Here is a 144,179-nt window from a genome sequence, read left to right as displayed (position 1 = left end):
TTATCCCTTTACAAAAGATAAGAAGAGAGCTCTTACCCCATGCTACTCTCTTTAGACTTTTTGACGTCGCTACTGTAGGGTTGCTATAAAATCTGTCTAGCTGCTAATCTGTCTAGTGACCAAGAGAAGATTTCAACTCACTCATTGATTGTGACAAAATGGGCACATGGGACTAGGGCTTAGCAAGAATATTGGTGAACCAGAAAACACACCCTGGAGCCATCTCTATGCATGGCAAGTTTTGTGGAAAACCTTTTCAGAAAGCCTTTCCAAACTTTCTGAAAATTAAACAAGTTAGAGCAAAAAAAACTGTATTTTTTTTGAAAAAGAGCTTTATCGAGACATAATTCACATATCATACAATTCACTCATTTAAAATGTACAATCCAATGCTTTTTAGTTTGCTCACAGAATTGTGAAACCATCACAAGTAATTTTAGAACATTTTTATCACCCAAAAAATAAGCTCCATAACCATTAGTTTTCATTCCCCATTTCTCCCCCACACCCACCGCCTAGTCCCAAGCAATCATTTAGTTACTTTCTGTCTGTATATATTTCCCTATTCTGGAAATTAAAATAAAAATTGCTCCTATAAAACTATAATTATGTGTCCTTTGACCAACCTCCACCCACCCCCACACCCCACTAAGCACTCCTGCCTCTGGTAACTATCATACTTTCTACTTCTATGAGATCAACTTTTTTAGAATCTACCTGCGAGTACAATCATGCAGTGTTTGTCTTTCTGTGTCTGATTTATTACACTTAAAATAATATCCTCCAAGTTCATCTATGTTGTCACAAATAACAGGATTTCATTCTCTTTTATGGGTGAATAGAGACAACCTGCAGAATTAGAGAAAATATTTGCAAACTGTATATCTGATAAGGTATTAATTTCCCAAATTTATAAGGACCTCCAACAACTCAATAGCAAGAAAACAGAATAACCCTATTAAAAAATGGGTAAAAGTCCTGAATAGACATTTCTCCAAAGAAGACATATAAATGGCAAACAGGTATATGAAAAACTGCTCAACATTACTAATAATCATTAGGGAAACGCACATCAAAACCATAATGAGATACCACCTTACACCTGTTAGAATAGCTATTATCCAAAAGACAAAAGATAATAAGTGTTGACAAGCACTTGGAGAAAAGGGAACGCTTAAACTATCATATGATCTAGAATCCCACTACTGGGTATAAATCGAAATGAAATGAAATCAGTATGTCAAAGAGATATCTGTACTTATATTTTTACTGCAACACTATTCACAACAGCTGAGAAATGATATCAGTCTAAGTGTTTATCAACTTAGATATTAGATAAAGAAAATGTGGTGTATATGTATATACAAAATGACTATTAACTTTTAATAGAGATTAGTCAGAAAATATAATAGTACTCACTCAGTAACGACATCTACTTCCTGTTCACCCGGTCTGAAAAAGAAAATTTTAAAAAGTCATTCAATTAAAAATTAAGTTAATTTAATTAATTAAATAAAATTGCAGTTTTTTCTGGCTTTTTTTTTTTCTTTTTAAGATAATAGGCCATGCTCTCTTCTACTTTTTCTGGACTTCATGCAATGCAAGCTATTTCATGACCAATGTGTCTGAAAAACATTGGGAAAAATAAATTAAATTGGGGAACAGCAAACAGTATTTATTATCATAATTTCAGCAAATATTAACTCTATTGTGTGGCTCCCCAGCCCTTGCATTCCTTTTATGTTTGAAAAAGAGAAGAAAGTGTTGAGTGAAGGACTTCAGTGTGATTTGGTCGGGAATGTAAGGTGACTCTTTTCCCTTTCTTTATACAACCTGATAATTTAATTAGGTTTTATTTTGTTTTGTTCTGTTTTGTTTTGTTTGGTAATAGTAGAAGAAGAGCCACGGTATGGCCAGGTCAAGATACTGATATGATTCCAAGGTAAATTTTCTTTTGGTAATGTTCCTTTTTTTTTCTGCCTTTTTGAGACAATATAGGCATTATAACAAAAATTGCATGTATTACTTTTTAAACCCCACTATTGTTTTATTGAAAGCATGCATATGATTTTTAAAATATAGCTTTGAATCTATAATAAATTATATTAAATAATACATTTAAATTTTATATTAGTAAGTGCAAGTTATATAGAACCTCTTTCTTGACAAACAGAGCCCTGGAAAAATGGGATAGTATTTGAGCCTCAGACTTTCTATTTGATTGGATCTCAGATCCACCTTCAGAGTTCTTATGTCATATTTTTTCCTTGTGCAGGTGACACACTGCCTGGAAGAAGAGATGAAAGTAGGAGCCCAGGTGTCTGCTTTCTGATTTATCCTCAATAGAGGAAGATCCTTATGATAATAGTACCAAATTTCATGCATTCATTCACACCTTACCTAGCCTCAAAGGTAGACCACCAGGGCCAGTCAATGGGAGATGTTTTCTTTATTTCCTAAGAGGGTGTTAAGTGCTGAGTTTATTTGTCACCCACAGGGAGGTTTTAGTCACTCACTCATTTATTAATTCATTCAATTATTAATTTGGCAGGTATTTATTGGAGACCTATTATGAGTTATAATCTGAAGAATACAATAATGATTCAAACACAGTACTTTTTGTCAAAGAGTTTATGGTCCAAAAGGAGAAACTGACATCTAAAAATATGATGTGGCTAACCCTGATAATGATATAGATTAAGGGAAAAGTAAAAAAAAAGGACAAGAAAAATGACATTGGACCAGGTCTTGCTAGTTTACTTTGCAATCATTTTCTTACAGATGTAGACAATTCTTCCAAGCTAAAGTTGAATAGCTCTAGACTTCATAAAAAAAAAGTAAGAGTACAGAAATACTTCAATGGATTGATTCTCTTCTGCCAGTGGCCCTCAAACATTAGTACACACTAGTACTAATACTAAACATTAGTATCAGAATTCCCAGAGTTTATATGCAGATATAAACTCTGTGCTGCTCCACCTTTCCCATTGTTAGATTTTCAGATTCAGAATGGGACCTACTGGGGAGGAGGTTGGGTGGTGATGGTAGAAATGTTAGAGATGCACTTCTAACAAATTTCCAGATACTGCTGGTGCTGATCTGGGTACCAAATTTTGAGACACATTATCACACTTTTGCTTAATGTGGTTCTTCTGATAGTCTTTAGGATACTGGAGACACATGGGTATACATGCAGGGGAATGAGGTCTGCAGGAAGGACTTCTTTGCAGGCTACTCTGTCCAGGCTGGTTTTGTATATTTCTGTTTCTGCTAAACTTCCCAGAAACGAGGCTGGGCTACTAGGACCCACTAGAACAGTTAAATGGGGAAGAAAATTGTTAAAAGGATGAATTGGCAGGTGGTGGCCCTAAAAAGAAAGTGATCCAAATACGCCAAAGAATATCTGTATTTCAGTATCAGTGTCATTAACACACACTGAGCTGTCTGAATTTCCCATATCATTATGCCCTCAGCTGTGAGCATATCCATTCTTAAGTTACCTCGTTGCAACATAGAAGTAAAAGAAAATGGATTATATATTTGTATCACTTCAGTATCTTTACTTCTTCGATGCACATATTCTTCTATATAACCTGTCCTATTCCATGTGAATTCCTTATTACTCAGATGAAGAATTGGTTTTCATTTGTTTTCACTTAATCAATTTGCGTTTTAGTTTTTTTATCTGTAATGTGGGGATAATAACAGAATCCACCCTAAAGAATCCTTGTGAGGATTAAAAATGCTTATACATGTAAATCATTTAGAATAATAAAAGGTACCTAATGATCTCTGAATTAATGTTAGCTAGAGCCATATACTTAGCTTTTTTATTAATAAAAGATATTTTCATGTAAATGTTTTTAAACATAGAGAAAATAGAAACATTTTGCAGTGAATACCTTATATCAATCATCAAGACTTTTGATGCATTTCAAAGTAAAGTTCATACATCAATAAAATTTCCCTGGCCGGGCGCGGTGGCTCACGCCTGTAATCCTAGCACTCTGGGAGGCCGAGGCGGGTGGATCGCTTGAGGTCAGGAGTTCGAGACCAGCCTAAGCAAGAGCGAGACCCCGTCTCTACTAAAAATAGAAAGAAATTATCTGGCCAACTAAAATATATATAGAAAAAATTAGCCGGGCATGGTGGCGCATGCCTGTAGTCCCAGCTACTCAGAAGGCTGAGGCAGTAGCATCGCTTAAGCCCAGGAGTTTGAGGTTGCTGTGAGCTAGGCTGACGCCACGGCACTCACTCTAGCCAGGGCAACAAAGTGACACTCTGTCTCAAAAAATAAATAAATAAATAAATAAAAATAAAATTTCCCTAAATATTTCAGTATGTTAGTGATTAATTATAGTTTAATATTTTTGTGGCTTTTTCCTTTTGAGTTAAAATTTACACTTAAGAAATCTTAAGTGTACATAAATGGAATGTTGATCAATGCATACATCTTTGTAACACAAACATCTATCAAAACATGGAACATCATGTACACCCTGGAAATTTCCCTCACACCCATTCCCAGTCAATTTTTGCCCCTGTCTCCACTTCTACCTCTACCCTCACGAGTTCTGGTGGCTCAACATGTTTGCCAACATTTGTTGCTATTTCTTTAACGCTGATGTATAGGTACTAGTGTCTCATCATGGCTTCAATTTTAATCTCTGTGATGAATAATTATATTGAGCACTCTTCTATGTGCTTATTGGCCATTCACATATCATTTTCATGAATATTCTGTTCAAATGATTTGTCCTTTAAAAAATTTTGTCTTTTAATCTTGACTTGTAGAGTTTTTGTTACCTATTCTTGATATCGGTTTTCAGATGTGTATCTAGGGTATATTTCACCCTGAACTGCAACTTTCTGATTTATTTCCTTAACAGTGTATTTAGATAAGCAGAACTTTCATATTTTGATGAACTCTAGTTAATAACTTTGTTTTTATATCTTATAGTTATTTTTATGTGTCCTGCTTAAGAAACTTTTGCCTGCTCCAAAGTCAGGAAGATAGACTTTCTGTTTTCTTTTAAATCTTTATGATTTTCACTTTTATGTTTAGGTCTAAGATCCATTTTCAATAAATTATTGTTTGGTAAGAACTAAGGGTCAAGATTTATATATTTTTTTACTATAAGGGTATCTTGTAATCTTTGCATCATTTGTTGACAAGAGTTTTCTTTACTCATTGAATTTCTTTGGTATATCAGTTGCAAAGCCAATGACCATATTAATGTGATCCCATTACTATAATAGATTTTTTACCAGGGTACTTTTGTCTATTTGTCAATCCTTATGCAATTCCACATGGCCTTCATGTTGCAGCTTTATATAAAGTCTTGGAATCAGACAGTGCAAATTCTCCTACTTTTTTTTTTTTATTTCCAAGATTTCTTTGGGAATTCTAAGTTCCTTTTTCCTTTTTCATGTTGACTTTAGAATAACTTGGCAATTTCTACAAACTGTCTTATTGGAATTGTGATTAAGATTGTGATAACTCAATATACAAATTTGGGCAGAATTGGCATTTGAAAAACATTAAATCTTCTAAGGCTTGAACACAGTGCATCTCTCCATTTATTCATTCCTTTTAAAATACATTTTAGTAATATCGTTATCAGTATAGAGGCTTTGTACATCTTTTGTCAAATTTATTCATACATGTTTGATGTATTTTGATGTTGTTATAAGTATGATATCATTTTGTAAGTTTATTTTTTATGCTTTTACTGCTAAAAAAAAGTCTTCACCTTGATAGTTGCTTATTAAGCTTATATCTTATGACCTTGATAAATTTATATGTTAGTTCTAGTAATTGTTTTGTCAATCTCTTTGGATTACCTGTATCAATAAACATGTCATGTCATCTATAAATAGAAAGATTTCTAATTCTGCCTTTTAAGTATTTATGCATTTTTTATCTTTTCTGTGTCTTTTTGCAATTGCTAATACTTTCAATGCAATGGAGAGTAGAAGTAGCAGGAAGGCACATCCTTGCCTTGTTCTAAATCTTAGGAGAAAAGCATTTGGGACTTCAACATTAGGATGATGTCAGCTGTAAACTTTTCTTAGATACTTTTCATCAGGTAGGAGTTCTTTAGTTCATGAGACAGGTAATTTATACTCACAGAGGAAAATATCACGAGACAATATTAAAGTAAATAGGTAACATTCTAGTTCTAATTAATAAATCTATGTTTAAATTAAGATAAGAGGACTAGTATGAAGTTGAATCATATTTCAGAAAATGAGTCAAGTTCATCATGTTTCAACACAAGGCAGAAACTTCAGTGGAAATCTTTGAGGCATGTAGATAATTGAGGCAGGAGCCAGGATGGCAGAGACTACAAAAGCCAAGAAGGCCCAGTGTTCAAGATCAAAGAAAATTCTGGGTTTAAAGAGGCAGGACTAATTAAATTCATGCATTATTTGTTATCATGTTTGCTAACATGCCCTCTGAAGATTTCAGATTTGTTACAGGGCAGTACAGCCTGAGTCTCCTGCAACGTACATCAGAACACCCGAGCAGGGACTGGAAGTCAAAGACTTATGTGGCAAAAGCAAGATTCTTTTTCTGAAAACTACTGTATAGAGCCACTTCCCCTCAAAAGAGGCTAGTCCACATACATTTATTGAAGGAGTAAGTGAAAAATTAGAAAAATCAAGCCACGGCTATCCAAAAACCATGAGTGGAACAGGGAAAGTTCATTTATCTGTCTGATGAACTAATGAACTATTGTAACTTGTCTTAGTATTCCAAGTCCAAATACAGTACCCTTAGGATGGCAGACACTTGGACACCTCCACTGAATCTTTCATTTCCAGAAGAGCGGAAGCTTGGACTTTATACAGTTACCTCCAGGGCACTTGTTCTTGATGTCATTAGACATCTCTGTGGAAGCCAGAAAACTTGGATGACAGAAAAGTCATTAAACCACAAAAAGATAAACCGAGGTTTATATTATTTAAAATTGTTTTTTGTTTCTCAAGAAATATATTTATTTTAATTTACATTTAGACGAAGTTTCCAGCACCAGATGGTAGGAATTTCAGTCAATTTGTAAGAAGTGCCAGACATTTTAGCCAATGAGATAAGAAAAAGAAATGGCACCTGCCTTTCTCTTTACCTTTCTGGATAACCGTGTGAAAAATAAACATAAACCACTAAGAATTCCCTAGTCAGATTAAAAAATAAAACTTATATTCTGATGGAAATAGTCCAAAAGTTTTTCAAAGAGACCATTTAAGCAGACAGGCTTCAAATCTCTAAGAAAAGAGAACAACTAGGTAAAAAAAAACCAAAAAAAAACAAAAAAAAAACTATAATTTCACCTAAATTGCAAATGTTATTTTTATTCCAAAAGAATAATTTGTAATTATGAAAATCCACATGATATGGAACACGAATACCTACCTATCTTTATCTCCATAACTGATTCTCTATAATGACTTTCTGAGCTTCAGTTACTTTTCATCAAACTTAAAAAGGATAACATTTTATCTACATATTGTTATAAAAGTTAAACTAAATGTATATAAAAACTTATGTGAGATATATGTGAGAATTTTTAAGTAACTCATAAGTCTTTGTTATTATTATTTTTCACAAAAATAAGAAATTCTATCAGAGGACCTAAGGGAACATGAAGAAATATTTTCAAAGCCACTTTTAATATTCTTAAAAATGATCAGAATGATGGGAGTACCAAACATTCCAAAAATAAATTAATTCATTAATTTAGAGCTAACCAGAGTATATTAACAAATTTATCTAGACAAGTTCTCTTTTATTCGTATAATTCATCAAGCTGTTGATCAGGTGATTGTCCTAGCTATAGTAATTCTTGGTTTTAATAAATATTTGTCAAATTTCTCATAATATTATGCATAAGATTTTAGAAATATTGACATATAAAAGTTTACTTTATTTAAAAGTGGCTAATAATTATTTACAAATTATATTGATTATATAATAGAGAAATATTAGGATGTGAAAACCACTGAAAAGTCATGCCATATATACCAGAAATACTTATGAAAAGAAACAGACATGAGTCAGGCAAATGGGTAAATTATTGACAATCTGCACATATAAATGTGTTGCACCCACACCCTTAATGCCAGTTTACTATTATAACTGCATGACCTCAAAGGCTTTTGAAGTATAAGGGTTCCGTATTTGGCATAAACACTTTATGTTCCAATTTCTTAGTACCAGTTCTGTTTCGGTATATCTGATTAGAGGAAAAAAACATTGATTTGAACAGTTTTGCAGGTGATTTTGATATGCAGTCATGTTTGGGAACTAGAAAGATAATGTAATTCCTTTATTTTGCATTTTCAGAAAAGTAAAATAAGTTGTCATTGGTTACTGTTTAAGTTTAAACTGAGCTAGGATTCAAACTCATGTCTTATGTTTGCTATCTAAGAGATTGTAGCAAATTATAAACTTGTTTACTGACCTTGTGTTACTAATTATCATATGGATAGCCAAATTTTATATGGTCTGACTTAAGGGCATCTGAAAAGGTCTCTATTCTTACCATCAACAACAGGCATGTCCCTATCATTTTACCCACACACTTTTATTATATGAAGGCTTTTGGGGATATTAAAAATTCACTATTTCAAGTCAAAATATATGGGCAGGGTATATGTTTGTGGGGGGAGTTTACACCTTATAATATTTACTAGATAAAACTTTTAGTTTCCCAGTAGCAGTAAAGCCATCAGCAGTAGCATGCTGGCAAATGTTTAACCTCTGGTTTGTCTTTCCTCCCACCCCCCAAAAAACCTTACTTGTATGTATGTGTGTGTGTGACTGTGTGTATACACACATACTTACATATTTGTGTTATAAGCTTAAAAAAGTAAAAAAGTATGAAACACAATTTTAAAATAATAAAAATTATAATACACATTGCAAATTACATGTAGCCAATTGATAAACTCAAAACATTTTGTTGATTTTTGCCGATCTCTTATAGCTGAGGCTAATATATGATTGCAATTGACCAATGAGGATAGTTTGGACATAATGTTGGGTTGATCTTATTGTGTCTGTCTATAAGTAAGAGGAAGCTAAAGCAATGAAGACATGTCCACACTTTATTCATTTAAAGATGATATTAATTGATGAATTGGATAATAGATTTTAGACTGGAAAAATATTTTTAGTTTTTGTGCTATTCATGATATAAGGGATAATGACACAACACATTTTAAGTTTAATCTGCCTTAATAATATGTTATCCATCACTTTCTTAAATTGAGACAATCAGCAAAACAATAAATCAAGTTTTAATTTGTAGTATTTGCTGCTTTCCATGGATTTCCAGCTACTCACATGAAACAACTGAATGTGGATGGGGAAGAGTGTGCAGTAGCACGACATTATGCCACATTTCCACTACGCAGGCAGAAGGAATATAAGTATCCTTGAAAGCATAGATAACAGTAAATGCAGTAAATTATTTAGAAAGATGTGTTGAGTATCCATGTTTGTTTTATTATATTATATTCAAGCAAGTAAATGGCATTTAATTTTCATAATAGCTCTGTTTAATAACCGGTTTTCAAAATTCACCAAAATTTAAAAATTGGTGCTCATGAACCAGTATACCCAGCACACCACTGGTTCAGTCAATACTTTAGCTAAAAAATATAAAGAAAGAGGAGAACTTTAATATAAAAGGTGAATTCAGTAGGGAAGAAAAATGATACTCCAATTAAAAGTTGCATACTTTAAGATAATGCAGTGCAACTCTGGAGGTAAAATTTCTGCAAAAGAACTCTTTTAGAATCTTTTCATATTTGACGTTAAAGTGAGGTCATCAACTAAATTTAGAAAATTATATTTTCTTTCTGGAAGAGTAATTTCACAGGAAATCATGGAGTCAGAAAAAAACTATTTGTAAGGAAGTCAGAAATAAACCTAACACAAATAATGCATTGCAAGGATGATAGACTTGATAACTTGGCCCCCATCATTGCACACCCCCCTGGATTGTTTTGTTGTTGAGATCCTTTTCCGGTTTGAAAGTAATATATTTTGTGAAGTTTAATCACAGATAAACTTTACCAATACCCTTTCCCATGCTTTTCCTTCTGAGTAAACTCTAGGCAAAAATGAGCACAGCTTATGAGGTGGTTTTTGTTTTGAGTACTATCCAATTTCAAAAAGAGTTCCTGTGAGTTTATCATCTGTAAATAGAATATTAAAAAGAAGCAGAATAGAAACGAAAATATATCTGTTTCTAAAATTTCCCATCAATATCTTGTCTCTATGTCAGAAAATTGTTTTAACCTATAAATTCATTAAGCAGCTATTGACTCAGTGTAGAAAAATTCACAGTGAATTTTAAGTTTTAAAATGATTAAATCCTAAACATGTAATCAAGTTAAAAGAGGGAATTTCTCAAATGTAGACCAACTTTGGGCACAAAACCTGTGGAAAAGTTACTGACAATTTGTTTTTATTTTTGTTTTATGTATCAGCCATAGTTTCCTGTGTATTCACTCAGGAGTTTGAGCTGTATATTGTCAGAAATTCCAGTGGTCTTCAGAGGAGATTCCTACAGATGACAGAAAAGAAGAGGAAATCAAACTTCCTGCACAGAAGAGCTAATAATCCAATTAGTGAAGTCAACTAATTCAAAAGAGACTACTAGAAATATTTTAGGAAAAGATACAACCATGCTCTAAATTACATGCTATAAAGATAGAAATTATATGAAATGAATTATACGGTATGCAATATATGAGTGTCATGGACCCTCATAAAGAGAGAAAATGTGTATGAGTAAGTGTGTAAATATGTTGCATTTCTATATTTTGTTGAATATTTTTAGACTGTGTATAATCCTGGTAAAAAAAATCATAGGGGGAAATTAAAATCCAAGATAGTCTCTGCCCTTTGGGATTTTACCAGCTGGTTGGAGAAAAAAAATAAGGAAGAACATATACACAAATTAGCTAAGCAGCAATGCAAACTTGATGTACTTAGATTTCATACAATGAGGCAGTACTCACTGAGTATATTATGAAGGGAAATCATCTTTGGCTGGAATTGACTGGGAAGGCCTAGCAGAGTAGTTAGAATACATGTGAAGCTTGTAGCCTGGTTAATTTTTTTCTGCTCAATAGGAAAATTAAATTCTAAGCAGGAAGAACAAGAAAGTCAAGAGCTTGGAATCTGAAATGAGAGTAGGATGTCTGATTAGTAGCGATGAGTAACTGAAATTACAGATCACTTGCAGATTTAAGAATTAATACTACATGAGCAGAAAAGAGGCAATGGATTTTAGAAGCTAGGCTAAGGAGTTGGTATGGTATCCTCATGGGCAATGAGAGGCCAGGGGGAGTAGTAATTTCTCCCAGAGAGGGATTTGGGCTTAATAATGTGATAGGGTTAATGTTTCTTTGTAAATGTCTGGGGGTGCCAGGGTTTCTCCTAAATTGACCTAGATATCCAGTGCACTCAGTAGCTCTCTACAACTATCCTTCTCCAACAGTATCTGGTTGGCTGAAACCTTTTATTGTGGTCTTATCATATAATGCTTACTCAGGCTGAAGACTAAAGTGAGGCCAGTGAGGTATTTACTTCAGGAGCAAAATTTAAGGGGCAAGAAAAAACTCAGTAATTACAATCAATATTTATTTTAATGCAATATTTAAAAAAATCAATGCAAAATTCACATGTACAAAATATCAAAAAAATTAAATAAAGACAAGATCAGTATTCACCATGAATATTTGGATGCTCAATCTCATTTGATTCTAACAATCAAATGCAAAAACCATAAGAGTAATTGTTCCTCCCATTCGATAACCATGGGCAATTCATTCACTTGCTTGAACTATGGGCAACTAGAACTCAAATCTAGATGTTCATATAGCAAAAGTTGTGCATTTTCTGCTCAAGAAGACTAGCATGTCCTTCTACAGATGGACATAAACTCAGGGAAGAAGCAATTTGGAGAGCTCAGAATATCCATGGTTCTCACTGATTTAACCTCACAAGGTTTTCTGTGTATGATGCAAATTCAGTGATATATTCTCCCCCCTGAGTTTCTCTGTTAGGACTTCACTGGAAAACAAAAAACAAAAACAAAAAACAAAAATCAACAATAAAGTTTGGGAAGAGATAAACAAGATTATCCCAAAAGAAAAAGAATAGTTACAGAATTTTTCACTGAAAAGAGACTGAGAATAAACTGCAGAGTCTAGTTAGAAGAGTGTAAATTACATGGTAATCATATGCAAATAATGTATGGCCCTATTATTTCATACACCTGCATATGACCCTCAGGGATTAAAACTAGCTGAATTCATTGTATTTCCGCATAGACCCTGAATTGGATTTACTAGTAAAACCAACCCAAATAAATTTTTATTTATTATTTAGCCAATGAGGATGGCTCCAAGGTCACTAATTAGCAGGTTTAATCTCTTTAAACCCCCATCTCATTTGGATTCAGGGCTCTGGTATACATCTTGTGTTCCCATCTGCATTTACTTTGATTTGCCACTTGGACATTCATACTGACCCCATCTGCACGATGGTGTCTGCCAGCCCAGAAACTGGTCAGTTGCATTAGGGGGCTGGATGCTGGGCCTGGAGATGGCAATGAGGACAGTAGGCAATAGTATCAGTGGATTGGAGGCCAAGGCCTGAAGCCAGAGCAGATATTCAGCTGATTGGGCCTAGGAGTCGGGACTAAAGAGCTAGGTGCACGGCAGGTGGACTGATGAGATTGCAGGGCAGCAGCAGTTTGGAGTTGGCAAGGTTCTGCTCACAGTTTGAGTGCAGCAGCCTTATTAGCCAGGCTGAGGCAATGGCTTCAGCCACTGAAGTTCCCTGACAAAAACATTGTCCTACTTTCAAAACTCAAATAAAGTCTCAACAGGAAAGAAAACCTCCTGCATGTGGAAAGGCACTGCTCTTTGACCAAGCACTTTGCTTCTCTAGTGAGAGAGAAAAGGATCCAGAGGGTATCAACCTGCCCACCAGGTTAAAAATGAACCTCTGTTTTTCTCAGTTACCCAACCTGTAAGATGGAAATAATAACCACCTAATCCTGTAGCACAAACACATTATGAAAATTACCAAAATAATGTGCATGATGGAGCTTTAAAAAGAACAAAGCCTCATATTTTAGAAGTTGTCTTTTATCAAAAATTAACATTTTGGTTTTGAATATAATAAAATATATTCTTTTGATTTCTTCTGAAAAGGAATTTAGATTCACCTGAGCTACCATTAATCTTGTACCCAAATTTCAGCTAGAAGGATTTTGTGTATTCCCTAATCATAATCCTTGTATATTTTCTTATTTCCATGCTGCAACCCATACTGTTATTTTTTTTTTTTTCCTGCCTGGAAAATTTCTTGTCTTCTATTTTTCTAAGTCAGAACTTTACTCATCTTTTCAAACCCCACCTAAAATATCATTTTCTCCATGAAAAATATCTCTCTCTTTCTTGCCACTTTAAACTTTGAAAATACAATCTTTGAATTTTATTATGCTACAACTGCCTCTTTCTTAGAATACAGTCATTTATGCCCTTGAATTATTCCTTCTCACAGATTTTAATCTTCTCTTGGGCAAGGAGACTTCTAGGGCTTAGGGCTCCACCCATATAATTCTTCAATAGATATTTGTCAATATGAACCAAAGACTTACTCTGGATTCTTATCTACAAATTTCCTTTGGTAAAATATATCTCAACATACCTGTGTCTTAAGTGTTCTGAAACTGGAGTACTGAGGTTCAGCAAGAATTTTATTTTTTGCTTTGTTTTTCAGTGAAGATACAAATATTAGAGGAGTATTTCTGAAACATAAATCTATAATCTTAGTAAATCTTTCACTAACCATGAATAAACTGGCAGAAAATATCCTGCAGAAGACCTCCTCTGTAACCTTAGGACCCATAATGAAATAAGCAGTCCGTAAGATGCAGAAACAAATTTATCTTACTCACCTAGAAGAGAAATTATGCAAATCTTAACACACAATAAATCACAGTAATGTATATAAATCCCCTAGCATATTTCTATACTAGGGGATAGAATATGAATAGGTATTCACTATATGCTAAACTAAAAACAAAATAAGCAAGAATAGTAAACATGTCTTGTAGATACCCTAGTACTAAATAGAGCAATCAAAATGGATAAAAAGCATCTCAACTGATCATTCCTCCCTGGATCAGGCGTAGTACACACCCATTTCTCATCCAAGGAGTCTGTGAAATGAGTACATATGTGGAGAGGGTCATCATGCCTCTCATCAACAAGTTGGCCAAATCAAAGTGGATCATGTCAGCCTGGTTTGGTTGCCTAAGGGGAAGACGTGCTGTCAGAATTCTTTACCATCTCAAGTCCAGTGAGAAGTTAGGAAAATGAAGTTACAACATTAATTCCATTTATATTAGGTCAGAGATCTGGTGTGGCTTGTCTTCAGACCTTGCGCCAAAATATAAATGCATATTTCAGATTAAATGACCTTTATCTAGCTAACACATCTGTTACAATATGTTCTTAATGAGACCCTGGGAAACTTGGTTTTTCGTGACTTGTAACACTTACAAGGCATGAGAACAAGCCACCTAACTACTCTACGCCTTAAGACTAGGGTGAACATCTGCCCTTTATTGCTTGTAATAGTTCCTGTTTACATACGTTTTATCTGCCTAGTTATTAATAGCATCCTTTTTCATTCTTAAAAGTGTCTGCATTTGAGAAATAAATTATATGGTTATCCTATTTATCAAATAAGGATTATGAGAAAATGATCTATAAGGTCTTTTGTTGTTGTATATTTCTATAATTTTAACTAATTGAAAAAATATCCAAAGTGAGATCCAATTAAATATCTATGTATATATATTTGCGCATCATATTGTTTTTATATTTCATATGCAACAAATTCATAATATCACAAATACCTTTCCAGAGTCTGACTCAACTCAGAGAGCTCCTTGATATCTCCAATCCTCTACCAGTGTTCACTGATAGAGAAATGAGACTAGACAGAGTAACTTCACAGACTAAATGTAAAACCTTTTCTTATTTATTTTTATTTGTTCTCATCTTTGCTAGTCTATAAAGGAAGTGAGTACTTTTCCTCATAAAAGTCTTGTCTTTTGGAGTTCAATGGGCTTCAGTCTTCTTGAAGTAATGCTTCTCAACAAAAAAATAAAATTTATAACAGCAAGAAATGTAAATTTAGTTTGTGGATAAAAGCAAGAACATTAAAATAAGAAGAGTTGCCATGGATAGAGGCAGGTTGACAAATGCTTCTGAATGAAGGGGAGATAAGTGTTAAAATATGAGAAAAATGAGAGAGTGCATTCGGATTTGCTAGGTCATATCCTTGGCTGTGGATATTTGTCAGATGTTGTGACAGATGTGCCTCCTAGTATGACTTTTGGAAATAGGCTATTGTATTTTTTTAAAGAAGAATTCATATGCTTAGTCAATATACTGGAGGTAGATATATCAAGGAACATTTAAGATAGAACAAGGAAGTCTAAGGAGATGATAAGCTCAAGTTATGAGTATGAAGTTTCCCCCTAAAACAAACACACACACCTTGCATCCCATGGCATAATGCTCTTTGGACATATGTTTGAATGGGTGAAGGGGGACAGCTTTTAGTAAGTTGAGAAGAAAAGTAATAGCAAAGACGATAATGTATGATGTCTTTAAAATTGCTTTGACTTTAGCCTGTGTCTTTGTCTCTTAGATTGCTCTGTTTAATGATGTTAAATAATCTCAAGTACGCTTTGAAGTTGGGTAACCCACAAAGCTCTTCGGAATAGCTTTGAAGTTAGATTCTGTAAAGCCTCAAATTGAAGTATAATTCAGGAATCCTGGACGTGGTATACATCTTCAGTCACTGTGATATGAAAGTGGTCAGGTAGAGACTGCATCTGAAGAGCACAAAGTCAAATAGGAAGTTGAAAAGTTTGCCTGCTGAGACAACCACTTTTAATATGTCAAATTAATAGTTTTCACATTTTCTTTATCATTAAAAGAAAATTTAAAACTATTGTTAACATGTTTTAAAATGTTTGTCAATATTGTTTTAAATTTTTGAGAGTTATAAATGTAAATTAAAACATGTCTCCACTTAGGCCAGAACAGAAAAAAAAAAAACAAAAAAACTGGAGGTAGAAAAATAAGCAGTTAAGTGGTAGGAAAAATGGCGAGGGTTTAAATCAATGTCTGTTCAAGATTTCAAGTTCCCAAAAAGAAGGAATTAGGTAATGTGTATTTATCATTGTTTTGTGCCCAGCAAAGCAGCGTACAAACTTTAAATCTTCCTATAGGCTTCCCAATTGAGGAGACACAGGAAGTCATACAGGCCATTCATCTTGTGGAGGAAACTGCTGCTGGCAAAACACTTTTGTGGGTACTATTTGGGAGAATCCAAAGAAATGAAAAAGGGTTCCCATTCTTCTGTAATTCAAATTAAATGCACTAAGATATAGTACTAGGCTTAAAAACAATCTGGCACACCCACTAAGAATAGCTGTATATGAGGAAACACACAAGGTCATTAAATATATGAAGAGATACTCAAACTCCTTAGTAGTGAGGGCAATGTGAATAAAACCCAATGTAAGGTTGTATTTAATGCAACTTGATTGGCAAAAATTAACAAATCTATCATAATAAATGTTGAAATATCAATAGGCCCTTTTAAACACTGGTAGTGAAAATATAAATTGGTGCAGCCACTTTGGAAAGCAGTTTGATACTGTCATCTAAAAGTGAATATTCATATAACCTATAACCACAGAGATGTAATTCCTTGGTACATACCCAGGAGAAAACATTTACACACATTCACCAGAAGATATACAACAAAATTTATAGCAACACCATTTGTAATAGCAAGAATCTGTGAGAGAAAAAAACAAATAAAAATTTTCATCAAAAAGAGAATATTTTGTAGTATATTAATACAATGGAATAGCATATATCTGAGAAAGTAGACTATACTCACATGCCATAATTTAAATGAGTCTACTTAAGAACATTGAGCAAAAAAGTAAGTCCTTGAAGCTTATATATTATGTATTAATAAGTCAAGAAAATAGCTAATACTAAACTTGATATTATTTGGGGGAAAAGGGGGTTGCTTTTTTTCTTTTCTGAGACAGGTCTTGCTCTGCTGCCCAGGCTATAGTGCAGTGAAGTCATTGCAGCTCACTGCAACCTCAAACTCCTGGGCTCAAAACATCCTCATGCTTCAGCCTCCCTGGTAGCTGGGACTACAGGCTTGTACCACCACACCGAGCAGGGTTAATTGGTTGTTTTTTTTTTTTTTCTTGTTTGGTTTTTGGTAGAGATGGGCTCTCGATATGTTGCTCAGACTGGTCTTGAACTTCTGGCCTCAAGTGATGCTCTTGCCTAGGCCTCTTGCCAAAGTGCTAGGATTACAGGCATCAACCACTGCACCAAGGCCAAACTTGATATGATTGAGACGTATTTAGTCTTAGCAGTTTGTGTGTATGTGCATGTAGAATATAAAAATATATTCATACATTTATAACATTTGTATTATATATACATAAATTCTCAATTCCTGGTTTCTTTTGGAAGTAGCTGGGTATGGTCAGCAGGAGTACATTAGAAGCTGGAAGTTATTCTCAGTGTTCTAGTTGCTGGGTTGGCTAGGGCTTCACACATATTAATTATATTATTCAAAAAATACATAGACACTTTTAGAAATGAATGCTGTAATTACAGCATTTCAAGTGTTCAGCTCACAAGAGGCAAATATTACTAAATATAATAATGTCATGGAAATGGAAAGAGCTGTTACCCCATGTCTTGTGGGTTTTTTTAGAATTTTCACATATATTGTTTCCTTTGAGCCTTAAAGCATTCCCAGTTTTCATGTTATAGATGAGGAAACTGAGACTAAAAAAGGACTGAAGTAATTAAATCAAAGACAAAGGGCTAATCTCAGGGTAAAAGCTGATTCAGCAAAGTCTCAGGTTACAAAATCAATGCACACAAATCAGTAGCATTCCTATATGCACATAACAGTCAAGCTGAGAGTCAAATTAAAGACTCAATACCATTCACAATAGCTACACAGAAATAAAATACCTAGGAATATACTTAATCAAGGAGATGAAAGATCTCTACAAAGAGAAATACAAAACACTGAGGAAAGAAAGCACAAACACCATAAACAAATGGAGAAACATATCACGCTCATGGATCAGTAGAATTAACGCTGTTAAAATGTTCATACCACCCAAAGTGATTTAGAGATTCAGTGCAATCCCCACCAAAATACCAATGTCATATTTCACAGATCTAGAAAATATAACTCTATGATTTGTTTGGAACCAGAAAAGAACTCAAATAGCCAAAGCAACCTTAAGCAAAAATAACAAAGCTAGAGGCACCACATTAACAAACTTCAAACTATACTACAAGGCTATAGTAACAGAAACAGCATGGTATTGGCACAAAAATAGAAACATAGACCAATGGAACAGAACAGATAACTGAAATATAAAACCATCTATATACAGCCAAATGATTTCTGACAAAGCAGGCAACAATACACACTGGGGAAAAGAAGTCCTATTCAATAAATGGTGCTGCACAAAAATTAATTCAAGATGGATATAAAAGACATAAATGTAAGGCATGAAACCATTGAATTGTAGAAAAAATATTAGATAAACTCTTGTAGATATAGGCCTAGGTAAAGAATTTATGAAGAAGAACCGAATGGTAATCACAGCAACAACAAAAGTAAATGGGACTTGGCTAAATCAAAAAGTTTCAGCACAGCTAAGGAAATAATAAACAGAACAAATAGACAACCACAGAATATTGAGAAAATATTCACCAGCTATGTATACAATATAGGGCTAATAACCAGAATCTATAAAGAACTCAAGCAAATCAGCAAGGAAAAAACAACCCCATTAAAAAGTAGACAAAAGACATGAATAGAAGCTTTTCAAAAGAAGGTACAAAAATGGCCAATAAACATGAAAAAATGCTCAATGTCACTAATCATCAGAGTAATGCAAATTAAAACCACCTTATCCCAGTTAGAATGAGATTTATTAAAAAGTCCAAAAACAATAGATGCTAGCGTGGATGTAGAGAGAAAGGAATGCTTATATACTGTTGGTAGGACTGCAAAGTAGTACAACCTCTATGGAAAACAGTATGAAGATTCCTCAAAGAACTAAAAGTAGACCTACCATTTGATCTAGCAGTTCCACTACTGGGTATTTACCCAAATGAAAAGAAGTAATTTTATCAAAAAGACACCTACACCCGAATGTTTATAGCAGCACAATTCATAATTGCAAAGATGTGGAATCAACCCAAGTATCCATTAATTCGTGAGTGGATTAACAAAGTATTAATCCATGAAGAAGGATGAATTAAGGCCTTTTGCAACAATTTGGATGGAATTAGAGACTATTATCCTAACTGAAGTATCTAAGGAATGGAAAAACAAGCACCACACGTACTCACTATTAAACTGGAACTAATGGATGAGCACACATGTGCACAGAGGGAAGTAAAATTCAGTGGAAATCAAGAAAGGGGGAGGGGGATGAGGAGATGGGCAAAAATCTACCTAATGGGTACAATGAACACTATCTGGCTGATGGGCACACTTATAACCCTGACTCAAGCATAACAGAATTGATACATGTAACCAAAAACATTTGTACCCCCACAATATTTTGAAATTTTAAAAAAAAAATGGTTTTCTGAACTTGTTAACTATTTCCTGCCACTTTTGGTCACCTCTTATGGAAAACATCATCACTCTCCCACCTTATACTACTTAGGCAATAAAGACAATGGTAAAACGGTACATTAGAATAAGACATGGGTATGACTTTTGGGGACGGCTAAATCTAAACTTTCTTTGGCTAGTCATTCTATAAATGGGCCAAAATGAGGGAGACATTCTCTTTTTAATATATTCATTCTTTGACTTTATGGAAAAGAGAAATCCTTCACCTTCACAAAAGAGTTTGTGCCTTCATTTGATCTGATATTACAGAGAAGTAAAATGGTTTTTCCTGATCCCAGTAGAAACTAATGACATGTTTCTATATTCCCCAAGGATAAGTGTCACTGAAGAAGCCAATACTGAAATAAGAGTAGCATGGATTTTTATTATTTCAATCCTTGTGAACTAGACACCTTTCTCCCACAATAATACATTCTTCACAGGTGTCTGGATAAAGGTGATAAAACTTCTAAAAGATCAAAAATACATGGGACAAACTTTTAATTTCTTTCAATTTTGTAAATGAGTAGAGAAACTCAAGGCTTCCTACCCTCGGATTTAGAGATTCATCTTCGACACATAGCTATATCTAGAAATTACCTGTCTCCATTGACTCTGTCAACTAATTTAGTAAACATTAAATACATTACAGAGACCACCTCAATAGATATACACATAGCTAGATGGTAAATGTGACTGTAGTGGCTGGATAAAGGCTGCAGTGGCCAGGGAAGGTTTTAAGAGGAGAAAGAACAATCTAGGAGACAGAATATCACACTGGGTCAACAGGATCTGTGTAGATTTGGGAACCATGAAAGACATTTTAATCAAAGGAAGACACACCATCCGTATAAATGTTCCCTGGACAAAAGGTTATCTCTCAGGCCCTGAATCCTTTGAATGCACCTCAGCCACAAAAGAGCCATAAGATAAATGGTGTGCTTCTCTGACAGCGGCAGCAATCTGTTAGAGGACTGGTCTATGAATTTGAGGGCAGAGCCTCCTTGCACTACAAATTAGTTTGGGTAGGAGTCGATATAGTTGGCTGATGTGAAGTTTGGTAATGTGAACTTTCTTCTCAACATAGCTTCCTTATTATCTGCTCTGAGATCTGGTATTTGACCACTCAAGTATTGTCTCTCTCTGTCTTATAAAAGTTTCAATCTCCAAGAGGCATTGCTTATGTGCCCCATCCACCAAGATGAAGAGCTCCCAATGCCTTTAGCATTGGATGTAGCATTAAGGCACCTCAGAGAAAGGATTGTCTGGCTAGAATAAGAGCAGTAAGTAAAATAATCATTTACTGGGGTATTTAGGCCCCAGGAAGGACATTAGGATAGGGCCTGTGGAAAAAAGAAAGTCATCCCAGTCAACCATTCTCTCCATGTTTATTCTCACAAGAGCTGCATTGAAACCTGGCTTTAAAGAAGTGAACTTGGCTGTACTTCAGCAGTCCAATCTCTCCCCACCAGGGTGAGCCAAACCGTTTCCCTATTTTGGTGCTTAACCTAATTTGGAATCCTCCTTTGCAAAATGCCTTTACCACCTGCCTGAGGTGAAAGGAACAAAGCTCATGCCAACTGACAGGAATGTTTTCTGCAAGGCTGAGTTAACAGGGCAACCTTACATTATCTTTTGCTGAATAAGGAGATTTTTCCCAACAGCGAAGGCTGAGAATGTACTTTTCTTTATTCTTTTAAATGAAACTCAGGTTAAGTGGAGAGCAGCCAAAACAGCAGATTTCACACTTTGGGGGGTGATGGTGGTGTTCTCCTGTCCTGAGGAATGAAGGAATGCATGAGGAAGGAAAGTGAGAAAAGTATGTTCTCTCTATAGACCATTGCTAGAAAAGCAACCCAATCCCAGAGTGGAATATCTTCTATGGAACACTCTTGTGCTAATCAAGTAATTTCTGTGCAATGGCAGCCCTGTTATTACTTCTCATTATTCATTAAAGGACAAGCCCTCAAAACTTGTCTGGACCGTTGCAACGATCCCATCCCTAAAACACAACCTTCACTCTGTCACCAAGGTCACTTTCTCCCAATATCTTCTACATCTTGTCTCTCTGGGGCTCAAATGGTTGCAGGGTCTCTCCAGCATTCTTAGGATGATGTGTGAATTTAACTTGACTTTTAAAGTCTTCTACATGCAGGTCCTGGCTTACCTTTGTAAACCAAAGCCCACCTTTTCTCTTTACAAATGTTCTTCTATGGTTAAACCTCTGTGGACAGTTGATTTTATTGACTTCTGCTGTTTGCCCAATTCTACTAATTTATCCTGTAGTTCCTTCAAGTGTATACAACATGTGTTCTTTTATAAAATTCCATCTACCCTTTATATCTTCCTCTTCCTCCCTAAAATCTTCCTCATTACTTCAGCACATGCTGCATTGTTTCTTTCCACATCTTTTGCAGTATGTATAGATAAGATAACCCCACACTGTGCACTGTGTCATAATACAGCTTGACTTGTTGTGCATATCAAATATGTTCATCTCATTCATTTAATCAACTAGATTGATTAAATTATTACTTTCCCAAGTTCAGTGCTGAGTCTTAAGCTGATCTCTCTCCTCCTACCAAAAACCAGCAAAATAATCATGTTCATGATGACATTGTAAAGTGATTTTGCATTAATTTAAGCCATCAAGAATGATAGTTTAAGTGAAAGTCATCCCCATTAGATGCACTATACATTTCATACTGACTGCAAGAAAGAAGAATTAGGGGTGTAGTTTTATTTTTTTTAATTCTCTGATGTTTTCAGCTTTGGGACAAGTCATGAAGAATACTGTAGTGGGTTGAATAGTATCTTTCAAAATTTTATGTCTGCCAGCAACCTCAGAACGTGACTTTATTTGGAAATAGATTCTTTGCAATTATAATTAGTTAAGTTAGGATGGTTTCACACTGGTGAGGTTGGGCCCTAAATCCCATGGTTCATGTCCTTATAAGAAGACAAGAGGACAGGTTGAGATACATATAGAAAATAAAGCCATGTGACAATGGAGGCAGAGATTGGAGAGAGATGCCTACAAGCCAAGAAAGCCAAGGACTGCCAGGGACCACCAGAAGCTAGAATGGGTCAACACTTCCCTAGAGCCTTCATAAGAAGCATGGTGCTACTGACATCTTGATTTTGGACTTCTAGCCTCTGGAATTGGGAGAGAATAAATATCTGTTGTTCAAAGACCCCCAGTGTGTGGTAATTTCTTGCAGCAGCCCAAGGAAATGAATGGAGATGTTGAGTGTTATGTTAAGTGTCCTGAATGCAAGTGAGGCACATCATTCAGAATAGAAAACCTAAAACTAGCTGAAAAATAGTTCTGACCAGGTAAAATCTCTTTCTATAGATGGCTTTAAAAATAGAATAGCTTCTTATTTTTCTGGGGTGGTTTTGGTGTGATCCTACTTGAAAGGAGGTGAATGAACCAAGTGACCTTTCAAGATCTTCCTCAATCCTTTGATACCGGGATTTCATGAACTCTGCTCACTTGATAATCTGGGCCAGCTTTACTGATGCGTTTATATTTCCCAAATAGTTCAGTATCTCAAAACTTCTACTAGAAGCAAATAAATTCCCTCATGGCCCTTATCCCCCCTCTTTCTATACAAGTACAGCCATATCTTTGTTCATACTTACATATTTGCTCTTACTAATCTCCTTTGAAGGATGCCCCATTGTATGTCTTCTAGGCTGTTATTGTTTAGTATTGTAGGTGGCATTGTTTGATAAGGTTTTGTTTTGTTTTTTCTTTTTAACCAATGGGCTTTAAAGTGTTTCATTAACAATAATTAGTTAATATTTCTTAAAACTTCTAGTCATAATTGGGTAAGTTGGAATACTAAATAATCCAAAATTATAGTGGTTTAAAACAAAAAAAATTCTGCCTCACTTACCCAACATCAATGTCCCCTGGTCAATGGGAGGTTTTGTTCTACATCTACTCATTTAAGAAGGCAGGAACAATGGAACTCTGAATCTGGAACATCTTGGAAGCTAGAAGGGAACGTGGAGAATGGTATACTGGTTCTTAAAGGCTTCCACTTTGACATGACATGTGTCAACTTACTATCACATTTCACCAGCCAGAACAATAATATGTTCACACCTAACTTCAAAGGGACAGAGAAGTGCAATTCTACCATGTCTTTTGAAGGAGGACTGTGAATATTTTTAATCAGTGTAAATGATGACCAGCATTCCAAGCCACAATTCAGAGTATTTGTTACTCTACTTTACGTGTAGTATCATAGGTACTCAGCTACTGTGTCCTCCTAGTGTTAAAGGAATTTATATTCTTGCTAAGAAAATAATTAATTCTCCTTGACAGGGAGTCACAGATAGAGACACAGAATTTGAGTTGAGCCTCTAAAGTGGAAAAAGTAGTCTCAGGAAGGAGACTGGGATGGAGAATGTTTGAAATAAGTTGAGCATAAAAAGAAGCCCAGTTCCAGAGCCATGGAAGAAACTGAAATGTTTGGGGCCTGGAAGAAGGACATAGGAAGTTCAATGTGACTAGAATATAAGCATCACATGCACTGGAGCATTTCAACTATTCTGATTCTCCTCAGATCTCTCTGCTTGCATTTATGCATACAGTTCCACATCCCAGTTCCTATGGGACTGTGATCCTGCAGTTCTCACCCAGGATGTCTCTACCAGATCTACAGCAGCTTAACTGCTGCCTGTGCCACAAGACAGGAACGAGGATGGGGCAAGAGAGCCACTTAGGGTGCAGCATTTAAAGAGGAGCTGGCTCCTGATGCCGATCTTGCAATTTCTCATGCCAAAGAATAGCTACCTAAAAATGAAAGCATCAAAGCTACTGTGCAAATAAAAAAAACAAAGTTAATTTTATTTCTTTCCTTCCTTTTCATATAGACCCAAAGAAATCTATCCAGAACTCCTGCAGACCCACAAATCAATTTCTGGGGTGCTGGTTGTTCTCCATTGGCACCCCGCACACACACCACGCTTTTCTGTACTTGACTTTCCTGCTGCGTTCCTACTGTGTGTCCCTTCATCCATATTTCTAGTAGGCTCCACCAGCCCTCTCGCCTCCCTTAAGTTCTTTAGCCCTAAGGATGATAAAAGGTTCCATTGTTGCTCTCTCTGAATGTTTTGCTCTCTTCTTTTTGTTTTTGTAAACTTACCAGCACTGGGAATCTGAGATGGCTTCTGTTTCCTTATAAGAATCTGACTGATACAACCTATTTAATCTCCAAAACTGATGAATTTGCATGCTTTCCACAGGAGAAATGTAAGGGAAAGGACGGATTCCTGTTGTTCTTACTCATCGTGACTCATGTAGACCTTGGCCTGAGGTGACTTTCCAGGTCAGTCACATTTTATCAGCCATTTGCATGATGTTCCTTTCACCCTTTAAAATAGCACACAAACCCATGATTTAAAATAATAATAATAATAAAATAAAAAAATACTCATAGTTTCCTCAACACAATTCTGAAGTTTCTCAAGAGAGAAAAAAGAAAGAAAGAAAGAAAAAAAGCTGTTTTCCTGATGATAGGAACCTACTAAAAAGTTTATAAAGAAAACAAACTCCCCTCAGGCAGTAATCAGTGGTCAGCCGGTATCTGACAAGCACAGCGGAATTTTAGCTATTGCTCTAGGGCTGTTTTTAGTTCTGGTCAATTCCTCTGCTAACTGGGATATGAAAGGAACCCAAGTGAAAATAGTCTAAAGGGGGAAAATTAAGCAAGATAATATAAAACAAACTCATTATATCTGGAATATTAAGACTTTTTCCTCAGAAGATTGGCTTCTTTTTGCCCTAGAGCACTTGAAAGTTCTGAAGATCCATTTTATGTAAAGTCAGAATCATATTTTACATAACACTTATTTTAGGTTTAAAGGCTTGCTACAATGAAACTGGAACTATAGTGAATTTAAAGCAGCAAAATAAACTGAAGAGGCCCCATAAAAATATATAGGCAGTAGTCAACTGATGTAAGCAAGTAAACTTTATGGCATGAGACCCCTGATTTGCGTTACACCTAAACCCTCCTGACTCATTCTGGAGTTTTCATGCAGCTGTAGCATCTCGTTAGACTTTTTTTTTTTTCCTCAAAAAGGAACAGCAGTCCTATTTCCTGACTAATTAGAATGGTTTATAATTAGTTTTTGGCCTGTAGGAAGGGATTAATCTCTGTAAGAGGTGTGGAAGATTCAGCAGCTTCTGTTAGCAAGGGTAATTCAAGCCAACTTTTTATTTATTTATTTATTTTTATTTTGCGTTTCGTTTAATAGAAAGCTTCATTCCCCAGAGTTTAACTTTGATGTCAGGGTGAAAGTAAATTTCCAAATTCACTCCCTTTTGTTCACACAAGTTTTAAAGTACATTTTCAAATTCACTCTCTTCCACACACAGCCTTCGGGTTTTAAGAAGTCACCGCAAGTCTCAAGATTAAGCGTATGCTGATTCTCACATCTTCTTGAAAAGTACATAATTTGTGCAAACCTCATAACGCCCCCCCACCATCAATCAGTGCTACAAAGAGCCTTTGCTAGATGCCGTGAGATATGCAAACACAAGGGCAGAGTCTTTCTAGGTATTTACAGGGTAGCTGAAAACTATACCTTATCGATAACGAAATCAGCTTAAACTCGGCATCAATGTCATTATGCAAAGAATGTAGGATTAGATGTCATATGCACTCTAGATATAGTAAGGAACATCCTTTTAGAGGAAATTGCTCCAATTCTGCCCCTGCCACCAGCCAGAACTATGATTCAGGGAAGTCTTTTTCTTCATTAAGATAATAAACAACATTGTTTCTATGTTTTTTTTCCTGGTTTAAAAATTGGTAACTGTAGTATTATTTTATGCCAGATATTCTGAGCATCGAACAGACTTTATAATCCTTATTTGGCAACAGGGCCACACTCTCAATGAAAATATTGAGGTAGGTGAGAATGACTTTTAGTATAAAAAACCCACTCTAAGTAGAAAGAGTTGCTGCTCCTCTCTCCCCTTATAAAGTTGATAAGGTACTTAAACACAAATTTTTTGTGAGAACTTTTCCTCCTATTGTAGTTGGAAGATATGTAATTAAAAGTTTTACTAGATGAGTCATCTATTATTGAGATTGTGTAAGGAAGAAGTGAAAATTGTAGAGTCCCCAGTTTTTCATATCCCAGTTCCTCCAAAATCAGTTCCTTCCCCCAGGATGATGGGAGACAAGACCATTCTCTCCTACTCACCTCAGATTTTCAGCATAGAGAAGCTTAGATCACTCCCTGAATCAGATCTCTGTTCAGCTGCTGTGACTAGACAGACTCAGAATGAAAGTGAAATGAGGACATGGAACGAGAATACCAGAGAATGGATGGCCAGATTTCAAAACAGTGAACTGAGGTATTCTGCCAATTTTTATCCCCCACGTTGGTTTCCCCCACGTTGGTTGATAGTCTTGTCCCCCTCCTACTGTGGCAGTTCAAATCCCAACATACCTTATTCATCTTTAAAAATCAAGTATAAATTCTTCCTTTTCAAAGGCGTATATGGGGGACATAACACTCTGAGCTCCTAAAACAGATAGTGTTTATTCCAGGTACAAAGTGGCTAAGAGTATATGCTTTTTAATCAAACCTCATACTCTCACACCCCATTGAGCCCATTCACTAGCTGTGTGACCTTGGATATTTTGCTGAAACTGCCTATCTCTATCTATAAAATGAGGAAAATAATGTGACCTACCTTATAGGGTTGTGGTGGGAATTAAATGAGGTATTACTATACTTGTAACTTCCATAAGAGAGAATTTGGTACATAGCAAACATTAAATATCCAAGGATGTTAGATAACCTCATTTGGTACCTAATAATATTCCCAGGTATGTGTCCTTTTATATAACTTGACTATAAATTCCTTAAAATCAGTTCACATGTCTATACGTCTGGGTCTCATTCACAGTACCCAGTGGAGGACCTTACACGGAGCAGACACTAAGTATTAGTCAACTGGTACTTAGCAGTGGTTTCCGGTTTCTTTAAGGAAGTGCATAAGTTACAGGTGATTAAGTAGTAGAATATGTTTTGGAAACGCAGCTTAGTAACATACTGAATGCCAGCTATGTGGATCACATTAGGCCAGAGCTGAGGAGAGCTCCATCTGAATTCCTCCTTTGAAAGTTCTATTCTATGCATTGGAAACCACCATTCTCTCCAACCCATTCTAGTTGTTCCTCATTTGGAAGGGAAGATAAATAACTCAAATTTGATCCCTGTCACAAGTGCATATGTTAAAACAAATACTTCTTGGATTCTATATATTCTCCTCCTAATATATACACCCGCATGAGCATAGTCTATTTTACCACATCTTTGCCCATGAACCCACAGTAATACTGCAGTATGTTAGCATTTCTTGGTCTCTTAAAACATTTCCCCCCTCTCTGGGAGAAACAAAGAATATTATAGCAACTTTTCTGAAAGTCCAAATGAAAGGTCCATAAATGTCCCATGGTGGCCCCAATTTTGGAAGTGACCATTTCTGTCAAAGTGGCCAGAGAGACCTGATGATGGCCAAAGGCTAAAAAGCGTGGATAAAAGAAATGAAGCAACAGAAATGACAGCAACATAAATTTCTCTGTGCTAGATAATAAGAACGAAATGCTCTATTTTACAGAAAAGGACTCTTCCAGACACACGCAGACACAGATGCACATCTTCAAAAATGACTGAAGCCCAGAGACAGTTGTTTGTAATAATGGTAATAATTGCTACTGTTTTGTTAGTTCTAGTTAGGTATAAGATACTTATTATTTAATCTCCAATTCTTAACACAATCTCCCAAGAAGCTGCAGTTATCTTCACCATATGAAAATGACAATGAGGCTCAGGGAGCCTGCTTGGCTGTGACTCTGGCACACGGCTGAGCCTGGTGCCTGCTTAGGCAGCTCCTGCTACACCCCACACACAGCTCTGCATCCCACCTGGCAACTTCACACTGAGTTATCCTTTTACTTTCACTGTATATGATTTACAGATCCACCCACAAGGCTAAATAAATGGCTAAATTCAGACAATGAGCCCATTTTTTGAACAAGAAATGCCTCAGGGACCATAAAGCTATCCCAGGCTACCCCACCATCCAAGCCTACAGCTTTGGCATTCAAAACCTAAAGACAATAACCTTGGCACGCTCATTCTCTTTCTCTCTCTCTCCCTTCCCCTTTAAATATATATATATGTGCACACATATATATTCACATCAAATCAGTATCTCTATGTATATCTGTATCATCCATGTCTATTTAACTGAGATTATTTATTGCTTGCTTTGAGCATTATAATCTATCTCATCACCAAGACTGTAAATTATTTGCATTCATCTTTCACATGGTGTTGGACAACCGATAGATGATCTATATGTATATTTATTCCATTTTGTTTCCAAAATGTAACATGTATTAAATCATAACAATATCTATCTTTGTGTTAAAAAAGTACCCTCCTCCATATTTTAGGGGTGCTTCCTTTTCCAAGGGTAATACTAAGGTGTCCTCAATAATCACAATATAGACACAAAACTATGGTTAGTATACTCAGTAAGAAAAAGATAGGCTGTCAATGTTTGAGAAACAAGGGTTACTAAGAAAAAAATAGAGGCCATAAGATAAGAATAGCAAGATAATGTGAACATATTTAAATCAGCAATGTCCAATGAAAATCATCCCAGAGTATAGAGAGAACCATCAGAAGAAATGTAAGAATTGTGGGCATTTTTTTTTTTTAATTTATGCAGAATAGGTGAGGGCCCAAGGATGGTAGAGAGGACACGTAGTTCATTCAGATGAGGGCCTTGGTGGAGAGATGATTGTGAATGCAAGATATGCACCTAACAGCTGTGTTTCTCCTTAGCAAATCACTTTCCCAACTAATAAAGGTGATATTTCCTAATCGCCTAAAGAAAAAAAAAAGATATTTAACAATGTAATAAAAAATCATCTATGCTTCATCAAATAATCACAATGGTAAAGTTTTCTTATACTTAATTTTTTTGTTATCGTTAATATTGTTTATTGCTAAGCCCTTAAAAAGGAACTAAAGGCAGACCCAAAACATCAGTAATGATCAGTAGCAGCTGACATTTGTATAGTACTGTTAAACATTATATTCAGAAAAAGATAAATCAGTACCTTCACACAAATATAACAATAAACACATTAAAATTTTGACTTTTCTTATAGGAAGGAATCAGGAACATGTTATAACCAGTTCAAAGAAAAAGTAAAAAAAAAAATTATATATATATAATATGTATAAAGAGGGAAAGAGAAAAGGAATTGAATTGCAAATGAATGCAAAATTGTATTTTGTTTTGTTTTACTGGGGCAGGGGAGAAGGTCAATGGAAACTCCTTGGAAAAAGAGGTTGCCTATCAGTTCCCTACAATTAATAAAGAGATGCAAAATACAGGTATACCTCACTTTATTGTGCTTCATTTTATTGCATTTCACAGATAATGTGTTTTTTACAAATTTAAGGTTTGTGGCAACTCCACATCATTGAGCAACTCCATCAGCACCATTTCTCCAACAGCATGTGCTCACTTCAAGTCTCTGTGTCAGCATTTTTTAGTGACAAAGTATTTTTAATTAAGCTATGTACATTTTTTTTAGACATAATGCTATTGCACACTTAATAGACTACAGTGTAGTGTAAATATAACTTTTACATGCGTTGGGAAACAAAATTTTGTGTGACTCATTTTATTGTGATACTTGCTTTGTTGCAATGGTCTGGAACTGAATCTGTACTATCTCCGAGGTATGCCTATAGTTCAATATAATGAATAGTACTAGAATCAGACAGTTCAGAAAGTTGTGCTATAAGAAATGCATAGTTTTCCACTGAAGTACATTTTTTTCTACAGTCTCTTCTCTTTTGATCAAAAATAATCTCAAATATTTTTCTTGATCACAAAATAAGTCTGGTCTCATTAGTCTTAGCCTAGTCCTTGGCATAGGAACAGCAAGAGTGTTAGTTTACTACATAGGCCTGTTCATGTTTACTTTGCTGGAAACTTTCATAAGGAATCTCAGATTAGGTTTTTAATAGCTTCTTTAGGCTAGGAAGCCAAGCCAAGAATCTCTCACCATAAGATTGTACCTATGGTACCTATAAAATTAGGTGAATTCTTTTCTTTTCAAGGTCTCAAAAATACCCTGAGGTCTCTGTGCCTGCCTAAAAGTGAGCTTTATACTCACTTTTAAGGCTGAGAACCCTAAAAACCAGTTTCTTCAAAAGTGCTCTGTAAGCATTGATTCCATAAAGTCAAACTTGGTTCCCCCAAAATGGCCAGTCACATGTGATTAAATGATGATCATTCTCGAATACGACATTCCAGACAAGGACCTCGCTATACAGTAAATATTTTCAATTATGTCCTGGAAATAGACAGCAAATTCTTACCGAACCTGTGCAGATAACTGAACTGCCATGAAAATAGGAATATTCAGTAAGAGACTTCAAAGAATCAAGCATGGAAACAAAGAATAAGGCACATTTGTGGCCTAATATCATAAGGCAAAGTAGCACCCGAACTCTGATGGATAGAAACATATTTGAGACAGCTCAGGTGTTGACACATCTCTAGAAACACCCTATGAGCATACAATTTCCTTATATAAATAACAATATACCCATTTAAATTTAACCTAGGGAAAGAATTTCTCTTCAGATTTGACAACTTCTTCCATAAAACTCATTAATAATTAAAATATCAAATAAACCTAATTATTTTGGGCACCTCTTTTGATAAGGTAGAAAAAATATTTGTGATTTTTTTCAGAGGGTTATAAAAAAAATCTCAAAGATAATTTTAGGTGAAAAAAATATCAAGAGAATTTCATTTCATTTTATTCCATTTTATATTTATGATTTCATAAGACAGAAATAATATTTGTCTACTTGAAAATGACAATAAAAATTTTTAAAATAAGCATAGAAAGTAACATGATTGCAAAGAATCTTATCTCTTTCATAAGCAGAGAGGCTTTGTTTTCTTAAATAAACAAGGACATAATAGAAGAAATATAAAGCACAGAAAATTATTCTTCTAAAACACAGAATCTGTGCAGATTACACAGAATTACGTATTGTAGCTTAAGGCAATAAAGAAAGAAAGAATGCATGTTTATCAAAACAGAACAAACTTTGCTAAGATTTTAAGCTATTTCACAGGTAGGTTTTTCACACTCAATATTTGCACGTGGTATACAGGTATGCCTCATTTTATTGTGTTTTACCTTATTGCACTACAGAGATATTATTTTAATATGTTTTTTGCAAGTTGAAGGTTGTGGCAAACATGCATTGTACAAGTCTATGAAAGCCATTTTTCCAACAGCACGTGCTCATTTCACATTTTGTATCACATTTTGATAATTCTTGCAATATTTCAAACTTTTTCATTATTGTTATATCCGTTATGATGATCTGTGATCAGTGATCTCTGAGGACTATTGTAATTGCTTTGGGACCACGAACCATGCCTGTATAAGATGGTGAGCTTAATTGATAAAAGTTGCATGTGTTCTGATGCTATACTGAGCTGCCATTTCTCTGTCTCTCTCCCTCTTCTTAGGACTTCCTATCCCCTGAGGCACAACAATATTGAAATTAGGCCAATTAAGAACCTTACAATGGCCTCTAAGTGTCGAAATGAAAGGAATAATTGAACATCCCTCACTTTAAATCAAACGCTGCTAGAAACGATTAAGCTCAGGGAACAAGGCATGTTGAAAGCCAAGATAGGGTGAAAGCTGGGCCTCTTTCATCAAATAGTTAGCCAAGTTGTGAATGCAAAGGAAAAGTTCTTGAAGGAAATTAAAAGTGCTACTCCAGTGAACATGCAGATGATAAGAAAGTTACATAGACTTCTTATTGATGATATGGAGAAAATTTTGGTGATCTAGATAGAAGATACCTAGCCAAAGCATTCCTTTAAGGCAAAGTCTAATCCAGAGTAAGGATTAGACTTCTCTTAAATTCTGAGAAGGCTGAGAGAGATGAGGAAGCTGCAGGGGAAAAAAAATGTTTGTAGCTGTCAAAGGATTTATGAGGTCTAAAGAAATAAGTCATCTCCATAACATAAAAATGGAAGATGAATCAGCAAGTGCTGATGTAGAAGCTGCAGTCAGTTATCCACAAGATCTAGCTAAGATCATTGATGAAGGTGGTCACACTAAACAACAGATTTTCAATGTAGACAAAACAGCCTTCTACTGGAAGAAGATGTCATCTAGAACTTTCATAGTTAAAAAATAGAAGACAATGCCTTGCTTCAAAGCTTCAAAAGGCAGGCTAAATTTCTTGTTAGGAGTTAATGTAGCTGGTAACTGTAAGGTGACGCCAATGCTCATTTACCATTCCAACCATCCTAGGCCCTTAAGAATGATGCTAAGTCTACTCTGCCTCTGTTTCATAAATGGAAAAACAAATCCTGGATAATAGCACATCTGTTTGCCTAATGGTTTACTAAATATTTTAAGCCTACTATTGAGACCTACTGCTTGAAAAATAAATAAGTAAATAATAAAAAATACAAGATTCCTTTCAAAATATTATTTCTCATTAACAGTGCACCTGGTCACCCAAAAGCTCTGATGGAGATGTCCAAAGAGATTACTATTGTTTTCATGCCTGCTAATACAACATCCATTTTACAGCTCATAGATCAAGGAGTAATTTTGACTTTCATGTCTTGTTATTTAAGAAATACATTTTGTAAATCTATAGCTGCCATAAATGCTAATTCCTCTTATGGATCTTGGCAAAGAAGGCAATCAATACCTTCTAGAATGGATTCACCATTTTCAGTGCCATTATGAACATTTGTAATTCATAGGAGGAGGTCAACATACCAACATTAACAGGAGTTTGGAAAAAGTTGATTCCAACCTTCATTAATGACTTTGAGGAAGTCAAGACTTCAGTGAAGGAAGTAACTGCAGATGTGTGATATGGTGGAAATAGCAAGAGAATTAGAATTAGAAGTGAAGCCTGAAGATGTCACTGAATTTCTGCAACCTCATGATAAAATTTGAACAGATGAGGAGTTGCTTATTATAATGGATGAACAAAGAAAGTGGTTTCTTGAGATGAAATCTATTCTTAGTGAAGATACTGTGAAAATTGTTGAAAAGACAATAAAGGATTTAGAATATCATGAAAATTTAGTTGATAAAGCAGCAGCAGGATTTGAGAGAACTGACTCCAATTTTGAAAGAAATTCTACTGTGAGTAAAATGCTATCAAACAGCATCACATGCTACACAGAAATCTTTCATGAAAGGAAGAGTCAATAAATGTGGCAAACTTCATTGTTGTCTTATTTTAAGAAATTGTCACAACCACTTAACATTCAGCAACCATCACCCTGATCAGTCAGCAGCCATCAACATCAAGGCAAGACCCTCCATAAGCAAAATGATTATGACTCACTGAAGGCTCAAATGATCATTAGCAATTTTTAGCAATGAGGTATTTTTAATTAAGGTATATACATTTTTTGGTATAATGCTATTTTATACTTAATAGAACACAGTATAGTGTAAACATAACTTTTATATGCACTAGGAAGCCAAAAAAAGTACGTTACTTACTTTATTGTGACTTTTGCTTTATTGCAATTGTTTGAAACCAAACCTGCACTATCTCTGAAGTATGCTTGTAATTGAAAGCAAATAAAATTCTTTTTCCATGACCCTTTTTCAACTTTTTATATCCATTCAGCTTTTTTCCTTCACAACACTCATTTTCATTCTGAAACAACTAGTCATTTTAGACCAAAATTATTCTCTTTTACCATTACTAAACAAAAGCACATTATATTACTTCACATACCAAGTTGTAGTTCCCCGCCACTCTTGCTCCTAGTACACTCTCATTCACTTAAGTACTATAAGTTTTAACTAAAATAACTTCTATTTCACAGAGTAAAATAGGAAGTGGATAATAAATGAATGCATCTATTATATTTAACACTGATTAATCGGAGAACACATTGCTGTTTTCATTAAACCAAAAATATTAAACTTGGCTCATTTGCCAAAGACATCTATATTCTGTTCCCTTGATTTCTTAAAGTATTTTAAAGCTGGCTTATGTAAAGATACATATTTTTTGCACATTTAAAGTATTAAAGTTCAATTTATTTTCTGGATATTTTAAGAATATTCAATTGATATGTTTATTTATCTCTATAAACCAACTAGAACAATTTCCTTTAAGACACTTTAGCATCTAATTTATCAGTACCATGTGGATATTGGAAAAGATTACACATTTATACAATATGAGATAAAGGCCTACCTGAGTTATAGATAGAAGGGCATACAGTCAAAAATACAGAGCTTCAGTTCTAAAATTCAGCCAAGGATCAAGAGTAAATAAAGGGCAACAAAATCTTACTGGTCCATCAAAAAACTGATCTCTTTGCTGGAAAAATTCTTCGTTACTTGGAGCTAAAAATAAGATGCATAGAAAAGACTAACAAACTAAATAACTATATTCTCTGTTATCTCTCAGTTAACAGAATCTAGAAATCACCTAATGGTCAGACCATGAAACTCAACTAAAAAAAAAATTAATAAACCAGAGCAACTGTTGTCTCTCAACCAACAGAGAATAGATCTCTGTAAACAATTAATCCTTATACAGATATTATCAAATAATCAACATATAAAACCAAATTCCCAGACATTGCTGCCAGCAATGAGAGATAACTTATTGGCCAGAAACAAACCAAAAATTATTAGAGATTAAAATTAAAATTAGATAAATAGAGAGTAATTAAAGTTATATTATCTCTTTGAAGTCACCTCTGGAAGCTAAGAAAAGATGTGCTTGGGCTTAAATCACCCCCAAGATGCCCACCTTTGGTGAGGAAGGTTACCAAGCTGTGGTAGATGAATCCACTGAGTATATTGGTGGAAGATCTCCAAAACTGTTAAAAGATAATTTTCATAAAAAAAAGAAATCCTGACTCTCTTACAGATATAAAAATGAACATGTGTTAAATATTTGATATTACTCATATGAGAGAATGAAGCAGATGTTATAACCTGTTCAAAGGAAAAGCCAAAGAGAGCATAATTTATATTAAATTACACATGGATGCAAAATTGTTTTTTCTACAGTAGAAGGAAAATCAATGGAAACTCTATTGGAAAAAATAGTTTACTAATTTATCAGTTACCTACAATGTACACAGAGGTACAAAATAGCTCAAAGATAATTAACAGGACTACAATCAGAGAGCCCATGACGGTGTGCTATAGACAATGCATAGTTTTGCACTGATGTACACAATCTCACATGTGTTATTTTATAAGATTCTTTTAGCTACTTAGTGTGGTATGAGAAACAGTCACTGCTATCCTCATTTATAGATAACAGAACAGAGTAAATAAGGTAAGAGCCCATAAGTACCAGGAAAACAATTTATATTCAGGTGTTCGACCACATGATGCTTTTTGTGCCTCAGATCTGCACGAGGTACCATGGAGGATATAAGAGAAGTTAAATCTCTGGATTGATGAACTTTGCAAGTTTAAATAATTCAAATCATATGAACTTGCAAGAGAAACTATAATATAAATAAGTGTCCAATGACAGTGCAAAAGAGCTCAGAAACAGATGTGAACACTTAAAACTGAAATATACTTTTTATCTAAACACTACAATTCAGCATAAACAGTCTTCAATTTATTTAATAAATTTGCTTTCATAGTGAAAATAGAAAACCAACACCGCTTGTTCATATATGTACCATCTTACTCTGCTTTCCACGTTAGCCTTATTTTTGGTTCTGGCCTGGGCATTTATCCAGTCAAATAAAAGGACATTTGAATGTACCTAACCAGAAATGTGGGGCAGTCATGGATGGGTATTCAATTATTTCAGGAAACAGCAGGAACCTCCTGTACTGACTAACACATCTCCATTTAAACAACTTTGATTTGACCTTAAATCAACTCCTCCGATATCAGGTCACACAGTAATAGGGGCTGTTTGACTCAGAAATCATTGAAAGTGGCATCAACCAGGAAACAAACCTTGAAGAGGAACAAATAATAATCCAGAGAAAGACTTTAAAATGGAGATTGTGCTGGATGGAAGGGCAAACTTGAATTGTCAATGAGCCAGTCTCTTTCTCATGATCTTTCCCTAAAAATGAGATCTACGTTTCTGTGTTCTCTAAGCAAGACCGTTGTACATGCTTCTTTTAGATTTTCATATTCGGGTATTCTGGGGTTAACAGCACAAAGATGAAAAACAAAGGAAGTAAACCAAGAGAGAATTGCAAATTACATCTTTCAAAGGCTCAGAGTAAAAAGAATGCAATCAATGTAAGCTGTGATGAGAGTGAGTGAGAAGGTGGTCCAGCAAGAATAAAGGCAAACATATCCAAGAACAACTGAGACGTCAAACAGTATGAATAGTACTTGGTTTCCCTCTTTACATTCCTCATCTTCCATTCCTTTTCTTCCATCTTCTGCAGGCTTTTTCTTTGTGGTTTCAACATTGTTATTAATACCTTCCAGAGCTATGTGTTTTCTTGTTTCTAGTTAGAAAAAGTTGCGAGGTTTACTCTGTATGGAGCAGCTTTGATGATGAGCAACCTCTGCGTCACTCACTGTGGCCCCTGTGATGGGATATCTTGATACATTAAGACATAACAGCCAGTTCTGGAGTTGGTGGTTAAGTAAGTTCCATCTAAACTTCCAGTACAACAATAAGACGAGAATGGCTTTCCATAGAAAATATGGGCTCCTATTTCCTGGGTGGAGAAGCACTGGATGCTGGGTAGATAGGAGCCATCCACCACTTTCCATGTTGGTTTTAGAGAGCCCTGCAGACTGGAATACACACTTTTCCTTCTATAGCTCATAAACCTGTGTGAAATCATTTAATCTTTCTGTCTCCTCATCTGTCAAGTGGAGATAATGTTTACCTCATATGGGGAGGGAATAAATAATTTGAAAACTTTTTAATGAAGTTTCTATTTCCATGTAAATTATTTATTCTGGTCAAAATATAATTACTTTCTTCCTTCATCTCTCTTCTCTCAATTTAAGAAAACATGGCTTGTATCAATGATATAATATTTAGCACATAAAAATAAAATTAAATATTACTTGTCAACTCTACTTTGTACACATACATCTTAAAATATGTCAGAGAAGACATATTGGGTGGCCTGCAATGGCCCTGACACCTGTGATCATCTCTGGCCTTCTAGATTCTTCTGCCAAAGCATCCCTGATGGTACTCTGGGAAGTGACTCAGCTATTCAGCAGGACTGAAGTGTAGACTCAGGATTTGATTATTTTGATCACTTATTAAAATTATTAATACATTCTTACAATTTCTTAGCCACTTTTTGACTAGAAAACACTTAGTGATTAGTTGAGACACAATCTTTTCAATCATCTTGAAATATAGAGTTATAGGTTGTCATGATGTATACTCTTTTCGTTTACTTGTGAATTCTTGTTGCTGAGTGTCTTGAGGATAGTTCAAATGAAACAGATGAATTACCAAATGAATCTGACTGCTAACGTAAAGCCTCAGAATTGACCACTAGCTTACCCTGCAGTTGTGCAGTGACGACACATTGGGTAAAGAAGAGTGATTCTGTCCTTGTCAAAGTTACTTTCTTCTCTGTGGGGGAGAAATGAGCTGTAGTGAATCAGTTGGAATCTGTGCTGATTGTGGCTTATTTACAAGCAATGAACCTCCTTAAGCTGGTACGAGTGACTCACACTGTTAGGAAGAGAACATGGTGTGACGTACTGAAGATGCATCATGGAAAATGTGAGATAAATATTAGAAACAGCTCTGCAAAGCTAAGCTTTGATAGGCCAGAAAAGGGGTTGCCAAGGCAAACAGTGAAGAGAGTCAATGATAAGTCGAGAGGAGCTTCTATCCTTTCAGCTGCCTGATGCTTAAGTCTGGTCTGCCAAGATACCCTGGCTCTGAGAGGATGACTCAGTCCCGAAGATTCTCGGGATTGCCAGTGTCACAGATTGTGCCTTCTCAGAACAAGAGGTCAGCGAGACAAGCAAATAGATCAGTCTCCATTAAAGATTTTGGCAAACTAGTTGATGCATAGAAGATGAAATTTTCTATCATTCAAACTCCCGATTATATAAATTACTGAGTTTTTCTTTTTCAAAGAAATTGTTCAGCAATGAAGGCCGAACTATAGTATGGAGGACTATATCTACTACAAACTGTATCACCATTCTGCTCCAATTATTCAATTACAATTAGTCATTGGAGCAGAAAAATATGAAACTGGGCATAATTTTTAAAAACTAGTTTATTATTTTTCTTGTTGTTATTTGTTAGGTAGGGAAACTTAGGCATAGAGAGAAAAAATGACTTCCAGCAAGTCTAATAAATTTTGAACACAATTTTCCTATTTTTTAATCCACTTTACTAAATTGTTTATAAATTAGATTATTTTACATGAGAAGTATTTCAATATTTTGACCTATAAATGAAAACTTACAAAAAATATATATTGTTATACACATATTATGCACATGCTCGTTTCCTCAAAGAAAAAAGTCAATTGTTTGACTTTAGTAATTTATTTAACATTGCAAAAACAAACCAATCAACTAAAAATCAGCTACAAAGGAAAAACACAGCATACAATTAATTTTTTAAACTTATGTAGCATATTTTTTTTTGGACATTGTGATAGTGGGGTAAATGCCATTTCTTATTTAGGTATAGATAAAATTTTAAACCAAGTATCAATGATTCTAAATCTTCAGCATGTATCAGAATCACCTTAAGATCTTGTTATTTAATAAAATAGATAGCTGGGACTAACTCTCACAGTTTCTGGCTTGGGAGGTCTGGAGTGGGACCAAGAATTTTCATTTGTAACAAGTTTCCTGGTGATGCTGACGTCACCACTTTGGATATCACACTTTGAGAACTACTGGTATTCTTGATATAAAATACAAAATTCTAACCCAGGAGTAAAGAAATTTGGATTCTAGTTCTGGCTCAGACATTAGCCATATGACTTTGAGAAAATGAAATGAATTTTCTGATTAATACTTTTTCAACTGTGAGGGGAGAAATTTAAATTTATTCCAGTCTAATATACTGGGGTTTGCAATTTGCAATATATAGGGTATGAAGATATTTCAATCTTATTCTATGACTAGATTTAAATTCACACCTTTTTTTTTTTTTCTATCAATTCGTGTGCTTGAAATCTCCCCTTACCCAAGATTTTTGCCATGGACTCAACCTACCCTGGTGTAGCTGTTGTTGCATACCCATATCTTCTCTGCAGTCACCCCTACCCACAGAAGGCAGATCACTGGGAGGCCCTGACGATCTCTGTCTCTGGCGCTGCTTTCTCATTACATTAGCATGTTTAGACCAAGCACAGGGAAAGCTGGAATTGATGAAGTGTAAGTGCCCTGGGAATCTGCCCTGAAACAATGACTGATGTGAGTACAAGGATAAATACACTGCTGCCTTGCACCTGGGTTGGGATAATTTAGAGGTGTGCTCTACACTGGCTCGAGAGTTTCCCAGTGGGATGGAGCACTGCTTGTCATAGTTACAACAGGCTTGATTGTGCATATGTGAGTGACTTTCATTCTTTCTCTGCTCTTATAAATGGAATCATACAGCATTGACTCTTTTGTATCTAGCTTCTTTGACTAGAATAACATTTTTTGGTGCACACTGTTGAATATATCAATAATCTGCCATTTTTACTGTTGAGTAGTATTTCATTGTATTAGTATACCAATAATTTTTCATCCATTCTCCTATTGATAGACATTCATGTGTTTCTCTATGTTGGCTATTATGAATGAAGCCACTATGAATATTCTTATATAAGGATTATTATAAACCTATGTTTTAATTTCCATGGGATACATATCTGAATAGAATTATTGGGCAAATACATAAATTATGAATATTAATCTAACAGACAAATCTCATGTATCATATAAGGCACCAAATGAGAAATTATTATACCTGAGTTTTCTGAGATTTAGACAGTATGGTTATCTCACTTTTGTATAATGTCTGTACTGATAATGCATGATTTCTTCTGGCATATATATGTATTTAAATATTGATATATAGGCAAATAACAATAGTAAGCAATTTAAGCTGAGTACTTCTAAGACATTCAAATAGCCCAATCACTGGAAAATTTGAGCGACTAGCTAATTAGATTCTGTAAATTGATAGCATGCTCACATATTCTTTGAGGATAAATTTAATGTCAAAATCCAGGTAGCTCAGGATTCTGACAAAATCACCAAGAAACAGTTTGAGCTCACTAACTTACTAATATTCCACAAAAATCCTGCTCCTCACTATTAATAATATATTATATATTTCTTATGTGTTAAATGCAAACACCTCCAACTAGATTCCATGGCCTGCCCAGCTAACTGCCCATCTATTGCTCACTCTCAATGACTTCAGCATGTGTTTTTGGCAGAGAACTGGGCTGTCCCTTCTTTATGCCCTCCTGCAAACCAAGGTATTTCTATTGCCTCAGTGTGGCCCATTCTCTTTCCTTCCTTAGAACATTCTCCTTCCTTCCTTGAAACATTCTCCTCTCCCCCTTCATCTCTCATTTTAACTAATTCCCATTCAAAATTCGCTCTGGTTCCATTCTTTGGTGAGGTTGATTTAAGCTGTTTAAATCAAAATTTTAAAACCACAGTACCTTTCATAAAATAATATCACAGAAATTGACAATTATTTAGAACTCTTTCACAATTTTTAAATTTTTATTTAATTTAATTTTACTTTATGTTTAGTTTAGCTCCACCAATCTATTGTAGTCTGTGAACATATATTCACATGACCAGTAAATACAGTGTTAAGTGCATCATATTTCATATTTCTAATCACTGCTGTTGATGGACTCTTATACATAGATGTCCTTTACTGCTCATTAAAGTAATAGTTGTACCAACCTCTAGGAAAAGTAATAGTTGCCTCCAATTAAGTTATTTCATGTTTTAAAAGTACTTTCATGTGTATCATCCTAGAATGGAATATAAAAATAAAAATCCCTTTCCCTGCTACCTGTATATTTTCACAGATTTTCTTCTGACCCTCTAAGTCTTTGCCTTCATGTACATAATTTCAGTACATTTTTTAAAAAAATATCTTTTAGTGTGTTAAACCCACAGTCATACTTTTCATTTTGGGTGTGACTGACATTTCTTATTCTGGATTTTTTTTTCTATTTATATATTTCTCTTCTAGGTTGGTGACCAAAACTAATATTTAATAGAAAGTACACTAAAGATTTAGAGAGTTGAGTCCCATTTTTGTATTTGCTACCAGTGTCATTTCTTGGGGCCTTAAATTCTTTATCTATCTATTGAGTATTTGCACTTGTTAATTTCTAAGATGATTCCAAATACTGTAATGTTCTGATTAAAAACATATGGATAATATATAAAGATGATTATAGAAAATGTGGTAATCGATGTAAAATTGAATATAGAATTTTCTTGCTGTTGATAATAGACATACTATGAAAGGTAGTATGTGTTTAGATTATGAAAGACAAATTTTAAACATACTTTGATGCAACGACATATCTTATATCTATTTTCTTTTTCCTTTTCTTTTTTTCTTTCTTTTTTCTTTTTCTTTTTTTTTTTTTACAAAAAGATGCTCAACCTCACTGATATTCAGGAAAATACACATTAAAATCACAATGAGTTAATACTAAAGACCCATCAGAATGGCTAAAATTAAAAAGATTGTCAATACCATAAAGCCTACAGTACCTGGTATTCCCAGGTGGTCTCCAACCCACCTACTAACTAGGCCTGGCTTATATAGTATCTAAAAGAAAGACTAGGCAATTATTTTTTATTCTGAGTTGCTTTAACTTCCTGGAAGAGAAATAATTCTTTAGACCTGGACTTCATGACAAATGGCATGGTGTTAAAATGAGGGTTTGTTAGCAAAGCTATGCTTGAGAAGCCACCACTAGACAGTAAGCCCCAGTTTGTTTTGACATATTTTTCATGAGATATGGTGGTCAGAAAGATTTGTACAATTGAATCCTTCATTAAGGAGATAATTGGTATATATTTTACACATACTTATTCATTCAAATTTTCTGTGGAATCATAGGCAGATACAGTTGGGGTAAAAGGAGTTTCAGGCGCCCATCCATATAATTTGTTCTGAAGATTACATGTGAGTTCACCCAATTATCTACTTGGCATTCTGATAATGTAAAAATTGTAAACAGTCATAAGCATAATTATTTATTTTTTCTTTCACATTCCTTGTGTCATCAAATAGCCAAATGAATTGTTCAGCTTAATCAATATAGCAGAAAAGAAAACTTCCCCCCCCCCCAAGTTGTTATGGTAAAACTGAAACAACTAATTGACAAAATTTCCTCTTTTTTTGTTTTTTTTGCTGATAGTGGTTCCATCTTGCTTATCTAATCAGACAGCTATTGCTCTCCATTATTGACAGTAGTAAATGCCTTGAATAGAAGCACCTCTCTTCTTTGCACATTGTGGCTTTATGTGTCATGTAGGAGGAAAATAAACCTGTGACCTGCTTTTTCTACAGATACTTGGTGCATTTTTAATTCTAGGCATTCACTGTGAATCTGTGTGCTCTGGTTTCTTGGCTCTCACTTTGTTTCTTTCAGAAATTAGAAGGAGCAGGGTCAAGAGACCAAAAATGAAGAATCTTCCAACCAGTGACAAAATCCTGGGTTTTGCAAAGCTTGCCTGGAGATGAGCCCTCACCAAAATGAGGGAGAGAGAGACAGTGAGAGACAGAAAAACAGAGAGAGATGGAGAGAAAGAAAAAGATCCAGCAAGAAATAATGTGTCTCATTAAAATGAATCTAGGTTGATTTACTGTAGTTGTAATCAGGGTTGCATGACCTTATAAACTTTGCTACTCCATTTATAATAAACCTGGGCAGTTAAAAATAGACGAGCTTTAGGACAGTTAATAAGTGGAACACTTTGAAAAAGTATGTGATTATAATGAAAGGTCTACCCTGCAATCACTGGACAACTGTGCTTTAATGATCAGGCCTTAATAGGCTTATCTGTTGGGCTTAGCAGGTTCTTTGGTGATGTGAAGGAGTACAATTGTCCATATTTTCATTTTTTATACTGGCTCTAAATGTTGGAGTTGCGAGAGGATCATCATCAGCAGTTTTTGACTCCTGGCCAGCGGTCACTATTGTAATTCGAACTGAGTCCGTCTACCGGTGTGAAGCAACACACCTAGACTTAGATCATAAATATAGATGTCATCATAATTATGGAAGGGGAAATTATCACCTCATCCAACGCTACGCACATTTTAAGAAATTAGGTGAACCATTTATTCCCCTTGTTTTCTTCTAATCTTTTATAGATTCAGGTTTCATACTTAAGTCTTTAATCCATTTTGACATGATTTTTATGGTGAGATATAGGGGCTTGGCTTCACTCTTCTGCATGTGTATATCAATTTGTCCCTGCACTATTTATTGAATAGGCTGTGCTTTACCAAATGTGTGTTTTGGGCACCTTTGTTGAAAATAAGGTGGCTGTAAGTGTGTGGATTTTTTTTCTGTTCTCTGTTCTGTTCTATTGGTCTATGTGTCTATTTTTATGACAGTACCTTGTTGCTTTGGTTGCTATGGCTTTGTAGAATATTTTGAAGTCAGGCAGTTTGATGACTTCAGATTTGTTCTTTTTGTTGAAGATTACTTTGGATATTTGGGGTTCCATACAAATTGTAGGAATTTTTTTTCTATTTCTGTGACATATTTAGGTAGAAATTACATTGAATCTGTAGATTGCTTTGGGTAGTATGGACATTTTAATAATATTAATTCTTCCAATTTATAAACATGGAATATCTCTATATTTACTTTTGTCCTCTTCAATTTCTTTCATCAATGTTTTATAGTTTTCATGATAGAGATCTTTTACTTCCTTGCTTAAATTTTTACCTAGGTATCTTTTTTTTTTTTTGTAGCTATTATAAATGGGAATTCCTTTCTTAATTTTTTTTGTTGGATAGTTTTCTATTGCCATAGAGAAATGTTAATTTTTGTAGGTTAGTGTTGTATCCTCAAACTTTACTGAACTTGTTCATTAGTTTTAACAGTTTTTTGTTGTTATCTTAATGGTTTTACATATATAAGATAATTTTTTCTGAAAACATGGACAATTTGATTTCCTCTTTTCCAATTTAGATGCTCTTTATCTCATTCTCTTGCCTAATTCCTCTGGCTAGGACTTCCAGTACTATGTTGAATGAAAATGGTGAGAGTGGACATCTTTGTCTTATTCCAGATTGAACACATTTTTTAATGGTATTAGCCATTTGGATTTCTCTTTCAAAAAATATTTATAAAAATATTTTGCTTTTCTCCCCTATCACGTGTCTTTTCTCTTATTGATTACTGAAGGACTATATATTAGAAACATTTCTGACTCTGTTGTGTTTTTTACTACTGTTTTTGTCTTTTACTGAAGAAAATATTCTTTATAAGTTAAATTTGTCAAATATTTATATTCTGGAGTCTGTGTCTGAATTACTTTGTTTTATTGGTCTCTTTGTCTATTATTTTCCAATTACAGAGTGGCTTATTGGTGAAGATTTATATTAGATCTCTATATTAGGGAGAGAATATTCTCCCATTTCGTCTTTTTCTTTAACAGTGAGTTGGGACAGTCACAGTGGCTCATGCCTATAATCCCAGCTCTTTGGAAGGCCAAAGTGGGAGGAGTGCTTAAGGCCAAGAATTCAAGAGTGACTTAGTTATACTTGGTCCTTTACATTTCCATAGAAGTTTTATAACAAACTTATCAGATTAAGAAATAGGAGTTAGAGTGGGACAACATTGAAGTACTGACATTGTATATTGGATCTTCCAAATCATGCATATGATTAATGTCTTCATTTATTTTGGTGTTTTTAATGCCCTCAATAAAATTTTATAATTTTTCCTGTAGAAGACTTGTACAACTATTGTTAGATTTATTTATTATTAATTAGATTTATTAATTTATTATTATTTGTTAGATTTATTTATGCATATTTATGCATATCATTGATAATATTGTCAATGGAACCTTTCATTTTTAAAATTTTCTGACTACTATTATGGTATAAAAGCAGTTGCTGTTTCTATGCCAATATTGTATTCAGAAACCTCACTAAATTTATTTATAATACTAAAATATTTTATTTTTTTTCAGGTGTTCTATATTCAAATTCATAATCATACAATCTGAGAATAATAAAAGTATACAACTAATATTTATAGGTTTACTTTTTGTCTTGCTTTTTTGTACAGCTTGGGAACTCCAGTACAATTTTGAAGGATTGTAGTAATAGCAGATATCCTTGAAACCCAAAATCAAAGGGAAAACATTCAAATTTCATCATTAAATATGTGATTTGTTTTAGGTTATATGATTATCTAAAAATATCTACAAGGAAATTTACAAATTTGAGTTTTTAATCATGAATAGTTGTAGAATATTTTTCCAAAATATTTTCTTTTAATTGAAGTATAGAATGTTTCTCATTTAATCTCTTAATGTGGTAAATTGCACTGAATGATGTTATTTTTAATGTAAATCAATCTTGCATTCTTGTAATCAAACCAAAATTATCATGATAAATTATTTTACTATATCGCTGAATTTTGCTCAGTATAATTTTGTTGATAATTTTTATTTTTGTGTTCTGGTGTTACATTTATCTACTGTCCTTTCCCAGACTATCCCGGACAGATTTTGGTATAAAAGTTTTACTAGCCACAACAAATGATTTCGTGGATACTTTTCTACTTTTTGAAGAATAAGTGCAAGATTGCCATATTTCTACTTTGAGCATTTGTAAATCTATTTATGAATCCATCTTGGCCTAGTGATTCTTGTAAAAATATTTTTATTACGGGTTCAATTAATTTTCTTGGTCATATGCCTATAAAAATCTTTGATGTTTGTCTTCATTTTGCTTTAATGAGTTATCTTTCCAGTTATCTATTTATTTAATCTATTTCTGAATAACTAGGCCTATAGGGGTTTAATATATTGACATTGATAATGTCTGAAGAATCTACTGTTATGTTTTTTTACATTCCTGTTATTTTTTTATCTGTGCCATCTGTCTTTCTTTTTTTGTTTTGTCCTTAAATAATCCTGCCAGAATTTTATCAGCTCTATCCTATTTTTTCCAAGAACTAACTTATAACATTATAAAGTGCATGTATCCTATGTTTATTATATAAAGTTACATATTTTTTAATTTTAAAATTGATTATTACTCTTTTATCATTACCTCTTTGGAAAAATCTTTGGATTTAATTTTACTGCTATTTTTCTAGATTCTTAGAAGTTAGATCATTAATTTTTAGCCTTTCCTTTTCTTAAAAATACATACATATATATTTTTCCCATATACATAGATGGATAGATAGATAGAAATTTTTTGCTGCTATATAAAGTCTATCTGAGTGTTGCATTGGCTGTGGCTCACAATTTTTTGTATTTTTATTATCATTTAGCTTAAAGTATTTTCTAACTTCTATTTCCGTTTCATTAACCCATTAGCTATTGAAAAATGTTTCTTTATTTTCAAATATATGTGAATTATTACCTATCTCTGTTATCTATCATATTTGCACAGTGATCAACAAAAATATTTTATATTATGTAAATTTCTTGAAATTTGTTAAGGCTTATGATAAAAATTCTTATCAATTTTTGTAAATATTCTGTTTCTGTTAGAAAAAATATTTGCTCTTCATCAGTTGGGGTCAGTCTATCTTTGTCCATTGGACCAATTATTTTTCTGTATCAATTTTTTGAATTGTTATATCAATAAATAGAATAAATCACAATTATTATGAATGTTCTATAATATTAAATCGAAAAAACTTTGAGGTATATATGTGAGATTATATTTTTAGTAGCATACATATCAAGTATTTATGTCTTCTTGGTAATTTAAAACTTTAATCATTATAAAGTAATTATTTTTATTGCCAATGTGCCCTTATTTTATTTCAGAATATTAAGGGGGTAAAAATGTTTTACGTTACATGGATCACATTTGTAATGTTTGAGTCCCAGCTAAAGGACTGCTTGTCACCTAAATAGTGTTCCAAGTACCATTAAATAGGCTTTTGCCCCTCCCCTTCTCCCCCCTCACCTCTGGTTGATATCTACTAAGTTTTACTTCCCTCTATGCACACGCTCCTTATCAGTTAGTTATAATTTACTAGTGAGTGTATGTGGTGCTTGTTTTGCCATTCTTGAGATACTTCACTTAGCAGAATGATCTCCAGGTCCATCTACATTATTGCAAAAGGTATTAATTCATCTTTTCTTAATGGCAGAGTATACATGGCATGGTATACATATACCTCATGTTATTAATCCACTCATGAATCACTTGGGTTGATTCCAAATCTTTTCAATTGTGAACTGTGCTGAAATAAACATTCAAGTGCAGGTGTTTTTTTGACGAAAAGTCTTTTTTTCCCTTGAGTGAATACTGGATTGCTGGATCGAACGGTAGGTCTACTTTTAGTTATTTGAGGAATCTCCATATTATTTTTCATAGAGATTATACTAATTTGAAGTCCCACCAACAGTGTATAAGTGTTTCTTTCTCTCTGCATCCACATCAGCATCTATTGTTTTTGGACTTTTCGATACAATGCCATTCTAACTAGGGTAAGGTGATATCTCAGTGGTTTTCATTTGTATTTCCCTAATAATTAGTCATGTTGAGCATTTTTTCATATGTTTATTGATCATTTGTCTTTCCTCTTTTGAGAAGGATCTGTTCATCCCTTTTGCCTCCTTTTTAATAGTTTTTTTCTTGTTGATTTGCTTGAATTATTTATAAATTCTTCCTATTATCCCTTTATCAGATATGTAGCCTGTGAATATTTTCTCTCATTCTATAGGTCATCTATTTGCTCTGTTGATTGTGCCCTTAGCTGTGCAGAAGCTTTTTAGTTTAAACAAATGCCCTTTTCAATTTTTCTTGTTGCCATGATTGTCATTGGGGTCTTTTTCATGAATTCTTTGCCAAGGCTGATATCTGGATGAGTTTTCCCTACATTTTCTTCTGGCATTCTTATGGTTTCCTTCTTCACATCTAAGCATTTTATCCACCTTGTATTAATTTTTGTGAGTGGTGAGAGGTGGGGCTCTATTTCATTCTTCTGCATGTGTCTATCCAATTTTCCAAGCACCATTTATTCAATAGGACTTCCTTTCCCCTGTGTATGTTGATGTCTGCTTTGTAAAAGATCAATCAATTGCAGGTAGACGGTTTAATATCTGGGTTCTCTGGTCTGCTACATTGGTCTATCTCTCTCTATTTTTTAAGTCTGTTGTTTCTTTTTTTCATTCTTTGCTTTGATACTTTGTCAAGCTGTGACAGTGAGGTATTGAGGTCCCTGTCAATTACAATGATGCTATCATTTCTTTGCTTAGTTCTAGTAAAATTTGCTTTCTATATCTGGGAGCTCCTGCGTTGGAAACATATATATTTATTAATAGGATTGTAATATCTTCCTGTTGGATAGTTAGTTCTCTTTACCATTACATAATGACCCTTTTTGCCTTTCTTTACCTTTGTTGGCTTAAAGTTAATTTTATCTGATATGAAAATAGCTACTCCTGGTCTCTTTTGATTTCCATTTGTGTGGAATATTTTTTTCCACTGTTTCACTTTGAGTGTACGTATGTCCTTCTGATTTAGATATATTTTCTGGAGACAGCACATAAGTGGGTTGTGTTTTTTCACCCATTCAGCCAGCCTATATCTTTTCAGAGGTGGATTCAGTTCGTTAACATTGATAGTATTGATATGTGGGATGTTGGTCTGTTCGTCCTGTTGGGTGGTCCCTTATTGTTTTGTTTTACCTCTTGTTCTATTATTTTAAAGGAATTGACAGTTTTATTTTTTTTTAGGTGAATTTACACTGATGGGTATCTGTTATGCTGATTTGTAAGTAGTGCTATTCTGATTATTTTGTGCAGGGCAGGTCTGGTCATGGCAAATTTTCTCAGTGTTTGCTTATCTGGAAAATACTTAATTTCTCTGTTGATTGTGAAACTTAGTTTTGCAGGATACAAAATTCTAGCCTGGCAGTTGTTCTACTTGTTAAGACGATTGAAGATGGGGTCCCAATCCCTTGTGGCTTGTAAGGTTTCTGCTGAGGAGTCTGCAGTTAGTCTGATGGGTTTTTCTTTGTAGTTTATTTGATGCTTTTATCTTGCTGCTTGCAGAATTTTCTCCTTTATTTTGACTTTGGCTAAATTGATTACTATGTGTCTTGGAAATGAACTATTTGCTATGAAGCTTCCTGGCATTCAGTGTCCATTTTGTATCCATATGTCTGAATTTCTGGCAATACCAGAGGAGTTTTCCTCAATAATTTCCTCAAATATAATGGATTTTCCATGCTTTTAGTTTTTTCTTCTTCTCCCTAAGGGATACCTATAATTCGAATGTTAGTTCATTTCACATAGTTCCATATCTCTCTCAGTGATTGCTCAGACTTTTTTATACTCTTCTCTGTCTCTTTGAATGACTGGGTCATCTAGAGATCCTTGTCTTCAAGCTTTGTGATCCTTTCTTCTCCTTGGTTTAGCCTGTTGTTAAAGCTTTCTGCTGCATTTTGAAATTCCCTGAATTACTCTTTTATTTCTTTACATTCTATTATATACTTTCTTATGTTGCCTAGCTCACCAGTGCTTTTTTTTTTTTCATTTTTTTGCATTGATTTCCTGAAATTTTTTTTTTGGGGGGGCTTCTTTTTGTTGGTTTTCAACTTTCTCTTCAATTCCATTCATCTTATTTGCCATTCACATTCTGAATCCCATTTCTGTTATTTCAGCAGTTTCCTTATGGTTTTGGTTCACTACTGTAGTTCCATTTTGTTTCCTTCAGGGTATTGAACTATTTTGTTTTTTCAACTTGCTGAGGTTCTTCTGCTGATTTCTTCTCATCTGGCTCCCCTTCTCTCAGCTGCAGGTTAACGGGATTCCAGGATACCTATTCTTCTCTGCTGGGGACTCTCTTGAACCAAGTCTAGGAGTGATGACTCCTCAGGGATGAAGGTCCCTGAATGAAGTATTGGACCTTGGGGAGGTTCTGCTTGCCCAGTGGTGGGGGCTCAGTAGTGGGATCTTGGGATTCAGGCACTGCTTTGGAGTCTCAAGGATGGAGTTGCAGGCCCAACAGAGGCCCTTGAGCTATAGGGGCAGAGGGTTTCAGAGCTGGCTCTGGGGATTTTTGGGGTCAAAGCCACTTTTATGGGGGGCTGTTCCATCATTATGGGGACTGATGATGCCCTGTTGCACAGTCTCAACAACCTAGGGTCCACAGAGGTGGGCCAGCATTGATGTTTGGCTCAGGTTCTCTTCCTACACCTTGAACCCACTGATGTAATCACCCTAGACTTCCCAGATGGTGCTTGTGGTGTCTGGGGCCCCTGCTCTGTTTGTTTCCCACTCTGGAGAGGAGACATACTTGGTCCCCAGTCACAAGTCACTACACAGGGGAGCATTTGTTCCCTCCCTAGCTCAGCAGGGGTGATGCAAAGGCTATTGCTGGGAGGCTGGGTCCTGTGCAGAACTGGCTCCATGTACCAGAACTATCAGAATGGCATCGGTTGCAGAAACCTGGGATTGGCAGGCACCAGATCTCTACTGTACCTGCTTTCCAGTGGAATGTCTCTGCACAGACTCTGAGCAGCTCCCCAATCAGCCCAGAGGTCTGTAGTGGAGGAGGTAGACCCCTCACAGATCGAGTTGCCTATAACTTTTATTTCTTTCCTAAAAGGCTGTGTCCTCTGAGGTTGCTTCTATCATGCTGTCTCTCCCTCTTCAAAGCAGTGTGAATTGTATTAAGATCCCCAGCTTAATCTTCAAGATGGTGGGTGATGCTTGTGAATAAGAATTGGTCACACCCTGCTTGATTGAGTTGGTAGATGCTGTAATGAACTACAGAGTTGTTCTCCGTGTCAGTGGTTGATGCTTGCAGGAGAGAGCCAATTGCAGAAATGTTCTTTTATTCCTGTGATAAGCTCTAGTCCCTCAGGTGAAGTACTTGAATGTCCCCAGCTTTGGCAGGGGCCTCGTGGCTCCTATGGGGTTGCTTGATCTCCCCCACAGCATAGGTGGGTGGAGGGGTGAGGCTGGGAGCGGTTAGGTTATGCAAGTCTAGAAGGCTTTGCAAAGTCTCAGCGGGGCTCAGAGATTTGGTAATTGAAAACTTTTATTATTATAAAGTAATTATCTTTATTGCCAGTGTGCTTTTTTCTATAAAATCTATTTTTTCTGACATGTAGTATTTGAATCTCAACCTTTCTTTGTTTTATGCTTTATATGTATCTAAGTAACATTTTCTTTTTTATTGTGATCTGAACATGATTGTCTTTTACTTGAATAATTGAATTAATTTATATTTAATGCAATATAGGCTTATATCTATTGTGTTGTTTTGTAATTTTTATCTATTTCATCTGTAGTTATGCACTACTTTTTCTTTTACAGCTAATTCTGAAAAAATTAGCATATATACTTCACTAGCAAAAGTATAAAATTAAATCCTTTATCTTCTTGTAATATTGTTTGCTCTCTATATCCACATGAGATTTATGTCTCTTTATTGTCTGGCACTATTATTCTATTTTTTAAAATAAATTAGACATTATTGTTACTGTTTTATGTAGTCAGTGTCTATATACATTGTCCACATGTGTATTGCTTTCAATGCTTTTTGCATCACAGATAAAATATCACAGAAATGTTATTAAGAATCATATTCTCTCTAACCATAATTCATACTTTAACAGTCCTTTAATAAGCATCTCTGCCAATTAATTCTCTCAGCTTTTATTTTAAAATGCCATGATTTTTGCTTTAATCTTTGCAGATATTTTCATGTGTATTGAATCAATGCAAAGTTTATTCCTTTTGGTATTTTGAGATACCATTCCACTGTTTTTAGCCTTCATTGTTGCATTTTTGAAGACAGCTGTTAGTCTATCTGCTACTCTTTAAAGAAAATCTGCGTTTTATTTGCTGTATAACTTTGATTTTTCTCTTACTTTCATTTTCAACAATTTCCCTGTGATATCTCTTGCTATTAATTTCTATTTAATTTATCTTGCTTTGGGCTGTATCTGTGAAATGGTTTATTATCAGGTCTGAAGAATTCTCAGTCATTATCTTTACGCTTATTACCTCTACCCAGTCTTGTCTCCACTATTCTTTTTGGACTCACTCTATTCCATAAAACCATATTCTCTCTCTTGTATTTTATGTTTGGTTTTCTCTGTGCTTATTATGAACAATATCTTCTCATCTATCTTCCAGCATATTAATTCCAACATCAGCTGTGTCAATTTTACTATTGAATATTTCCACTGAGTTTTTAATTTGCTTTATTGTATTTTATATTTCTACTGTCCTATTTTTTTTTTTTTCAAATCTGTGTTGAGTAAATTTCTTTTGTCCATCCTGCAGCAGGTTTTGTCAGCTCACTGTTTAGTTCTTCAAACATATTAAGCATGGTCATTTTGTAATTCACGTTGGACATTTGCAGCATTTGAAGTAAGTATGAGTTGGTCTTTTTCTGCTTATTTGCATTTTTCACTCCTTATTGGTTGCCTTTCTTTTCTGAGTAATGTCATTTTAAACTGTATATAGACACCCTTATCAAAGTGTTTGGATGCCATTCAAAATATTGGTTTTCAGTCTGTTTTATTGTTTTTCAACCATTCATTTTAAATAATCTAGCTCATCATTGCCAGTCAGGAAACTCTTATCCATGCTGTCTTTTCTTAAAATTTAATTTATACATTCAAACCAATAAGTAAAAAGAAGTAACATAAAGGAAAATACTGTATTTTAGAGGGTAATTTCTCTTATCTCCTTTTTTAGAGGGTAATTTCTCTTATATCCTTTTATTATGTTTCTTTAAACTTAATAAACATGCTTATTGTAAAAACTATGCTGACCACTTCTACTATTCCCTTAAAAGGAACATATCTAAAGCTATATTTAAATATGGGTAAAGATATATAAACAATATTTTGTATTTCATTTATATCATTTGACAAAATTTTAAAACATTCCAAATGTTCAACATTGATGAAAACATTTAATATAAAACATGTAGCCATTGATTGAGATTTATAAAGCATTCTTGATTTAGGGAGCTATTCATGGTATGATATTTAGTTTAAAAATGAAGCATATAAAATTACTTAAACAGTATCATCTAAATTATGCATAAGCATACATAGAAGAAGTTGTCTTTGTGTAATGGAGAAAGACAGAACTAGAATGTTGTTTTCTCTCTAAATTGGGTAAATTTCCAAATTTTACATTTAAATTGTACATTACTTAAGAAAAAAAGGGAAATATCAGATAAACAAAGTGAAACCAAATGAAAGTGTCTGTGTGCTTATTTACAGTGGCTTTACATGGCAAGGACTACATCTTCCTTTTTCTTTTTTTGTCTAATAATTTTAATCTTAGAACCCTTCTTTTAGGGGAACAGCAACAATACAAAAGAAAACAACACAACAATAACAATAACAACAGCAACAATTCAGAAAAAAAGTTACAGAGTTCTATTGATATCTTCTCTTTGTCATCTGTCAGCATTCTGCTATTCATCTTCAGCCATAGCTCATTTTACCCTCAGTCTTCTTTTTAAACATAGTTTTCAAAGATCCTTCCTGCCCTACTCCAAATCTCAGAAGCCGAGCCCACTTTGTGCTGCAACCTTGAACTTTGCACATGCAGGCAACTTGTTTGTATTACCCTTGGTTGAGTATCCTTCCTTTCATCATCTGTGCAAACACTTTTAGGAATCAGAGCCCAGATGAAAGTTTTCTGGGACACAGAGCTGGTTCCTATCAAGTATTACTTAATTTCATTTTAATGGTTGGCAGAGATCTTGTCAGAATATCACTTTTTTAGCTTCCCATCCTTTAGCCATAGAATATCTGTCCTTAGGTTAACAATAATCTTTTCTCCAAACTTACTAAATTCAGTGATCATCTAAAATAAAATTCTAACCAAACTCCAATTTCCCTTTTTTCCCCTTATTATGGAATCCAGGTGACACTGGGTCTAAGATTCTTATTTTTATGTAGACACCAGTTTTTCGCCATTGGTGTGAAGTGGGTCCAGAATAGAATCCTTCTCATTACTCTTGCCATCTACCAATCATTAAAGCTGCCAATCAGGCAGGTCAGAAGAAGCCCTTAAGTAGTTGTCAGGATACAGAAACAAAGCTATCATTCTGAAATCTTCAGGACAATGTGTCCAAGATGGACAGTGTACATGTCTTTCTTTTTTAAGTTTATCTAAGATCTCAATATTATCATGGTTCTTCACCTTCATAAATAAAGACAGATTCCTCAAACTTCCCCTCTTCCTTCTACTTCCCCTAGTTTTTTCCAACAATTAAATGTAAATTGATGGGCTTTTGTGTAGGTCAGCCTAATTTAGAAATCATTTCTTTATACCCTCAATACCCCAGAACTAGGAATATCATCATCTTTCAAGGGTATTTTAAATACCACTGTATACCTGTCTATATGTGCAGCCAGCCAGAATTATGCACAAATATTGCCATTCACATGGTCTTTGCTCATTAATTTAATTGGCCTATAGTTATCTAGTCTCCCACAGGGAAACAAAATAGCGTGAAACCCTTCACTATTTGTATTTTAAGAGGAGGGAAAAAATGCTTTATTTGGAATATTGCAACTTTTATTTGATGAAAGTAACTATTAACATATTTTCATAATCTTCTCAGCCTAGCAACAGCAGGAGTAAAAGGTGTGAGGGCCATGTAATATTCATGAAATTAAGACGACTGGAGATGAAAGGGAGTTCCATTAGAGAGACCAAGTGTGACAATATGACACATATTTGCATATTTTACACTTTAAATCTTTTCAGCACATCCAAGTTGATATATGGATGTAAACATGCATTGCCAGTTTTTAGCATATTATAAGCCCTCAAGACTTTGCATGCATTTTAATATGTTTCATTATTGCTGTAGATTTTAATTTCCAAACTGCACAGCTTTGATGGAAGGAAGCTGGAAGTCAAGGCATCTGGCCTCTGCCCCAGGCAAGCACAGTCTTTCTCTTGAATATTTTGGGCTGAAAACCAGTCTATTTATTCGTGGGGCAGTAGGGGGAAATAAAAAAAAATATGCTGCCCAGAAGCACGTTTTGTTTGGTACACACACTAATTAAGTGTTAACTTAACCATCCTGGCAGGAAGCTAAAGCATTCAACTGTAGATGTGCCAAAGGAGGCAAGTTTTGTGGAGCTTTCATAATCCCTTTTTCTTTCCTCAGCCAGTCTTAGCTCCTATACTTTGAATGTAGAGATTATTGAAAGCAGGTTAAAAAAATAGAGTTTGAAATTGTTTTTGTTCTTTAAAACAACTGAAATGTTTTCTGTAGCCATTTTATTTTCTGGAACACAGAGTCTCTTGTTAGTAGAGGAAAAGATCTTCCCGTAGACTGACAAGGACACATTTGGGACAAGGAATATGGTATTTAGATAATTTTCTTAGAGGTTTTAAGTTTGTTGTTTTTTTTTTTTCTGTTCGGCAAGGGTATATATTTAAATGGCTAAAACATTTAGCACAAACTAAAGTGTAATCTTAGTTCTCATATTATCTCTAAAGATAAGTTAAAAATAAGAAAAAAATATTAAAAGTTGTCTTTTAGTCTATTATCTTGGCCTTTAAGGAAAACAGATGACTTTTAAAGATAGTTTCCAATGATCATGTTAAAATTTATTTTTACTGATATGGACCATCGTGCTTCACCTATTAGCCCTTCACAAAGTGTTCAGTAGTATTTTATTTTAATTTCAGCATTATGCTAAACCATTGAATTTAAGGAGTACTCTAGTTATGCACCTTCTCATAAAGGGTGAAAGTACAGACTAATCATCCACTATTTCTAAACATATTTGGATAATCCAAACATACAAAAATGCTGTAATAAATGTAATAATAATGAAAAAGAAAGCAAAAGCTGTATTGCTACGCTAAAGGAGTTAATAAACAAATAAGGAAAAGATAATGCTTACATTTTTAATACACATTTTAGCATCCTATGAACATACTCATTTGCAAATAAAGAACAAAAAATAGCTCTTTGGGTTTTTTTCTGGTCATTCTTTCTTTTCTAAAACTTTATATGTAATTACAAAATAACTAGAATACTGTTTCCAAGAACTACCTGTGCATAAATTTCAATAGTTCAGCCAGAAACAATTGAAGCTCTCATTGCATTTCAAGCTAACATACAATTATATATTGTTGCAGCAAAATAGCCTATTCACCAAAAATATTCCCAGTACTTAGAAAACTAGAGAGTAGATATGGCTGTTTCCATCACGGTCTGCTCAGTGAACAATTTGGGATTGTCTTAGGGAACATGAGTCTGACAATGCTGACTTAGACAATGGAAGTTTCTAGTCACTGTTTGGTTTCCCTTAGTTGTACCATTTTTAGCTCCCCAAAGTTAAAATTTCTTATGGGTAGAACAATAGGTCCATGGCCCTATTTTTGAGTTAATTTTGATAGGGATAGGAAGTTTATCAGTTAAGAATTGTGAGGTTAGCAATTCCTACCATATCATGGCCCTTGGTGGTTCTACTACCAAATATTTGTAATATCTGATGACATAGGTATGAGCTTTAGGTTCTGTAAGGATGGTCTATTAAACTATTATATCCCCCCATTAAATCACATTTTAATCCTTACAACTTTCTCTGCTATTTTATCCTGCTTAGTAAAAAATAGACTATTTCTCAGCCTGTGTCCCTAGAGTTCAATCAACCTGGATGGCATACTGTTGCTCTCCGTAGTCCGTGCTAGACTGATTCCCACTGAACTGAAGTCCTCTTCTCTTGGCCCCAGACATTGGCTGGGAATCTGCCCTGAGTAAATTGCTTTCCTATGACAAGATGTCATTGTGCCTAATTACAATAAAGATAGGTGTCAGGGACTCTGCTGTGGTCAGCCATTGGGCCTTCTTATGCTGACGTTTGCTGACCTGTCGCCAAACTAGCTACATCCTTTGGAAACTTTGACTTGGGAAAAACCAACATGTCAGAGCCCATCTCTCCTGTCAACTCCATTTCTCTTACTCCTCTGGGTCCCAGGCTTGTTTTCCTTACCACAAAACCTCCAGTTTCCCAATGTCCTGTCCCAGAGCATGCTTCTGTTAATCTACCTATGTGCTTCCCCTATGTGGCTCTACTCTGAGGAGGTCTAAACAAACTCTGCATGCGAGACTGCCGTCATCAGTGCTATTGTGTGCTGTGAGAATCACATTTGTCATAAATGAATACACAACATGTCTTGATTTATCATCTTTGAATATTTGATCAAATGAATTAACTCACTTACTAATTCACAAATATCAAGTTCTTCAGACTGTCTCATAGTTTTCAGGTGAATTAGACAGGGACACAAATGGTAAAATCCCCCCATTTATATTCTGTGGTTCTTTTGCAGTATAACATCTTGCCTGCATGATTATTTATTTCTAATTTGAATCTTACATGACATTTAATCAAAAACCACAATCAGAAAACTAATTTAACAAGGGTACATAACTCACACTGAGCCTTTTTACCTTAGAATGGAAACTGTGAACACAAAGTAATAAAAGAAGTACAATATGTCATGAAAATAATAAGGACTTTCATTGAATGTTTACGAGGAAGCAAGCCCTTTACCTAAATGACATTACTTCTTCCTCATGACAGCCTTATGAGGTAAGTTATTTTTATCTCTATTTTCAGAGAAAAAAAAAATCCCTGAGATTTAGGTAGATTAAATAACTTTATCGATATGCAACTGGGGCATAGGAGCATGTTGCTTTAGGCTTGGCCATTAGACTACAGAGCCTGTTAGCTTACGCTTTCTGGAACCCTTCCTGCCCACCACAGGGAAAAAAAGAAGTTCCTTTTGCAATTCAAGGATTGTACAAAGAGGGGCTCTTCCTACTCTAGCATCTGAACAAGAAAAAGAGTAGTGGTGTTTCAGCGTCCTTCACACAAACTTTCCTCTGACAGGTTCCAAATACTGGATCAAATATTTTAAATATTCTATGTTTATTACCACATCAAATATAAATTTCTTGCCTGTCATCAAAGCCTTCTAAGATCTTCACTGTGACTCAACCCATCTAGGTAAATCTCTCAGTATTTCCCAGTATTTCCAACATCCACTTACTGTTGCTATCAAACAGGTGGTCTTGCCCTAATTACACTGATATCTTGTTTTCTTCATATGGCTTCCCAGAGTGAGATGATCTCTATGGATCTCTCACATTGCAGTCAACCTCAATTCTTCCTTGCTGGTTTATAGATCAGAGTTACCCTTCTCATACAGAACTTTGTCTTTGCCTTTACTAAGCTCCACTTTTATTCACTTAACTATTAGTTATTGGCCATTCACTTAACACCAGGCAATGATCAGGGCTCAGATGGTAAAATAATGAATTAGTTAAAGTGAGCCCTACTCCTATTGAAGAAAAACAAATAGAAAGAATAAGCAAGTGTAATAAACCAGTGATTTTTATGGCTGAAGTCAAAATAATAGAAATGCAAAGTATTGTAATAGAAATACAAAGAGAACCATGTTGAAGGCAGGGGGCAGGGGACAAGTAGGGGAGAAGCAGAAAGGGAGACTTTGGGCACAGATTGTACATTCTTTGGAGAATGGCCAGGGAAAAACTCTGGGATTCAAGCCAGGGCCAGAGCAGCAAGTGCCTTTAAGCCATGATGAGGAGCCCAGGCTCTATCTTAAGAGTAAAGGTGAAACATAAAATGATTTTAAAAAGGCTGGTTTAAATAGGCATGAGGAAAAGAAGTGCAGAAAGAGTGGGTGTATGTGTGAAATTGAAGACATTAATATATTTGGCATTTAGAAAGATCACTCTGGCTCATTATGGTGAATAGATTGGTAAAGATTGTGTCGGGAAGTCAGAGAACCAGTTACGAAACTGTTGCTGTATTCCAGGTAAGACTGGATGGTGGCCTCAATAGAATGACGGCAGTAGAGAACGGAGATAAGTGTATATATTCTAGAGATACTTAGGGCTAGAAATCATAGAATTTAGCAACTGATCAGACATGGAAGGTAAGAAAAAGTCAGATCTCTGACTATGGGACCTAGGTGGATGGAGGTAGGAGAGGAACAAGTAAGGGAGTGAAAATAATAAGTACAAACAGTGTTTAAATATCTACAATTGTATATTATTTCTTATCAATTGCATAGTTGAACCATGCCTTTTTTGTTCAAGTAGATTGTGAACTCATAAGTCCAAGAACTGTCCAATTTTATTTCTTCTGGAGTTTTTAAATAGCTCAACATCGAGCTAAAAATTCAATAAGGAATCAATAAATATTTTTCTATAGTTTGCTTGATTAGTGCTGAAAGGTAAGATATTGGGTTTTAGCTCAGAGACATCATTATGGGATATGTTTTCCCCAATTATAAAGTAACGATCGATTATAACATAGGCATATAGAGCTTTACTTTCATGTACCTGGTCTCAAAATGAGATTTCTAAAATCTGTTTCACACAAGACATGCAATTACATAGTGAAAGTGAATGGGGAAATATTCATTTTCAGAAACTGGGATATGAGGGTATATTCAAAATATTCCTGTGGAATCGGGGGAGGTAGAAAAAAAAATAACAAAGCTGGCCAAGCTTCTTTTTGTAGAAATTCAGTCAGGCATCACAGTTCTTTTCCCCTGGGTTTGTGCTTTTCCTCTTTCCATGACTATCTATCACTGCTTGTAAAACTCCTCCACTAAAAGATCTTAAAGTTCACAGTAAAGCAATGCAATTATTCTGAGTCATTCTTTCTTACCTTTTAACCTAATCTTCAGAGGTGCCGGGACTGAGGAAGCACAGCTCCTGCCCAAAATGAGCCTAATCTTGTCTCTGAAAACAGCACTTCCTTGCCAAGAACTTTCTCCTTTTGAATGGCAAGCTAGGCTTCATTAATGGCCCCAGGCATGGTGGGTGCTATGTCAGAGCGCCCTTCCTCTCTGCAGAGAATAGCACTGTATACTTACTGAAGGCTTTTCTTTTTCTTTTTTCTTTTTTTCCTTTTTATCCTTACAATGACTGTTGGCAGAAAGCTTTGAAACAGCTCATTACTGACTTCTAATTCAATAAGCTAAAAGGGTGAGGTGGAGGGCAATGTCGATTCAGATTTAACTATAATTTTTTGGAATGCCTACTATGTGGCAGCTCTGGGTTAGGTGTTGCCATGACGACATTCTAAATTGTGAGATTCGAGCCTCCTAACCTCGGTTAGTAACTAAAAGACGACAGCTCAGATACTATAAGAAAGTCATCAAAGCTGGGGAATTTGAACTCAGCTCTTCAGATTCCAGACTCAATGACTGCTTCAGCACATCTTATACCTGGCTCTGCCAGCTTCTGTTTGACTCTTAACAAACGAGCATGCCCCCTTCATATCAATAAATCCATTAGCAAGAAATGGCATCTTTCTTCTATTTGTCAATTTCCAAGCATCCCCATGCATTCATCTAGTCACTGCCCAGATAAAAATGGAAGGTATTTTGGTCCCCCTGCTACTGTCTAAGCCTCATTGCTCCATGCGGGCTCTGCATCCATCGCCTTCTGCCTTCTTAGCTGCAATCAGTCTCTTTGTCATCAGTCTACCCTGCAAACCCTGATTCTCTATACGTCCTACCGTCTTAGCTCACTTGAGCTGCTATAACAAAATACCATAGACTTGGTGGCTATTATTTCCCATAGTTCTAAAGGTCAGAAAGTCCAAGATCAAGGCACCAGCTGGCTTGGTATCTGGTGAGGCCCCACTTTCTGGTTCACAGATGGTGACTTCTCCTTGCATCCTTACACGATGAAAGGGATAAGACAGCTCTCTGGTGCCTCTTTTATAAGGGCATTAATCCCATTCATGATAACTCTGCTATCAAGATCTAAACACTTCACAAAGAACCCACTTGCTAATATCATCACACTGGTGATTAGATTTCAACATATGAATTTTGAGGGAACACAAACATTCAGACCATAATAGTCCACCCCTGGCCTCCGAAAATTCATGTCTTTCTCACAAGCAAAACACAGTCATTCAGTGCTATTCTGAGAGACCCAAGGCCTCAACTCATTCCAGCAGCAACTTTAAAGTTTAGGTCCAAAGTCTTTTCTAAATATCCTCAAAATCAGAAATGGATGAGACTTAAGGAACAATTCACACTGAGGCAAATTGTCCTCCAACTGTGAACCAGTGAAATCAAACATGTTATGAGCTTCAAAAGTACAAAGGCAGGACAGGCATATAGCATAGACATTCCCGTTACAAAAGGAAGGAATAGGAAACAAGAAAGGAATAACAGGTCCTGAGTAAGTCTAAAATCTTAAGGCTTAAAAATACTCTTTGGCTCAAGGCTCTGCCCTCCAGGACCACTGGGGCAGAGGTCCTGCCGCCTTCACAGTTTTGCTAGGGAGGGCTTATGCACCCAAGACTCCAGGTGGCCCCGCCCCTACAGCTTTGTTGGACAAACCCCACATCTCATTTCTCATGGGTATTCAAGTGCCTACAGTTCTCCCAAGCTGGAATTGCAAGCTGGTGGCTCTACCAATCTGAAATTAGGGGAGGTATCCCCATCCTCCTGGCTCCACTAGGCATTGTTCTAGTGGGGCTTTCTGCAGTGGGCCTGCCTTTGTAATGACCCTCCGTCTGGGTCTCATGCCCAGGACCTGGGTGGCTTCATCCTTCAAAATCTAGATGGAGTTAGTCACACTCCCATGGCTTGTGCACACTGCAAGCCAGCAGAAATGACACAACATGGACACTGCCTGGGTTTACCACCTGTGCCCCCTGGAGGGACAGCCACCATGGCCTTTTGCTGTACCTTGGCCTGCTAGAGCCAGACCCGGGGCAACAGAGGAGAATTATACTGGAATACAGAGAAGAGAGCCTTGAGGTGTCACTGGGCAGTGAACCCTAAGGTCAAACAAGTACCCCACGTTTGAAATTGCTCTGCTCCAAGGCCTTTGTACTCTGAGCCTGTGATGGGAGGGGCAGCATTCATAATCTCAGAAATACCTTCTGTGTTATTTTTCCATTGGTCCTGATGAATAACACCTGGCCAATCTCTATGAATTTCCTTATCAAAAGGTCACTTGGCCACACCTTCAGTGTATTCTCCCAAATATGCATTATCATTTTTTACAGTATGGACATGCTAAAATTTTTTCAAATATTTAAGTTCTACTTCCCCTTTGTGAAAAATTCCATTTTAAAATTGTTTTTCTTTTCTCACATTTTACAAATATTCAAGAGAAGATATGCCACACCTTTACCACCTTGTTTAGAAATTTCTTTAGACAAATATCTTATTTTGTCATTCATAATTTCTGCCTTTCACAGAATACTTGGACATGAATACAACCTAGCCAGATTTTTTGCCACTTTGCAACAAGGATCAATTTCCCTCTAGTTTTCAATAATACATTCGTCCTTTCTATCTGAGACCTCATCAGAATGGCTTTTATTGTCCATATTTCTGCCAACATTCTGTTCATGACCACATAGACATTCTCTAAGAAGACTGAGGTTTTCTCCACAGCTCTCCCCTTCTTCTGAGCCTTCATGGAATCATCCTTTATGGTCCATTCATGACAACATAGAATTTTTCCAGCATACACATGAAAACTCTTGCCACATCTACCCCTTATCTGTTTCCAAAACGATTTCTACATTTTAGGTATTTGTTGTAGCAGCACCCCAATCATCAGTATCAATTTTGTCTTAATATGTTCTAGGTATTATAACAAAATGCCATCAATTGGGTAGCTTATAAACAAAAGAAATTTATTTTTCATGGTTCTAGAGGGTGGGAAGTCCAAGATCAAGATGCTGGCAGATTTGGTATCTGGTAAGGGCCAACTTCCTAGTTTATAGAATGGTAACTTCTAGCTGCATCTCACCAATATGGAAAGAACAAAACAACTTTTTGGGTCCTCTTTATAAGGACATTAATCTCCTTCATGAAGGTTCTCTCTCCCTCCCAATAACCTCACCTCTTAATAGCACCACATTGGTGATTAGGCTTTAATATATGAATATTTTGGGGGGAGACACAAACATTCAGACCATAGCATCTACCAATTATCATTAAAGTGTGCTCAAATATCCCCCAAATCATAAAAAAATTAATATAAAACAAAATAGAAAAACATCCTTTTTGATTCTACATCTCGCTAGAGCTCCTCGCTTAGCTACCATACCTCCTTCACAGGCAAAAACTTATCTCACTAGATTAGAACACTTAAGCTATTATAGGTCAAGTATTTGGCATAGAGCAAATGCACAATAAGTTTATCTTCATCAATAGTACAATACATTGCATTTCAGTCCTTATCTGCATGGGATCTGCTTTCAGGATTTGGCATTGCAAATCCCACTTTTATATTAGTTTCTTCTCTTTGTTCTCATGATACCCCAGTAGATTGATTTTTCTTTCTTCCATTGGCTGCTTCTCTTTAGATTCCACTTATTAAATGTGAGGTATCTTTGATTTTCTGACTTGTACCCCTTTCTAGACTCCCTCTATATTCTCTTCCTTGCTCCTGTCATCTATTGCTATGAGTAACACTTTGATAATGACTCCAATTTTCTATTTTCTTACCCCAGAATATGCATATCCAAATTCATCATATGAATAGTATTTGGATAACTCAGAAGTACTTCAAACTCAGCCCTCTACTTTTAGAAAATCAATCAGGATGAAAGGAAGATAAGTCACTATTCCAGAAGATCATGAATGTTGCTATATACCAGATTAGTGGCAATAGGAATGAGGAAAAACATGCAGATTCTTAAGATATTAACAGGTAGAAATGCCAGGATTTGATGGCTGATTGTTTGTGGAGATGGAGACAAGAATCTAAAAGTAATAAAGTAGATATGCTGGCTTAAAATTTGAGGGAGAGGAAACAGTAAACATGGTTATACATGAAGCCAGAGAGGTAGACATGAGTTAGGTTATGAAGAGCCTCAAAAGCATTTCATCTTTATTCTAGCCATGATGGGAGGCTGTTGGAGAGTTTTAGACATGGGAAAGATATAATCAGATATGTCTTATAGGGAGCTTATGCTGACTGCTTTGTGGGACTTAGCATGCAGCTAGGTAAACAAGAGACACATAGGAAAAAATAACTAGAATCACTAATGATTAAGTTGTGCCAACATGATTAATGCAAGTAATAAATGTGGCTGAAGATAAGAGGAGGGAAATTCTCTGAGATTGCTAAGGAAGGCTTCATAGAGAAAATAAAAATTGAAAATTTGAGTTAAGACATGGATGATGAATTAGATCTAAGTAGAAAAAAAAAAAAAGTAGAACTTTCCAGGCAAACAATTGATATGTATAAGAGTTATACACAGAAGTTAAAACCCACCAGGAAGTTTTTGGTGGGACAGTGAACTGACCAACCTGCTTGGTCCAGGGGCTTTATACAGAGAAGCAACATGAGAAAAGGCAAAGATGAAAGTACTCATGAATGGTGCTGAGCACAAGACTGCACAAATCCTTTCCTAGGCAATGAGAAGCCATTTTGGGGTTCTGACCTGGGAACTTAGGTAAACAATCTGTGCTTTAGGACAGTAAGCATGATGGAAGGAAAGCCTGCAGTTAAGGCTAGAGGGATTAGACACATAAAAATAAGTACTGAGGGGGTTTATGAGGTCTGAGGTCATGAGACATTAAACTAAGATAGTGTCAAAGGAAATAGAATGAGACTGTTAGATACGAAAGTATCAGGAAAGAAGGAATAGCAGGACTTTCAGAACATAAGACAAAAAAAGTAAATACTTTGCTTTAGTTTTCCAACATCCCTCCAGGATGTAAGCAGAAAATACATTTTTCTCTGGTAAAATATAGTTTTGTGTCTATTTTTATGGGAAGGGCTTGCATACTGCAATGGGAAGTATGGTGAGTTTTATTTGTAATTTTTCTTTTAAGCTTGCACCACAGCCTTTATCTTAAGCTCCCTAGTGCATGACAATTTAGGAGTAATGGTTCAAAGGTGACCACAAAGTCAGCAATGAATCCATAATTCCTGTCCAATGTCTATTACAAGCTTTCTTGTGTAGGAAATGCCCTCAGGCAGGACAATGGACAATGGAGAAACATTATTATTGTGATAAGAGACATGTAAATGGGGGTAAAAGGAGTTGGGGAGACAGTGGGAAGGAAATCTTCTTTAAGTGTGGTATATAAGTAGGATTAAATATCTTCCACTAAGCAAGCCAAAATTAATCTCAGAACACCGAAATATTTGCCTGGGTAAAATAACCTTTTGGAGTACTTATTGCAGACAATCAAGAGGTGATTTCCAGCTGATGCTAACTAAGATGTTGATCTGTTCAAAATAAACTGAAGAGAGTGTTGAATCACGGTGAAGACATAGGTACTCGGATCTTAGATATTTCCCATTGAAGAAATAATCTGAGAAATACCACAAGTGCAGGGACCAGTCAAGAGAAGAGTAATAGTAACTGGAGAAAGTCAAGAAGTTGTTGTACCTGAACTCATGGTTTGGGTACTAGTCCAATAATTGCTAGGATAAAAAAAGGCTATTTTCTTGGGTTTTCTTTAACATAGCTGCCTAATTTTGCGTGTATGTATGTTATTAGGTGTGATAGTAATGGTTATCATAGGTATGAATACAGCATTATTCATAAGACTCTAGTAAGACCCAGCTAATAGTTAATGTTACAGAAAATTGCAAGCTATCTGGGGAATATACTACTCTCCTCCAGACTATGAGCCTTTAAATGAGAATGTATGGTATAAGAGTGGCATGGAGATCAAAGCTAATGAAATTATCTTCTTGTGCACTCATCAGAATTCAAGCCCTCACCACCACAACATCCCCAAACAGCGACAGATGCTGACAGCACCCTTGGAAATACCATCAGTAAAGAGTTATCCCTTTGGCCGGGTGTGGTGGCTCACGCCTGTAATCCTAGCATTCTGGGAGGCCGAGGCGGGTGGATTGCTCGAGGTCCAGAGTTTGAGACCAGCCTGAGCAAGAGCAAGACCCCGTCTCTACTAAAAAAATAGAAATTATCTGGCCAACTAAAATATATATAGAAAAAATTAGCCGGGCATGGAGGCTCATGCCTGTAGTCCCAGCTACTTGGGAGGCTGAGGCAGTAGGGTCACTTAAGCCCAGGAGTTTGAGGTTGCTGCGAGCCAGGCTGACGTCACGGCACTCACTCTAGCCAAGGCAACAGAGCGACACTCTGTCTCAAAAAAAAAAAAAAAAAGAGTTATCCCTTTGAAGGAAAGGATACCATCTTCCCAGAACATACTTAAAGTGATAACAATCCTAGAAGAGCAATAATGTAAATTCCTGACCACTTTGAGAAGTGAAATAGCCTTTTTCCTGCACTTTAAAGCAAGCTTGGCATTCCTGTGAGAATTTAGAAAAAAATTTAAATTAGGGAAAATAGCATAGACAGAATAACTGATAGGACACTAGAAATAAACTGCCCACTTTTACCCAGGACCAATTCCAATGTTCTTCCTCTCCAAAACATTTGGTGAAGAAGGCCCATGTGTGTTTCTTTGATGACTGACATCTCCTAAGCCTTATGATGGGGGTAGGAAGGCACTTGCATTGTTTTTCTTTACATTCTTAGTGTGTGATTCAGTGATACTTAGAGACATCCACACTCCACATCACCCATAAAGGCTTTATTTACAGTTAGATGGTTTGACCCTCAGGGAAAGACCAAAAGGTTATTCTTCCTTTGAGGAAAGAGCCAGACCAGGTACCTATTTATGAAAAACACTTCCTTGACACCCCAGTAAGGGACCTGGAAAGTGACTTTCCCAAGAAAAGAGTTCTTCTCCAAAAATGAAAGTATTTTATAGCTGTATGCAACATCCCCCACCACCACCATCATTTCTCTCTAGGGACCAAAACACACACACACACACACACACACACACACACAGACATATAGTATTATTTTTTATATTTAACAAAAGAAGAAACAGAAATCCAGATAGGATAAGTGATTTAGCTGTACTCATGGAACTAATAAGATAAAGAATTTGAATTTGGATGTAACACTTTCTGATTAATTATTTTTTATATTTACTGATATACCATGTTGCAAAAAGTAAAAGAGAAAATTTAACAATTATATATTAAAGTGTGTCACCTTTCATTCCATAAACTTATAAAATCACTTTGATATCATGGTAGGAAAGAAAAATGTTCTTGTTTTCTTCCCATTCAAATTTCAGATTAAAAAAAAAAAAAGCCTTCCTATAACAAGAAGAGCCAGGATGCTGATTTGACATGCAGATAGATTAAATATTTTGCTTGTTAGGGTGGAATGAAGTGGTTGATTCTGCAGACAATATATTTATCATAAGACTATACAGAACTCTCTTCTACAGAGAATGCTGGGCTTACCTGTGCACATGACACTGGGCATCTTTTATTCTAAAAAAGAAAACGTATACTATCTTTATATTTTAAACATTTTTCATTTTCTTCTTAAATGTCCTCTTCCCCAACATATATGTATTAGTCAGTGTTCCCAGAGAAACAGGATCAACAGGAGATAGAGAGATGATAGATAGATAGATAGATAGATAGATAGATAGATAGGAAGAAATTTATTTTAAGTATTTGGCTCACATATTATGGGTTCTAACAAGTCTGAGCTCTGCAGGATGAATTTGCAAGTTGAAGACCCGGAAGAGCTGATGGTGTAGTTTCAGCCTGACTTTGAAGGTCTGGAAACCAAGGAGAGCAGGTATTATAGTTCCAGTCCAAAGGCTAGTAGGCCCAAGACCTTGGATTAACCAATGTTTCCATTTGAATCTGAAGTCAGGAAAACAGCTAATGTTCCTGTTCAAAGGCAGTCAGGCAGGAATAATTCTCTCTTACTCAGGGGAGTATCAGCATTTTGTTCTACTCAGGCCTTCATTGAATTGAATTGGCCTCCTTATTCACATTAAGGAGGGCAATCTGCTTTACTCAGTCTATAGATTTAAATGTGAATCTCATCAAAAAAAAAAAAACACCCTCCCAGAAACACCCCAAATAATGTTTGAACAAATACCTAGACATCCAGTGACCAGTCAAGTTCACAATATGCTTAATGAGGGAAGCACAGTGTGTATTGCATGAGCTGTAACATGTCAGGAAGAAAATTGATGGCTGTTGAATTTACTTGACTGTATGAGTCGAGAACACCCTGGAAAGTCCAGAGAAAAAGGGTAAGCCTTCACACAGCTATACATCTATGTTCCTTCTCATGGTCACTATTATAAGCTGAAATTTTTAGAAGTTCACTTGTTCATTGGAACAGAAAGAAAAAACATGGTAACAGTGACTTAAAATAACTTTTGCCAAGAGTAGCTTCAAAGGATCTTTTTCAAAAGCATATTTTAAAAGTCCTGGGGAAAAAAAATGTTAGTCTTTCTAGTTCTTATATACAAAAAAGTAAAAATTTGGAGGGGGTTCTTTTCAGAATATTTTTCTACTCTTATTAAACAGAAGAATCTCTAATCTTCTGGGACTCTCAGACTGGATTCAGAGTCTGCAAATTCCCTGAAAATATGTGCAGGAATTTTTGTGTGAGAGAACCTGTTTAGGAGATAGTTTGTCACTTTCATCAGATTTTTTAAAGAATATGTGGCCCCCTCAAAAATAATATTTAAAATCTGATATCCAGTGATAAGGAATAGAGATAATTCATGGAGTCTCAACAAGGCGAAGTAGTGTTGTGAGGGTAACTGAATACATACAGAACTAACTGAAGAGATTTTCTAAAACAGGCTTGACTTTTCAGGTGATCTGAGGCCCTGTTTATGTAGGTTACCAGGTTTTAAAGGACAAAAATAAAATAGAGCCTCTAGCTATCAGTGGCCTATGAGGCCTTGGGAGGGAAGCCATACTCCAGTTATTGAAGCTGCCTGTTGCCCACACTCCTCTCTCTATCACTGTCATTACCTTGCACCCACAAGCAGACAGAAAGAAACCTCACAAAATCTTTAAGGGCAGGCAGCAGAATGTCAGAGCATTGTCTTAAAATATAATGCTGTATTTCTTCATAGCTGGGCCACTTAGACATAGAATGTAAACTCTTCAAGTCTCAGTTTCCTTGGCTCAAATTATGGACCTATAGTATATTTGTCCTATAAGAAAACATATTCCCAGCAAAGACCCTCCAAGTCACAGTTGGTTTAAACATCTTTTGTCTTAATTCTGGCTGGATGCTCTTTTATTGTACCATTTTCTCTTGTCCATTGGGTACCCAACACCCACTTCTACCTCCTAACAATAATGAGACAACTTGCTGTTTAAAGGCTGGTATTCTTATAGAAATGAATTCTCAAGCCTTTGTTCAACAATTTTTCAAATGTCACTCTCCGAAGCACAGATAATCCACTGCTCATGTTTTTGTTTTACAGCACAACTATATATTCTGATCTCCTTGGATCTCTTTTAGAGAAAATCTTTTAGAGTTTCTGTTTGATTTTGCTTCCAATGACCTGCATCTCTGATTCTTTTCAGAGAAATATTCTTGAGAAAATAAAGGCAACTTCTTGTGCTCAAAGAGATTGAGAAGTGCCTAGGAGTTTAGATTCCTGGGGCAGCCTTGACAAATAACTCAACAGTAAGAAAGCTCAGCTCCCCTGTCTTTAGAAGTAACAACTCTGAGGGGTGCCTTATGCACCCCAATCCCCCTTTGCATCAGGCTGGTCACCTTCTGCAGTTCTCTCGCTTGGCTTCCTTCCCTTTTCTGCTTAGCCTCCCTCAATCTTAAATATTTCTCCTGGGGACACATTTCCTAATAGGTTACTATGCATACAGATGCTTATCTCAGGTTTCTGAGTGATATTACATAATACAATGAACCAAAAATCTGCATACTTTTCTGAACCTAACAAGTTGACTGTCCTCAACTTCAATGTCTGCCATTTTATCAGTCGCATTAGCCTGATAATATCTAGTGATCCACTATTTCTCTACTGTTGTATTAAGTTGAATTTTATGATCTGGGCAAGCTTGTACCACTAAATGTAAGCTTTGTTTTTGAATACGATACTAAAGAACTTTTGTCAAATACTCAAAAATACTCTAGAGTTACTTGCAATGTAGCACAGAAACTTTGCTCTACCATACAAAATATCCACTAAATTATGTGTTACATCGACACACAAAGAGTAAATAATTGAGCTAAATATTGGGATTATTTCAGGTACACGAAACAATCCTTCAACTTAAAATATTTAATTCAAACTTGCAATTTCTGTAAGTCTGCCTTTGCTAGCATCTTCATAGAAAATTCAACCAAGGTTCTTACAAAATCCAACAGAAGATTTCCTTTTTTACACATTCATTCCATAAACGTTTTGGTGCTTATTGTGTGCAAAACAGAGATACAAGTCGGTCAAAATAGGCTCTATCAGTGCTTAGGCAGTCCAGTAATACAGAATATTTCTAAAAAAATGCTCGTAAGCAATCAAATATGATTAGATCAATTGCTAATAAATATCCCTAGTTCACTATTAATTCCACTAGTTTCTTGGTCAATTATTAATGTAAAAGCATTGATTGAGTGCCTAGTCAGTGCTGAGTATTATGAAGACATTACAAGATTTTGGAAGAAAAAGTAATCACAGCTGTTATGTTAAATTAAGCAATTCCTTTAACTTAAAAATAAATTGTATATAAAACAATAAACAACCCAAATGATGATTCTGCAAAGTAGTTAAATTCTTTGGTACTAATTACAAGTGTTGGAGCTGAGAGTAGAAGAAAAGCAATGAGGACAGATTTAAGGAAATCTTTATTGAGAAGTAGAAAAACGTGGTGTGTTGGGGTCCCCAAGACCACCCTCAGGCTTGATGACTCTCTGAAAGGACCCCCAGAATTAAAAAAAAAAGCTGTTATATTTATGGTAATGGTTTATTACAGTGAAAGGATACAGATGGAAATCAGTGAAGGGACGGGCACATAGGCAAAGTCCAGGGAAAATCAGATTCATGCTTCCAGGTGTCCCCTCCCAGTGAGGACATGCTTAGTGTCCCAGCAATAATGTGTGTCATATGTATGCAGTATTGCTGACCAGGGAAGCTAACCCATACATTAGTGTCAAGGGATTTTACTGGGGTTTGGTCACATGGGCATATAGCTCCCATTTGTCTGACCTCAGCTGCTGAGATCAGACTCCTCTCCCCTCCAGAGGAAAAGCAGGCATTTACTAAAAGTTGCATTGTCAGAATAAACTTATGTGGTTAAAACTAGTCTGCATGGCCAACTGCCTAGCAGGGGTGGGAAACCTGTGGTCTTCTGATTTCAAGACTGTTCTTTTTTAAGCCCCAAACAAGGCAAGAAAAGCTTCATCTTTCTCTGCTGCACCCCATTTAATAAAATGATTTGTTATGTAAAATTTGTATTCAGTCAAAGGCCACACTTAAGGACCCAGAAGGCCATATGTGGCCTTCAGGGGATGGATATATTCACAGCTAATGGCTGCAGTGTGTGCTGTCTGTGGGATGGGCATGCTTGAAGCTATAGTTCGGGTGGGGCGAAGAGACTCTGCCTCAGGAACAGCTATGACCTGAAGTCTCTGGTGAAGAGGAACTGTGCTTGCTAGCATTGTCACAGTGTTTGGATTTTTCTGTGTCTTTTTCACACACCAAGATGGTTTGTCAGTGCATTGAGATTGTGTGTCAGGAGGCACCTCATTACTGGTCTGCAAAGAGACAAGAAGGAAGTGAAGGAGGCTGACACGGCTTGCATTAATTACATAGCTATCTGTTGTTCTTGCAGCCATCCAAGCATATAATAACTTTAAGTAGAGTTTCAGTGAGTTAGAGGCTTCAGCCTCTTGTAATGTTTTGGCAAGCTGATTCCCTATTATAGCACAGTCAGTACGTTTATGTACAGCCTTGACAAAGAGCAAGAGTGGTCACAGGCTTTTGTTTTCTTCTGACACCCAGGGCCACTGGGATATTTTCAGCATGCAAGTACAAGAGAGGAGGTCACTGATTGTGCCTTTGGCATCAGAGTTAACTCTTCTAATCATTTAAAGCATAAGTTGATTCTTTCTGGATCAACCAGACATTTGATCCAACAAGATATAAATATTTTACATTAGGTATAGGGAAGAGGCTCAGCTATTTTTACATTTTTTTATTAATAAAAATCATTAAAAGTAGCCAAGGTTTCTTCCACAGAAGATATATGGTAGGTGCTCAAAAATCACTGACTGGTGGAAATTTGAGACCCAGTGGCATGTTATGGAGAATGGTAGCCTTTCTACTTCATAGAAAAATGTCAGCACTCAAAGTTTAGCAACAGTGAAAGCTAGAATTTCTTTCACAAAAGAAATAAAGTAGTATATTAGTCAATATGGAAACACTCTCTTAAAATTTGCAAAATTGACATTTATCTTCTTTAATTGCAGTATAGCTTAATTTATTATTGGGAGATAGAAGCAAAAGAATTACACCTGAAGAGAGCAAAGGTCAGCTTTGAAAATGAAAACTTTGTTAAGAGGGGAGGACTAAAGGAAGTAAGATCTCGGTGATATTCTACCTAGACATAACAACAATGACATATGATATTTGCATAGTCTCATTGAATCAGAAAAGCTCAAAGTGATTATCAAAGGAGAGTTAACGCTGATTAATTAACCCATCTGGCCATCTCTCTCTGTGGTTCAAAAAATTGAGTAGCAGTTTCTTCATTACAGACATTTCTAATTGCATTTATTACACTAATTAAACATCCCTTGTGCTTTAATTAAGTGCAGAAGTGTTGGGGCACAGGACCCATCTCCCCTAGAATGGGAAGTAATCACCTCTAAGCTGAAAGGATAAACTTGAGATACTTAATAGTACTTTGAATAAGAAAGAATTGAGTAAAGTTCAAAAGGGAGAAAGAGGAAATAGATTTGAGAAGCCTGATATTTCAGACCCACAAAAATAATAAAAACTTTCAAATGTATACATCAATCAAGAAATATTTACTAAGGGTCTATTATGTGCAAAGCAGTGTGTGAAGAAAGTAAGGATGACAGATAAACATAGCTCATTCTGAAGCTCAACTTTTGGAGGAGAAAAATGCTAATTTCATTATTGTATTTATGTCCCCAAACACATTTCAAAAATATATGAGGCAGCTTATAAGCTAATGTGATCAAATAAAACAAATGAAGAAATGAAGACCTCTGGGGGCAAAATGAGCTAATTTAAAAATATTTAAACCCTCCAGAGCCAGAAGGGAGAATATATAAAAAGCATGAAAGAGTTGGAATCAACAGTTCCAAATCTGGATGCTTTATGAGTATTTAATTCAATTATCCTGCAATGGTTATGTCTGGGCACATTTATCAAGATTTCAGCAATTACTGCTTTTTGTGAGATTAGCCAGTTTTAATGTGCAAAAAATAACTGTCCTTGGTCCTGAACTCAGCAAGAAATCAGAGAACCAGAATATCCTATTCAACCAAGATGTTGTAGTTAGAATCACAGACTTTTTAACGTGGGGAGATTTGCCACAATAACCATACTGGACTCTCTGTCTCCTAACTACTGTATGGACCAGAAGTATAGTAATTGCCTGGTAGCTTGTTAGAAGTACAAAATCTAAGATCCCAGCCAAGACTTAATTGCATGAATATCTTCATTTTAACAAGATTGCCACATGATTTATACACTATTGATTACACTCCACAGCCATCACTTACTCTTCTCCCTGGGGGGTAAAAGTGTTGTCCGATTTAAGAATGTAGGAGAAGAATCTGAGAGCGTATGACGCAACACCTCGGGATTGTCCTTTTGGTTCACCTGCCCATGAAAGGGGACTTTTTGGTCTGTGTTTCATCCTGGTGTCAACTTCTTGAGACAGACTCCTGCTGAAGAGGTCTATAATATAATAAATCAGCTCTGTCTGGGCTGATCAGGGTCAGTAGAGTGCTAGAGTAGCATATTAGGAAACCAACATAGCAACACATCTGAGTTAAGTGTTCTAATCAGCTTTACCAAATGAAGTTGATCATTTTATTTTATATGTCTTATCCCTATGAATGGTTTTGGACTCTAAGGGGTAGTGGATAATCTCAATACTTTTTGTTTAAAAAATACCATATTTTTGGCAACTGTTAGCTGTTGCAATTTTTTCTATTACTGAGTTCTTTGTAACTTCCATTCTTTTGTCTAATTGGCTATATCCTTCAAGAAACATTCCTTATGTAACTTATTTTTTAAATTTCTGCAATTACAATTTAATTAATTTCCACAAATATCTATTCTGTGCTTACCCCAAAGTGATAAGGTGCACTAGAAACAAACAAGAGAACATATATTCACTCATGTATCTTGTATATTAAGAGGGAAATAAGAAAATTTCCATTTCCTTCTCACTTATTGATGTCACTTCAGTAATAGAATAATAAAAATGTAGAACATTTTTGGGAATAGTATTAGTAAATTCAAACTTAGATATAATTTAGTAATAACAAGGGAATATCTTATTAATAAATTCAAAATTTTGGATCCTATGAATCAATTCCAAGTTCTAGATCTTCAGGATCTGTAGGTGCAAGTGCATAATATTTTTTTTACATGACTAAAATTGAAGTGAAAATAATATTTTAATTTAAGGTAACACTCAGATTTATGTAACCATACTCAGAAAAGTATTTTCATCAGCCTTTGTAGGTCTGCCTCATTTCCAGTGCAGACTTTCTACAATCAAAATAATTTGTTTGGTTAACTTAGCAAGAGCAGCATAACTTTCTCCAGGACAAAATGGTCATTTCAAAAGATGGGACAGGACAATCCTGAGGTGTCCTCTTGCATTTTCCAGTAACAGGCTAGCACCAACTCCAGTATCTGATAATAATTTACTAAAGAAATGCAGAAAACATGGAAGAATTTGATTAGTTTTGTATGAGGGAACATTGCAAAGAAGAACACATTATCATGCTGGTCAGTTTGGGTGGGACTGAACATGTGGTGTGAACCCACATTACTAAGGTAGATGCCCAGTGGGAAGAGTGTCTGGAAGCTAATGGGCCCTGAGTTATAAAGTCCTCAATGATGACCTTAGGAAAAATGTGTGAAAAAATATACATTAACAAGAATTAACCTCATCTTCAGGTGATTGTATAGAGAGTGCATGTTTTTATATGTATATAAGTTTTCAAATCAGTTGAGTAAATACCTGGAAGAACAATTGCAGGATTATGTGCTACAACTATGTTTAGCTTCCTAAGAAATTGTCAAACTGTCTTCCACTGTGGCTATACTGTTAGCACTCCCACCCACAATGAATGAGAGTTCTTGTTGCTTTTAATCTTCTCTAGCATTTGGTATTGTCAGTATTCTGGATGTTAGACATTCTAATAGGTGCATAGTTGTATCTCATGGTTTTAATTTTCAATTCCCTAATGACATGTGATACTGAGTATCTTTTCCTAGGCTCATCTGCTATCTTATATATGTTCATTGTTAAACTGTCTGTTCCTATCTTTTGCCCACTATCAATTGGTTTGCTTGGCTTTTTAATAGTTTAAAGAGTTCTTTGAATAACATGGTGCCTATAGTTAATAACAATGTATTGTATACTTGAAAATTGCTAACAGAGTAGATTTTAAGTGTTCTCCCCACAAATAAATACATAAGGTAGTGCAAATGTTAATTAACTTAATTTAGCCATTCCACAAAAAATGTGTACATATTTCAAAACATCATGCTCTACACCATAAATATATAATTTTTGTAAATTATAAAATAAATAAATAACATATATTTTTAAAAGAATTCTTTGTGTATTTTGGATACAATTCTTTTATCAAATTTGTGTTTGGCAAATATTCCCTCCTATTCTGTGGCTCGTCTTTCCATTCTCTTAGTAATGTCTTTCATAGAGCAGAAGATTTTAATTTTAATAAAGTCTAACTTATCAAGGTTTTCTTTCATGGATTATGTTTTTGGTGTTATTAATATATCTAAAACATCATCACCAAACCCCAGGTCACCTAGATTTCCTTCTGTGTTATCATCTAGAAAATTTTTAGTTTTGTGATTTACATACTGGTCTGTGATCCAATTTGAATTAATGCTTCTGAAAGATAGATCTGTGTTCATATCCTCTTGATTGCATATGAATATCCAGTTGTTCCAGCAACATTTGTTGAAAAGACTAGACTTGGCTCATTGAATTGCCTTTGCTCCTTTGTCAAAGATCAGTTGCCTATAGTTGTATGAATCCATTTCTGAGCTCTCTATTCTGTTCCATTGATCTATTTGTCTATTCTTTCACCAATACTATATCATCTTGACTACTGCAGTTTTATTATAAGTCTTAAGGTCAGTTAGTGAATGTCTATTACGTGAAATAATGGGATAATCAACTCTCTTTGGCATACTCCCATGGGGATTTCCTTAGGTCTCAGGGTTTGAAGGTCTTTTTTGGACACTGTATAGCATAAATAATTATCTGAAAATAAATACTCATGAAAATGCATCCCAGGAAATAAACCCCTCTTTCACCCGGCTTTAATAAGGGTTTGTGGACAAACCACACTTTGCTAGCCTGCTTTTAAGGAAAGTATTGAAAATTCCAACAGGGAGTAAATATAGTGTTTATATTTATGACAAAGAATTAAGAACTAAGATTTCAAGATAGTTAGAGAAAACACATCAAATGCAAATAAGACCTGGCAACCAAAACCTTTTTCTGCACTATTTCAGCATTTTTTTAAAAAATTAATTCTCCTGAAATAGTAAAAGCTAATCCCCTTGCAAGGCCCACCTGAATACTTAAGAAATGAAGATAATTGAAAACATCTTAGCCCAGTGGAGAGTGCACGGTCAGAGAACAATAGCAGGTTCTAATAGAGATGGTTGTGGAACACAGTTGTTTTTTTCCTGAAATATCTTTAATTTCACCCTATCTTCTAAGATTACATTCTGACTATCTTGGCTCACAGACCCTCCTGGTTTGGGGTATGTCAACCACTCCCTACATCTAATCTCTGTCTTCTCCAAGCTTTTCATCATCACTAACAACATATTTTCCTTCTGAAATTTAGAACTTTGATTTTACTTACTTTTTTTCCTTTTGATACTTTGGATTTTTTGTTTATGTTTTATTTATTTTAAGAGATTTGGGGGGTACACGTGGCTATTTGTTACATGGATGAGTTGTATAGTGGTGAAGTCAGGACTTGTAGTGTATCCATCACCCAAAGAATGTACATTGTACCTTATAGGTAATTTTTGATCCTTCACCTCATCCTCCCTGCCCCTGAGTTCTCTGCGGGGAGTTAGCTACGCTCCCCGCAAAGAGGTTTTTTCTCTTTCTTCGGATCAGGTCTCTAAGTTGACCACGCCAGTTTGCGGGGAGTTGGCTACGCTCCCAGCAAAGAGGTTTTTTCTTCCGATCAGGTCTCTCAGGCAGGGGTCATCCCAAAGGATGAAAAAATAGTAGGAAACAGAAATAATAATAATAAAATAATGATAATAATACACAGAGCCAAAAATATAGTTTATAAAGTAAAGGTTTATGAAAATAGATAAAAGGAGGGTATCCGGATGGGGATATTTCCTCCCGCCAGAAATATCTCCAAAACTGAAAATCCACACAGGTATTATATAGGGTAGATACAAGCTCCCGTTGCCAAGGGCAATGGGATTTACATACTAACAGGCAGTTTGCTTTAGGGTCAAAGTCTTCTAAAAGGCTACTACAGATCCTTTAACTAACTCTAACTAGGGGAACAATGACTTGTAAAATCTTCTTGGGGCAAACTTCTAAGTTTTCTGATAAGGCAAAAAACAGAGACATCTTGGCTCCGGTGATTGTGTTCTTGGAGACAGAGATGATTTCAGAAGTCAACATGAGCTGTGCTTTGTGTTAATTACTTTAACTGCATGGCTCCTTCTGGGCCGGCTTGGGCATTAGCATATCTCTCTGATCAGCTCTCATCTCCAGGGGTCCTTGCCAGCTCTGGCAACCCATGGCTCTAGGAAGAGGCCTGTCTTGTCTTTCAAAACAGGTGAGAACCATAGGCCCAGTTTACAGCTGTCTCTTTGAAGTGCAGCTATTATTGACCAAGGAGACGCCCTCCTGAGACAAGGCAGCTTTTGAACCAACACATTTCTTTTCTCTTTAAGGGAAAGCCTTATTTGACTTCTGAAATCAAATCTTGTCTCCAGAAATACAGGGGGCATTTCTATAACTCAGTATTCTTAGGCTCAACAGTTCTCCACGTCAATTATACCACTCTGTACGACCATGTATATCCACCATTCAGCTCCCACTTATAAATGAGTGTCCGTAGTATTTGTTTTCCTGTTCCTAAGATACCTCACTTAGGATAATGGCTTTCAGTTCCACCTAAGTTGCTACAAAAGACGTTACTTCATTCTTTTTTATGGCTGAGTAGTGCTCCAGTGTGTGTGTGTGTGTGTGCGTGTGTGTATACACTATATTTTCTTTATCCACTAATCAGTTAATGGGCACTTAGGTTGATTCTGTATCTTTGCAATTGTGTATCGTGGCACTTTGGTTTTAATTGGCTTTTCTTTTTCCTATGGTAGACGTGTACATTTTAAGATGGATTTCCAGTCCTTTAAACTGTTTGATCCAGCTTATCTTTTCATCTCTGATCCCAGCACAGTGACAAATGTGCTTTTTTTTGTGCAACGTGGTCTCACTCTGTCATTCAGACTGGGGTGTAGTGGCATGATCGTAGCTCACTGCAGCCTCAAACTCTTGGGCTCTAGTGATCCTGTCTCAGCCTCTCAAGTAGCTGGGATTATATGTGTGAGACTCCAAATGTGCTTCATTCTCAAGTTGCATAGGACTTTCTTATATCACCCCCCAAAAGAATACAACTAATATTCAAGCATTTTGCATTTACTTTTGTTCTAACAATCTACACCCCATTCTTCACTATTAAACTTTATCCCAAAAATCATATCCAGTCCCCTGGTTTCCCTGTATTATCTTAGCACATTTTAATGTACTATATGGAAAACACTTAGGATAGTGCTTGCTACTTAATACTTTAGAAAGTTTGGTGCCCTCATCTTCTCACATAGGTGTTTACCTAGGATGTGAAGCCTATTATGAAAACTATGATTTTTTTTTTTTTTTGGTATTACAAAGGGTAGTATATGAATGAAAGGAGGGGCGAATGAATGAATTAATTTATAAATAAATAAATGCAGTATGGTTTGTGTATTTATTTATCTTTTTCTCCTTAATTGATGGAATACACCATTAGTTGTCTCTGTATAGGAAAATCCAAATAAAAACCCATTTGCTTTTTCACAAATTGATCATCTGTGCAATGATCAGAACACAGACAATGACAAGGTTGCCAGTCTGCCTCTTCCTACAACCAGTAGCAGCATGAGAAGTTCACATTTCAGTGGTTCTCCTTCACTGAGCAGATGCTTCAAATTAGAGAACATTTAAAACTAGTTGGTTATAATTTACATTGTATTAATCTAAATAAAACCATAATGCATTATCAAAAGTAAAATTAAATGAGCATCAAGTTAATTAGCTACTTTGCTGTCATTGAGTTTATTGTTACAATTTTATCAGTGCATATTAGCAAGAAATGTAATTTGTACAGAAATCAATATATTCATTGTGACCATAATGTGTACATATCTTCAGATTGATATAATTTAAATAAAAACAATACTCTGGGGTTAGGTTCTGCTTTAGATTTAGAAATCATAGAGGATTACAACCTTCTCCTCTCACAGGGTGCAGAGACTAAAGTTCAATGAATAGTGCGTTCAAGGTCATTCTTGAGCTCTGACCTGCTTGGCTTCAAGAGGATAACCCTTTGTCCTCATCCATATGTACATGGGGAAGTAGGAAAGGACACTTATGTGGTACTCACTAAGGAACACCAGAAACATGTAAGCAGGGTATTACTTGAAGAGAGAGAAATAGGTACATTTTTTTGGATAAAATAATAATGAATTTGGTTAGACAATTGGATTTTTGACCCTGGAATTTTAGTTTAATACCTGAACAATAATTAAATTAAGAGAGACATTAATTTATTCATCTCTTTTCATTTTCCTCCAATAGGTTCTTCTCTTCCTTCTTATTGCCCCTACCTTTTACTGTCAAATGCATAGTTCAGGCACCACCTCCTTTCAGATCTTCCTTGCTATCTTTCTCTCATTAAATTTCTCCTCCTCTCCAATTTTATAGTACATAGAAGTTAGAAAACACAAACAGCTCTTATGTTCATTTAACAAGTATTTACTGATCAATCACTGTGAGCAAGGTGCTTTAGGAGGACTATAGAAACCAATACTCTGTGCTGTGAAACAGTATTTTCTAATTGATTTATGTGCCACATTGGTCTTCTAACTTCTTTTAAGGGAGCATATATTTTCTATTGCTACACTTAACAGAGGGATGAGTTCAGCGGGAAATCTGATTGATTAATTCTGTCTTCCCTGTCTATAGTCTTTTAAATACTGGTAATACTTCCATGCATCTCACCATGGAGGCCAATTAAATGTCAGTGATAAATTACACCCCTTCTTGATTTTTTCCCCCAAAATAACCTTCCACTTAATCTCTTGACCTCCGTTCCATACTCTAGATTTCACTGTCCCTGTCCCTTGACTGCATACTGAGCTTTTAACATCTGCTTCTTTTCTCTGTCAGATTGATTTTTTCAAAATTGTTCTTCCATTTCTAGATTTATTGACTGCATTTTATCCCTTGGGTTCTTTAGGCTTCCCAGGTTTCTTACAGATTTATTTAGGAATATTCCATTGTAAGACTCAATCTATAGAATATCCCTTATTGGTAAGAGTATTCCACCAATTTCTACACTTGCTACCATAACAGAGAGATCCAGATATATTAATGGAGGAAGACCAAGAAACATACATAAGTTCATACTTTTAAAAAAAATTGAATTTTTCATGAGAAATACTATCATTAGCAAAAACCACAAAATGATTTATGGACAATTCTAAGACAAGAAGTCTAATAAGACACTGTGTTTGTGTGAAGGACTTAGTAGTTAATGTTGAAAATGTGGACTGGAGCTTCATGACAAAAGCTTGGTCATTCTTTTGATAGCTTCAAACAGTATGGCAAATTCTTTGTTCCTTGAGGGTCATTTCCATTCCTGTGAGTTCACCAATTATCTTAACCTTTCAAGCTGGCTCTATGGACCCTGAAGAAGAAATTCTAAAGTTTGTGAATTATTTGCAATGTGGCTTGCTAACTTTTTTTTTCTTTCTAGCTTGTAGGAGGGTGAATGCAATTCTTGCCCTGATTCACTGTCTCACACTCCTTCCTTGTTTTCAGAACAGTAGTTAATAGCTGCAATGCAATCAATATCGCTTTACCCTATATAGCATCTCCCATACAGGCAATATTGCAAACTGCTTTTTTCTTTAAATAATACAGTAACCAAGTTAAATAATAAATAATAGCCCAGAGATAGGGAAAAAATGAATGTTGTGTACAAAGAAGGAAAAATCGGTCTCTTTATATGACTTGAAAGGAAGTTAGGAGTTTATGAGGTGGAGGTCCAGGAAGATCATATATCATGGGAATAACTGCTCTCTGTTTTCAAGCTTTCTGGAATCATCCTAATTTTATAAAGGCAGTTTTGAAATGTCACCTTAAGATGATGAGCTTTTCAGGGAATATAAGAATTTGCCAATAAAGTAACATAGTATTACACCATGGAAAAGAAATGGATCTCAATTTTAACTCTGGATTTTGAGTATAGAATATAATTTTGTAAAAGATATCAACTAGTATTTAAATGACTCCCAAATGGTACATAAAGCTCTTGTATGACAAAATGCAATTAAGACTAAACAAAAGATCTGATGAATATACAAAAAGGAAACAGAGAATAAATATTAATATTCTTCCAAACAATACATGATTGTAGAAAGCCACAGCCCAGGTTCTTAATGCCTCAGGCTGTTCTCTTAGCCTGTTATGTCTACCCAATTTCTATAGTGCAAAACTCTACTCATCCTTTGGAGTTCAGTTCAAGTGCAGCCTCCTCTGAGATGAAGCTCCTAACAGGTGGGAATTATCCTCTCACCCCCAGTTCCCTATCCTCATTCATCTCACTTCCTTTGAAGACTCTGTCTATTGAGCTTGGTATGATTGCTGTTGTTTTCATTTTACTTCCCCTTTTGGAGGCCTACCACTAAATTCCCCCAAATGTTTTATATATAGTGATTGTTCAATGACTCTTCACTCTAATAAAAAATCAACCAGAGACAATACAGAGTTCAAGTCCAGCAAGTTGTGAAGATATGCAGCCCTGAGAATGGGAGCAGGAGTTTTCAACCACAAGGTCTGGCATTTCAAAAAGTAATATGTGGGTCAAAGGGTATTGAGTGGCTACTGAATACACTCACAGAGAACACATTTGCACCTGTGCTATGGATAATTACCCATAGGAGTGTTGTATATTTCTAAGTCCTGAACTCCTGGATTTATCAAAGGAATTAATCAAAGAGCTGAGCCATTTAAAATTATTGCATATCATCTGTGGAACACTAGATATAAATGAAATGCATGGTTTTTTCTCTTCCTTACTCAAGACAAACTGTCTGGAGTCTTTGTTCACTCTCATATTGTCTTTTCTATTCAGGTTACAGTCTAAAAGAGAAAAGAAAAAAAAAAAAAAAGTCTAACATTTAGAATCCCCAAACTGCGTATGTGAATTCTGACAGATAATGCTCAGTTTAAGGTAAATATAATTCAGCCATTAAAATTGGGTACTCAATTTCAGGGTGGTTTTAGGAGGGATTTATACAATATTTGGCTTAGCCAGAGAGTAGGTGCTTACTCCTGATGTAACGTAGGTAAAGAAGTGAACGCTTTCTTTTCTTCGTATGCATCGGTGCTTATGTTTGTTTCCATTTCAAAGAAAGAATGGAAGTTTCCCCACTTAATTATAAGCTTATGGATGTAAAGATTATGTCATGATTAACTTGTATTTTCAGGGCCTAAGACAGAAACTATTGCCTAGGAGGTATGGACTGTGTTAACTGAATAAATGAATGAATAAATGGAGTACATAACTTTAGATTTCAATCTACTTTGTTACCTGCTTCAAGGATTTCTGGGAGCATAAAAGACAAGAGTGTCCCACAACATCTAACTCATTCTTCCCTGTTAGTTCCAATTCTCTTCTTGCTATGCCTATTGTACCATCTCGGAGTGAGCACAGGGGAAGAACATGTACCAGGAAAGCTACATGCAAAATGTTGAGGATTGCATTATTTCTAGGTCATCAGTGAGTTATCTGCACACAAGAAGCAACCAGGCAGCTAGTATATAAAGATCACATTAGATATGAAAGACTCTAAGAGTTCCAGCACTCAGAAAATGAAATCTCATGCAGGCTGTAGATGCAGGTAAAGCAGTAGGTTTCATTGAAGGAGGTATCAACTTCAGTGTCACATCTTTTTTAGCTCTCTAACCTTGGATGCTAAATGAACCACTCAAAGTCTCCTTTTCCTCATCCATGAAAGTAGTCACATACTTGTTGGGCTAAACATCTAAGGTTGTGTAAGCATCACTGAGTTAGCTTATGGAAAAGGACTTTGGAAATTATAAGCACTAGCAAGGATGTAAATGATTATTACTAGTTGAAGAGGCCTCAAGGAGGGTCAATAGAGTTTGAATATGCAGAAAGAAGGCCAACATATTTGGAAAGCATGAGCAAAACACCTGGACAAAGCTCTGGGGGTGCAAATAAATCTCTGTGTGTGCAGAATCTAAGAGTAGCGTGTCTTACATCTAGGAAGATGTTGCAGAGAGAGTGAAATTTAAGGAGGATATTTCCTTTGATTTTTTGTTTTTGTTTTTGTTCTACCCATCTATTCTGTTCTCCCACCCCCTCCACTATTAAGTTGGCCAGTGGAAATCAACCTAGTCAGATACACACACACACACACACACACACATACACAGAAGGCCAGTTTCTGTCCCATGGGTTGGAACATGGGCTCACTATTCCTTAGTAAAGCAATTGCTCTGAATCCTTTATCAGGCCTGGTTATTCAATCCAGCTCTATTCAGAAAAAGAAATGCAGAAGAGAAATAGTGGATTTCCCATCCTTGAATAGGTGTTTTGTCAAAGGCCCAAAACTATGGCAGAAGAGTTATAATGATTTTTCCAAATCCACTCTGGGCTTTTCCATTAGTATTCATTTTCTCCTCATACAAATGACTATGAATTTAAATAGAACTAGTTGAAAAAGTCCCTCTCTCCAAACAGAAAAAATTCTGCCTGAAGCCTGAACATACAACCTTTCATAATTTATTTTAGAATAAAGGGAAGAAAGCTAAAAAGTTTATATGTGTGTGGGTGTGTGTGTAAACTTGCATGGAATAGAAATTTCTCTATGGCACAATGACCATTTTGAAAGAAATGGTACATTTTGAATGAAATTCTGTTAGTTAACCGTTGATAAAAGAGACCAGGAAGAGGAGCATGTAGGTGCATAAGTGTGTGTGTATGTCTTTAAATGTGTGTGTGCAGTGGGAGGTCAAATAATGGGAGGAAAAAAGAAGCAGATATCAGTTTCTTAATTCTAGTGATTTTTGGAATGTAGAAAAAATGCTTCTAAGACAAAAATCACATACTTGCGATTTGCTGCAAACCCTCTAGCCCACACATGAGCAGGTAGTCATTGAACAAACATACAAGGCAACCTAGCCTGGCGGAATAAATGTCATGAGAAAGCTGATAGGATATTGAGTCAAAATCTTAGGTTAATAATTAAGTCTCTGATATTCAGTTTCCTAATCTTTGAAATCACTGGAATGGTGCCTACTCGTTGGCCTATCTTAAAAGGTTATGTTGAAACTTAAGTGAGGTATTACATAAAAGCATTTGTCAATTGATCACAGATATTCAACTTTTCAATGAATTGTTATTTCTGAGTCTATCTTCATTCATGGAAATTCTGCTCACAACAATGTCACACAAAACTGGTCCTTGAAGGTTAGAATGTTAGAGAGAGTAGTTTGATAAAGGTTTCAGCAGCTATCAGGTAGTTATGGTAACCAGCCTCCAAGATGGCTCTAATGACCCCTCCTTCCTTGCATTCAGACCTTTATGTAGGGCCACCCACCGTGGTCGAGGGTTGGTCTATGTGACCACCAGGTTATGGTGAAGGCAATGGTATGTCACTTCCAAGATCAGGTTAGAAAAGACATTGAGCCTTCAAGTATCAGACATGAAATTTATGGAACATCAGGACTTGGGAGCAGGATGGGAAAGTTCTTTATAACAAATGATGAAAACAGCCAGCACTTGCTGAGGCCTCGCTTACTGTGTGCCTAGGCCTGGACTAAGCACTTTATAGAAATTGTCTCATTAAATCCTCACTTCAATTTGTATGGGGAAAAGTGAAGCTGACATTAAGTTTCCTTGTACTTTCCCTGCTCTCTCTATTAGATCTTAGCATTGGATCTGTTTTAGGGCATGATGGGGGATCTCTATTCAGAATTATGACCCTTTTCTACTGGTGACTGCCCGGCTGTTAAGAAATTAGTTTCAGGGTATAGTATCTTGCCTCTTCCTTTTCTCCAGACATTTTTCCTTTGCTGATGTGTAAAACAGCAAAAGCAAAAATCACAATCATATAACATGAATGCAAGAATTGTATTGCTTTTAAAGGCCTATTTGTTCCAATGGGGCTGCTAGAGTGTCAGAGGAAGGTTGGAGATACAATTTGAGCTTCCCAGAGAATGTCTTTATTAGGATAATTCTAAGACGGAAAAGAGAAAAGAACAATGCCGTGTGTTTTAAAATAGAGGCATACACACACTCACACAATACATTCTTTCTCTGCTTCTTTGGAATAGGAAGGAAGTGTATAAGTGTGTGTGAGCAAAGGAAGATTTATTATATAGATAGTGGATGGGTCATACTTCAAAGTGGAGTGTTCCAGGAGGTGCCTCTTCAAACTTCATTTCTCAATTAAATGGGGATAGGAGAATTATGGACATTAATCCTCTTTGAGCTGAGACAGGGATTAAAACAAAAACATGTTTCACCTAGTCAGTAACCCTATGAATCCGTGAGACCTGAGCTGCTCAGATCAAATTTATTTTGAGAGCTCACTGAAGTATTTAAGCTCCCCTTGATTAGATGTTATAATGATCAGTCAGAGAAGTACAATGAGCTAAACTTTGCTAAGGGCTTGACGACATTACCAACCTGGTTTATTCTCAGACATGTGGCAATTTCATTAATTTATTCATTTTAATTTGGAAAATTATTTGCTCTAGAAAAAAGAGTTACATGAGGACTAATGTTCAATTTGTTTTTCGTGTTCTTTAAATGCTAATAATATGTATTAGTTTAGAGGGCCTGCCCTCTCACTGATTCCCAGCCCTGTGATATATGATATAATTACAACGGCAATTGATCTTTGACCGAAACGTTGGTAAAATGGAATGGAAGTAGCTTTTCATGTGCCAAGGTTACAGTTAAGGACACGAGAAGCTTTGCTCAGGCTTGAAGATTGGCTTGCAGAGCTCTGTCTAACCCCAGATATTGATTGCTTGCCTTTTGCAGCTATCACATTCACCCACCTCAACATTAAGAAAGGGACGAGGGAGAGCAAAAGGAGATGGGTAGGCAATATCTAAGAGAGATCAGAGGCAGGAACAAAGTTTGTCAACATGGTTTGGTTTGGGAAGTTTATGAAGATAATGGTGCAAGACAGATAAGAATATCTTGGAGACTTCTGGATTCAGCCTGTGGATCCCACAAGATGGAAGGCTGTACTCTGCTCTGCTACTAGACCCTTCCTAGCCTCTGCTTCCTTAGTTTTAAAACAGAGTTAATAATAAATGAGCTATACTCCTTAGGAGATTCATAATGAATCCATGATTGTTAGAGTGAGAAAGGACCTAAGAGGTCATCTAGGTAACGTCTCTTATTTTAGGTCAGCTCAAAGGAAACTTGAATTATATCATTATGGCTTCAGTAATACAATAGAAACCTTCAAGCATAGCATAGAAAATTGAAAATTCTTTCAGTTTTAAAAGGATTGAGACTTGTCAATCATTTATACCTAACGGTTGATACTTTTTGTCAATTCCTTTGCTTATACCTGCTTCAGTTAGAGAACACTTTTGAAATACTCAGCACCTAAGGAGAAAGGGACTCAGGATAAAAGAGAGTGAGGATAACTGAACTATACTGATAAGAAACATTTTTGGTATGAGATCAATTAGTAACTCAGTGGATATGATGGCTGGTCTTTTCATTGACCTTACACGAACTTCACTGAGTCATTCCATCAGGGCAATCTGTGTACTTCATTGAATATTGATATGTCTAACTAGACCACCCATAATGAAAAGGAGCAAGTCAGTGTTGAATAAGCACTGTGTTGTTCCACAGGTTCAGGTGTATGTCTAGAATAGTTAACAAAATATATCCCCAAATCATAACATAAAATGAAGGATGAAGTTAAAGAAAAGTAATAGAATTTCTAAGCATATAACTTTTCATAATATTGGCTGTTCACAAAGTCTACCACCGTGCTGGTTAGATAAGTGCACAGAACTGGTCCAAGCCACTTTAATAAAGAATTTCAGGCTGTCTGAATAGCAAATAGTTTAACAGGGCAGCTGAGAAGCCAAGGGCAGTGTTTGCCTCTGAATTATAAGAAAAATGCTTTGCCTTTGGAGCCATTCTCAAAACACACAAAAAAATCTCAATTCTGAATATAGAATATAATCCCTCCCCCATGCACTTGCACACATAACAGAGTGACCTCTGACCTTCTACCTGCCACAAATACCTTTAGAAAAACTAGCTCTTTCCAATATTTTGCTGATTTTGACTCTCTTTTCTGTTGAGGAAGAGCTTGAGAACAAGCTGAAGGTCACTTCAGATTTTCCAAATCAATGATTCATTTAGCAATGTAGTCAAGGCTTAGAAATGCAGCTGAATACCTGAAAATGAAAGGAAATAGGAGATTTCTGCAGCCCCAATGGGATCAGAGTGAGCAGCCCATATTAGTCAAGAACCTGAGCCAGGATTTGAAAAGACATGCTACTGAACATTGAGTAAGCCAGTTTCGTTTGATTAGACAATGAATGCTTACTTAAGAATATTTGTGCTAATGCTCCCTCTGATTTAAGTAGGTTAGACCTGAGTTCCCAACTCCCACTCATATGTTTTCCAACAAAAACCATCACATAAGAGGAAATTAGCCATGATGTATTTTAGAAAGTAAAGACTATAGTGGGTAGGAGAAACATTTTTAAAACTTGGTGAAAAACACAAGTCCTTTCCAACTTGTTATGATAAATATATTATTTTAATAGTTCCCCAAACAGAGTCTGATCCTTTAGAAGCATACGTTTATTACCATCTCTATAGAAGCCATATTAAAATGTATTCCTGGGGAACAGAGGGAAAATTAAATTTTAAAATTAGCATGTTAGAAATAGGTAAATAAATCAGAAGCACCTCTTTCTTCTCTTTTTTTTATGATAATCAGAAAACTTTATTTTTTGTTGGTTTGTTTTTTATTTCAAAATATTATGGGGGTATAAATCTTTTGGTTATGTAAATTACTTCTGTACAGTTTGAGTCAAAGTTATAAGTGTGTCCATCACCCAGTGTGTATTGTACACCTTAGGTGTGAATTTACCCATTCCCCCCTCCCACCTACTTGATTTCTGTGGAATTTTACTGCCATGTGTATACATGAATGTTGATCATTTAGCTCCAAGTTAATAGTGAGTACATGTGGTGTTTGTTTTTCCATTCTTGTGATACTTCACTTCGGAGGATGGTCTCCAGTTCCATCCAGGTTGTTACAAAAGGTATTAGTTCACCATCTTTTTTTGTACAGCTAAGTAATGCTCCATAGTATACATATACCACATTTTATTAATCCACCCATGTATGGAAGTGCATATATTTTAGCCACAATATTAATCAATGTATGTATAGATTGAGGTACTACCTTACATTTGTAACCCAATATTTTATTTAGAAAATTTTGGTCTGAGTAATTCTGGATTAAATGAATATTTTGGTCAGAACTTTTCCAAACCTATCTGGGTTGCAAATAAGAATTTTAAAAATCTGGTTGTGATATTTTATGATGCATAGTACCCCACCTTGACCAGTATTCTCTCCCTTTGAGGTTCAGGGGTATCATATTATCTGACTAACCGTACCAGTCAATTCCTTCCTGCTGTCAATCTCTTCCCTGCAGCCATCTCAAACCCCTGCCCTCCTACCTTTCACACACATATGGATGAATCCCTGAACAGATAAATATAATTGGAAAAGAGTTGGCACTTGCTTCAACATGAATGATTGGTTCTATTGATCTAACGAAACTGACCTATCTGAAAGTTCAAAAACTAGATGCAGCAAAACAAACTCAGTCAAACCAATTTTTTTTAATGGAAATAAACACATATTTATAATTACCCATGCAAAACAGCCAACTTAAAGAATTATTAATAAAGTGGCTACTACATACACAACACCTTGCTAGCACAATGCTAGGCCTCCTGGATCATGCAACAGATATAGAACATGGTTCTACACCAAAACATTTGAGGCTTGGTTTGAAACAAGATAAGTATTTGTGTAATAAAAAAACTATATAAGGCAGTGTGAATTAAATACCAATGTCTGGGCTGCAGAAATAAAAACTGAGAGGCATCAAAAGAGAAAACTTTGGACAAGGAAATCAGGAAGGCTTCTCACAGGGACTTTGCTGTAACATCTATGCTCTTTTCTTCTAAAAATTATTCCTTTTCTCCATCCATCCATGTAGCTTCACCAGAAGCTACCATGTGCTTACCTAACTCAGCTTTCTGGAAACAGTAAATTGATTGTTGGATGACCTGTTGTGCATGCTGGACCAGTACATCTTATTTCCTCTCAAAAACATTTGAACTTTTGGCTTAAGAAAGTTTCAGGAAATCAGTAGACAAAGGCAGAAGTTCTACTTTATACTTTGGGAGTTGTTAGTGGATTTGCTTCTGATCCTTAGATAGGAGAAATACAAATGATCAGTCTGCAGAAAAGAATGATGTATAGAGGAAAAATTGAGAGGGGATACATTTGGAGTTTTTGTCTGTCTATCTAGTTGCTCTTAATGCTAACTCAAATTACTCTCCTTGAATTCCATGTGACTCCCTTTATGAAATGTCCCTTTCTTTTGAATTTAGATTGAGTGAAGATTCTTTAATTTGACACAAAAAGCCTTAATACAAAAGTAAATTGGATTTTATCATTTTAGTCCTGATACTTTATTCTCATTAGGAGTGTCATGATCTCTGAAGAGTATTTGGCTGGTGTGTACTATTATGGTTAGAATGACATATCCCAGGCCACTCTTGAATCTGCTCTGTGCAACAGAGACATGATATATTTTAGTAATTCTGACATCTCCATAAATTCTTTAAGAGACTGAATCTGCATAGTCTAGCATTGTCTAAGTATGAAGAGTTGAGGGAAAATGTCCTGAATTTTTTTTCATTAGTAAAAAGTAGAAAGGTATCCTGTATACAAGCAAATAAAAAAAAGAGAGAGAGAAATATGTCAATGATTAATTTATTTGTATCACATAGGAACAAAAATTTGTTAATTTTGTTTTTCCATAGGTCTATAGGATAATATATCTTATAATCAGTAAAGAGATGTTTATAGGTTATTAAAATATATGATATTTAGTAACGGGGAAGATATCTAAGAATGACTTAACCAATAATAGTATAATAGTATATTATCTATATTTAATCAGATATCTTGATTTAGCTTTATAATAATCTTGTAAGATAATTATCACCCCGCTTTACAAATGGAAAGTTATATACAGATAGAATAAATGTCTTTTCTAAGCTTGTAAACAAAGTGGCAGATGTATCACTAGAAGTTAGATTTACTGATATAAATTTATCATTTCCGCCAAGCCATATTTAATTTTTCTTAAATTCTTAGAAAAACTTAAATAACAATAACAATAAAGTAAGAGTAGGAAGTATATAATATTCTAATATATAGTTTTAAAAATGAATCATGTTTCTTATAGATGGCAACTGATACTTGACCTTCAGATTTCTAGAATGAAAGAATACTCCTGTTAGAAAGAACTTTGAGAACATAGTTTATATCTTTTCTTTAAGAAACAAGAAGCTAAGGTCCAGGGCTTCACCTCCACTTTATGCTACCTTGCTAAAATAATGGATGAATAGGTACTTAGGTGGATAACTTCAGCCTTTCCTCAGAAGTAGTATAGCCAAGATTTTATCTCCCTCTCAGCCCTAAACTTCAAGAGGCTTTTCTTCCCCAGGTTTATTACATTGAACAGATTTATGCACATAATGTTCATTCATTATGTAATTTATTGATTGTGACTCTAAGGATGGAAAATAAAATGATTCAAGGCTAAATGTCTCATGTCAAAATCATGGATTCAGCAGATTCCTGAGAGAAGATTAAGTCAGAAGGAATGGAGTTACCTCCAAAAATTTGAACAGATTCTAGAACAACTCTTAGCAGTGAGAAGAAAAATTAATGCCTGTCAAACAATGAAATCTGTGAATTCTCAACCTGGACACCTTCCCAAAGTTGACTCATCTGAAATGTTGAGGGGTATGTGTGTGTGTACGTGTGTGTTTTCTGCATGTATGTGGCCCACATTTTGTGTAGAGCAGCAAAATGGGAGCCCTGGGGAAGAAGGATCCATGACATCAAGGTATAAAGGCAAAAGAAAAAAATGTGAGAAGTATTTAAATGGTGGCAGAAAATGAACGGTTTCTAGAAAATCAGGTATATGTAGAAGAAAAAGAAAAGGTCATAGAAACTGAGGTGGCACTATATTTTATGCCCCTTGAATATTGGACAGAATTTTGTACATAAATTGGTGGCAATGGTGAATCATCCATAGTTTATAAAGAGGCAAATGATAAAGATAAATCTGGAATAAACGCATCAGATAGATTGCTGAGGAGGTTGGCTGCAGCAGGAAGGTCAGTTCAGAGACTATTATGGTTGTTAACACCTGACCTACGTAATCATAATGGGAACAGAAAAAGAGCAAACAGGAATGCTATTTTAAGGACTTTGTAGTATTTGTCAAGCTCCTTTCCCCCAGCACCTTACATATTTAGTGCACAATTATGGAAGAAAAACAAAACAAGCCACCACTGCTACCACCACCAACAAAACACACTGATTCTCTTAACTGGCTTGCCTAAGTTCATACTGCTACTTAGAGGCACTCAGACCTAGAACTCAAGAATCTAAATTGCTTTCCTGATAAAATCTTTGGTGCTATTCCTTCAAGGCAGCCTCAAGTCTGCTAATACAGTTTTCCATTGTTAACGTATCAAATTTTTTTATATCCAGACTTTTAAATTTTTTTAAAAAATCATAATTCAACACCTTCCTGAGAAGGCGGAGTACATTCTCTCAGAGCAGCCCTCTGAGACAGTCAGACAAGCTATTTCCCCGTTGGATGTTAGCAAATAGAAAGTTACCTTTAATTCATCCTCGTGTCCTTTGAATAACTGTTTTGTTATTTCAATAAAGGTCAGAAGGCTTAATGCACAGAGGAAGGTTCGTGCAGGTTTTTTTTTTTTTTTTTTAATGAACACAAATGCAAACCCTGTTCACTGGTGGCTTTGAGATACACAGTTTCCTCCATCAAGAAGCAATTGTGATTCTTTAAATCAGATATGAAACTCAGAATATTCTCAGAAAGAGACATAGCCTTGTTTTAGTGCTGTCTCTGCAGGACATGAGCCTTCCTTGGGATGATGGATGAAGACAGAAGTTCTGTGTTCCTTTTGGAAGAAATGTGCTCATTAATAACATGGTTTTGGTTGAATTACAAATACTATCTTATCACCATGGCTACGTGGCTTAATATTTGTGTGATTTTATTGTTTGTGTTTGTTGTATTTTTTAATATGAGGCCACTGGTCTAAATCCTAGGTGATGTAACTTTCTGTATAAATAAGGACACAGCATTCTGTTGTAGAGAGGACATACCAGCTCTGTTCATGTCGATCTTTATATATTTAAGCAAATATCCTTTTGTTTCCTTTCCATATCTTGTTAGGCAATTTTTTTTCACGCATGTATTCAACTTATGCTTTTTGACATAGCATTTATCCCTTCTTTTCCAGAGACCTATTGTCTCTACTGGAAGATATCTATTGTTTTAGGACTAGGTGAGACGTTATACTTTTCCAATTATTCTAAAAGTTAAAAGTTACCAACTTTGCTGGGAAAAGTTCCTGTATAATATCAACAGAAATAAATATAAATAATAGCATCAATACACATTTATTGATCACTTGTTACATGCCAGGCTGGATTGAAAATGTTTGGCAAACATCGTCTCATTTAGTCCCTAAAAAAATAAATAAATAAAAATAAAAATAAATAAAAATACCACTATGAAGGATGCGTTGTTTTACTTCCATTTTGCGATTAATCCAAATGAGAGAAAGAAAGGTTAGTTCAGGCAATCATTTTGTGGCCAGGCAGCTTATTCCAGCCCCCTACTCTCATATCAGCTGCTATGGAATCCCTTCTAAGAGCCTGCTGAGATGCTGGAAGCATCCCTACGTGCCTGATGTTTTGAACCAAGGCATAGTTTATTGATGAACACAAAGCCATCAAGGAAATACCTTCCTGAATGATGAAAAACTCTTTTTCTCTTATGAGCAGTTTCTGGAGTTTATGTATGTGGAAATATCATACAGTCAACCTTAATTTCCAAATTAAAATAGAAAAACAGTGAAGGAAAAAGACAGTTTAACATTCTTCAGCTTAGGTGTAAATTTGAGAGCTATTCCAGCTTTTATTCTTTCCTCTTTTCATCAATTATAAAGAGAGCTAATGCCAATGAATTAGTTTTTGTTTTTATGTAACTGATTTAATGTTGTAGTTTTGGTGACTCGAGTAGCTTAATGTAAACACTGTCATGACATAAAGGAAACTGATTTTCCATCTTAAAAGTGCTGAACCGACTAAGAGGGAAAGCAAAGTGCGGCTTTGAATTATGAGTTTTGTCACAAACCTTCAGACTATGGAATTCCAATTCCATTTTTGGTTTTGGTTCTCTAGGGCTCCAAGCAAAGATCAAAGACCTCTTTCAAATTCCATTTTTAATGGGTTACTTCTTAAAAAGTAAAGCCTACTGCCCTCCTGGGTCTTCCACCTCAGCACTCCTCTATGAACTGACACAAACTTCTCCAACACCACAAAGAGAGCTGTGTGCACACGTCCAGAGTGGGCTCCATCTGCATGGAAATCCCAATGTTCAGAACTTGGAAACCCACCACAATGGACACCAGTCCACCCTGGCACTCAGTTTGAAGTTCTTAGGTGATTTCCATCCAAGATCCTCTCTGGCAAAGCACCACGTGCTCTCTGCTGCCAAAGGGAAGGGGAAAAAACCACTTTCCCAATGAACAAAGAGAGCCAAACATTGCCAAAATAAACCAAAAGCCTAGGACAATGGGTTTCCATTAAAAATATATGCCTATGTGAGAATTCATTCATCATTCATAATATATGGCTATCTGAACTTTGTCATGTTATTTAAGATAAACATGCATTCATACATAAGACTAATTGTAGAATCCCATGATTACATTTGGATGCTTTATTTAAACCACACTTCTGTTTCTCAGTCCATTTTATGTTTTATCATTTTTTGAAGTTACATTTTATCTTATTTTTTTTTATTTTTTTATTTTATTTCAAGATGTTATGAGGGTACAAACATTTTGGTTACATTTTATGTCTTTGCCTCACCCAAGCAAGGATTAGAGGCATGCCCTTCCCCTCTACAATGCTTGTCGCGTCCATTTAGTTGTGAGTTTACCTGCCCCCCAACTCCCTAATCCCTGGTGAAATTACATTTTAAAATGTTGTGAATTGGATCACAATTTTCTGCAAAATGAATAATTAGATAATCTAAATATGATTTGAATTGAGACCAAAAAAATCTCATTTTGCTGAATTTATTCTTTCATAGAGAAAAATTATCAGAAAGTAACAAAGAATAAATTGTGAAGAGCAAAAATAAATGACTCTCTGTGTCTGTGTGTGTATGTATGTGTGTACAGATAGGGATGGTTTGTTCCATTTCTTCCAAAACTTTGGTATTAGAGCCTCAAATCTAAGGCAAGAAGGAGGAAGAAAAGAATGAAAGCATGAAAGTGTTCTACTTAGAGGATTCCCCTAGACTCACAAATTCTTTCAATGTCCCAACTCAAGGTGGCTTGCAGTTCAACAAGCAAAAGAGAAGCCATTTTAAGGACTAGATTACAACTCATAACTCCAAACCATTAACTAAGCACTATACACCAAGCAAAATGAGAAACCCGCTGGTCTTTCACATGCAAAAAAAACTCTCTTGCCATCTGACTTTTTAAAATGTCATTTTCCTCCTTTCTGATGGAACTCACTCCCCAAAGCTTGCCCTCTTTTACCCATCTACCACTTAACACTCTTCATCTAGCCAACCTTCTCTCAGATGTCAGGATTCAGCTTAGTGCCCACATTTTCTGAAAACACTTTCTCAATCCCTTCCTAATCACCAAATCTTCTCTGTGCTTCCACTGTACCCTATCTATGGTTTCCCCTTTGTGTCATTTTTGACATTGCATTATGATTTCCTATTATTACATCTGCCTTTACCAGCAAACCATAAATTCTGTAAGTCAGAAGTCATAGATGGTCTTGTTTGCCACTGATTCCCCAGCACCTAGCCTAAGATTTGATATACAGTAAGTGCTCAGTAAATATGTGTGTTCTAAATGGAAAAAAAGTGCATCACATAGTTTATCTTAGAGTTGGTTGGTAATCTACTCAGTCAACATGGCACTGTCCTATGTGTTCATAGGGAAACTAGAAGAGAAACTACCCCTACTAGGATATTTCCCTACTTGTATTTATTCTATCCACCACAGGTAATCAAAAGCCAGAACTTCTTCATTTTTCTCAGCTACACTGTTGAAAAGTTGGCTTTAAACCATTGCTCCCAAGGTCCCACACGATCCCTGAATCTTTGTGTACTACTGGCCCATCTGCCAGTGGGTTTGCCCAACCATCTGGCTGAGTCACACTGTTTGAATCTTTGCTTCAGTGTCTCCTTTCTTCTTTTCCATTGTGCAATCTCCCCACTTCCTGTCACTTCTCTTAACAGCTGCTGCTAGACCTTCCTCTGTTCTCATTTGAAGGCATCAAGAGTCCGGCCCCACAGTATTGGTAAGTGGGGACATGGCTTCCAATATGCCAATATTGTTCAGAATGGCTTGGAAACATTCTGGGGGGCCACTCTAGTGCTTCCCAGAGAGGTTGTCTTTTTATTTCAGAAAGATTTCAATAACATCAAATTCCTCCCTTACAGAAGTTCCAGGGAGGTGAAGCAATGATGCAAGGCTTTCAACAACCATTCCCCAGCTCACAGCCCCACATTGCTCCACTTTTACCTTGAGTGACGGCCTTCAAAAAGAAGGTAACATTGACTGATCCTCACAAAGGAAAGCTAGTATATGCTATCCTGGGGCCTGAATGAAAAAAAGTAGCTCTAATGACATTTTAAAAACAATTATTAAGAAAAACAACCAAAACATATTCTCTATAGATTTATTTCCAAATGAGTGAATACCAGCAATTCTCTTTTGTTTAGTATGAAAGCTTTAGAAAAGGTAATGTTGGCATTTTCTGCTCATATATAATTTACAGACATATGTATGTGATACATGCATATATCCATACACACACACCCCCATGAGATGTAAACATCTTAGAAAGAAAAATACGCTTCCACACATTAATCCTCAAGGAAGTTACCCCCTACTTGGTGAAAATTCAGCCCATATAAATGAATTAACTCAGATACAACCATTTCTTAGAGATGATGAAACCACATTAATGGGAAGATTGCAGAAATTACAAACAGCTTGCTATTTTAACTCTTAATATCATGTTTCTTGAGACATTCTTTAAATGGTTCCAGGAGATCATACTAAATGAACCAAGATCAATCATACAGAGACATTCATGCAGAGAAATGTTGACAAGGGCAGCAAAGCAATGTATATGCGGCCATGTCTTTACTTTCCTCAAGAACCCCCTTTCTGGAGTATAAAAAATAAAGGCTCATACAGAGTTTTTGCTTCCTTCCCAAACTATTTATAGCTCTCAGCTTTGCACCCTGTGTTTTAGCTCTACCCTTGCTAATGCCTCCCAAACCATTTCTGGAAGAAACTTCCCCTCCCTCTCATCCTAGTCCGGGCTAAACCACTTTGCTCTATACCCTTAAATCACACCGTATTTCTCCACAGCACTCAACACAATTGCAAATTAAATTGTTGTTTGTTTACTGCTTTTCTACACTAGACTAAACTTCAGTGAGGATTGGGATGGAAGATATCTTGCTTTGTATTCCCAGCATATTCCCAGCATGGTCAATATATAGATAGTTTTTAGTAAACATGGTTGAATGAATGAATGACATGCTAAAATCTAGTTGTATCATGGTCTCCCTACACTCCCTGTAACATGTTCACAGTCCCACCACGACAATAATAGGCTTTCACATGTCTTCTGCCCACACAATTATTAAGGATCGTCTTTAGTCTCAACAATTCCATGAGTTTCACATGGTTCTTCCCTCCAGAATGATTTTGCTCAAGTTGTCTGCATTATATATTTTGCATTGTTACTTAATTGCATCATAGCTACACATTTTTTTCTCCCACTGGGCTATCAGGGTGCCTTTTTAGTGCTTTTTTGGCACTAATGCCTAGCACAGAGGGAAACTGTTAAATTTTGCAGTTTACAATATACATTACATATTATAAGAGAACTGAGGAAAACAAAAGAGGGGAGGTAAGCTTTAGAAGACAGACATAGATCTTTATTGTCAAGAGGGATTACATTGTAGGGTTTATTTTTAAAGGATTATATTAACAATTAAATTTAAATTGGCCATTATTAAGCAAAAGTTTAAAGGAGAAAAAACAGTTGCAACTTGAGAAATTTTAGTCCTGAGGAGTACTGAGATTTCGGTCCTTTCGACAAATGGGGAGGGAGAGCAAACTTGCAGCAGCAAGAGGAAAATTGAACTGCTACGAACAATCAGAGAGTAGCTGCCAACACTGTCTGAGAAGAGTGGTGTCAAACCACAGAGTGTGGGCATAGCATCTGGAATTCTGCTGAGAAGTAATATGTGAAGTCAAGCACACTAGAGGACACTCGGGGACACTGTGGTTCTGGAATCCTCTCTATTTGAAGTGACTCCCCACTGTAGGACAGAGAAGGAACCTTCAGGAGGCTGGGCTGGCCATAGTGAGGGGGCATATTCCACCCCAGGCTGACTGGTAGAACTCCCAAATCTGAGGGTAATCTGAGGTGCTTAGCAGGAAACTCAGATAGAAGACAAGTTGGACAGAGAAGGAAAACCTGGTGGAGTGTGTATGCGTGTGTGTGTGTGTGTGTGTGTGTGTGTGTGTGTATCTATGTTAAGGACATTTGCAACATCTGGGAAAGGACTAGTTGTGTGAATGGTTGGTATTCATAAATATCAGATCAGAAAAATCAAATCAAGTGAAGAATTCATGGTAAAGAACATTTCAGTCATTCATAAAATGCAGGTGGCTTCAGAGGGAGCAAATTTGTGGTTTTATGTGGAATACAAGTAGGAAAACTAGGTAAAGATATTTAAAAATGTGTTTGCCTAAGGACACCAAGCATGTTGAATTGAGTGCAAGGCAGTGGGGAGAAGACAGTGGATATCTTTAAAACAGAGGATGAACTCATTAAATCCTCCAAAATTACCAGATAATAACAGTTGGGACAATACAAGCATTATCTACACCAAAGACAAAAAACCAAGGTACTGCGGTCTTGTGCAAGGAGCCCTCTCTCAAGAAGACCCCAGCGCCTAACTCTGCTAACTCCAGCTACTTTCCAAATGGCCCATGAAGCTACAGAGCTATGTCACTCTTTTTGAGATCCAGAAATTGCACTGTGTACATTTTCCCTCCCAAGGATACCATGGAGCCTGACTTATATGCTTCCACAGACTTCCTCCATTGAGCTACCATCTTAGTTTCCAAGGTCAGACAGAAGTCAGATGCAGTCTCTGAAACAATGTCACACAATGAGTGTAACCACTAGTGTGCTTAACTTGCCATCAGGCCTGTAGCCAGGTGTTGTCAACATCCCCAAACTTGCCTGTCCATGTGTGTTGCTTTAGGTTTCCCAAAGCATCCTTCCCCTCCTTATTTCTACTCAGAATTGAGCTGTTAGTTACTTACTCATCCCAAATTCCCACGTCACATAGTGAATATGAATGTATCATATGGCTACGTGAAAATTTTGAATTTTATTTCTATCACTTGCAAATCTCTACTAAACTTTTAAATTTTGCATAAAATATTCTGGACCCATCAGATCAATGTTATTTGTTCAATAATCATTGATTGCAAAATGACTACATTCCTGGATTTGTGCTTATTGGTTGAACTGATGGGAGGAATGCCATCTGTGTCAGTGAAGGACTCACAATGCAGTGTGATCAAAGGAATGGACAAATGGCTGTAGTTCACTAAGTTCTGTGAAAGAAGAAGATGATGACAAAAATGATAGTCTCTCATAAAGTCCCCAGCTTCAGGTCCCAATAATGTGCTCTCTGAGGCTCTTAAGTGTAACTGAGTGGACACACTTGTGCTCTGATACTTTGTACATTACTAGGGCTACTGTGAAGAATAACTCATTTCATTTTGTTTGTTTGTTTGTTTGTTTTTAGAGACAGGGTCTTGCTATGTTGCCCAGGCTAGTCTTGAACTTCTGGATTAATGTGATCCTCCCAGCTCAGTCTTCCAAATAACTGGGACTATAGGCATGAAGAATGACTCATTTCTAACTTCTCTCTGAACTCTGTTCAGATAAAATTTAAGTCTCACCGGGCCTCAGTTTCCATTTGCATTCACACAAAGTAGTACTTTCTCACTGATGTATTTGAAGGCATAATTAAGGGAGACAATGGGCTTCACAGGAAAAGACCTAAATTTGGATGCTGTACATTTTCCTGAGGGTAGCCTCTCTAGCCAGTGCCTTCTTGCCTACAATTGTTGTCTGCTTTGTTTTTCAATAAGTTAAGGTAAAAAAAACCAGGCACTTGTGTTAGCAAGGCTGCAGTGAGAACTTTGACTGCAGAGTCAAACAAAGAGGCCAAGATAAGTGTGATTTATACACCATTGGTTACATATTTTGGCCAAGATGGAAGATGGGAAGAGCACAATCAATATTCTGTATAATTGTTGACTACTTGTAGTGTTCATGGTAATTTTATTCCTGAGATGGTCAGGAAAATTTTATTCCCCTAGAGAAAGCTGCTCAGGCATCATTTCATCTGGTACCTATATTGATACTATAAAATAAGAAGTATGAGATATAAAAATAAAATCATTATTTAATCTCGGAGGTTTGTTGTTTCTTCTTTTTATTTCCTTTCTTTTTATAAAATATAGTGTCAAAGCAAAGATTACGATTGACAAGAACAGTTGTCTGCACACTTATTTGCCAACATCTTGGGAATTAGCAATGAGGAATTTATCTTGTAATAGATGGGCAAAGACCATTGGCATCTTAAGTATCATACCCAGGAAAGTAACATTTATGAAAAGGCTTGTGAGAATGGGTTTCACTGGAACTAATCCAAAGGGTGGTGACATAATTGCTCACTAGACCTAATAAAGGCTAGAACCTCCAGGTTATCTGTTGGGTCCCAAATCTGGAAAGAAGTCCTTCCTTCCTTCCTTCCTTCCTTCTTTCCTCCCTCCCTTCCTCCTTCCCTCCCTCCCTTCCTTCCCTCCCTCCCTTCTTTCCTGCCCTCCTTCCTTCTTTCTTCCTCTTTATTTTGTCCTGAAGAAATGGTTGTCTCTAGGTATCACGTCTGACCCAGTAGCTGGAAAGATCTGAACCCTGGAAATTCTGCTGACTAAACATGGGGATTCTCTTCTCTGACATCCTCTCCCTCAGCTCTCACTGACTATACCACTAGTTCCTAAAGTGGAGAACCACTCAACCTGGTGAGCCTCATGAACTCTGACCTCCAAGAATCCCCATCGCCAACACCAGTACTTGCACAGTGCATGTTCCAGGGACATCATCCACGATCCCCCAGTAGAATCACAGGACTTTCCATCTAAGCTATCTAAATTTCAGACAATTTCCATTTTACAAACCATTCATTAAAATGTTTATCATAAGCTCAATGTTATATTAACATACGTTGAATAAGACATAGTACATTGGAAGTTACAAATCCAATGCTTAAGAATAACAATAGTAGTAATTGTGTGCCTATTATGTGTCCAGTGTTGTATAAAGCACTCTATATACATTATTGCATTTGATCTCCACAACATATCAAATGGGACAGCTCATATTACTACTGTCTTGTTTCTCATGAGGAACTCAATGCTTAAAGAGATCACACTATTTGCAGAGTCATACAGATAATCAGTTGTGGAGGAAGAGTCAAACCCAGACAGTCCCATTGCAAAGACCAAGCTGTTAGCCACAGTAGTCTCCTTCTCCTCTGTACCTCACCACAGACAGGTAACATGCCTTATCCCTGTTTAGCGATTCAGTGCTCCAACTTCATGATGTGATTATGTCATTATTCTGTGGGTGAGGCCACATATTCTGGTTACATTCACCTATTTCTAAGGTATCCCGTAGATTCTTAGGTACAATCCCATAGCTGGGCTCACCTGCTCCTCTACTTTGCCTATAAAGTGTCACTGTCCTATTCCTAGCTCTGAGACACTCCAGGGCACGGTGACAGTAGTTGTCACTTTGGTGGTCTGCATTGCATTTCTCTCTCTTACATACTCACAAAGATGGTCCATGTTTCCCATCCAGGGCAGCTAGCTTATGCCTCTGAGAAATCATTTTATGTCATAGCCTCCTGGTCCAGCTTAGTCAAAACCCAGGGACCCCAAAATTCCTCTGACTCCCAGAATTCCTTCTTTGGGGTCCCTGTCCTTTACACACCACCCTTAATCCAGTGGCCAGGAGAAGAATTAAAACAAAATGGCAGCTGGGTGCGATGGCTCACACTTGTAATCCTAGCACTCAGGGAGGCCAAGGCAGGTGGATCATTTGAGCTCAGGAGTTCGAGACCAACCTGAGCAAGAGCGAGACCCCATCTCTACTAAAAATAGAAAGAAATTATATGGACAATTAAAAATATACATAGAAAAAATTAGGCAGGCATGGTGGCGCATGCCTGTAGTCCCAGCTACTCAGGAGACTGAGGCAGTAGGATTACTTGAGCCCAGGAGTTTGAGGTTGCTGTGAGCTAGGCTGATGCCACGGCACTCTAGCCTGGGCAACAGACTGAGACTCTGTCTAAAAAATAAAAAAAAATAAAAAATAAAACAAAATACCAAGGCACAACTACTATGCTTCACTGATATCTGGGTTATCTTACTCTCCACAGTACAATTTTTCTAAAGTCTTTCATTTATACTCAAGGGTATGTATAGTCTGTAGAAGATTCTTCCAAATCACACCCCTCAAATATGCAGGAAATTTGATAGAGCTTTCCTCAAGTTTGATAGCAATCTGAAAATTTTACCCAAATGCACCAAAAACAAACTGATAAAACTGAAAGACATTTTAAAAAACTACCACCACTAAAAATCAAGGTTCAATCCCATTAGGAAAAAGATTGAATTTTCTACTACCTTATAGAGAATTAATTATAATAGTGTACAATAGTCATCAAAGAAAATTTTATAAGTTTGAGAAAACTATAGCTGCCCTCCATAGAGACTAGGCCACAGCATTAAATCCTGAGGTCCAGTGGTTTTTGGAAAACTCATTCCAATCTGATGTCACTTTCAGAGCCCCTGCTCAGGGTACAGGAACTGCAGAGAATTTAATAGCATACCTTCTATTTTCTCCTTGAGCTTTAGAGAATGGCTCTCAAGTTAAAATTCATATATGCATTCTCTGTTTGCCCAGGTCTCTCCTACCCAGGGTTTTAACTGGTGGCAATCCTTATGTTTGTGCATCCTCACCTCAATCCCATGAAAACATCTCATTTTCTTTTCTCCTGAGAGTTTTTGGAATATTCTCACATGTACTCCCAAATGAGTTAAATCAGTTTCCCAAGGTAATCGCCAAAGTATTTACTGTTGATTATCTCTGCCAGGTATTTTGAGTGCCAGCACTCTCAGTAGACACCAAATAACACCTCCTCTAGTACGAGGGGGGTTCTGTGGGCTGCAGACACCTTTCCTGGCTCTAGACCTGTTGTTTCTAAAGGGGTCCACAGGTGGAGCCATGTAGAAAATATTAATATAATAGTAGTGCTGCAACCTTGGGGGACAATAGAGAGATATCTTATTTCTTGCTGATGGACAATAACTTGATTAACTTCTTTGAAAAATAAAACCGATGAACAATAACATAAACATGCTAAGGTGCTAACAACCTGAAGGATCCATATAAGTATAATATCTCCCTTTCCAGCTGACATGTAGATGTTAAAAGTCCTCTCTAGAGGCAGTTATCTGGTCGTTATTTTCCCAAGAGAGATCCTCTGATTCTATAATAGGAAGCATTTTCTATACATTATTACGATGAATAAAATGTGGTCTGAATGGCAGTGAACCTGTTGCCCAGTGACTAACCACAGTGCAATGTGTGGGTGTGTGACTACTAATCAGAAGGGAAGTCCGTAACTGTGGGCTTTATGCTATATGTGGTTTTCTGTTGTTCAACACAGAGGTAAAGAATAAAATGTACTATATTTGTGGAAGAAGAAAGTTGAAAATAATAATCTGTATACTCAATGGTAGAATTAACATTACAAAATACTAATAAATTTTGGACCCAATAATTCTACTTCTAACATTGATACTAAGGAAATAATCACGAATGTAAATGCCCTTTGTGTACTAACATGCACAGATATTATTTATTAAAGCAAATATTGTGAGTAATAGTCACAGTATTAATTTATTAGGGCTGCCATTACAAAGTACCACAGATTGGATGACTTAAACAAAAGATAATTATTTTCTCACAATTTTGGTGTCAGCAGGACTGGTTTCTTCTGAAGCCTTTCTCTCTCTTTTTTTTTTTTTTGAGACAGAGTCTCACTCTGTTGCCTGGGCTAGAGTGCTGTGGCATCAGCCTAGCTCACAGCAACCTCAAACTCCTGGGCTCAAGCCATCCTACTGCCTCAGCCTCCCGAGTAGCTGGGACTACAGGCATGCATCATCATGCCTGGCTAACTTTTTTCTATATATTTTTAGTTGTCTGGTTAATTTCTATTTTTTTTAGTAGAGACAGAGTCTCACTCTTGCTCAGGCTAGTCTTTAACTCCTGAGCTTGAGCGACACTCTCGCCTCAGCCTCCCAGATCGCTAGGATTACAGGCATGAGCCACTGTGCCCAGCCTTGAAGCCTCTTTCATTAGCTTGTAGGTGGCTATCTTTTCTCTGTGTCTTCATATGATCTTTTCTCTATATGCCTCTGTGTCCTAATGTCCTATTCTTATAAGGATATCAGTAATATTGAATTAAGGCCTACCCCAATGACCTCCTTTTTAACTTAATTACCTCTTTAAAGACTCTATCTCCAAATATACTCACATTCTGAGATATCTAGAGTTAGAACATCAACGTATAAATTGTGGCAGAGGACACATTCAGCCTGTAACAGTCACATGATAGGAAGTTCATTGAATTCATTATGGAACATGGACTTGATACTCTGCAGCCGCTTAGAATTATGACATATTTTGTGCATATTTATGGGCATAAGAAAATATTCATGGTAAAGAGTTAATTTTACAAATATAAAATTATTGAGAATATAGTCTCTATTTTATAAACAAATTGAAATAATTCTTGCTCCATCTGCTCACAAAATCCTAACCCCTTAAACAAGTCTCACTGCTAGAAGTTTCTGGAGATTGTTTTAGAGTGTCCCATGGATGCTCAGCTAAAAGTCAGGATCCAAGATGTCCTCCATGCATGGCGGAACAGTGTCCTGGACTGCCCTATTGGCCATGTGGTCTCTCCTGCTATTCTACCAGGCAGAACAACTTCCGTTCAGAAGCTACCACTTTTCCTGCTGTGATGGTAATGCTGACATTCAGGCATTCCAGGCATTGCAGTTCACCCTATTCTGCTTCCTTTCTTTAAAGCCAGAATCAGGCGCCCAGGCACTTGGGCCCAGTGCCCTTCTGACACCCTCCTGAGACCCCACAACACTAAGCAGCTCTCTGAAGGCCAAGGTTGAGCATTATTCTATGGCAAAGTGAGGAAAGGTCTCCTGTTCCCATTGTGTTGCCAGTTAAGTTGCTTGAGTTCTAATAGGATACAGAATTATAGGTGAAATAGCACTTGCTGTTTCTAATTACAGTTCCTATGTTCCCCACAGCTCATAAACATGAGTCAAATGGAGATGAGGTTGGGAGAAGGACAGGTACTTCTGAAGGGTTTCCAAATGGTTCAAACTAAGGTGCTTAGATTCTCCAACTTTCCAAGATATTTCAGACATCTCATGAAAAGTTTTATCAGATACATCAAATCCTTATTTAGACCCAAGCTGGAATAACTGAGATGTATATATGTGTGTTTGTATTAGCATTTGTTCTAAGTGACACAGCTTATTATATATCCATAGCTTGTGTATGTGTAGATATAAGGATAAAGATGTAGATATATAGATATACATACTTATACAGAGAGAAGGAGAGATAAAGAGAATCACTGATGACTATTAATATTTCTTCTGAGTTGTGTAATTATGAGTGTTTGTTTTCCTCTTGTATGCCTTCTCAGTTTACACATTTTTCTTTAACAAGCATTCATTTTTTTATACCAATTCTTTTAGATCTCTAAAAAACAGGGGAAATACTGTCAGTAAAGTAAGCACAAAAGCGCAAAAGTTCAACAGGTCAGAACTAACAATGGCAATTTTAACAGTTTTAAGTTTAAAATTCTAAGTTTGGTTAAAAATTATTTGTACTTGTACAGAACAGGGAAATCTGGTTTCTCTTCAGATAATATGTTAAAGTTCTGAAGTTTGCATTGTTCCCAGCTTTGAAAGAGCCTATATTCAGGTGAGAGTCAGAAAGAGATACTTAAGTTGGGGTGCAGTGTCCTCTTAGGTGGATGTGAGAATTCTAGCCATCATTAACCTAAAAAAGAGAGGACTTGGCCAGGTGCGGTGGTTCATGCCTGTAATCCTAGCACTTTGAGAGACCTAGGTGGAAGGATCTCTTGAGTTCAGGAGTTTGAGACCAGCCTGGACAAGAGCAAGATCCTGTCTCTACTAAAAATAAAAAAAATTAACCAGGCAACTAAAAACAGAAAAAAATAGCTGGGCATGGTGGCGCATGCCTGTAGTCCCAGCTACTCAGGAGGCTGAGGCAGAGGATCCCTTGGCCCAGGAGTCTGAGATTGCAGTGAGCTATGATGACGCCACTGCACTCTAGCCTGGCTGACAAAGTGAGACTCTAAAAAAAAAAGAAGCCTATCCTGATGGATCCCTTTCCTAAAAAAAAACAAAAAGAGGACTTGGACATCTTAGCAGTATTCAGTACAAGACAGCCTGCTTCATGGAATAAAGATTAGATGGATTTATTGGATTAAATAGGATTATCTAGAAACCAAACTTTAAGACTAATATTTTCATCATTTTAATATAAGCATATTGACCATGTACTAAATGCCAGGCATTGAACATAAGAAGAATAAAACAAATAAATGCTATAGAAACAGATATTTGCTCAATATATTTTTAAATGACTTTAAACCAATTTTTATTCTTAGAACAGATTGCTTTTAATACAGTAATCTCCCGTCCTTAAAATGTTCAGAGCGAGGGTGCATGATCATCTCCCAAGGATGCACTATCAGGAATTTCTGAATTCGGATAGCCTAGAGTTAGGATTCTCAAACTTTAGTATTGAGCAGAATCACTTTGTGTGCTTGTTAAAACACAGATTCCTGGGCGCTCCCCCAGACACTCTGATTTAACAGGTAAGTTGTGTTCTAATAAGGTCCCAGGAGACACTGATGCTGTTGGTCCATGGACCACACTTGAAACAGCAGTGGCCTAGGCTGAAACACACCAGGCTCTTCTTCCTTCAAAGATCAGTTATTCTAAGACTACAAATACAGAACAATGTCTGCCTCCTCAAAAGTATTTACCTCAGCTCGGTGAAGAAGGAAAGATGGCTGAGGGAAGTAAAGAAACAACCTGATCAAAAGCAAGAGCTGCCCAAAGTGATAGACCTGTTTTGGGGGCAGTGAGATGGTAAGGGAAAAAAAAAAAAAAAAAAGGTTCAAGCAAGCCTCTCCAGATGATTCTTGTAAATTTGTTTCAAAAATACATTTTTTTTCCAAAAATCCCCAATTACACTCTACACAGCTCTTGGATTGCACTGACAAAGCTTTAAAAAATGATGCATTTACTCCATGCAGGCAGCAGTCTGCGGAGCCGGAGCTTCGGTGTTAGCGATGTGTCGCAGCTGGTTTTAGGGTTGCGTTGAAAGCTTCAAGCTTTGGCACAACGGAGCACTAACTCAGCATTAAGCAGAAGCTTTGACGCTGGAGATCACAAATTTGGGTGGCTTAAATACATCTTTTGGATATCTCACAAAATATTAGCATTAAGGAGAAGGTGGAGATTTTTTAAAAGAGAGAGTAAGAAGGAAATGAAAAGCATGCAATGTAAACGACAAGAGGCATTGGTCTGGCAAATCCTGTCCGTCCCAACCTTCACCACAGCTCCCTTCCCTTTCAGACTTTGGAGCATTTTTACCCACTTTTTCAACAGGAGTTGAAGCCTATGCATGCACCATCCAAACACAATAAAAAATTATTTGTGATACGACAAACTCTGCACTAGCAGATTTTATTGTTTAAGAGATTCAGGCCGACTGCCTTCCAGCTCTTGGCCCCAGAACAGCAAAAAGTTACCATAAAGTAAGCATTCAGTATATTTGGATAGGTTACTAAAATATAATAAGTAATAAATAATGTCTTCTAGTTCAAATGTGCATATAACTTTTTCACAACTATTTCACAGATATTGACTCCTTTGATTCTCACCATAATCTATGTGTTAGATCAGAATCATCACACCCATTTCCCTTCCCACCTCCACCCCCTCCAAAAAAAAAAAAAAAAAAAATGAGTAGCTAAGGGATTTAGTTCTTGCCTAAGGTTATAGAGAGGATTAAAGGAAGTGTCAGGGCAAGATGCCAGTTTTGCTAAAAACAAATTCTCAGACTTTTCTCTCATTATACATAGATCAGTTCCAATTCCTGGTACTACTATTGTAAATAAATCCTACTCACATATTTCTATTTCAATTCACATTTTAAAGAGCCTTATAAGGATTCTAGAGAACCTCTTTGTGGAAATAAAATACAATAGTAATAAGCAACAGTGATATACTATTCTAAGCATCCAATGTTCTACAGGTAAGGATTTAAAAGTTGTCTTTCGGACAACTCAAGGGTGAAGTTCAAGGGTGAAGGTTGGGACAGACAGGATTTGCCAGACCATGCCCAACCAGTTTGCCAGAATTTTACCCTAACTCCCGAGTAGACTTATAAGTTAAACAAAACTTACTGTCTCTTCCTTCCTTCTTTTTTCCCTCTCTCCCTCCTTCTCTCTTTCCTTCCCTCCCTCCTTCTCTTTCTGTCTTTCATTCTGGTGATGGTGTTAGGGGCAGGGAGTTCTAGATCAGATTAAGAAATCCAAGTATACTAAGAAAATAGTAAATCATGCCATCAAATTTTCAATGTCCTCTATCTTACATAAACGGCTTCACCAGGCAAAAGAACATTTTTGGATGCAAATGCATATTTTGTCAACTTAGACTATATCTAGAAATTCCAACACACCTGTTTGAAGGTATTAATTCATCCAATCATTTGGCTACCTTTTTGATGGCCCAACACAACCATCAATTTGGTTTTTATCACTAAATTGCTCTGGAAAATATCTGGATATTAGACTGATACAGCCCAAGATACATTTTCTTTTTCATAATTTTTCAACCTCCAATAATTACCTGTTAAGCATCTACCCTTAAGTTCCTGGGTTACAAACATGATAGATACAGCCTTTGTTTGCAGAAAGTTTAGAGAGTGGGGAGGGAACACATATATTATAACAAATATGTGCAATAAATGATTGCCGATATCTAATAGAAGTAGATATGTTCTGAATGTTTTTGTCCTCCCGAAATTCATATATGGAAACCTAATCCACAACACAACAACATTAAGGGGTGAGGCTTTTGCAAGCTGTTTAGGTCCTGAGGGTAGACCCTCATGAATGGGATGAGTGCCTTTATAAAAGAGGCTCAAGAGAAATGTTCAGATTCTACCATGTGAGAACACAGCAAGAAGTCACCATCTATGAAGCAGAAAGGGCAGCCTCACAAGACACTAAATCTGCTGGCACCTTAATTTGGACTTCCTAGTCTCTAGAACTGTGAGATATACATTTCTGTTGTTTAGAAATTACTCAGTTAAAGGTATTTTGCTATAGCGGCCTAAACAAACTACAGCAGTTTATATGGGAATAAGTGCTTGACAAAAAAGAAGTAGTCCCTTGTATCTAGGCATGTTTAGAAAATTTGTTAAAGCAGACACAATTATTTTAACCAAGATCGGTAACCAAGAAGAAGCCCAATATGGTACAGCATGCATTCATATGGGTATGGGTTGGTAGAAACCCAAAGGAATAAGACACAGATTTTGTCTATTTAAACTTATCTATGAAGAAAATGTCACTAGAAGAATTTTGACATAATCTAGGTGGTGGTTGTTGTACAGTTTCACTCTGTATTTTTCATTTTAGTGAGTGTAGACAGTTGCAAACTTCTTCTCATCTACCCTTCATTTAAAGTTGATGAACACATCTGATATCACCACAATATTACAATATTATGGAAAAGGAAGGGAGGTTTAGGGGCCTGTCTTATGCAAGTGGGTTACCTTAGAATGAATTTATTCTATAATTCTGCTTCTTCACTCCACGTATCTAGCCAAAAAGTTATTTGTAGTATATTAAAAGTTCAACCTGTAGCAAATCAAACCTTTCCCACTAGACAAGCCTACAATGGTTAGGCTGATCCTTAGGGAATAGATTCATTGGGGCATTACAGGAGGGGGCATGGCCCCAGCCCAGTATCTGGAAAACGAGGTGACAGACATGAGACAGAAAGACTAAAACAACAGGGCAGGAAAGCAACTGGCTTCAGGGAGGGCTGGCAAGTGAGTGCAGCAGAGCAGCAGGGAGTGTAGGAGATACACAGACAGACAGTGACAGTGGGCACCGAGAAGCCTGGAAACAGAGAGTTCTATCCTTAGGCCACTCTGAGCCCTCAGGAACACTGGTAAGAACAAGACCAGGTTCCAGCTCCAGAAGATTGAACTGGTAAGATCATCTAATCAGGGACAAGACCTAGGGGACCCGAGAAAGGGGTAAAGAAGCAATATGTGTTTGTTATGTTCATGTGGCACTTCACATAGTCTGAGCAGTGATTTCAGGAGGCAGATACAATGCCTTATTTTATAAACGAGGAAACTGAGTATCTGGAAAGCTAGACAGAGAACAGTTGCTGGGAGAGTAGCAAAGCTAACGATGCTAGGTCACTAAACTTTAGTCTAAAGCTTCCAAAATACCCTGTGACACAAACTGACCAACCAAAAGCTCATGGAGCTGTATCTATATGTGTGTGTGCGTGTGTGTGTACCTGTTTGAGGGGGAATAAAAAGTGGGAAGGGGGAATGAAGACGATCAGGTTATTACATTACCCTTTAAGATTTTAAAACATGAAGGCATTTATGATGATCATATTGTGATCCATCTACTAAAACATAAAAACATGGAGGCCTAATCTCTCTAGGTTTAGGATGCAATTCTGTCTCTGGAATATCAAGTAACAGTATCAAATGCAAAGGCTGCCTTTGACTGAGGACACTCTGGAAAACAATTTCCCACTGCATGTTAGCCTATCTGCAATCAAAGTCTGTGTGGATCTGAGATTTTTTTAATCCCTTCACTTCTTTTTTCCTCTTTTTCCTCCTGGTGTCCTTACTTCCCCCTGCCAGCCCCCAAAACACTTCCCTCTCGCCTATGGAGATAGTAACCAAAAGGAAATTGATGCAGTGGCAGGTTTAATATGACATTTGAAAAGTGACTTTTTGATTTTCAATTAACCTTGCACAAAGAGGAAATATTGAAATTCGCCCCTTTGTTCTTGGCTGGATCTGCAGACAGGCTGGTTGGTACCAAGAGCTGAACCGGGTTTTGGGTGGGGCGGTGGGGAAGGAAGATACAGGAGAGGAAGAGGGAATCTGGCACCCACCAAAGCATTCTGCTTCTATTTGCACAAAATGAGACAAGACTAGCCTGTAGTAATTACTCTCAGAAGGGGGAAACAGGTAGGAGAGAAAATGCTCTTGTCATTTGTTTGACTTAATTGTATGCTTTTATGAGCCGTCTGGCTGGAAGGATTAAAGTTACTTTTAATAACACTTCCTTTCAGAAAGAATGTGATTTGAAGTTTCCCAGCAGGGCCTCCCAGTCAACAGCAGGGCCCCTTCCTCAATCCCTGTCCCCCTCCTCCTTCTCTTCTCTCCCCTTCCCTTCTTTGAAAACCCCATTGTTCTGTTTGTAGAAGAAAGACATGCTTACACTGTCATATAGAACAGTAAAGTTGACTCCCTAAGTCTCCTCTTTCCGGATTTTCTATACAATCTTTACTAAAGGCAGTATCTTTTGCCCCCCTACCCCGCCTTTGCAAGAAGAAACCTTGAAAATTATATATGGAAAATAAAAGTATCTTGACGCTTTGGATCTCCTTTAAGCTGCGTGTGGACACCAGCGTGGTGACAATGACAAGGTTGCGTAAACACACAAGGCATGTTACTAGGACAGTCTGCTTTCGCTGACAGACCCTTCCAATCTGCTTCCTTCCCCTTTTTGTTTCTGTTCTTGCAGTGTTTCTGCTCCTCCTGCTCCCTAGCTCTTTTCTCTCGCTCTCTGTTTTCCTTCTTGCTGGTTTTGTCTGTTTCCTCCTGCTCTGCGGCTTCCACCACTCCAGAGTCTCGGCCCCCGCGGGAGGCATCGCCGGGGGTCCCAGCGGCAGGCCAGGGGCGTGCGGGCCGCGCTGGGGGACCGCGCGCCGCAGGTGCAGAGCCACCCGGGGCGGGACGGCGGCGAGAGGACAGCGGCGAGAGGACAGCGGCGCGACCCGCCCGAGGCCCCAGCGATCCGTCAGGGCGCCTGCACGCGGGAAGACGCTTCATCTCATCCCTAGATGGCAGCAGGATTCTGAAGCTGGCGCAGCCCTTGGCGGCCCTTTCTCCTCTGCTTTCCCGAACAGATTGCCAGGCGCCTCCCCAGCATGGGTCAAGCAGAAGAGCAAGCCGGACCCACGCCGCTGGCGAGGTCTCCGGGGTCAGATCCCGTAGTTCCACACACCACATCCTTTCTATTTGCACACAGATGTGCTAGTGTGTGAACACACAAGCACACAAACAAACAAAACAACAACAAAGACAAGAAAAAAAAAAAACAGAAAAGTTCAAGTTCCACTTCCTGGAGACTATGTCGTGGTTAAGATCTGGACAGTGCCAAAAGTCCTCAAGGCCTGAGTGCACCGACGAGACACATACACACAGAGAGAGAGAGAGAGAGAGAGAGAGAGAGAGAGAGAGAGAGAGAGAGAGAGAGAGAGAGAGAGAGAGAGAGAGAGAGAGTGGGAAGCACATGCACTCAGGGGAGAACACTTGTTTTCCCTGCCAGGGACCAGGGTGGCCACGCAGGAAGGCAGCAGGATGTGACCACTGAGACTTCAGTTCCAGCTTCATGGCTATCCCGCTGTGCGCTTTGGGGGAAGGTCCGTTCTGTCCCTGAGCCTCAGTTATCTCATCTGTAAAACTGGGGTTATTATACCTTTCAGCTCTGTGTACAAAGGAAAGATGGTTAGGGTTTATCAAGAGGAACAAAGAAGGGGAAAAATCACTTTGGCAGGAGGAGGCTCACTGATGCAGCATTTAGCCCAGAGCAGGCATTTTCCGTCAGAGGAAGCATCCAAATGGTGCCACACTATTTATTGTGATCAGCCAGAGATGACTTGTTTGAAAACAAAGGTCAGAGGTTGTTTCACAACTGAAAAGAGATAGACCTTTATCTCCAAAACGCTTCTTTTGTTCACACCGGGGCCCTCATCATGGACCTTGTCATCACCTAGAAATCCTATACATCAGAAATCTTTATCACCAGAAACTACACGCCGCAGTCCAATAGCTGCATCCCCCCAAGGGTCCCAGGATTAAATAGGAAAAGCAGAAACTACTCCGGTTGGCGTATGCTATACTGGAAAAAGTTACTGTTAACATGGCATCTAACATACTGTGTGAGTCAAGAAATTTTCTCACCAAGCCTGACTCAGAGAAAAAAAAAAAAATCTTTGATTTTTTTAAATCCTTCATATTACAGTACATTCTCCTGTGAGTTTTGTCCCCTTCTAGCACCACGGCAACCTTTGTAACACAAGAGGCAGGAGGGGCAGGAGGGGCAGGAGGACAGAGGTTACTGATGTTTATCTTTTTTATCTTGTCTGGGGTCTTCCTTCCTTCGCTTCTCTCCTGATTCAAAGTTTCAGCAAATATACCAGGACTAGAAACATTCTCTCCTGACCCTGACCCCACGAATTATGTAATATGTGTAAAATCTTAAGTAACCTCGATTATTTACACCAAATAGAGTAGAGCTTCACAGCCTACAACTTTGCTTACTGGGGGTTTTACAGGATTCAAAGCAAAGCTGTTTCAAAGTGATAAGGGGGTAGGGGGAAGGGGAGGCAACAAGATGATATTACACGAAAGTCTAGTCATTGACAGTTATCCTTCCTTAAAAAGATTATGCCAGATCATGGGGCAGGAAGCAGAGTCAAAAAATTTCCGTCATTTGAGTTCTCTCCTGTTCCGTTTGAATATTAGATCTATTCAGAATTATTATTAGTCTCCTGTAGCATCAAGCCCAGCAATATTAGCATATCAGTAATTCCAGCAGCCTCACACTGTACTATTGACTTGCCACCTAGTTTTATCCTTACAGCTTTCAAATAGTCTCTTGAGTTGGGCGAATTCTTCAACCTCATAAAGGCCTCCATTTCAATGATCCTCTGCACTGTCCTGAAAATCAACTTCCCACTGCCCCCACCCAGCTCTTACCATAAGCCTTGCCAGCCTGAACCCTAAGGTTGATCACTTGAATCATTCTTACCAAGACTCTCCACCTTCGCTTCTGGGAAAAGCATAACCCTAATTAGGAATTTCTTATGGAGAAGGTGGAAAACAGATCAAAACTGCAATCTGCATTCTTACCTCCTAGAACCAGAGAACAAGACAATGTTGGTAGAAATCACCCAGCCTTGCTTATTGTTGTCACTTAATTCATTACGTATGATCTCATATGGATTCTTTATGCTGCCTGATATTTTATTTACTCCTGGCTATTTGTTTATCTCTGGTTATTTTATTTACCACTAGCAATTTGTTTCTGTCCTCAGATCTTTAGTGAGTGAGCCAAAACGTTGGGCTTCACCCCAAGGTTCTCACCACCAAATACCCTCCCTTACAGAAGAAGAGCTCCTCAACTGGCTCACAGAAGAATTAGAGCCATGAGGGAGACTGGACCTCAAACCCATGCTCCCTATCCAGGTGTTCATCTACCTGTGCTCCTCTCTTTACATTCTTTCCTCTGGTCTCAGGGAAGAGAGGCCCTTTATCTGATGTAAGGCATTCCATCCAGGAATTCTTTTCATCTCATCCTTGCTCATTTCCTCTAGGACTGGGATCCCTCAATTCCTCTCTCTCTCTCTCTCTCTCTCTCTCTCTCTCTTTCTCTCTCGTCTTTTACCATCTCCTTTTACCCCCAATATTTCCTTTTCCTTTCCCTTTGCACTCCCTTCTCATTCATGCATCAATTGTCTGTCATACTCTCTAGATGCCGGGGAGTGCTGCGCTATAGTCATGAGTCGCTTAATGAAGGGGATCTGTTCTGAGAATGCATCGTTAGGTGATTTTGTTGTTGTGAAAATATCATACAGTGCATTTACACAAGCCTAGCTGGTATAGCCTACTGCACACTTAGGCTACATGGTATAGCCTACTGCTCCTAGGCTGCAAACTTGTGCAGCGTGTTCCTGTACTGAGTACTGAAGGCAATTGTAACACATTGGTAATGGTTTGTATATCTAAACATAGAAAAGGTACAGTAAAAGTACCATATGATAATTTTGTGGGACCACCATCATATATGCAGTCTGTTTTTGACCAAAACTTTATTATGCAGCACATGAATGTATTTGTAGGGACACACACACACACACACACACACATGCACACACATACTCCAGTGCTCTGCCATACTTCTCTGCCTTTGTTCATCCATGTCTCCATGATGTGACTGAGTTTCCTACATTTTTTTGCCTTATTCTTGCTCATCCTTTGAGACCTAGAATCAAGGACTATACCCTCTAAAGCAGTGGTCCCCAACCTTTTTGGCATCAGGGACCAGTTTCATGGAGGACTATTTTTCCACTGGGCAGGCGGAGTGGGGAGGTGGGAGGCAGGAAGCAGAGCTCAGGCAGTGATGTAAGCAATGGGGAGTGGCTGTAAATGTAGATGAAGTTTTGCTCACTTGCCTATCGCTCACCTCCTGTGAGCCTACCTGCTATGTGGCCCAGTTCCTAAGTTTCATGGAAGACAATTTTTCCATAGATGAGGGGACAGGGAAGGGGAAGGATGAGGAGATCAAGCAGTGATGCACAGCCCAGTTGCTAACAGACATGGACCGATACCAGGCAGAGTATGAGACCACAGCTCTAGAGTAAACTATCCTTGACATCCAAAACAAGCTAAGATCCTTTTATTTTGCCCTTGCAGAGAGCATATACCTTTATTATAGTAGTTACACACTCATTTTTTCTCATTGTGTTTGTAATTTCTGTTTAACACACTAGACTATGAGCTCCTCAAGGGCAAAACTGTGTCTTATTCATCTTTATTTTCTTTGTGCCAAATGCAGGCCCAGGTATATAGTATTAAAATTTTTTTATATGAATCAGTCATTCTGCCTTCTATACCCGTTGCCTTCTAAGAAAAATGTTTGCTCAAATCAGCCCTGGAGAATAGAGAGTCCTCTAAACTCTGTTTTGTGCTATCTGATCCCCTCCTCATTTCAGCTGTTGGCAATGAGCTGTGTACCAGTCTCAAGGCCAGACAACCTCACTGGTCCATGGTCTATGAGATGAACTGGCAGAGAAAGCTCTTCTAAAACAATTATTATGCAGTCAAGGAGTCTTTCAAGTTTGAAATGGATGCTTATAAAAAGAAGCAGGAAGATGGCAGCAGAAGCAACAACTTTAAAATTATGAGACAACCAGAGGCTAGAAGACAGGAAGAGTTATTTATAATGGTCCCTCAATGAGCTGAGTTTCCAAAGCAGAGGTTATGAACATATACTTGATTAGATTCAAAATAATAATTCATCCCATGTTCTCACAGAAACTGTCAGAATGTAGACTAGAACCCAGGTCTCTTTGTATTAAGACTAGTATTCTTTTTTGTCCAACTTATCTGCTTTGTTTCTCCTTCTATATAATGGGCGTTGCTAAGTTAGGTGTCAAATAGTCATGCCTTACTTAGTAAGAAAGCAAGACACAAAGGAAGGTAGAAAAGGAAGAGTAAACCATTGAAATAGAAGAGTGTGAACATAGCCACAGATTTATTAGTCAATAAAATATAAATGACTGAAGGTGGATTTTTAAGTTAAAGAGTTATTTACAGAGCACATACATTAATGATCACGATTGATGTTTACTGCAAGCCAGATAGTCACTATTCCTTAGGCAATAAAGCCATTTTTTCTCTAGCCAGTTTTTGTATCTGTATGCCTCTTAAGTCTGAAATTAAAAGAGAGTCCTTGAGAAGACAGTAGAGCCATGTCGCTGTCTCCTATATGTAGAGGTGAAGATAACAGTGTACCTCTGAAGCAGACAGGGGATGGTCACAGAAGCATCCCCGGATTGTCCCTTCTCAGTACCTTATGTAAGAGACAGTAGACACTGATTGTTCTTAGAGAATGTTAGTGAGCAACAGTTCTGTTTTGTTGAGAAGCTTGGCAGATCTGCTTTCCTGTTGGATGAGGGGAAGAAATGGATTGATTTGGATAATAAGGCAGTGGTTTCTGGATATAAAGACCAAGCTGATCTTTTTCCCCATCCAGTGACACAGAAAGTCATGCTGTTCCCTAAAATAACATTACTGGAAGGAAAGTGAATCTAGACTGGTTCCCCAACCTATGTACAAGAGCCTAAGATTCTTAAGAATGTCTGATTTTCCACAGGGACTCCATGTTTATACATGAAATTATGTGGTTAAAAAAAAAAGAAGATGAAGAAGGAAGGAGAGAAGGAAGAAGAGAGAAAGAAAAGAATGAGTCCAATTCAGTGTACTTCTTCAGACTGTGCAAGATCTGGGCTGCAAGAGCATTCTGTGAACACAGAGGATTGCATTGAATTTGGAGGCCCTGTGTTTCAGAGTGATGTCTTGAGGCCAAAACCAAACAAACAAAAACAGAGCTAATCCGCTTCTCCTTGGCCATTTGGCAGAGAACTGAAACACTTGGATGGATAAATTCCCATGTCCTTAAGAAATTCTAGAAGTAGAATAATTGCCAGAAACTATTTGTCCTTAAGGGGGTTTGGGTGGGTAGTTTGATTAACTGAAAACAATCGAAAGTGGAAGTGTATACTTGTTCTGAATTTGTGGAAAAATTCAAATTGATCGTGCACCGAAATCACAGGGATATCCTCCTGATAATCCAAATATCCTCTGTATCCAAATGGATAAGTCTCTAGCAGTAGGGAAAGAAGTTATAGACAGGAATTCTGAAATCACACCACAAAGGGGATCAATCCCCCTGCTGATTTACGAAGCTTGTATCAGCCACTGCCTTTGCGCCATGATACTTGGCAGTAGCAACTCTGTAAGTATTTTTTAGTGTTTATTCTCATGGTCATTTTGAAAAAGACTTCTTGTTTTATTAGTTGGAAAAATTATGCCTCATAAAAGCTGAGAAAAGTTTCTTTAGCTTCAGCAGCCACAGAAGACCTACGAATGATGTTGGTCACATCTGATTCAGAAACCTTTGCTGGACCCATAAGCAAGCTTCATGTTCTACAACATACTGGTCCTAAAACACTTTTTCTCCATGAAAACTAACCCAGATTTAATATTCCATCATGTTTGGGTCATTTTCCTCCCTGAACCTCTGTGATGTTTGTTAGTTGCAATATTTGTCACTTTTTTATATACCACTTTATCCTGTTGTTTGATAGTATGCACAGGGAATCTTACTCAAGACAATGTAAAGTTCCTTGAAAAATATACCTAATACAATGTTTGTTACATTTGGTTCCAAAGATCACTGGGATTCCACAGGAAACTATGACTGTTCTATCAGGGGAAAAGGTGGAGAGGTGTGCTCTTTTAAAGATTTTTGACAAGTTGTATATTAGAAAATCAGCTTACCTCCATTTGACTTTTTGACTTATATATTCAAAATTTTAACCTTTTCATTTTTTAATGGAAATGAACGTTTTAATATCCACAGAACAAAAGGAAAAAAATCTGCCTTAGTGTTTTTTTCAACAATAGGAATAAAAAATTCTTCAGGATTTCTTTAATATAAAACATGGAGGGGCTGGGCATGGTGGCTCACATCTGTAATCCTAGCACTCTGGGAGGTCAAGGCGGGAGGATTACTTGAGGTCAGGAGTTCGAGACCAGCCTCAGCAAGAGCAAGGCCCTGTCTGTACTAAAAATAGAAAAATTAGCTGAGCGTGGTGGTGCTCACCTATAGTCCCAGCTACATGAGAGCCTGAGGCATGATCATTAAGCTGGATGGGATACATTCCTATAGGGGATGTAAGATGTGTGCACAAGCCAAAATCTGTCACATGATGAGAAGGTGTCCTTTCTCATGCCTCTCACCCATCATTTTGTCCCTTCCATACTATACCAAGAATGCTGGATTTCATTTATTTCTTCAAAAGTCCCAAACACTTTCTTCCCTCAAAGGGTTTGGACCTGTTTTCTTTGCACAAAATACTCATTCTGCTCATCTAACTTTTCTACTGTCTACAACATACCCCATTCCTACCAACACAAACACAAATGCTCACATAAATGCTTCAGGTGTATTCTGTCTATCTTTCAGAGATTTTGGTAAAATATTTGCTATATAAATGTACATTAAAATGGTGATATCTACTCTTCAACTGAGTGAAGATGATATCTGTATCAAAGTGGTGAGATTTGGGGGGAAATTTAAGAGTTGCATAGGATTTACAGGCTGAAGATTAAGGACACTGATTTGTCCCACGATATTCTGAACTATCTAGCCCATGACACAAATATTTTGTAAAGTTCTGACTGCTGCTTTTAAAAATGGACATAAATAAATAGGGGTGCACAGAGTAAAAAGCAACCAGGAAGTAAAGTGCAAGACATACCAGATGTGGCATTGTTGAAGGAATTGGATGTCTAACCTAAAGAAGAGAAGGAGACACACGATGACAGTTTTCTACCATTGTACCCATAGAGGAGATTAATATTTTTATTAATATTGGAAGCCCCAGAGAGTTTAACAGAAGACCAGTTGGTAGAAGCTAGTTGGAGACAAAATTGGGTTCCGTATATGAAGAATCCTCTGAATACAATAGTGAGTAAAACACAAAACAGTTATATGCTGGGATCCCTGAGTCTGGAAGGGTTCATATGGAGACTATGAGACCTTTTGCCTAAACGTTATAGAATGGAGCACTGAACTGGGTGCAAGAAGCAAATGGGTGATCTCTAACCTTTCATCAAACTCTCACTGGTTAGGGTGGCAGAGATAATACTGATGCTTTACTTTGTTTTCTCACCTGTAAAATGTGGATGATTATGATGATAATAATACTAATAGTAATAATAACAATAACAATAGCTGTTTTATGGATCCCTGAGGAAATTGAATTAGAAAAAATATTTTGTAGGCTCTCATTGGGCCAGTAGTTTGAGACCAGTCTGGGCAACATAGCAAGATCCCACCTCTACAAAAAAATAAAATAGAATAATTAGCCAGGTGTGGTATTATGTGCCTGTAGTTCGAGGTACTCAGGAGACTGAGGCAGGAGGGTCCTTTGAGCTAAGTAGTTTCAGGCTGCAGTGAGCTATGATTGTGCCACTGCACTCCAGCCTGAGTGACAGAGAGAGACCTTGTCTCTAAAATAAATAAAGAAAAAAAGAACAGTTATCTATTATATGGGATACAGAGAAATAAAAACAACCATAAAAATCAGCATTTACTAACCACTTATTAGATCTAGGCACTGTACTAATCATATTTTGCTCCATAAATAGTTATCTGTTGAATTAAATGTATTGAGTACTATTGTTGATACTAAAATTTTAAAATAAAATAGATGACCTTGAATGATTGTTATATCCCTAGATCATTAAAGCTTCATTCTGCCTTTCTCCTTTCCCACCTGTCATTGCTCACTCAGCAAAGGGACTGCCCACTGCAGTCCTTCATCTGCAAGAGCAGCATGCTTGAGTCTTTGGAACAACAGTGGAAAGGACTATCAACCCACCATAGCCATGCACATTTGCACATACAGGAATTGCATATTATATTTCACATACAGGAAATTGGTCCATGGTGTTGTGAGTAAAAATATTAAAAAGGAATTGGTAGAACTGGATTCTAGTCACCAATTTGTCATCAACTAGTTATGCCACCTAACTTCACGGGTTGTGTGCATGCATGGGAAATGAGAGTTACTTACTTCTGCCTATTTTATTTTTATTATCTATTTTAGATTCAATATTCTCTTTTCTCCTTAAAAGGAGATTAACTGATAGAACTGAAATTTTTAAAATTTAAAATCATTTTAAATGGGAATCCAAAAAGCCAGCAAATGAATCCTAGGACTGGGGAACTGGTGTGGGAACAAATTTATGCAACTGCAATACATAGAGTAGATTGGAGAGTCAGGTGCTTTAAGAAGAGAAATTATAAGACAAGGGAAGCAATCAATTTTGAGGAAACTCTTTTCCTCATTGAGCAAAAGACAATAGGATTTCTTACAGATAAGGAGTTCTATGGTTATATGTAATTTTTATCTATTCTCTTGTTCTGGTAGAAACTGAATGTAAGCATAGGAATCCTTCCCTCCCTTTGCTTTTAAGCTACTTTTAAGTTTTCTTGCTAAGAAATACAGCCCATGGTGGTGACTCAGTGGTGTGGAGGGGACGTTCAGGTACCAATAGACACCTGAGGAGCTTTAGCAAAGTTCCAAAAAGGTTTAATCCAAAATTCTTCTCACCGTGATTATTCTCCTCCAACCTGGTTATACAACCACTGTCAGAATGAGAAGTCATCAACCACAATTATAAAAACATAAATAAATAAGTAAATCCTTGATATTGGAACAGAAGTGTATACAATAAACAAGACAAAAGAAAAGAGGAAAGAAAATTGATTATAATTTTCTATTTTGGGTGAGGAACTGCTTAGGAATTTTATCATCATAACAATCCTATGACTTAAGTATTATCGTGTTATTTTTAACAAGATAAAACTGAAGTTCAGAAAGGTAAATATCTTCCCTGAAGTCATGCCACTACTGAGGAGAGAAGGTAGAATTTAAGCAGAGATCAGCCCGTGCCTGTTCTTCCCACATGCTGTTCAAATATAGTATTATTTTAAAACCTTTTAACAGCTATGCTTAATTGCTTTTGCAGAAAATTCAATTGCTACAGAAAAAGCCAACTAATCTTTATTTCTGAATTAAATGGAAACTTTTTTAAAATTAGTGATTTGGACCATAAAACCATAACTAAGGCATTGCGTATAGCCTAGTAGCAAAATTGTCTAATTGCCAAAGTAGAAGATAAATAAAAAATTGAACAAATTCTTATTTTTTACTTATTTTTGTTTTTCTTTCCCCCAATCTAGTTATTTGTTTCAGAAGCAGGTTAGGGCACTTTTATAGACCACAAAATCTTATAGCACTAAATCTGAAAGCTATCTAAATTATCAGATTGTTGTCTGAACCTATCAATTTACAAAGAAGCTAGTTGCCTCAAACGTGGTGATACCTGTAGTTATAGAATCAGCATAAGAACTCTGAAGGGCTTTTATTCACCATTTATTGAGAACTAACACTTTTCTAGGCACTGGGTATACAGTAGTGAACCATAAGGCACTATAAAACACTGTTTAACTAGAAATTATTTACTACTTATAAGAATTCTGCAAAGAATTAAAATGGAGTAGTCCTAAATTATAAGAAGGAACCAGCCACATAAAAATTAGGGAGAAAAATTATTTGTGACAGATAAAACTTCAGGTATAATGAGCCTTAAGGTGGGGAACAAGATTGGCATGCTCCAGGAACACAGAGAATGCTCTGTGGCTTAAGTGTGCCAGCCTAGGGGAGAGAGGCCTATTAGGTGGGGTCAGAGGTAGGCTGAGGACAGATTATGTGAGTCTTCATAGTCCAGGGTTAGAAATTTAGATGTTATTCTAAATACCTTGAGATATTGTTAAGATCTTAAGCAGAGGAGACATGATTCAAGTTACAATATTTCTGGACTACTTGGGCTGCTTCATGAGAGAATGGACGGAGAAGGAGCAGGAAGATCCATCAGGAGGCAGATGACTGTGGATGTGTAGATAAGATTGGAAGAGGCAGGGATGGAGTGAGCTGGACAGATCTGGGATGTGATTTGGTGCCAGAGTCAGCAGGTGCTACTTGTGGATTTTATATTAAGGGAAAAGGAAAAAGAAGAATCGAAGATGGTTCTTTGTTAGGCTTGAGCAACGGGGTGGTTGGTTGGTGGAGTAGTGAGCTGGGGGAAATGAGACACACTTTGGAATGAGGAGATTGAGGGTGAGGGATGGGGAAGGTAGTGCAGAGCTCTGTTTTGAACATGATAAATTCGAGATGCATATTAGACATCCCTTAGAGATACTCGCCTGGAGATGGGGGGAGAGGTCAAGGCTAGAGATACAGTTTAGGAGTCATTATCATATAGATGAATTTGAGGCTGTGGGAGTAGATGAGATTACCTATGGAGAGGAGATAAAGGATCCCAGGAATGAGCCCTAGGGCACTTCAAAATTTTGAGAGCAGTATTTTTCCTTAAATAAATATCTTTCTATTTAACTAGTAGATTTAATTTCAGTACTTTTCTATGAAAGGGTAATAATCCAAAGCAAAGCAATCATTATTCTTTTCCTTTAAATTTTCACTAATCCCCATGCCCTAAAGGCCATCTATAAGGTTATAAATAGTTTAATGAGAAAAATATGAAAATACACACAATAACACAATTGGTTTAAGCAGAGCTTCTTGATGCTTGCTTTGTACTTGATAGCATTTCTATCTATCTTTGGACATTACCTGTCATTCAGCCTTCCCTAATAATAGATTGTGATTGTGCATATTATACCTTTCCAAACTCAGAAGGAACTGTTATGTTCTGTACCCTATGAACTGTACCCTCATGAGTTTAAACCCTGTCAAAAGTACAGCGAGGGAGTACCTTTGTCACTGAGCAATTGCAGCTCAGTATTACTAAAATCTTCTTTAAGCTGTTCATTGAAGAATAAGACGGTGCCATTTCCATCCCAAGGAACTCCCAGTTCTGAAGCACAGTGTTATTATACTGTATCAATCCTAAGACCTGCCAACTGCAGGTTTGAAATAGCTGCACTCCTTGAAACCCAACTTTTAAATCCCAGAAAAGGGAGTTCAACCCTTTATTGTCCTAAAATAGACCAATGCTGTATGGCTCAGTAAGGGGCCTTTCTGATGGCACCTTCGAAATTACCATCCTCAATGTTCAATGTGGTAAATGAAAGTCCTGGAGAACTTTTCATGAGCAGGCTCTTGGCCTGCGGCTCTTGAACGAAATCTGTTCAGTTTCTTCCTGGCTATATACATCATGATCCATGATTGCTTATCAACCTCTGCTGGGATAGGGACTATTTCTTTCAGGAAGGTGCATGTCTATTTTATGTGCTGGATTATATTGAGTGGTTGAATTGTAGATGTAGTTTATGATTGGTGGTAATGGCATTGATTGCTAATTTTTAAATATCTGAAAGTGCTGCATAAAGTACAATATTTCCATGATTGCACGGGAGAGAATGTAGAAAACTCAGCTGAATCTATTTCTAGTCAGATTTGTGTCCTGCAGTGTACTCCTCAAACCCCTACCCCTCACCTCCACTTCCTTTTAGGACTGTTCTCTCTCTCTCTCTCTCTCTCTCTCTCTCTCTCTCTCTCTCTCTCTCACACACACACACACACACACACACACACACACACACACCTTACCTTTGCCTTTGTGGTTGTTTAGACCCAGTGCCTCATTCTAACTCTAATAGGAATTACTAAAATCTTCCTGGATTCCCCATCAATTTCCAGGTGAAAGGTATAAACTTCCCTGCCCCTCTAATCTGCCTTCCAGATCTGCTTCCAGGTCCAGCTTCTAATATTTGCATGACCTTCTTGTCTTCACTGCCTGTATTCCCAAACTTCACTCAGGCCTATTCGAGGACATTCTACTCTAGCTTAGCTCCTCTAGTCTCAAAATTCCCCCAGGGATCCTTCCTCTGTGACATTCATTCCCTTCATGTTTAGGTTCTTCATTATTCCTAAATTTTCTCATTTAACACAATTTCATAATCTGCCTGTCTCCTGAAGGTAAACACACTTTTATGTCTCGCTCCAGAAAGTCAAATTTTCCTAAAGTAATATTTTCCTAAAGTACATACACTACTGATGTGCCTGATTTTCTATTACATTTAGTAAAAGAATTATCCAAATGGGTCCTTTTTAATTTCACTCTTCTTACTATTTTCATACTTTTTAATGTGATTTAGGTTTTTCTTTTGAGGATTAACTGGCTTAAAACAAGAAAAGTCTTGAGCATCTTATTTTTTTTCTTTCTTTTTACATCCTTGTCTCATTGACCTTTCCAAAGTAGAGGTGATGACCAGTTGCATTTCTTCCCTACTGACCTTCTACTTCCTGTGCTAGTTTTCAACTCTTTACAAGTAAAGAAGTTAATAAAGGAAAGAGAGGGAACTTTGATGCTGCCAACTCTTAAGCAATTTAAGCTGTGACTTTACTAACCTTAAAGTAAATGAAGCCAGATCCAGCAGCTGTATGATCAAATGCTGTTACAGCATAATTTAGTGCAATTGAATATTACAATAATGGGGGGAAAATGAATTCTGTGCACATCAAGGTTTCTGCTTCTCCAGGAGAATTAAAATGCTGAACATCTATGTACCCCACTGAAGGTATCTGAAATGCCTAAGTCCGGAAGTACAATAGAACCAACGAATATAAGGAAAGATCTGAGTGATACAGAGGAGGAGTCAGAACACATTTCAGAGAAAGAGTAATATCTAATCAAAGATCACATCTGTTAGTATGTGCAGGGCCACATGGTGGTTTTGCATATTTTCATACAGAGAGAGGTTCCAAATACCTTTCACATATTGGCATCATAAACAATTGTGTAGTCCAGTACATGTTGTCCACCCAAACATATCTGTTTCTAAATGAACCAACTGCTTCCGAATTGCATTTTATATTTCACCACCAAACCATTTCCATGGTAAATGGCTGGATCATTAATGGATGTTCATAAGACATCCTAGCGGGTGCTGATCAAGATCTGCCAATGGACAACATCAAGATAGCAATTTCCCTTTGATGGTGCAGCTATGTTAACTTAATTCAAGCATTTATGGGAGACACAGTGTGTCACTAAGAACTTCCTACATCAAGATATTAACTTCTATTGCTTTCCAAATCCGAGGGTCCACCCCTGATTTTATATTGACTTTTTTTTTTTTTTTTTTAGACACAGTCTCGCTCTGCCACCCCTGGTACAGTGGCATCATCATAGCTCACTACAACCTCAAACTCCTGGGCTCAAGCTATCCTCTTGCCTCAGCCTCCCAAGTAGCTTGGACTAAGGCTCATGCTATGACGCCTGGCTAATTTTTCTATTTTTAATAGAGATGGGGTCTTGCTCTTGCTCAGGCCGGCCTTGAACTCCTGAGCTTAAGCACTCCACCCACCTTGGCCTCCCAGAGTGCTAGGATTATAGGTGTGAGCCACTGCGCCCATCCTATATTGACTATTGTATAGACAGAGCCCTCCCCATCCACCCATATACTCATCCATCCATCCATTCATTATCTGTATTAAACAATTATTTGAGTACCTGCTTTTTGTCCAACACAGTGCTAGGTTTTTAGGAACATATAGAAGAAATATTTGAAATAGCCCTTTGCCACACATAACTCATCAACATTTTGCAAAAATTATAACAAATTCCCATTTTTACTATTTCACATTATATTTTCTACCCCATGATTATGATTATTTTTTCTGGTCACAGTTTTCTTGCTCTAAGTGTTCTTTTGTTTTTATTCCATCCACTTGCCACCTTGCTTACTCTAAATCATAGCTCAGGATTTCCTGGCCTTTCATTTTGGCTAGAAGCACCATTTCTGGCACACCATTTCGCAACAAAAAGTCTCTCTTTATGCCCTTCATTTCCTGCCTTTTTTAAAAGTCTCTCTCCACTCTCAACAAAAATATATATCCCATTTTATTTATAGTTAGATGCTTACAATTAAAATGCCACTGTCCTTGTTAAGTTGCTTTAGTAATATCATTCTCTGCCAAAACCATGGTGGCTGTAAATGAGGTTTAAGACTTATTTTTTCACAGACCAAACAAAACCTAAATTTATGTGCACTATTGGTAGGCAATTTTCTTACTTCTGCAAACAAGATACAATCAAGTTCAGTGATATATGTCACCTTGATGCCTGTCTACACAGTGGGGAGTTGCTGCCCTTCTCATCCTTTTTGTCCTTTGCAATGTTCTTTTGGTTCTTCTGACTTCCTCATCATGATTGTCATTATTGCCTTTAGTCTCAGGTCTTATGAGTCTAGCTAAAAAACTCCATTTGTCCAGGCACAAAAGCCACTGTGCCTGTGACTATGTCACCTTCTATACTGGCCAGGAAAGAGAAAAGTAAGAGAAAATGTGTGAGTTGAAAAGAAACACATAATGGAATGCTTATTTAAACATATTGTAAAATATGTTTGTCTACTTGACCTAACTACTGACTTAAATGCAATAAGAAGGCATTTTAACACCATTAGTATCTGGATTTCTGCCAGAGAAAGCTCCTTGCTTTATATCCCCTTAGGCTGTACTGATGAAACTACCTAAAAATGGGGTTTAATAGCACTTAATTCATTTTAAATGCTAAAGCAACCAGTAAAGTGTATCAGATGATAAAAAAAAATAAGACTCTAGAGGTTAAAGAAAGTATTCCGGTGGACACTTCCTTGCTTATACATAGTGTGTCATGTTTTCTCTTGGAGTCACAGGGTGAAGACGCGTCTTTCACCAGGGTGTGATTCCTGACAGACGTTGCTTTACTCCAAGATCAGTGACGTTCCTGCTTTCACTGGTGTGTTTTTCCAGATGTCACAGTCCAGTTATGGCAGCCACTGTGGCTGATATTGGTGGTCTTGGTGGTGGATGGGGTAGCAGCACACTACAATTCTTTCCACTCAATAAAATTAAGCAGTCCAAATTTCAGATACAAACTGCTCAGGGACAAGATGCTAAGTGTTTCTAAGTGTTTTGTTGAGAGCCAGTGTTTAAGTAAACATTACAAATTATGGTTGTCTAGTAAATAACGTGAACTGAAGCCCTTGAGAAATTTATTATTCATAATATACATCATTTTGTCAGCTGGATCATGTAGCTTTTTTTCTCAAAGAAATTGACCGAGATTTTGGTTTGATCGCTGGCGTGGAACAGTAAGTGCCTTTCAAAGATCCAGGCAAGAACAGGCTTAAGAGTTTCCCAAACTGAACCTCCAGCAGAACAGGCAGTCCAGAGAGGCAGTCAGGCAGCTGATTGTCACCGCACATGTTTTGACAGTGGTTTTTGGTGTTTGGTTATCTCTGCTGCAGCATCCTCAGAAGAGTATACAGTTAGTCAAGGTCCTTTTTTATTGTGTTTGCCATAAGGCGTCCCATAGGAATTATTCCACAGGGCTTGAGGATTATTAACTTGGGTAGAATTTTTAGCTGAAATGTTTCTTCTCTTTCAAGCCCTCTTATGTAAATGTGTGTGTGCATGTGCAACAGTTTATATGTGTAGTTAATTGTAATAAAGTTTAATAATAAGTTAATTTTAATACTATCTGGAGAAATTAACAGTTGAATCCATTTTTTTTTTTAATTTCTTGTCCTGTGTAATGGCCTTTCTGTTTGTATTTTGGTTTCAGTATGTCAGAGTATTGGGCTTCTATTCATGAAATTTTTCACATATGCAGCTACTGTTGTGCTGGGACCCAGAGAACAGGAAGGCAGAGGAAGTCAGTCCACAATTGCAATGCAATAATATACATTCTGTGGTAGCAATAAAAATAGAGTTTATCAGAAACATAATGAAAAACACTTATCTCAGCCTTTTAGGTCAGGGAGATCTTCTTGGAGCAGGTAACTAACACTCGAGCTGAGCCTTAAAGTACGAAATATACAAGTGAAGAGGGCAAGATGTTCCAAACAAAGGGAGAAGTATGTTAAAAGTCATAAAGAAGAAAGGAGAGGTTATCCTAGGGACTTGCACTTCACTGGGACTGCCTAGAGGTCAGCATTAACATGGGGGTGAGGCAGAAAATGGGACATTAGAGAAGGTGAAAGTTGCTGGCTTTGGTGTTTGGAGAAGGAGAATAGAGTTATATGTAGCAGAGAGACTAGAAAGAACTTTCTCAGTTCCCTTTATGGGAGTGGGAAATTAGTTTTCAGTTTTCTCATGTGTAAAATGAGTATTTGGACTCTACAATCAACAAGGCCCTTTCCAGTGTTAAGATTCTGTGATTCTATGAATTTTTGGTACTTTGCAGGAAAATATCAAAGTATTCATGAACACATGAAGCAACACTCTCTTCTGCAGGAGACAACAGTTTCATTATCTAAGATTTATATTTGGAAATTGCTATTATATTAATGTTTCACAATCACATCATTTAACTATTAAAATAGTGTCTATTGTTGGTATAAGGAAAAAATAGATAATTGCAAACACACTATATTTTTTAAAAATAGTTCAGTTCTTTAGGAATGATCTTAAAGAATAGTTCAAGTCTTAAATAAAATATGAGGCCTCTTGACTTGTGCTTAAAATTTCTTAGCAAACTAAAACGTTAGCTGAAACTAGTTTCCTGAAATGAAAAGTAAGATATTTTAGATGAAATATACTGTTAAAAATTCAATTAAATATTAGTCATAATTATTTTTATCATAGTAGAAAATAGGCCAATAACATTTAACTGTAGAAGTATTTAAATGAAAAGAAAAAATGTAATTTATAAATTTGTTCCTTTCTTTGCATTAGAACTTCGTGTGTGTTGTTTTCAACCTCACCATTATTAGTAATTTCTACCTTTTCATCAACCAAAATTTCAACTTACACAAAATTAGATATAGACATATATATAATATATATATTTTTTCCAGAAATATGTAATTACTATAAAACTCTATAATGACTACATATGTATTTAATAAGTTTTATCTCATATCTTTTTCCTAAACTCTTTGAGAAGAATTAGGTCAAATAGTTTAATTATTTTAATATTTAAATGAAAAAAAAAAGCAGCACAGGGGATCTGAGCTGTTTATTCAGAATCACACAGCAATCACAATGAAAAATGATAATAAAATTTGGTGATTTAGAACGATTTAATTACGCTGCTCTTTAAACTTACCAGCCCTATTGAACCCATTAATATACTGATTTTTCAAGCATCCTATATTATATCAGATAATCCAGAAATTTTCAGAAAACCAATCTCCTCAGTTATAACTACAATAAACAGTCTCATTTATTCAACAAATACTATAATGTGATTGAGGTTTCCCAGGCATGGAGTTAAGCATGGAGGTCATAAGAGCAAAGGAAAGTAAATCCTTGCTCCCAAGGAGTTTGTAGTAACATGTGGATGCCACCCTATAAATTAGCAATGACAGGCTTTGTAAAAATGCAAACAAAAAATAAGCTTGAGGCACTTTGGAAGGTTACACTGGAGGGAATACAACCCAATTTGTGGAGGCTTTCAAAAATCCCCTCTGGGAATGATTTCCAAGCCGAGATCTATAGAAGAGGGGATAAAAGAGAGAGAACTTTTGGGTTCTGAGAAGTGTCAGCATTTACAGGCTTATGGAGGAAGGGAAGTATGAATGAAGAAGCCTGATTAGAAGAAGCCAAGGGGTGATGGGAGATGTAGGTGGCATGAGTTTATGGAAGCCAAGGGTATAGAAAACTTATAGAAGTATTGCCAAAGTTGAAAACTACAGAGAGGATAGGTAGAAAGTGACCAGAAGGCAGATGATGGACTTAGCAATAACAATGCTGTTAGTATCCTTGCCAATGGTTATTGCATGAAATGATAGAAATAGAGTCCAAGGACAATAGGTTAAAGAGTGACTTGGAGGTGAAGAAAGGAGACAACTCTTTTTAAAAGTATGGTTATAAAGAGAAAAGATGTACTAAGGTGAGAGGAAGGGTTTGTGCATGTATTTTGTTTTGTTTTGGTTTTGGTTAAAATGGTATGAGAGCCTGAATATATTTGAATACCAATAGTAAGGAATTGGGAAAGGAACTATCAAATAGAAAGCAATTTAAGAGAAAACATTTGGCCAAAAGAGAGCTGATTCTATGAGATCAAACACATACAGGGAGGGATTAGCTTTAGGTGGGAAAGGAAAACTTCTTCAAACACAGAGGGTGAGGTATTGGAAGGCCACCTTGCAGGGAGGTATTGGAAGTTGATGGTGTCCTTATCTAATATCTTCTATTTTCTCTGATATGTTGCATAAGAAGCCAGGGTTGGGATGGAGGGGATAAAGTGTTTGGGAAGAGATGTTTTGAAGCACTGCTAGAAATAGTACCATTATATGAGTGCACAAAGGGCTTAGTTGTGACTGCAGATGCTACATTTACATTAGCATAATATTGAGTAATTTTATCAACCGTGTTCAGAAACCAACTGCACCAGAAGGAGAACTCTTGAATGGGTAACAGTATTGATATGTTGCACAACAGAAGCCAGATAGAATGACAAGGGACAAGAAGACAAAACTGGAATGGTAGTAAAAAATGAGACAGGTGATTACACTAGAGTACCAATGAGGTATCAATGAGTTTAGATACATTTGGAATAATAACCGAGCAAGAGAGTTGAAAGACAACAGGTTAAGGTGTGATAGAATTTAATATTTCATAAGTAGAGCAGCTTAGTTTGTTGGTTTGCTTTGGTTTGGCATGATTTTGGTTTTATTGACAAAGCCTAGATTATGGCCACAGAAGTGGGTGGCTGAAATGAAAGCAATTATTTTATGAGATAAAAAGGTTAAGTAACTGAAAAATGAGTGAGTTGGACAAAGGACCTTGGTGCCATTTGGGATAGTGGCAGAGCTGTCTCCTTCCTTAAGTTCTAACAATGAACATAAATGATGGGCAAAACCACCACTTTCTCACTGTCAGCTGCCACTGTCCCGTCATGTCCCCTCATTGTTTGTTGTGGGACAGGGCATCCCCAGCATGCAAAGGAAAGGTGGCAGAGGCAGGCATGCTGTGGGACCCTAGAAAGGACCCTGAAAAAATATAGCCCAATTTGAACTATAAATCCAGGTGTGGACAAATGATTGAAGGGACTCCAATCTGGGACTTGGAGTCATGATGTGTAAGATTAACTAGCCAGAGCTTTCCAAAATAAACAGTCTCCGAAATGTCCTAATGGATAGAGAGAGGCCAAGGGCAGAAGACAGAGTGGGGCCTGTGTCTTCTCTGGAAGAGATTGTTGGTGAGACTGTCTTCATGTGTCTTCTGAGAGAATTCTCTTCCAACAGGAAAGGCAAACTATGGGACTATTCAGTTCACAGGATATTGACCATGTATAAATTCTGTTCTTCTCTCCCTTTTATCTCATGCTTTTCTCTCTCCCATCCTTCTTCTCTCTTTCCCTCTTACCCTAGCTGCTCTTCTCTCTCCTCTCTCCACATTCTTTTCTATTTCCTGTCTCTTCCCCCATGGTAAAATATCAGTTTCAATAGGTACGGGATACAAAGCTTGTGGCAAAGTAACCTCTGGGGAGACTTTCTTTATCCTGCTGCAGGCACTGCCTAGAGGTGTCCACGGTGCTCTCTGTCTGATTCAAGATTAACCAGCAGTTCTAGTTCAGCCCAAGGCCAGCAGCCTCTGCTTTCAGAAGTGCCCCTTCACCCGCAGGTTTCCCTTCATTCTACTTGCCCATGACCTTTCAATAAAATGTATTTCTGCAGAGATGACTCTGGTACTTTCCTGCTGGACCTACAGGTAACATGTAGACACATACGGATGTGCCCTCCCATTCAGCCGTGCTGCCTGCCCTTCTCCCATCCCCCTGCTCAGCCTGTGCTCCTTGACTGCTTGCATGTCCCATTGGAATGGCACACAGCCACTTCCTTCATAAAAAAGGAAAACTCATTCCATATATGATTGTCAAATTCTGAAGGACCTGGCCAGCTAGAGGTCACCATCAATTGTTGGGCAGCTCATTGTGGGACATCACCTTTTCCTTATTTCAAATGAAGTGGCAGCAGGAGGGAATTGGCAGGGGCACTCTTCTTTCCTCATTGTGGGAGAGATTATTAAAAAAAAAAAAAAAAAAGGAAAGAGATAGATACCTTCATGAATCATGCAAGTTGTCTCCTACCATGCCAAGGAAATTATCTTCTCTACACTACCCATCAATACCATTGACCTTTGTCATAAAAAGCAGGTCGCTTATATCTCTATCCCATTAAAAGGCATCATCTTACAATCACTTCTTCAGTACTATTAAAGTCATGTCAAAAAGAATCATTGACTTATTGTCAAACACATCCAACCTTCCACATTAATGTACCCAGAAACACCTCACTAATCAGCAGCCAAACAAAGCCAGATAACCAGGAAGCCCAGGGGAGCCAGGGGGGAAAGTTCTCAGATCTCACCCTCCCTGGCTAACCTGCACATTTTCTTTCCCTCCTGTACAGTGGCACAGTTGATGATATTTAGTTTGGCACTTCAGCACTTAAAACTTTAGAATGAGTGCTTCTTTTTACACTTTAGTTGTCCAAAACCTATCACTGACAAATTCTGTAGTATTCCAGAGGATACAAATAAGTTTTCACATCCACTCTGGCTCTAAATGGCATGAAACGAGTGCCAAAGGATTGTTTGTTGAATATATCTTTTGGTGGAATTAACAGAAACGTAGGGTTGTTAGTTTGTCAAAGGTGGAGATGTGTGTTACTTGAATTTCAGGGAATAGAACAATACTTTGGCTTGGTTTGGTCAGGTAAGGCTAACTGTTTTAAAAGAGGCATTAAAGTGGAGCATTAAGAAAGGTCAAATTTGAATATCTAGATAGGAATAGGGAGGGATTTCTGGACAGGAAACTATATTAAGGAAAATCTAATTCTGGAAGTGAGAATACACAAAGAAGTGGAGGAAATTATGAAGAGAGAAGATTGTCTAGAAGTGGAAGCACGTTGGTGATAAGATGACATATTTTCAAACGGGAATAGTATCTAACGATACCTGAGTTCCAGATAAATATCTTTTTATTTTTTTCAAAATGCAGAGTAATTTTTAGAGGTTTTTGGACACAGGAGATATATAATGAATGGAAAAAAGAGTGATTTAGGATTATTCTTTAGGTGAGCTGGATCCATCAGATGTAAATGAGACTGCTACAAAACTGCCAGAGTGAGGAGATGAATGCCAGGATTTTAACTGGAGAGAGATGGAATTGAGAGAATTTAGAAGGGATTAGCTTGCTGAATTTGCAGAGTTACATGCAACTTAGACCCAAAATTATATTCACTTTTTCCTTCCTTCCTTCTTTCTTTTCTCCTTTTCTTTTTAAGGCTATGTTTTGATGTAGCTAAGGTGAAACTGTATATATGTACCTGGAGGTGGCTGGAATTGACTCTCTCATCCAATCTGAAAGGCAGAGTGGAAACAGCCGACATTTCAGAGTCAGAAAGACTTTGTATGAATTCCTGTCTCCGCTTTTGTTTTGTTGTGACTTTATACAGGATACTCAATAGTTCTGTGGCTTGGGATTTCTCATTTTTTATACCCACTTTTCTCTGATCACATTGACCCTACACAATGTGTCTGTGTGTGTGTGTGTGTGTGTGTGTGTGTGTGTGTGTGTGTGTGAACAGTCATCAGCAACCCGTATCCACATTTCCAAGTGCCTTGGTTACACAACACTATTCAACTCTACTGATTACTCCCCTTTTTTGAAATCTATATTTTTCTTAGTCTCTGCTTCATACACTTACAACTTTTATCTTAACTTTACAACCACACAATCTCAATTTAATTGTCTGGGTCCCACCACTCTGGTTTCAAAGATTAAATGGCAGAGGGAATAAAGGCTAAGGCCTGGGTTCTTTTTTTGTTGTCTATATTTTCCCCTTGAGTATTATTAAACAGCTCTATTTATATGCTGATAATTTCCAAATTTATATCTCAACCTTTCACCCTTTACTTAGAGCTTAAGATGCCCCTAGACATCTCTTTTTATTAATATCATAGCCTACATGGAACTTTTGATTTACCCTCCAAAAATCTTTTAGCAAGTCCTCCAGGGACATCAGTAGATGGGACTACCATCTATCTACCCAACAACTCCAGCTAACAAACAGAGATATTTTTACTTCTTTTCTTTCTTTTGCTTCTTACAGCCAATTCATCAACAAGTGAAAACAAAAGCAAAACATTTCCTTAATTTATCTATGTTTCCTATCTCCATTGCTATTATCTTGATCTTATCTACCACCATTTTTTATCTGGACAGCAGCAATTGCCTTTAACTGGCCTCTTTGCTTCTACTTTATAATCTATTCTCCATTCCATATCCCAGAAAGAACCTAGAAAAAGTAAAGTAGATTATTACTCTGCAATGGTTTGTCTTAATGCTGAGAATAAATTCAAGTCCTTATCCTAGATTTCATGACATGACCTTGATTCTTTCTCTTGCTCCCCTTGGATCACTATGCTTCAGTCACAAAGGCCTTCTTTCCATTCCTTTGACTTGCCTATCTCTCCCCTCTCTTAAGGTCTTTGAAATAACACCTTCCTTTGCCTGAAATGTTCCCCCTCACAGTCCTTCAGTGAATGGTTTCTCCACTTAACCATAGCCTAATCACAAAGGCCTTCCGTGTTCACACAATCTAAAATCAATGCTACTAAATAGCTAAGGACTTGCTATTAAAAGCATGGCCCAAGGGCCAGCAGTGCTGGCATCACCTGCAAGCTTGTTAGAAATGCAGAAGCTCAAACCCCACCCCAGGACTACTGAATCAGAGTCTGCCTGTAACAAGATCCCCAGGTGATTTGTATGTCCATTAAAGTCTAACATTCACTAATCTAGCACTCCACTCTCTGTTTTTCTTTCCCCACTTATGTTTCCAGATTTTCTGTTGTCAATCAGTGTGTATTTGAAAGAGCCTTACTCCTCCACTACATAAGCTCCATGAGACCACTGGCCTTGTCTGTTTTGCTCATCTCTAATATGCCCAGGAACAAGAGCAGTGTCTGACACTCCCATGGTTTATTGAATTAATAAAGAAGTATCCACATTTGCCTGAGGCTTGTCCAAAGCCATACCCTTAAGGAGGGGAAGAGTTGAGAACCAATCTCTTCCATTCACTTCACAACTCCCTAGTTTATGAAATAAATTATGTATGTTACCTATGTCTCTTTGGGAGACTGGAAAAGGTTCACAATCCAAAAGGTAATCTGCTTTTAAACTGGATCGGGATTGAATGGAATGTCAGGCCTCTTTCAGGTTTTTTGTTCTAGAAAAGTTTCAATACAAGGGTATATGAGCACTGTCCTCAGAGTTCCCATGAGTGACCCTGACCTACCAGTGGCCATGGGTGAAGCTGAAGTGGTCTTTACTCCTTTGGCAGAACAGTGAGTTCACTTTACTGAGACATTTACATACAGAGAAAGAATTATAGCTGGAGAGACAACAGGCTGGCATGAGGCGGGTGCAGGTTGCAAGGAAAACAGGACAGGGAAGAGGAAAAGGTAGAAGAATATCTGGGAAACTGAGAGGCAGGAAAAGTCAGTTCTTGAAAGTGACACATACCCTCATGAGGGAGAGACAAAGCACAGCTTACCTTTCTTTCCCCAACATTGTCATGTATCTACATCATTGTATCACATTCTAATTTGTCACTCCACACCTAACAAATAGGCAACCACTGAACACACAATACATTTTCATTTGCCCAAACAGTGACTTTAACTCTGCAAATAGTGCTCAAATATACATATTTTCCTTTTCTCCATTTTTCATTTTTCTCTTGCACCAGTACCTCCTCTGGTTTTTCAAGTGGAACTCTTCATTGCTGGACAACTTACATCTCTACAACAGAGAAGAACTAAATAGCACTATTCACAGACTTAAATTCAGGATTTTTGACAAATAACCTAGGCATATTGGGGCTCTTTTATAAAATAATGCACAAGTTTAACCTGTGGTATAAATAAACACAGAACCACAAATGTGAAAGATGAGTTCTGGGATAGAAAAGATAAAACAGAATGTTATAATTTTAGAAAAAAAGAAAGAGAAAGAGAGAAAGAGAGAAAGAAAGAAAGAAAGAAAGAAAGAAAGAGAAAGAAAGAAGGAAGGAAGGGAGGAAGGAAAGGAAAGGGAAGGGAAGGGAAGGGAAGGGAAGGGAAGGGAAGGGAAGGGAGGGGAGGGGAGGGGAAGGGAAGGGAAGGAAAAAAGTTATCATGACAGAAAAAAATGATGCTTTTCTTTTGAGCCCCTTGCTCTGACTGGTCTGGAGATATTCTGCCATTCTACCCTATTCTGGGTCTATGTTTTAAATCTTCAGAAGCCACCAGGTTCCATCTTCAGTTAAAATCATTGGGAGATTTAATCAAAGCAATCCAGAGTAAAAACTTATGTTCTTTTGCATGAAAGACAAGTTGAATACCTCCATATCTTGTTTAATGTCTTTATATTAGTACTGGAAAAAAATATGTAATGTCTTTTATAATGATATAAAGACAACGATAAGGAAATTAAGATAGTAAAATGAAATATGATAAAAAATGATAGTCTATTTCTTCAAAGATGTGGCCCACATAGTCTTTCCTGTGCAACCCTAAAACCCTTACAACAAGTTCAGTTAACTTCACACTTGCACTGATGTCTTTCCCACGTTTTAACTCCTGTGTTCATGTTGAATAATCTTATCAGTTACTTTTGGCCTGGGCTGCTATATCTTTTTTTCTCCAGAATATAGGGCCACAAACGTTTTGATTACATGAATTGCTTTTGTACAGATTGAGTCAAAGTTATAAGTGTGTCCATTACCCAGATAGTATACATTGTACAAGTGAGGTATGAATTCACCCATTCCCTCCTCCCCACCCCACCTGCTTATTAAATTCCATTGAATTTTACTACCATATATGCATGAGTGTTGATCTATTAGTTTCAGTTTAGTAGGGAGTTCATGTGGTTTTTGTTTTTCCACTCTTGCTATGGGCTTCTATATCTGTTTGAAAAATGAATGTAACCATCTGCAAATGAGTTGGATTTGTGTGTATACACATACACATACAGGTACATGGTACACATGCTACAAGCAACTCAGAAGAGCAGCATTAAACTCAACTGAATGCTTTTCAAAACTACTTGTTATGCTCCTGAAACACATTTCACTTTGTCTAGACCCTGGAAAGGCAAAGGTAGCAGTGGAAACAAACAAACAAACAAAAAAACAATGAATAGCAAATATGATGTTTTCCAACTCAAGAAGCTGCGGTTGATTTGAGAAGTGGCAGAACATATAAGCTGCTCCCAATTTTATTGAAGCAAAATCTTTGTCCCTGCCTTTGTGTGTGCCTCACCTGACACTTTGCAGTTACACACCAAAGCCCTCAGGAACTAGGGTTTTAGATCGGTGTCAGAACATTTATATTTAAAAAAATACCCTGAAAATGCCAGCTCTACCCGAGCTGGGATTGCTTCTCCCGTGTCCTGCAGTTAGAGTTGTCAACATCAGTAATATACATGACGTTTGAACTTCTTCCAAGTGACTTACCCACACGCTCAGTCTCCTGAAAAAATTCCAGTGTCTGCCCACCTGCTGTTCAAGTGTAGAGAAGAGATGAAAGATATTTTCCCCCTGAAATTAAAAAGAGCCTGAAAACAAACAATTCCTACTGAATACCTTGCTTTTTGTCAAGTCCTCCTCTGTCCTGTCTTGTCAGCTTATCTTCTACAGTAGTTAATTCCTTGCGGCACCCTTTTAACACAATCAGATGCAATTATTATGATATGACACCTAAAATAGATTTTTGTACCTAAGGCTTTTTTTGATAGTGATAAACATAATTGTAACTAATTCCTTAGGATGAATCAAGCAAGCCCATCTCATTCAAAGGAGCTGATGCACAAATGCTACTGCTTTACTCATTGAAAAAAATAGGAAATTTTCCCATGTTTCCTATCAACAATTTTACACAAGCCCTGAACTACCCAAAATTTACTCATTCATTTATTCATTCATTTTTGTTTATTCCTTCGTGGTTTTTCTGTACTGCTACTTTGGGGCATATCATGTGATCAGGATAGGGGAAATTCAAAAAATGTGTCTGCTCCAGTTCCTGCCCTCAGAAGAACTTATATATATATTTTTTTTTTTTGTAAGGAAGATTAGATATGTACATAGAACATGTAAAATAACAATGCATTGACTAACAATGTAAGATTTAGGCATAAGAAATTGCAGATTGTAGTATTAAGTGTAAATAAAAAGATCTGAGAATGCAATCAAGAGATATTTGTATAAGCAGAATGATGAGGATTATGGGGGGCTCTCACCAGGAATTTTATAAATAGATAAGGTTTATAGAGTTGGAGAGAAGTAAAAAAGACATGTTCCAAATGAAGAGACAACATGAGCAACTGCAGGGAGGTGACAATGCAAGGAGCACATGGGATGTGGAAGGAATTAATGTAATGTGTAATGATAAAATTTCTATGTTAGTTTAATTCATTTATTTGCTACATAGATGTTCCTCCATCTCCCCAAGAATTTGTGGTGGTTCTTCTTTTCAGTTTTCCATTTGGCTATTCCTTCACTTTTTGCTTTTCTTTATATGTCTAATCTTCTTACTTCTCCCACTATTCTTTGCTTGTTTATTGTATCACCTTAGTTTTCATTCTCTATTTTGCTATCTCTTTACTTATGATTTCTTCTCCTTTTGTCTTTGGCTTTCTCTTGATATAGGCTTGTTCACAACTCCTTACTCTCTATACTAACTCATGAACCACACATTTCATGTACGCTCCTTCTCATAATGGACTGATTTTCCCCCCTATATTTCTCCATTCTTATTCCTGAGAGCAAGAATCCAATTGTCTCAGGTCATTCACCTTAACACATATATTCCATATTGGGCTGCTCACGCATTGCTGCACAGTCTAAGGATTGGCTGCCTTTGAGTCTAGAGCCTTTCCCATCCATTAAGGTATTCCCAGGAAGTGGATTCATAGCTGCTTGAGTCTCTTCCCTTGGAAAGAGCTGTGAGCAGAACAGCTTTCTTAGAGGATGCCATAGCAATGAAAGTCACAATGCAATTATCTAATAGGAAGAGACTATAAACATTCAAGTGCAGGTGCCTTTTTAATAAAATGTCTTCTTTTCCTTTGGGTAAATATTAATACCTAGTAGTGGGATTGCTGGATCAAATGGTAGCTCTACTTCTAGTGCTTTGAGGTATCTCCATATTACCTTCCATAGAGGTTGTACTACTTTGCAGTCCCACCAGCAGTGTATGAATGTTCCTATCTCTCTGCAAGTCAACATTTGTTGTTTCGGAACTTTTTGATAAAAGCTATTCTCACTGGAGTTAAGTGATATCTCACTGTGGTTTTGATTTGCATTTCCCTGATGATTAGAGATGTTGAGCATTTTCTATTTGTTTTGCTTTTTCTGGTATTAATATTTTGGGTTAAAAACAAATGGCTACTGTTATTATGTGTTTATTGGGTAAAACACACAAACAACAAAAACGAGCTTGAAGAAGGCTGCCCATCTTTACAACCATCTTTAGACTCAGATTCTAAATAAAAATGAAAATTGACCAAATTTCCGGGTGTACTTGCTAATGGTGGTAGTGAGGATGTGCTTGCAAAGGAAAGATTCAATTGCTCGTTGAACTGCTGGGCAGCAGCAGGGCCTGCAGGGGCGGGAAGCCTTGGTTGCTGAATGCTGTGAGGGGAGCAAATAGACATTTGTGTGCGAGTTGCCTGGGTGCTGGGAGGCATCCGAATGAATATGAAGAGATGTTCAACCCCATTGTGTTTATATGAATACACATTACCATTTCCTGCAAGGAAGCTGATAACAGCACCATGATGCTTTGCTATAAAATCAACTGAACATTCTTCTGCATGTTTTACTCCCTTTAAAATGGCTCAGGAACAGGCATGGGAAGTGTCATTGCCCCTCTGTAACATTCTTTTTCCCCAGATGAAAACCCATTGGAACACACTGTAGGGGTGTTTCACTGCAAAATGTTTGGCATAGACAACTGGAGCAAATAAGGGATTTTCCTTAAAACCCAGCAGGTTTGAGGGTTGTGTGTTGTAAGGGTGGGGTGTCTTTCATTTTTTTTTTTTTCCTTCTCCCTCTATGTCTATGTTAAAGCATACAGGAATAGAGAAAGAGCAAGGGGATTTAATTATGCATAAATACAAAACAATGAAGAATCCTTAGGAGAGTAATTAGTTATAGATATGTGCATCCTTATAGATGCATTTTATTTGTCTAGGAATATTAATGTTCAGAAACACACATGTTTAGGACATATGAAAGACCTTTTGGTAGCTGATACACATTCAGAGGTTAGCATAGTATTTTTCAGATACCTTGTGTTAGCGCTAAATTCATTTGAAAAAATGAATGAAAAGGTGTTCCACTCAATAACAACAATAATAATATTGAATATTTTTCCAATAAATGAACTCCTTCTGTACCAAGGTAACAATGTTTAAATGTACCCCTAAAATTTTTTTAAAGAAAGAAAAGGAAGACGAAAAAAATTAAAATCTCAGAGCTATGGCTAGAGTTGTCCTTGTAATTCCTCCTGGTTCTAAGAAGTCCAGGGCTTGAGTCTAGGAACATGTTGATGCAACTGTAAAGTAAGATCATGTGACTGGGATCTAAGAAGTGAAAAACTACTTTATTATGGTTGAGGTTCTATGTAACAAATATATCTTCCCTGTATATATTTTATTAAAGAAATATCAGTACACATTATGCTTTCTTAAGATGATGAATTCTAGTAGCCTGGAAATTTCTTCACATTTCATAAGCATTCTTGATAACCTGCCCAGTACTGAACAGTAACCTCTCCTCTGTCAACAGTTATTGTTCAGCCTTGATCACCTAAGTCATTCCTGCTTCCCTTCTGGTTCATTTTCTCCTGATTTGTCTTTGATTAAATTGGAAGACAGTTAAGCTCTCAATTTTCATTTATAACTGACCATATTTTGTCATGGTTGTTCTCATCTCAGCACAGACTCTGTGACAAAGAGGTCCGGCCAGAATTTGTTCAGGTTTGAGGAAGTTCTCTTTCATCTCAGGCATAGAAAAGCAAGGCTCAGTGACATTGGTCATTAAAAGAAATTTAGGTGAAAGATTATCATGTTACTTAAGCACTGAAAATGGTTCCTTAGTGACAAGGAAAGTTATTAAGGATATTAAGAGAAGACATCAATAAATCAGAACTAAGAGTGAGTTAGATTTAAAAGGCAGGAATAAAGGGAAGAGTTAGTTCAGGAACACCTTACCTGTGTAGACAGGTCGTATTGAGAAACGTCAATGGAGAACTGGGTTTGACAACTGAGGAAACAAAATAGAAAAGGCTACATCTAGAACTGAAGGAGCTGAGTGGAGAAAACTGTGTGGAAGGACTCTGCTTGAAGATGGATGCAAGTGGACAATTCCACTTTATCTGAGCCCTGTACTACCAGAAAACATTGATACTTAAGAATGCTCTAGGCCGGATGTGGTAGCTCATGCCAGTAATCCTATCACTCTAGGAGGCTGAGGAGGGAAGTTTGCTTGAGACCAGGAGTTCGAGACCAGCCTGAGCAAGAGCGAGACCCCATCTCTACAAAAAATAGAAAAATTAGCTATGCATGGTGGTATGCACCTATAGTCCCAGCTACTCAGGAGGCTGAGGCAGGAGGATCACTTGAGCCCTGGGAGTCTGAGGTTGCAGTGAGCTATGATGATGCCACTGTACTCTAGCGTGGGTGACAGAGTGAGACTTTCTCTCAAATAAACAAACAGAAACTTTGTGTTCATTTAATTACAAAGGACAATCCTGCCTTCACATATTTTGAGATATGGCCCACCTCCATTCTTCCACACAACCCCAGTAATACTCACTACGGACCAATCCCTCAGCTGCCTGCCTCTATTAGGCCCTAGGTCCCTTTCTTTTCTTTGAAAGTTTCCTCATTAATGACCATTCTCTGTCTTCAATATCTGAATAAAATCATCTCCTTGATTGTCTGGTGCATTTTATCTTTCATACAACAATACTCATTTCTTCTAAAAGTACCAGTTGAATGTACAAAAATTTATTTCTCAGTGGTTCTCCCATCTAGGAAATGATAATTGTGGCCAAGTCTTAAGAGAGAAAGGAGAAAGGAGGAAGAGTAAATCAGGACCATTAAAATCTTCATCTTTTCTGAAGGAAACTGCTTCTGAGTCTAACTCAA

This window comes from Lemur catta, chromosome 16 (genome assembly GCF_020740605.2).
Source record: "Lemur catta isolate mLemCat1 chromosome 16, mLemCat1.pri, whole genome shotgun sequence".
NCBI lineage: Eukaryota > Metazoa > Chordata > Mammalia > Primates > Lemuridae > Lemur > Lemur catta.
Note: the sequence above shows the minus strand (reverse complement) of the source record.